Here is a 144,179-nt window from a genome sequence, read left to right on the forward strand (position 1 = left end):
CAGACTTTCAAAACGTGCCATTAAATTGACGAACACCGAACTCCAACCCGAACATACACTGATATGTCCGTGTTCGGGTCCGGGTCTAAAAAACAATGTTCGGTACAAACCCGAACTTTACAGTTCAGGTTCGCTCAACTCTAAAAATGACAAGTCTTCTAATTCTCCTAGCAGAGCAGTAGACCATCTTCAACTTCTTGTAGTTGCAGTGCATTAGCCTTCCCCTGTTATTATTTCACTGTACCAGCACTAATAGACCATTGAAACAGGTAGGAGCACACTTTCTTTAAGCAGACTCAGAGAACATGGCTTCTCCCCTGTCTTCTTCTTCCTGCCATCCTAGCCCTTCCTCCTCACATGACAGGGCAAAGGGCAAAGTTCAATATCTCAAAACTTAAAGCAAAACAGCAAAATATAGCAGTCTGTTACATCTATATATGTCTGTATATGTTAGTAATTTGTATATCGTGAAGAGATCACCATAAGGACATATCTGAATAGCAGTGACTATATTAATATTTATCTCAAGTCAGAGCAGGCATTATTATAGTGAGTTATTAAATAGCTTCAGGAGACATAAGATTAGATGCACAACAATTCTACCACCTAGTGGCCAAGCAAATCAGGAGTTTATCAGGGGTCCCAGTCCATACCAAGGGGTAGATAATCACTAACTTGCCTATAAATTAAGTACATACATATACAAACTGAAAGAATACAGCCAAAATAACAAACTGGAGAGAGTCATTCAATAAAATCTGCCCCATAAAAAATAATCATTGGAAAAACACCTTTTTTTAATCTAGAAGTGTAACATGATAGAGTATCGCAAATAATAGACAATTGGCCAAGTCTGATATGAATAATCCATTAGTGTATAATATGGAAATCAGAGAGCAATGTGGAGCCAGCTATGAGATCATTGGAGAAAGATCGAGTCCTGAGGAAGAAACTCATTTTGTAATACAAGGAAACTATATAATTCTAAACTCAGCCAAAATGTCCATCAGATAATATTATACATGTATCCACATAATGATATCACATGGAAATCCTATCCCTTCCCCATTCTAGAGAAGTAATTATCCTACACTGTCTGACCACATCAGATAATATTATACATGTATCCACATAATGATATCACATTGAAATCCTACCCCATCCCCATTCTAGAGCAGTAATTATCCTACACTGTCTGACCCATCACATGATATTATACATGTATCCACATACTGATATCATATGGAAATCCTACCCCTTCCCCATTCTAGAGCAGAAATTATCATACACTGTCTGACCCCATCAGATAATATTATACATGTATCCACATACTGAAATCACATGGAAATCCTACCCCTTCCCCATTCTAGAGCAGTAATTATCATACACAGTCTGACCCCATCAGATAATATTATACATGTATCCACATACTGATATCACATGGGCATCCTACCCCTTCCCCATTATAGAGCAGTAATTATCATACACTGCCTGACCCCATCAGATAATATTATACATGTATCCACATACTGATATCACATGGACATCCTACCCCTTCCCCATTCTAGAGCAGTAATTATCCTACACTGTCTGACCCCATCAGATAATATTATACATGTATCCACATACTGATATCACATGGACATCCTACCCCTTTCCCATTATAGAGCAGTAATTATCATACACTTTCTGACCCATCAGTTAATATTATACATGTATCCACATACTGATATCACATGGACATCCTACCCCTTCCCCATTCTAGAGCAGTAATTCTCATACACTTTCTGACCCCATCAGATAATATTATACATGTATCCACATACTGATATCATATGGACATCCTACCCCTTCCCCATTCTAGAGCAGTAATTATCATACACTGTCTGACCCCATCCCATAATATTATACATGTATCCACATACTAATGTCACATGGAAATCCTACCCCTTCCCCATTCTAGAGCAGTAATTATCATACACTGTCTGACCCCATCAGATAAAATATACATGTATCCACATACTGAAATCACATGGAAATCCTACCCCTTCCCCATTCTAGAGCAGTAATTATCATACACTGTCTTACCCCATCAGATAATATTATACATGTATCCACATACTGATATCACATGGAAATCCGACCCCTTCCCCATTCTAGAGCAGTAATTATCATACACAGTCTGACCCCAGCAGATAATATTATACATGTATCCACATACTGATATCACATGGAAATCCTACCCCTTCCCCATTCTAGAGCAGTAATTATCATACACTGTCTGACCCATCAGATAATATTATACATGTATCCACATACTGATATCACATGGAAATCCGACCCCTTCCCCATTCTAGAGCAGTAATTATCATACACTGTCTGACCCATCAAATAATATTATACATGTATCCACATACTGATATCACATGAAGATCTTACCCCTTCCCCATTCTAGAGCAGTAATTATCATACACTGTCTGACCCCATCAGATAATATTATACATGTATCCACATACTGATATCACATGGACATCCTACCCCTTCCCCATTCTAGAACAGTAATTATCATACACTGTCTGACCCATCAGATAATATTATACATGTATCCACATACTGATATCATATGGACATCCTACCCCTTCCCCATTCTAGAGCAGTAATTAGCATACACTGTCTGACCCCATCAGATAATATTACACATGTATCCACATACTGATATCACATGGACATCATACCCCTTCCCCATTCTAGAGCAGTAATTATCATACACTTTCTGACCCTATCAGATAATATTATACATGTATCCACATACTGATATCACATGAAGATCTTACCCCTTCCCCATTCTAGAGCAGTAATTATCATACACTGTCTGACCCATCAGATAATATTATACATGTATCCACATACTGATATTACATGGACATCCTACCCCTTCCCCATTCTAGAGCAGTAATTATCGTACACAGTCTGACCCCAGCAGATAATATTACACATGTATCCACATACTGATATTACATGCAAATCCTACCCCTTCCCCATTCTAGAGCAGTAATTATCATACACTGTCTGACCCCATCAGATAATATTATACATGTATCCACATACTGATATCACATGAAGATCTTACCCCTTCCCCATTCTAGAGCAGTAATTATCATACACTGTCTGACCCATCAGATAATATTATACATGTATCCATATACTGATATTACATGGACATCCTACCCCTTCCCCATTCTAGAGCAGTAATTATCGTACACAGTCTGACCCCATCAGATAATATTATACATGTATCCACATACTGATATCACATGGAAATCCTACCCCTTCCCCATTCTAGAGCAGTAATTATCATTCACTGTCTGACCCATCAGATAATATTATACATGTATCCACATACTGATATCACATGGCAATCCGACCCCTTCCCCATTCTAGAGCAGTAATTATCATACACTGTCTGACTCCATCAGATAATATTATACATGTATCGACATACTGATTTCACATGGAAATCCTACCCCTTCCCCATTCTAGAGCAGCAATTATCATACACTGTCTGACCCCATCAGATAATATTATACATGTATCCACATACTGATATCACATGGACATCCTACCCCTTCCCCATTCTAGAGCAGTAATTATCATACACAGTCTGACCCCAGCAGATAATATTATACATGTATCCACATACTGATATTACATGGAAATCCTACCCCTTCCCCATTCTAGAGCAGTAATTATCATACACTGTCTGACCCATCAGATAATATTATACATGTATCCACATACTGATATCACATGGACATCCTACCCCTTCCCCATTCCACAAGTACAGGCTCCGCCTTTCCAATTGTAGTCGGGGACAATAAGAAGAGTTATAGTAATGGTGGTATAAGTCGGATGTGGTGTGCCGAAACCGAAGTTCGGGTAGGCCTGTAAAAGAGGGCAAAAGGTTAACAGTTTAATCCTTAATATGTGTTGAAATTACATAACCAATACTTTAACCCATTAACGCCGTTACGGCATTCTATGCCGTTGCGGCTTTAAAGGGCTTTAAAGCCTTTGTGGCGGCATAGAACGCCGTAACGGCTTAAGCCCCCAGAAGATCGCAACTACTCACCTCCGCCGCGATCCTCTTCTGGAGGGCTGCCTGACAGCCCAGGCAGCCCCCCCATGGCAAATGAGGCCTCTCAAAGAGTGATCACATGGCCCCTTATAGCTGGCTATGGATCTGCCAGCAAGGGGACTGTCTGAAATATCAGACAGTCCCCCTGCTGGTAGGAAGAATTTAAAAAAATTATTAAACATGTGTAAAATTAAATTAAAAGTATATATATATATATATATATATATATATATATACATATTATATAAATGTAACGTCATACAAAGTGTATTTTATTATTAATATTAGTATATATATATATATTAATATTAAAATACACTTAGAATGAAGTTACATATATATGTATATATATTATATATATAATAGATATATACATATATTATATATATATATGTATAATTACAATAATAAATAAATAAAATAATAAAATAAATAAATAAAATATTGAAACAAAATTTTAAATAAATTATATATTCATATGTAATTTCATTTAAACTGTATTTTTTTATCAATATATATATATTGGTAACAAAATACACTTAGAATGACATTCTATATATATCTATCTATATATAAAATACAAATAACCGCAAATATATATATAGAGATAAATACATATAATTACATAAAAGATTACATTAGTATACACGTAGAATTGAAATATCTATAAATGCATATATATTAAAATTCTATGTATATATTTAAGTAATTAGTCCATTGTCTTTGTTAATTATATCACAGGCAGAGGGGAGGGATTGTGTACAGTATGTGGAAGTGTTATTCATTATCACACAGTTTTGTATTGGCTTCTTCATTTTATGTCCTGTGCCCCACAAGGTCCACTTGGGCAGTAACCTTGTGGGGAAACTTGTATAAAAGACCAGATTAAACACTCAGTTCTTACTTTACCCTCAATTTAGAGTCGTGTCTCTTATTGGGGGAAACTGCTACAAGGTATTGCTATGCTCATCATACTCCCTTGAATAATCACTAGCTCTTGTAAGAGCTGTTCCTGCTTCGCTTTCTGGAGGAAGATAGGTTCACCCACTGGAACCCGGAGCCTTGTCATAGGTCCAGGGTGGGTAGGAGACGGCAAAACCCAACCAAGCTGCAGCGGTTCGTGAGGTCTGCAGTACTTATGGTGTTGGGAGAAGTGCTTGAGCCCTCGGTAAGCACTAGGAGCATCCGTCGGCGGAGGTACCCAACCGGGGTACAGGAAGCTCCATTACAGAAGGTGAGGCCTTGCTAAATGCCAAGTGGCTCAGAGAGGCTCTAGCTGTGATTTTGGTCGAGGGACTGAAGCCATTGTAAGAAGTGGTGTGAATGTTGGCCTCTCGGTGACAAGTAAGCGATTCAAATGAGTGGCCGTGACAGGTGAGGCCCTATCTAAAAACCTGTAGAGGTTGAGCGAGGCTCTAGATATGAGTTGGACTGATGGGTGACTGAAGTATGAGTATACTAAAAAATGGCCCACACCAAACCCTTTGCAGCCAGTTGATCTATCCCTAAGAAGTGTAAGGGAATAGAAATGTAATGGATTGATAGAAAGTATATTGGAACGTACGTACCTTGCCAACTAGTGAGGTTGAGCTTGAGAAAGGATGTTGTAGAGAGGAACATGTCTAGGATGGTGTAAATGCCAATTGAAATAATGTAGCTATGTTGTCAGGGCCGCCATCAGGGGGTGACAATCATGACGGTTGTCATGAGCCCGGCTGCCCTGGGGGCCCGGTGCCCCCACGCTGATGGGGCCCATCAGGTGGCCCACACACTTGGGGTCACCCAAAGGGCCCTATATCTTCAGGGGCCCGGTCAGCGCTGTTGCCGTGTAATAGCGCCACCGGGCCCCTTTAAAAAAAAAAGTAGCCGCAGCGCAAGTGCTGCTGGGAGGAAGTGGTCACTTCCTCCCAGCTCATTCCGCGTGGGAGGAGAGACAGCCCTGCAGTGAAGAGGGAGAGCCGCGCCTAGTCCCATCATCCCCAGCCACCCTCCTGCAAAGAAAAGGTAAGTAACAGGAGGGTGGCTGAAAAATTAGCTGTGTGTATGTGTGAATGTATGTATGTCTGTTTGTATGCATGTATGTCTGTCTGTATGCATGTCTGTCTGTATGCATGTCTGTATGCTTGTCTGTCTGTATGCATGTCTGTCTGTATGTCTATGTATGTATGCATGTCTGTATGCATGTATGTATGTATGTCTGTCTGTATGCATGTCTGTCTGTATGCATGTATGTCTGTATGCATGTCTGTCTGTATGTCTATGTATGTATGCATGTCTGTATGCATGTATGTATGTATGTCTGTCTGTATGCATGTATTTATGTCTGTCTGTATGAATGTATGTCTGTGTATGTATGTGTGTATAGATGTCAGTGTCTGTATGCCAGTATGAATGTATGTATGTCTGTCTGTCATTATGAATGTGTCTGTGTCTGTATGTCCTTATGCATGTGTATCTGTATTAAACCAGACTTAGTCTCCAGTCGCGGTGTCGAAGTAGGTAGGGGTCAGCGGTGTTCGTGCAATTGGGTAGCCAGTTCCATAGATTTGGCTGCACACACCGCTGACCGCGTTCGAATATGTTAAAATGGCCGCCGTCACGTGTTCGTTTGTCGAATGGCGGCCACTTCGACGACTTCGGCACTTCGACTGCATTCGAAGTGCCAGTTTAAACGTTGTAACACTGCTCCAAAGTATTTAAAGGGCCTGGAACAGCATACAAATATCCATTATGCCCAAATGTAGTTCGTAAAGGGCAATACATCCCAGGGCCATAGTCGCAGGGCAGGAGGCTGGCAAACAGGCCCCTCCAAGAACCAGTGGCGAGGTTACTTTCGCCACAATGTGGAGTAAGGATAAAACTTTTGGTTGAGGGATTAAGGTTTCCCGGATTCCTTTGGCACCGAGAGGTCCACTTTGGTTGGGTTGGAGTAGGTCTAGCAAGAACGAGCGTATGATTGAATGAAGTAATATAAGCAGTATATAACCCTCTAGAAGCAGTCCCCTCATTTCAAGCCCAAATGAGGAGCTAAAATAGTGTTGTATTGGGCCCCATAGAGGGCCCTGTGAGGCAAATGTAGTGAAGGTCAAGAAAGGACCATGTTTAAAGGTATTCCATGAATCAAGATCTGGACAGTATTGATGACACTCAATCGTTTGCAACATATGAGTATGTTTAGCCTGTGTCCTATGTAGGTGATGATGATCCCACCTAATAGATACTGCTGAACCATAGTGTTTGACATGGGGTTGGGAGAACGTATGTGAAAGCCGTATAGTAAGGTATGATTCATTTATGGATATCGTGTAGTGTGGAGGGGTAGTATTCAACCCCTGTAAGTGGATGTTATGCAAATGAAAAGCCCAATGAAGGGCTGAAATAGGAACATAGTATGTTGCTGTCAGGATCGGGACAGGGATCCAACACGCAGAGTACAAACAGTAGCCAGATACGTATACCGGACCTTAGAATGGCCGGACTAACGTAAGTAGTACAGTATAGAATGGTCAAAGACAAGCCGAGGTCGAGGGTAACAGAAGACAGGTAAGCGAGAGACAAGCCGAATCAAGGGTAACAGAGATAAGCAGAGTAAGGTAAACAAGCCGGGTCAAAACCAAAAGGGATAATAGAATACACAAGCACTGAGTGACTAGAACAAGCTAGAACCACGACAGGGCAATGAGCTAATGAAAGAAGCTCTGTTAAATACCCTGTTCAGAGCAGTAACCACGCCTCCGAGGCGTCCTGATTGGTCCTGCAGCAATTGAGTGACATGTCGTTCCGGAGGAGTGTCCTGATGACAACTTCCTGCCTAGATGCTGTAAAAGGCAGTCACTCCCTCGCGGCCGGCCTTGCATGACCGGATAGACCGTGGAGAAGGGAGCCATCAGGCCGTCTGGATGGAGGAACAGCTAAGTCTCTACCTCTTTCAGAGGTAGAGACCACAGGTACCCTGACAGTACCCCCCCTCTCAGATACGCCCACCGGGCGGAATACACCAGGGCGAGAAGGGAATCGAGAGTGAAACGCCCTGCGGAGACGGGGAGCATGCACCTCCTCCTGAGGTACCCAACTTCTCTCCTCAGGACCATAACCCTTCCAATCGACCAGATACTGCAGTCTCCCTCGGGAGACTCGAGAATCAACGATGGAATTGACCTCATACTCCTCCTGACCCTCCACCTGAACTGAGCGGGAGGGGCGATCGTGGAGGAGAACCTGTTACATATTAATGGTTTTAGCAAGGAAACATGAAATGAATTAGGAATGCGTAAGGCATTAGGCAACGCTAAATGATACGCAACTGGGTTAATTTGAGACAGTACCCTGTACGGTCCAATATATCGAGGAGCAAATTTCATGGACGGCACTTTTAACCGAATGTTTCTAGTACTTAACCATACTCTATCGCCTGGAACAAACACCGGTGCTGCCCTTCTACGTTTGTCAGCGTGTTTTTTAACCAGCGTAGAATTGTGCAGAAGGATTTGTCGAGTTCGATCCCACAACTTTCTTAAATTGGCAACATGAACATCCACCGACGGTATCCCTTGAGAAGAAGGCTCCGAAGGAAGGATGGAAGGATGAAAGCCATAATTCAAGAAAAAAGGGCTAGAATGCGTAGAATCACAAATGAGATTGTTATGTGCAAACTCCGCCCAAGGAATCAAACCGACCCAATCGTCCTGGTGTTCTGAAACGAAACAACGTAAATATTGTTCAACTTTTTGGTTAGTGCGTTCAGGAGCTCCATTGGACTGAGGATGATAGGCAGAGGAGAAATTCAATTTGATGCCTAGTTGGAAGCAGAATGATCTCCAAAAACGGGAAACAAATTGGGAGTCTCTGTCAGAGACAATTTGGGAAGGTATCCCATGCAAACGGAAAATCTCCCTGGCGAATATCTCCGCTAACTCCGCGAAGATGGGAGTTTAGGTAAGGGAATGAAGTGAGCCATTTTAGTAAATCTGTCTACCACAGTGAGGATGACAGTCTGCTTTTTAGAGATAGGCAAATCAACAATGAAGTCCATTGCCAGGCAGGACCAAGGCTTTTCAGGAACCTCTAAAGGGTGCAGAAATCCGCATGGAAGCGAATGGGGTAGCTTGGTCTTGGTACAAACTTCACATGCCCCGATGAATTCTTTAATATCCTTGCGTAAGTCAGGCCACCAAAAATCTTTAGAGACCAGCGCATAAGTCTTGCGGATGCCAGGATGCCCAGCCACCTTGCTGTTATGGAGACAGCGTAGCACCTCCAGTTGGAGAGCGTCAGGAACGAAGTGTCGATCCCCAGGGGTCTGTTTGGGTGCCAAATGCTGAAACTTCATGATCTCAGAAAGCAATGGAGAGTGAATCCTGAGATTCGTGTTCGCGATGATATTCCCCTTAGGAACTATGGAGGACAGAAGTGGTTCAGGTATAGTGGATGGTTCATATTGACGAGACAAAGCATCGGCTTTAGAGTTCTTAGAACCAGGTCTATACGTAAGTACATAATTAAAGTGAGTGAGGAACAAGGCCCAGCGAGCCTGCCTGGCGGACAAGCGCTTAGCCTCCCCAATATAAGACAAGTTCTTATGATCCGTTAGAATAGTAACAGGGTGTAGTGTCCCTTCCAGTAAATGTCTCCACTCCTTTAAAGCCTTAATGACCGCTAACAGTTCCCTCTCCCCGATGTCATATCTGCTCTCAGGCCCAGAAAATTTTTTAGAGAAGAAACCACAAGGGTGTAACGGTTTATCCACCCCTAACCTTTGAGACAGAACAGCCCCAACTCAGAAGCATCGACCTCGAGCAAGAAAGGCAGAGTCGTATCAGGATGAACTAGAATGGGAGCTGATGCAAAAAGTTCCTTGAGAGTCTTAAAAGCACCAAGAGCTTCCTCAGACCAGAACTTAGTATCAGCCCCTTGTTTGGTCATATTGGTAATAGGCGCAATGATAGAGGAGTAACCCTTAATGAAGCGCCTATAGTAGTTGGAAAAAACAATAAACCTTTGGATAGCCTAGAGTCCTTTGGGCAAAGGCCAGTCTAAAATAGATTGGAGTTTACCAGGATCCATTTTAAAACCTTCCCCAGAAATCACGTACCCAAGAAAGTCTACCTGAGACTGATCAAAACTGCACTTCTCCAATTTGCAGTATAGACCATGTTGCAGAAGTTTGTGTAACACCTTTCTGACCTGTCTATGGTGAGTCTCAATCTCCTTAGAGTGTATTAGTATGTCGTCCAGGTAAACAATAACACAATCATGCTGAAACTCCCTAAGTACCTCATTAATCAAATCCTGAAATACTGCAGGAGCATTGCATAGTCCAAATGGCATAACAGTGTATTCGTAATGGCCATACCGGGTATTGAATGCCGTCATCCACTCGTGACCTTGCTGGATTCTCACCAAATTGTAAGCCCCTCTGAGATCTAACTTGGTGAAGATTTTGGAGCCCTTAAGACGATCAAATAACTCGGTAATCAGTGGGATAGGATAGGCATTTCTGACAGTTATTTTATTCAAGCCTCGGTAATCGATACAAGGTCTCAGCGTGCCATCCTTCTTCTTAATGAAAAAGAACCCCGCCCCGGCCGGAGAAGAAGACCTCCTGATGAATCCCTTTTCTAAATTCTCCTGAATATACTCTTCTAGAACCGAGTTTTCCTGAACAGACAAAGGATATACATGGCCCCTCGGAGGCATAGTGCCGGGTAGAAGCTTAATTTTACAGTCAAATGACCTGTGTGGCGGCAAAGAATCGGCATTCTTCTTGTCAAACACTCCCCTTAAGTCTAGGTAAAGGTCTGGTATTTGTCTTTCTGTGGACTGAGTAGGATTCTCCTGTATGTTAATATTAGCTAATGGAGAAACCTTGCACAAACACCGATCCTGGCAGCCCTGGCCCCACGAGAGTATCTCCCCTAACTCCCAATCGATAATAGGGTTATGTTCTTTCAACCATGGATACCCCAGAACTATGGGAACGGAAGGAGACGAAATGAGCAGAAGAGATAACTTCTCCACGTGTAGGATACCAACATTTAAATCAATGGGTATGGTCTCACGAAAGATAACAGGGTCTAGTAGTGGTCTACCATCTATGGCCTCAACGGCCAAGGGTGTCTCCCTTAGCTGGGATGGGAAATTGTTTTTACTAGCAAAGGCTTGGTCGATAAAATTCTCAGCAGCACCGGAATCTATCAAAGCCATAGCCCTTACTACTTCCCTCCCGCAAGTTAAGGAAACTGGTAGCAGAAGCCTGTGATCTTTATAATTAGGAGTAGAGGACAATATAGAAACACCCAAGGCCTGTCCTCTAGAGAGACTTAGGTGCGAGCGTTTCCCGGGCGGTTAGAACAGTTCGAGAGTAAATGACCCTTAGCTCCACAATACATACACAAACCCTCTCTTCTCCTGTACTGTCTTTCCTCCTCAGAGAGGCGGGTATACCCTATCTGCATAGGTTCAGGAAGCAAAGATACCGTGGAGTCAAGACTTGGAAAAGCGGGGGCTAACCTAAAAGAAGGTCTCCGGTTCCTCTCTCGAGTGTTCTGTCTCTCTCTTAAACGTTCATCTATACGAGAGATGAACGAAATTAAATCCTCTAAATTCTCGGGGAGTTCTCTGGTAGCAACCTCATCAAGGATTACTTCAGATAAGCCATTCAAAAATACATCCTTATACGCCTGCTCATTCCACTTGACCTCTGACGCCAGAGACCTGAACTCTAGTGCATAATCCACCAGTGTTCGGTTCTCCTGTTTCAGACGCAACAGTAATCTGGCTGCATTAACCTTTCTACCTGGAGGGTCAAATGTTCTTCTAAAAGCAGCTACAAAGGCGTTATAGTTATAAACTAATGGGTTATCGTTCTCCCATAATGGGTTGGCCCATCTCAGAGCTTTCTCAATAAGTAGGGTGATAATAAATCCTACCTTTGCCCTATCTGTAGGATAAGAGCGAGGTTGCAATTCAAAGTGGATACTAATTTGGTTTAAGAAACCACGACACCTCTCAGGAGCCCCACCATAGCGTACTGGGGGGGTAATGCGAGAAGAAGCACCCACTGTGGCTACCTCTAGACCTGAACCGACAGGAGAAACAGGGGTATTACGTATCTCCTCTGGTGGGTTATTGGCACGAGATAGCCTGTAGCGCAAGCGCCATCTGATCCATTCTGTGATCCATGACCTCAAACCTAGGATCAGGAGAAGCCAGCTGACTGTTTGTACTTGCAGGATCCATTGGCCCTGTCGTAATGTCAGGATCGGGACAGAGATCCAACACGCAGAGTACAAACAGTAGCCAGATACGTATACCGGACCTTAGAATGGCCGGACTAACGTAAGTAGTACAGTATAGAATGGTCAAAGACAAGCCGAGGTCGAGGGTAACAGAAGACAGGTAAGCGAGAGACAAGCCGAATCAAGGGTAACAGAGATAAGCAGAGTAAGGTAAACAAGCCGGGTCAAAACCAAAAGGGATAATAGAATACACAAGCACTGAGTGACTAGAACAAGCTAGAACCACGACAGGGCAATGAGCTAATGAAAGAAGCTCTGTTAAATACCCTGTTCAGAGCAGTAACCACGCCTCCGAGGCGTCCTGATTGGTCCTGCAGCAATTGAGTGACAGGTCGTTCCGGAGGAGTGTCCTGATGACAACTTCCTGCCTAGATGCTGTAAAAGGCAGTCACTCCCTCGCGGCCGGCCTTGCATGACCGGATAGACCGTGGAGAAGGGAGCCATCAGGCCGTCTGGATGGAGGAACAGCTAAGTCTCTACCTCTTTCAGAGGTAGAGACCACAGGTACCCTGACAGTTGCCCACTGAGGGCCACATGAAATGGATGTTGCATTGAGGGCCTTTTGCAAGGACTATGTATATGAGACCGAGAAGGGACCCAATGTAAGTCCTGAGGTGCAGGGTGGCCACGTGAAGCTGTGATAAAAGTAATGGAGGGGTGATTGGTAGATCAGAGATAGGTTGTAGAGTTTGTTGGGAAGTAGCGATTAATGGAGCTATGATAGTAATAAGACAGTAGAGAAATAATAACAATAAATAAGTGTCTAGCTCAGGGTTAGGCAACCTTCAGCACTCCAGATGTTGTGAACTACATCCCCCATGATGCTCTTACACCCATAATGCTGGCAAAGCATCATGGGAGGTGTAGTCCAAAACATCTGGAATGTCGAAGGTTCCCTATGCCTGGTCTAGCTTATGAAATGGTTAACATAAAGACCTATAAATGATGGCCCTACGGTAAACGTAGGAGGAAACAGAATTTATAAGACATACATTTATAAAACGCCTAGCTTGTGAAAAGGAACGTAATAATTTTATATAATACATACTTGTGGAATGCTTAGGAGGATGATTAACGCTTATGCATGCATATAAAATACAGTCAAAAAAACACAATATTAAATCTTTAAAAAATGTTCAAACACAAATATTCTACAAAGTGTCAACGCTTGAAGGAGTTTTCCCCTTAATAATAAGGAAAAAGAAATATTTATCACAATATGATATAGTAAATCTAATCTTGATTCACCTCCACAGTGGTGAATATACACTGACCAAATCAGAAGTGAAATGGTGTCGAAAAAGCCCAGTTCAGAATTGTAGTAATGTCTTTGTGGAAACTACTTCAAACTAATCAAAGTTCAAACACAATGTATCCATCAAGTAGATTAAAACAAAAAATTCCTTGTAAAAAATGTATCGAAATGTTAAAAATAACACAAGTGGTATAAGGGATGTTAGTACCCACTATTAAGTCCAGTACATGCGGTATGAGCAGTGTTACCCTTCCGTTAGAGCAGCTGGAACCGTGTAACCAAACCAGAGAGAGGCCGTTACTTCAAACCGCTGGAAATGTGCTGCTGGTACCGGGGAGAAGGTAGGTAAATGGAAGCGTTGTCCTCAGCATCAACGCGTTTCGACCGTGCTTGGCGGGCTTTTTCAAGATACTGAGGAGCCCTTCTGTCATGATATATATATACCCTGCGGATTTGTGCTGCCTGTCAGGATTTCTTAAAGACACATGTGTCCTTTTGTGGCAGGACTTTTCATGTGTAGACCAACACTTGGTTTCATTTTGACCGTGCATTTGTGAATTAAGGAATACATATATCGATATAGTTATATATTATAAAGATTCAGAAATGTATACAGCATCTTCAAATCAGTGTAAAATGCATTGAGGAAAAACACGATATAATGAATAATAATCTAGAACAGGGGTAGGCAGCCTTTTAGCAGCACTGTGCCGATATAGGTTTGTGATGTCCCGTAGCGTGCAGATCCTATTTTTTTAAAATTGAGGCATGTATGCTGCAGTATTCTGCTTGTGTTATTTTTACTGTAATTGCTTTGTATCGTTGTATTTGTGCGTTAATGAGCTATTATATTGTATATGTTCATTAGTAGTTTATGGTATCATGTGTGATACACATGAATGTGGGCTGTGTATGAGGGCTGCTTGTGGAATTGTGTGTGTGGATGGATATGTCACATTGTGTGTTTGGTAGTGTGTGTTAGCTGTTTGGGGTTTTGCATGTGAGAGGCTGCATGTGGGATTGTGTGCATGTATGTGGATTGTTAGTGGTGTTGCGTTTGTGGGGATTATGTGTATGTTTGTGTGTGGGCTGTTCGTATTATTTGTATGAAGGGAGGCTTATTCTGCAGGTCTGTGTATATCTAGCAGTGTGGGTGGCATCCCTGGGTTCCAGTGGGGACCAGGCTGGCCAAGTACAGGTCAAGGACAGGAGCTGCAACAGCAGCTGCAGGCTGCTCTACTACAGTGTGGATTCCCATTCATAAGTGCTGGGAGGAACTGATCTGAGATCACTTCCTCTACGTTCTGCAATGCATAAATTGAGGATTTTCCTTCACCACCTTTTCGTATTAGCAGATATCTGAAGTTTCACTGACTCCTGATAGGCCAGAGTGTGTTTGGCTCTAGCAGCCTTGAGTGCCGTGGAAAGACACCTCGAGTGCCGTGCATGGCACTAGTGCCGTAGGTTGCCTACCCCTGATCTAGAACATAGAGAGATCAATGGAAGTGGAACTGTGGCTTCACTAGTTCTTTTTCTGAAATTTACCTAAAACAATCTGGGGACATGGTAAAATAAAAATATAATAACTGGTAATTGATAAAATGATCTATATATGAATTCATATAGAATGCATTAGATTAGTGCTATTAATTAATAGCTAATGAAAGTTAAGTATACACAGGATGTTTAATCCAAATTAAATCGCTCGTCTGCATGAGGGGAACAAGCTCCAGGCAGTGACGTATTTTACATGAGGCATTCAAGGCTTATGATCATACACATTCTACCTATCCCCAGATAGCTTAGATCTGAGCGCACATTATTACCGGATGGCGCTCAGATCACATACATACAGTTCAATCGCCATGGAGCCAAAGTCTTTCATACAGTCTTTCAGTATACGGCTGGGCTCCATGGCATAGCTATCTGGGGTAGCATGGCTTTAACAGTAAAGTTCCGAATGGACCGGTGTTCGGATAATTAACTACAGGTAGGAGAAGGTCGGCGGCTCAGCGGTGTTCGTGACTTTAACAGTCCGCAGAAAGGCACGAACCAGCCTTTCTGCAGGGAAAAAGAACAGTGTTAAACATGGGGCCATAATCCAGTGGCAGGAGGCGGGCGACCAGGCTCCTCCAATGGCTAGTGGCGAAGTTGGTTCCGCCACAGTGGTATCCTGGTACTTGACCAGGGTACAATGAACTAGCTGGGGTGGAGGGTCTGGCGGGGTACTTGGGAATGAAATAACCTCTTCTAGTAGTGAGAGACATAATATGATGAATAAACAATGAGTAAATGTAATGGGCATATCGATGAGAGTGTAGCCCTGTATCAACTAGCAGCTCGCTAAGTGCCGGATGGCGAAGAAATTAGCTATACAAGGGGAAGGTGTGGCGAAAGTGACCTCGCCACTGGTTTTTGGAGGGGCCTGTTTGCTAGCCTCTTGCCCTGTGACTATGGCCCTGTGTTGAACTTGGGACTACAAACACTGTTCGTGCCTTTTTACCTGCTATGGTGCAGTATATGGGGCTACCAATTAGATTATGCTTATGGTGTTCATTTACCGAACAAACTGACGAACAGTCAGACCACCCGCAAGTTGAGTGTGCTGCTTGTTAACCTTCAGAAGCTGTGGTTAACCACAGCTTAATTGACGATCGGCTGGGTGGTCAGCGTTCGTATGCATGAACACGTGGCGGCGGACATCTTAAACTGTCGAACGGCCAGCTGTATTTTGTTATTGAGCGCATGGAACTGTTTTCGGACACTGGCTCGCACGAACACCGCTGGGACTTCCAGAAATTAATTTCTATTTCATACGAACGCAGCTATGTTCGGTACATTGAAGCCACCGAACAAGGGGCACACATTGATAGCCAATGACGGGAAAGAAGGTGGAGAGTCCCCAGCGCCGAGGGAGCTGAAAAAAAGGTAAGGGATTAACCCCTTCCTCACCCTAGAGCCTGGCGGGAGGGGCACCCAGAGGGACCTAAGGACACTTCCCTCTTTCTACTGCTAATGCCTCTCCCTAAACAACCAAGCATTCTGCTAGCATTTCCTGCTGCTCTATTACATTGTATGCCTACCTTTAAGTCATCAGAAATATTCACCCCTAAATCCCTTTACTCAGATGTTGCGGTTAGGACTCTATCAAATATTCTGTACTCTGCCCTTGGGTTTTTACGTCCAAGATGCATTATCTTGCACTTATCCACATTAAATGTCAGTTGCCACAACTCTGACCATTTTTCTAGTTTACCTAAATCATTTGCCATTTGGCTTATCCCTCCTGGAACATCAACCCTGTTACATATCTTAGTATCATCAGCAAAAAGATATACCTTACCATCAAGACCTTCTGCAATATCACTAATAAAAATATTAAAGAGAATGGGTCCAAGTACAGATCCCTGAGGTACCCCACTGGTGACAAGCCCAAGTTTCGAATATACTCCATTGACTACAACCCTCTGCTGCCTGTCACTCAGCCACTGCCTTACCCATTCAACAATATTGGAATCCAAACTTAAAGATTGCAGTTTATTGATAAGCCTTCTATGTGCAACAGTGTCAAAAGCCTTACTGAAATCGAGTTAAGCAAAAACAATGTTGTTTCTGATCTTTATATAAATGTGATTTTAGATGTTCAACAATCCTATCCTTTAACATGGTTTCCATTATTTTCTCCACTACTGAAGTAAGGCTTACTGGGCTATAGTTGCCCGACTCCTCCCTACTACCTTTCTTGTGATTGGGCACAAAATTTGCTAAGTTCCAATCTTTTGGGACTACTCCTGTTAACAATGATTGGTTAAATAAATCTGTTAATGGTTTTGCTAGTACACCACTAAGCTCTTTTAATAACATTGGGTGTATTCCATCAGGTCCCATTGACTTATTTGTCTTTACTTTTGACAGTTGAAATAGAACCTCTTCCTCTGTAAACTCATGTGTAATAAATGACTCATTTGTCTTTTGTCCTAACTGAGGTCCCTTTCCTTCATTTTCATCTGTAAATACTGAACAAAAATATTCATTGAGGCTGTCAGCTAGTCCTTTATCCTCTTCTACATACCTTCCTTCTTTTGGTTTTAATCTAACTAATCCTTGTTTTACTTTTCTTTTCTCATTTATGTATCTAAAAAAAAGTTGTGTCCCCCTTTTTTACTGACTGTGCTATTTTCTCTTCTGTGTGTGATTTGGAAGCTCTTATAACTTGCTTAGCCTCTTTCTGTCTATAGATCATTCTGTCTTCCTCACTCTGTTTTTTTTTTTTATAATTACTAAATGCTAACGTTTTGTTTTTTATTATTTTGGCCACATCTGCAGAGTACCACAGTGGTTTCTTGAGTTTTTTGCTTTTACTGACAAGCCTAATGTAATATCTGTTGCCTTTAGCAGAGCAACTTTTTAATAATCCCATTTCTCTTGGACTCCATTTAAATTGCTCCAGTCTGATAATGACTCCTTTACACATATATTCTAAATTTAGAAAAGTCTGTTTTTTTAAAGTCTTGTGTGGTGTGACTTGTGTGGTGTGGTGTCACTGTTCTTATATTAATGCACACTGACTGATGATCACTGGATCCTAAACGTTCACCTACAGTAATATTGGATACCAAATCTCCATTTGTTAACACTAAATCTAGTATGGTCTCTTTACGAGTTGGCTCCTCAACGACTTGTTTTAGAGACAATCCCAGTAGGGAGTTTAGAATATGTGTGCTCCTGGCACAAGCAGCTATTTTGGTTTTCCAATTCACATCAGGAGGATTAAAGTCACCCATGATGATAACTTCCATTGTTATTTTAGCCATTTCCTCAACTAATAGATTATCTAACTCTTCTATTTGTCCTGGGGGCCTATAAATCACACCTACACATGCTAGCGGTGATTACAAAATTCGAATGTAACCCAAACGGACTCTATGTTCACCTCACTAACTTTTATTAGAATACATTTTATGCGGGGGGGAATGTATTGCCCAGTGTCAGTCCCTTCGGGATCTATCCCTCATTCATCTTAATAAAGGTGAGGTAATCTAGACTTTTTTTGACCTAGGCAACTTCTCTTCTCTCTCGGGTGCCTATTCAGGCTTTCGATAATTTTCAGTTGAAGACCCAGACTCCACGAATTCAAGAGTAAATAAGGGTTTATTAATTGATAAAATATTATATTAAAATATTAATAATATAGGACAAAAACAGGCAGATATATGTATAAAATACAGCGTGGTATGGTACTGCAATAATGGCCAAAATTAAAAGCAGCAAAGCACCACAGCATATACACAAAATAACAATACCGCCAAATGAAAGTCCCAGTAAAAAGTCCAGTAAAGTGCAAACGCGTTTCAGCCCTAGATAGGGCCTTCCTCAGTGCTAAATTCCTGGAGAACCTTCAGGGCTTAAGTAGCCCCCTTGATAAGTCCAACTGCATCCAGCTGTGCTTCAGAAATCCCGCCAGCCATATCACTTCCGGTTTTGGAAAAAAAAAAAAAAAAAAAAATTTTTTTTTTTTTTCTTTTTTTTTTTTTTTTTTTTTTTTATTTAAAAAACATGTGACTTCCGGTTGGATGCGGTCATGTGATGTATTTGTGTTCCACCATGCGTTCCACACTTGGGCATGGTGGAATTGACTACAGAAAATGTTCATATTGAAAGAGGGCATTTGCCCAAACAAATAATACAATAATATAGTAGAATAAATAAACAAATTGAGTAAGCTGTGAATAAATAAATCGGAATAGAAATATAAAATACAAAATATTTGTTAATATAGGTACATATAAAACATCATATATAAAATAGAAGAAATGTAACTCAGGGGGATGTGGAAGGGAGAGGAAACATCCTAGAAGAAAAGATATATAATATAAAAATGTAAATATAATATTTAAAAAATATTTAAAAAATATATATAAAATATTATATTATAAAAAATGTACTAACTCAAAATCTATGTTGAGACCTTTAGGGCACATAGTGTCCAAAGTGAAAATCCATTTACCCTCTAACTTACTAAGTTCTCGGACATTATCCTCTCCTCTCCAATTCATCCGCTTCTTCCCAATAACCATAAAACTTAAGAGAGAAGTGTCACCATTATGAAATTCAATAAAATGTGCTGACACACTATGTTTAGTGTATCCCCTCCGTATGTTCCCCATGTGCTCCATAATGCGAGTTTTTAGGCTTCTAGTGGTCATGCCGACATACTGGAGCCCACAGGGACACCAGAGGAGATACACCACATTAGTGGAGTGGCATGTGACAACATCACGTATTTTAAAACTAGTTCCTGTAACATTGGATTTAAACGTGCTCTGTGTATCTTTCTTAAAAGTAGTATTCTTGCACGGTAAGCACATTTTACATGGATAAAAACCTGGTCTTTGGTTAAAAACATTCTTGTCTCCCTGTTTGCAATTAATAAAGCTTTTAACCAAGTGATCTTTAATATTTTTAGCCCCTTTAAAAATAAACTTCGGTTTCTCACCTATGATATCTTTAAGATCCCCATCCGTTTTTAAAATATGCCAGTGTTTATTCACTATGTGTTTAATTTGTTTAGAGTTGATATTATAATCCAAAATTAAAGGTACATACTCTTTATCCCTACTTATTGTATCTTTCTTTGGTTTAGGTTTTAATACCTCAACTCTATCCATGTTCTTCACTTGTTGAATCTGTTCTTTCAGGACTGTAGGATCATAATGTTTCTCTTTAAAAAATGACGTCAATGTGTTTGCTTGGTTATCAAATTGATGGGGATCTGTACAGTTCCTCAGCATTCTTATATATTGTCCTTTTGGCATGTTGTTGATCCAAGGGGCATAATGGCAACTGGTTGTGTCAATGTAACTATTGACGTCAACCAGTTTAAAAAACGTTTTGGTTTTAATACAAGAATCCTCTATATAGATAACCAGGTCTAAAAAATTTACATGGGAGGTACTATATTCACTGGTGAGAGTGATATTTCTAGAATTGTTATTTAAAAATTGAAAAAATGAAGTAAGGTGCTGTTCTCCCCCCCTCCAAATGAAAAAAATATCATCTATGTACCTGCGATAGAGGACCAAGTTCGCACTCCAAGGTACATCCCCTGAGAGGAAAGATTCCTCCCAGAAGGACATAAACAAATTTGCATAACCCGGTGCGAACTTGGTCCCCATCGCAGTCCCAATCAGTTGTAAAAAATAAGAACCCTCAAACCAAAAGAAATTATTCTGTAAAATGAGTAAAATGCCCTCTATAATAAAATCTCTTTGGGTTTCTGGAACTAAACTATCTGATAAAAAGTGTCTAACTGAGTCACATCCTAGGTCGTGTTTAATAATAGTATACAAACTATTAACATCGCAAGTTACTAATATGTGACCCTCCTCCCATGTTATATGTTGTAACTCTCTGATGAGATGGGAGGAGTCCTTAAGATAGGTAGGACGTGAAGTGACTATAGGTTGTAACAATCTGTCTATGTATTCAGACAGTCGACTCAATAGGGAATTAACCCCAGCCACTATCGGTCTGCCTGGTGGGTTAACCTTATCTTTATGGATTTTGGGGAGGGTATAAAAAACAGGGATTTTAGAAGTTTTAACATTCAAGTAATCATATTCATCTTTATTTAGAATTTTTTGTGTACGTCCTTTCTCTATTAGTTTAAAATATTTATCCTTGATAGACTCCATAGGGTTACCCGGCAACTTTAAATAAGTGTTCGAGTCCCCCAGTTGTCTATAGATCTCTTTAACGTAGTCTTCCCTATTTTGAATAACCACAGCCCCCCCCTTATCGGCAGGTTTTATAATAATTTGGTCATCTTTGCTTAGTTCCCTAAGGGCTCTTTTCTCTATCGGTCGAAGGTTGTTCTCACGTCTTCCATATTTATTTTTGGGGATTTTTTTAATGTCCTCTATGACTAATCTCTCGAAGACCTCCATAGCACCACTGGAATGGTACTTAGGAAAAAATTTAGATTTATTCTTTAGTTTAGTATGTACCATATCATCATTCACATCTTGGTTATCTTTAAAATCTTTTTGAGGGTGTTTTAAAAAAAATTTCTTTAAACACAGCTTACGATTAAACTTCTGTAAATCTATAAATGAGTTAAAAGCATCATTAGAACACGTAGGGGCAAATTTCAATCCCTTACTTAATACTCTGAGTTGATCCTCAGTAAAAGTTTTGTTGGATAAGTTAATTACACCTAAGTGTTTGTCTTTCCTCTCTTCCTCTCCTTTAAAGGGTCTTCCACTTCTAATTCCCCTTCTTCTTGAACCCAATTTCTCTTTCTCATTAATCGTTCGGTTCTTTGAGGGGGATGTGACCCTAAAAAAGGAGCGGAAGATGAAGGGAAAGGTAGAGGATTTCCTTGGGATGTATCTCCTGTTGAGTCCTCTGATAAAATTCGATATCTATTAGTCTGAGGGAACCGGGGTAATGGTTGAGTGGGGTTAGTTCTTGAACCATTCCTATTTTTGCTTCTTTGCCAACCTGGAGAAGAAGCAGGAGCATATGGTTTCTTGGTCTGATATTGATGGGGAGGAATGGGTTCCCTAAATTTTCTAGGTATAGATGGTGTATCATTGTAGGTTTTTCTTCCAGATACACCTAAGGACCGATGATCCGGGTGTTTAGGAAATTGATTGGTCTTATTATGGTGAGGATAATTTTGATGGTGGGAGTGATTTTTCCGGGAAAAGGATCTTACTTGGTTTAGAGCATAATCATTCTGATCTCTTTGAAACTTCCTCTTTTTAATGATTAGTGTATTTTCCTCCACTTTTTCCACATTATTCTTTACCATTTTAAGTGTATTATCAATTTCTGTACAATTGACTACTGGTTTAAGTTGTTCTTTAATTTGGTTAATCTGGATATCCAGCTGCATCAAATTACGTTTTTTTTGCTGTACAATAATGGATATCATCCTAGCTGAAAAAGACTCCAAAGCGGAGTTCCAGATCTCCATAAAATCATCATCCTCCCTATCAAACGTGGGGGTTTTAAAAAATCGTAGACCTCTTGGGCTAATTTTTTGCTCCAAATATCGTTCTAGGGTAAAGATATCCCATTTAGTTTTAGTCTCCTTAATTAGCAATTTTTCTAGTTTTTTACAAGCAAAATCTAGATTTTCTTCTGATTGAATAATGGGGCCTTGTATATTGTCAAATCTACTAGCAACCATATTCTGCCAGTTCTCTCTGGCTTCAAATAATTCCATTATTAATAGATCTCGAATAAATGGATCAGAGGTAAATTTACAAATATGAGCAGCCCACAACTTTAAGGGATAATGAAATAGCAAACAAAATATACACAAGGTGTATAGTTGTGTAGGCGCTTCCAACTTAAAATAGACAATAAAAGTAAGTGTGACAGAAAGGTGTAATCCCTTAACACCTAAAGGTAAAGTGAAACAATTAAAATAATTCACACCCACTTAGAAAAATATACAGAGTAAAAAGGATATACCACCTATTGCAGATATAGATATGGTGGTTACATCTGTAAAACAAATGAGACATACATAGTGTTTTCCATATAGGTAAAAACAAACAATTGTATCATATGAGGATTGAACTCACAAGGATGGAGCCTCTTAGGCTCTATGTACTTCGCTCTCGGGTGCCTATTCAGGCTTTCGATAATTTTCAGTTGAAGACCCAGACTCCACGAATTCAAGAGTAAATAAGGGTTTATTAATTGATAAAATATTATATTAAAATATTAATAATATAGGACAAAAATAGGCAGATATATGTATAAAATACAGCGTGGTATGGTACTGCAATAATGGCCAAAATTAAAAGCAGCAAAGCACCACAGCATATACACAAAATAACAATACCGCCAAATGAAAGTCCCAGTAAAAAGTCCAGTAAAGTGCAAACGCGTTTCAGCCCTAGATAGGGCCTTCCTCAGTGCTAAATTCCTGGAGAACCTTCAGGGCTTAAGTAGCCCCCTTGATAAGTCCAACTGCATCCAGCTGTGCTTCAGAAATCCCGCCAGCCATATCACTTCCGGTTTTGGAAAAAAAAAAAAAAAAATAAATTTTTTTTTTTCTTTTTTTTTTTTTTTTTTTTTTTTTTTATTTAAAAAACATGTGACTTCCGGTTGGATGCGGTCATGTGATGTATTTGTGTTCCACCATGCGTTCCACACTTGGGCATGGTGGAATTGACTACAGAAAATGTTCATATTGAAAGAGGGCATTTGCCCAAACAAATAATACAATAATATAGTAGAATAAATAAACAAATTGAGTAAGCTGTGAATAAATAAATCGGAATAGAAATATAAAATACAAAATATTTGTTAATATAGGTACATATAAAACATCATATATAAAATAGAAGAAATGTAACTCAGGGGGATGTGGAAGGGAGAGGAAACATCCTAGAAGAAAAGATATATAATATAAAAATGTAAATATAATATTTAAAAAATATTTAAAAAATATATATAAAATATTATATTATAAAAAATGTACTAACTCAAAATCTATGTTGAGACCTTTAGGGCACATAGTGTCCAAAGTGAAAATCCAAATCATCCAAAGATGACCAAATTATTATAAAACCTGCCGATAAGGGGGGGGCTGTGGTTATTCAAAATAGGGAAGACTACGTTAAAGAGATCTATAGACAACTGGGGGACTCGAACACTTATTTAAAGTTGCCGGGTAACCCTATGGAGTCTATCAAGGATAAATATTTTAAACTAATAGAGAAAGGACGTACACAAAAAATTCTAAATAAAGATGAATATGATTACTTGAATGTTAAAACTTCTAAAATCCCTGTTTTTTATACCCTCCCCAAAATCCATAAAGATAAGGTTAACCCACCAGGCAGACCGATAGTGGCTGGGGTTAATTCCCTATTGAGTCGACTGTCTGAATACATAGACAGATTGTTACAACCTATAGTCACTTCACGTCCTACCTATCTTAAGGACTCCTCCCATCTCATCAGAGAGTTACAACATATAACATGGGAGGAGGGTCACATATTAGTAACTTGCGATGTTAATAGTTTGTATACTATTATTAAACACGACCTAGGATGTGACTCAGTTAGACACTTTTTATCAGATAGTTTAGTTCCAGAAACCCAAAGAGATTTTATTATAGAGGGCATTTTACTCATTTTACAGAATAATTTCTTTTGGTTTGAGGGTTCTTATTTTTTACAACTGATTGGGACTGCGATGGGGACCAAGTTCGCACCGGGTTATGCAAATTTGTTTATGTCCTTCTGGGAGGAATCTTTCCTCTCAGGGGATGTACCTTGGAGTGCGAACTTGGTCCTCTATCGCAGGTACATAGATGATATTTTTTTCATTTGGAGGGGGGGAGAACAGCACCTTACTTCATTTTTTCAATTTTTAAATAACAATTCTAGAAATATCACTCTCACCAGTGAATATAGTACCTCCCATGTAAATTTTTTAGACCTGGTTATCTATATAGAGGATTCTTGTATTAAAACCAAAACGTTTTTTAAACTGGTTGACGTCAATAGTTACATTGACACAACCAGTTGCCATTATGCCCCTTGGATCAACAACATGCCAAAAGGACAATATATAAGAATGCTGAGGAACTGTACAGATCCCCATCAATTTGATAACCAAGCAAACACATTGACGTCATTTTTTAAAGAGAAACATTATGATCCTACAGTCCTGAAAGAACAGATTCAACAAGTGAAGAACATGGATAGAGTTGAGGTATTAAAACCTAAACCAAAGAAAGATACAATAAGTAGGGATAAAGAGTATGTACCTTTAATTTTGGATTATAATATCAACTCTAAACAAATTAAACACATAGTGAATAAACACTGGCATATTTTAAAAACGGATGGGGATCTTAAAGATATCATAGGTGAGAAACCGAAGTTTATTTTTAAAGGGGCTAAAAATATTAAAGATCACTTGGTTAAAAGCTTTATTAATTGCAAACAGGGAGACAAGAATGTTTTTAACCAAAGACCAGGTTTTTATCCATGTAAAATGTGCTTACCGTGCAAGAATACTACTTTTAAGAAAGATACACAGAGCACGTTTAAATCCAATGTTACAGGAACTAGTTTTAAAATACGTGATGTTGTCACATGCCACTCCACTAATGTGGTGTATCTCCTCTGGTGTCCCTGTGGGCTCCAGTATGTCGGCATGACCACTAGAAGCCTAAAAACTCGCATTATGGAGCACATGGGGAACATACGGAGGGGATACACTAAACATAGTGTGTCAGCACATTTTATTGAATTTCATAATGGTGACACTTCTCTCTTAAGTTTTATGGTTATTGGGAAGAAGCGGATGAATTGGAGAGGAGAGGATAATGTCCGAGAACTTAGTAAGTTAGAGGGTAAATGGATTTTCACTTTGGACACTATGTGCCCTAAAGGTCTCAACATAGATTTTGAGTTAGTACATTTTTTATAATATAATATTTTATATATATTTTTTAAATATTTTTTAAATATTATATTTACATTTTTATATTATATATCTTTTCTTCTAGGATGTTTCCTCTCCCTTCCACATCCCCCTGAGTTACATTTCTTCTATTTTATATATGATGTTTTATATGTACCTATATTAACAAATATTTTGTATTTTATATTTCTATTCCGATTTATTTATTCACAGCTTACTCAATTTGTTTATTTATTCTACTATATTATTGTATTATTTGTTTGGGCAAATGCCCTCTTTCAATATGAACATTTTCTGTAGTCAATTCCACCATGCCCAAGTGTGGAACGCATGGTGGAACACAAATACATCACATGACCGCATCCAACCGGAAGTCACATGTTTTTTAAATAAAAAAAAAAAAAAAAAAAAAATTTTTTTTTTTTTTTTTTTTTTCCAAAACCGGAAGTGATATGGCTGGCGGGATTTCTGAAGCACAGCTGGATGCAGTTGGACTTATCAAGGGGGCTACTTAAGCCCTGAAGGTTCTCCAGGAATTTAGCACTGAGGAAGGCCCTATCTAGGGCTGAAACGCGTTTGCACTTTACTGGACTTTTTACTGGGACTTTCATTTGGCGGTATTGTTATTTTGTGTATATGCTGTGGTGCTTTGCTGCTTTTAATTTTGGCCATTATTGCAGTACCATACCACGCTGTATTTTATACATATATCTGCCTATTTTTGTCCTATATTATTAATATTTTAATATAATATTTTATCAATTAATAAACCCTTATTTACTCTTGAATTCGTGGAGTCTGGGTCTTCAACTGAAAATTATCGAAAGCCTGAATAGGCACCCGAGAGCGAAGTACATAGAGCCTAAGAGGCTCCATCCTTGTGAGTTCAATCCTCATATGATACAATTGTTTGTTTTTACCTATATGGAAAACACTATGTATGTCTCATTTGTTTTACAGATGTAACCACCATATCTATATCTGCAATAGGTGGTATATCCTTTTTACTCTGTATATTTTTCTAAGTGGGTGTGAATTATTTTAATTGTATCACTTTACCTTTAGGTGTTAAGGGATTACACCTTTCTGTCACACTTACTTTTATTGTCTATTTTAAGTTGGAAGCGCCTACACAACTATACACCTTGTGTATATTTTGTTTGCTATTTCATTATCCCTTAAAGTTGTTGGCTGCTCATATTTGTAAATTTACCTCTGATCCATTTATTCGAGATCTATTAATAATGGAATTATTTGAAGCCAGAGAGAACTGGCAGAATATGGTTGCTAGTAGATTTGACAATATACAAGGCCCCATTATTCAATCAGAAGAAAATCTAGATTTTGCTTGTAAAAAACTAGAAAAATTGCTAATTAAGGAGACTAAAACTAAATGGGATATCTTTACCCTAGAACGATATTTGGAGCAAAAAATTAGCCCAAGAGGTCTACGATTTTTTAAAACCCCCACGTTTGATAGGGAGGATGATGATTTTATGGAGATCTGGAACTCCGCTTTGGAGTCTTTTTCAGCTAGGATGATATCCATTATTGTACAGCAAAAAAAACGTAATTTGATGCAGCTGGATATCCAGATTAACCAAATTAAAGAACAACTTAAACCAGTAGTCAATTGTACAGAAATTGATAATACACTTAAAATGGTAAAGAATAATGTGGAAAAAGTGGAGGAAAATACACTAATCATTAAAAAGAGGAAGTTTCAAAGAGATCAGAATGATTATGCTCTAAACCAAGTAAGATCCTTTTCCCGGAAAAATCACTCCCACCATCAAAATTATCCTCACCATAATAAGACCAATCAATTTCCTAAACACCCGGATCATCGGTCCTTAGGTGTATCTGGAAGAAAAACCTACAATGATACACCATCTATACCTAGAAAATTTAGGGAACCCATTCCTCCCCATCAATATCAGACCAAGAAACCATATGCTCCTGCTTCTTCTCCAGGTTGGCAAAGAAGCAAAAATAGGAATGGTTCAAGAACTAACCCCACTCAACCATTACCCCGGTTCCCTCAGACTAATAGATATCGAATTTTATCAGAGGACTCAACAGGAGATACATCCCAAGGAAATCCTCTACCTTTCCCTTCATCTTCCGCTCCTTTTTTAGGGTCACATCCCCCTCAAAGAACCGAACGATTAATGAGAAAGAGAAATTGGGTTCAAGAAGAAGGGGAATTAGAAGTGGAAGACCCTTTAAAGGAGAGGAAGAGAGGAAAGACAAACACTTAGGTGTAATTAACTTATCCAACAAAACTTTTACTGAGGATCAACTCAGAGTATTAAGTAAGGGATTGAAATTTGCCCCTACGTGTTCTAATGATGCTTTTAACTCATTTATAGATTTACAGAAGTTTAATCGTAAGCTGTGTTTAAAGAAATTTTTTTTAAAACACCCTCAAAAAGATTTTAAAGATAACCAAGATGTGAATGATGATATGGTACATACTAAACTAAAGAATAAATCTAAATTTTTTCCTAAGTACCATTCCAGTGGTGCTATGGAGGTCTTCGAGAGATTAGTCATAGAGGACATTAAAAAAATCCCCAAAAATAAATATGGAAGACGTGAGAACAACCTTCGACCGATAGAGAAAAGAGCCCTTAGGGAACTAAGCAAAGATGACCAAATTATTATAAAACCTGCCGATAAGGGGGGGGCTGTGGTTATTCAAAATAGGGAAGACTACGTTAAAGAGATCTATAGACAACTGGGGGACTCGAACACTTATTTAAAGTTGCCGGGTAACCCTATGGAGTCTATCAAGGATAAATATTTTAAACTAATAGAGAAAGGACGTACACAAAAAATTCTAAATAAAGATGAATATGATTACTTGAATGTTAAAACTTCTAAAATCCCTGTTTTTTATACCCTCCCCAAAATCCATAAAGATAAGGTTAACCCACCAGGCAGACCGATAGTGGCTGGGGTTAATTCCCTATTGAGTCGACTGTCTGAATACATAGACAGATTGTTACAACCTATAGTCACTTCACGTCCTACCTATCTTAAGGACTCCTCCCATCTCATCAGAGAGTTACAACATATAACATGGGAGGAGGGTCACATATTAGTAACTTGCGATGTTAATAGTTTGTATACTATTATTAAACACGACCTAGGATGTGACTCAGTTAGACACTTTTTATCAGATAGTTTAGTTCCAGAAACCCAAAGAGATTTTATTATAGAGGGCATTTTACTCATTTTACAGAATAATTTCTTTTGGTTTGAGGGTTCTTATTTTTTACAACTGATTGGGACTGCGATGGGGACCAAGTTCGCACCGGGTTATGCAAATTTGTTTATGTCCTTCTGGGAGGAATCTTTCCTCTCAGGGGATGTACCTTGGAGTGCGAACTTGGTCCTCTATCGCAGGTACATAGATGATATTTTTTTCATTTGGAGGGGGGGAGAACAGCACCTTACTTCATTTTTTCAATTTTTAAATAACAATTCTAGAAATATCACTCTCACCAGTGAATATAGTACCTCCCATGTAAATTTTTTAGACCTGGTTATCTATATAGAGGATTCTTGTATTAAAACCAAAACGTTTTTTAAACTGGTTGACGTCAATAGTTACATTGACACAACCAGTTGCCATTATGCCCCTTGGATCAACAACATGCCAAAAGGACAATATATAAGAATGCTGAGGAACTGTACAGATCCCCATCAATTTGATAACCAAGCAAACACATTGACGTCATTTTTTAAAGAGAAACATTATGATCCTACAGTCCTGAAAGAACAGATTCAACAAGTGAAGAACATGGATAGAGTTGAGGTATTAAAACCTAAACCAAAGAAAGATACAATAAGTAGGGATAAAGAGTATGTACCTTTAATTTTGGATTATAATATCAACTCTAAACAAATTAAACACATAGTGAATAAACACTGGCATATTTTAAAAACGGATGGGGATCTTAAAGATATCATAGGTGAGAAACCGAAGTTTATTTTTAAAGGGGCTAAAAATATTAAAGATCACTTGGTTAAAAGCTTTATTAATTGCAAACAGGGAGACAAGAATGTTTTTAACCAAAGACCAGGTTTTTATCCATGTAAAATGTGCTTACCGTGCAAGAATACTACTTTTAAGAAAGATACACAGAGCACGTTTAAATCCAATGTTACAGGAACTAGTTTTAAAATACGTGATGTTGTCACATGCCACTCCACTAATGTGGTGTATCTCCTCTGGTGTCCCTGTGGGCTCCAGTATGTCGGCATGACCACTAGAAGCCTAAAAACTCGCATTATGGAGCACATGGGGAACATACGGAGGGGATACACTAAACATAGTGTGTCAGCACATTTTATTGAATTTCATAATGGTGACACTTCTCTCTTAAGTTTTATGGTTATTGGGAAGAAGCGGATGAATTGGAGAGGAGAGGATAATGTCCGAGAACTTAGTAAGTTAGAGGGTAAATGGATTTTCACTTTGGACACTATGTGCCCTAAAGGTCTCAACATAGATTTTGAGTTAGTACATTTTTTATAATATAATATTTTATATATATTTTTTAAATATTTTTTAAATATTATATTTACATTTTTATATTATATATCTTTTCTTCTAGGATGTTTCCTCTCCCTTCCACATCCCCCTGAGTTACATTTCTTCTATTTTATATATGATGTTTTATATGTACCTATATTAACAAATATTTTGTATTTTATATTTCTATTCCGATTTATTTATTCACAGCTTACTCAATTTGTTTATTTATTCTACTATATTATTGTATTATTTGTTTGGGCAAATGCCCTCTTTCAATATGAACATTTTCTGTAGTCAATTCCACCATGCCCAAGTGTGGAACGCATGGTGGAACACAAATACATCACATGACCGCATCCAACCGGAAGTCACATGTTTTTTAAATAAAAAAAAAAAAAAAAAAAAAAAAAAAGAAAAAAAAAAAATTTTTTTTTTTTTTTTTTTTTTCCAAAACCGGAAGTGATATGGCTGGCGGGATTTCTGAAGCACAGCTGGATGCAGTTGGACTTATCAAGGGGGCTACTTAAGCCCTGAAGGTTCTCCAGGAATTTAGCACTGAGGAAGGCCCTATCTAGGGCTGAAACGCGTTTGCACTTTACTGGACTTTTTACTGGGACTTTCATTTGGCGGTATTGTTATTTTGTGTATATGCTGTGGTGCTTTGCTGCTTTTAATTTTGGCCATTATTGCAGTACCATACCACGCTGTATTTTATACATATATCTGCCTATTTTTGTCCTATATTATTAATATTTTAATATAATATTTTATCAATTAATAAACCCTTATTTACTCTTGAATTCGTGGAGTCTGGGTCTTCAACTGAAAATTATCGAAAGCCTGAATAGGCACCCGAGAGCGAAGTACATAGAGCCTAAGAGGCTCCATCCTTGTGAGTTCAATCCTCATATGATACAATTGTTTGTTTTTACCTATATGGAAAACACTATGTATGTCTCATTTGTTTTACAGATGTAACCACCATATCTATATCTGCAATAGGTGGTATATCCTTTTTACTCTGTATATTTTTCTAAGTGGGTGTGAATTATTTTAATTGTTTCACTTTACCTTTAGGTGTTAAGGGATTACACCTTTCTGTCACACTTACTTTTATTGTCTATTTTAAGTTGGAAGCGCCTACACAACTATACACCTTGTGTATATTTTGTTTGCAACTTCTCTTCTCAGTGACAATACCTCCTGCTGCACTGAAGGTCCTTTCTGACAGGACACTTGAAGCGGGGCAGGCCAGAAGTTCTATCGCAAATTGGGATAGCTCAGGCCACAGGTCAAGCCTGCACACCCAGTAGTCAAGGGGTTCATCGCTCCTCAGAATGTCGATATCTGCAGTTAAGGCGAGGTAGTCTGCTACCTGTCGGTCGAGTCGTTCTCTGAGGGTGGATCCCGAAGGGCTGTGGCGATGCGAAGGACTTAAAAAGCTCTGCATGTCCTCCATCAACAACACGTCTTTAAAGTGTCCTGTCCTTGCCGGCGTGGTCGTGGGAGGAGGAGGATGACTCCCACCTCTTCCCCTGTTAGATTCCCGTTGTGCTGTGACATCACCCTTATACGCTGTGTAAAGCATAGTTTTTAATTTATTTTGCAAATGCTGCATCCTTTCCGACTTGTAATTCGGTAACATTTCCGCCACTTTCTGCTTATACCGGGGGTCTAGTAGCGTGGACACCCAGTACATGTCGTTCTCCTTCAGCCTTTTTATACGAGGGTCCCTCAACAGGCACGACAGCATGAAAGACCCCATTTGCACAAGGTTGGATGCCGAGCTACGCATTTCCTGTTCCTCCTCCGCAGTGATGTCAATGAAGGTATGTTCTTCCCCCCAGCCACGTACAACACCGCAGGTACCAGATAGGTGACAACGAGCACCCTGGGATGCCTGTTGTGGTTGGTCTTCCTCCTCCTCCTCAAAGCCACATTCCTCCTCTGACTCCTCTTCCTCACATTCCTCTTCCAGCGTTGCCATAGGTCCAGCAAGCGATGCTGATAAGGCTGTTTCTGGTGGTGATGGTGACCACAACTCTTCCTCTTCACGCTCATCTACGGCCTGTCTTCGCAGGGCATGCTCCAAGAAGAAAACAAATGGTATGATGTCGCTGATGGTGCCTTCGGTGCAACTGACTAGGTTTGTCACCTCCTCAAAAGGACGCATGAGCCTAAAGGCATTGCGCATGAGCGTCCAGTAACGTGGCAAAAAAAATCCCAGCTCTGCAGAGGCTGTCCTAGCACCCCGGTCATACAAATATTCATTAACGGCTTTTTCTTGTTGGAGCAGGCGGTCGAACATTAGGAGTGTTGAATTCCATCGTGTCGGGCTGTCGCAAATCAAGCGTCTCACTGGCATGTTGTTTCGCCGCTGGATAACGTCAAAGTGCGCCATGGCCGTGTAGGAACGCCTGAAATGGCCACACACCTTCCTGGCCTGCTTCAGGACGTCCTGTAAGCCTGTGTACTTATGCAATTTTTTCCGTTGTCACAAACCACTTTGCCGATATCCAGTTGCTGCGGAGTCAGCCACTTTTCCACCTGTGCGTTCAGGGCGGACAGGAGTGCTTGTCCGGTGTGACTCTCTGCTTTCAAGCAAGTCAAACCCAAGACGGCGTGACACTGCCGTATCCGGGATGTGGAATAGTACCTGAGGAGCTGGGGGGGTGCCGTTGATGTGGAGCCAGACGCAGCAGCAGAAGAGGACTCAGCCGAGGAGGTTATGGAAGAGGATCGAGTAGGAGGAGTAGAGGAGGTGGCAGCAAGCCTGCCTGCAAGTCGTGGCAGTGTCACCAACTCCTCTGCAGAGTCACGCATTCCATGCTTGGCAGCCGTCAGCAGGTTTACCCAATGCACAGTGTAGGTGATATACCAGCCCTGACCATGCTTTGCAGACCAGGTATCAGTGGTCAGATGGACCCTTGCCCCAACACTGTGTGCCAGACATGCCATTACTTCCTTTTGCACAATCGAGTACAGGTTGGAAATTTTTTGAACGCCTCAGACTCCACCAGCTTGTATGGTAAAAGCTGGCAGGCTAATAGTTCGGACAAGCCAGCTGTCAGACGCTGGGCAAGGGGGTGACTTTCTGACATTGTCTTCTTACGCTCAAACATGTCCTTGACAGACACCTGACTGTGGGCAGATGAGCGGGAACTGCTCAGGGCGGGAGACAGAGTGGTGGATGGTTGAGAGGGGGCAAGGAGGACAGCAGTGGTTGACGTTGCTGAAGATGCTGGACCAGGAGGAGGATGGCGGCTTTGAGTTTCCGTGCTGCTTGTACTCATGTGTTGATCCCATAGGCGTTTGTGATGTGAGATCATGTGCCTACGCAAAGCAGTTGTACCTAGGTGGGTGTTGGACTTCCCACGACTCAGTTTCCTTTGGCACAGGTTGCAAATGGCATCGCTGTTGTCGGAGGCAGACACACAAAAAAAAATGCCACACTGCTGAGCTCTGCTATGACTGCATTCTGGTGGTGGACACAGCATGCATTGATTGGCGTGCTGTCGGGCTGACCCCGGGTGCCGATGCATGCTGTCTGACTGTGCCACTAGCTCCTTGCGACGACCTCCCACTGCTTCCAACTCGTCTCCTCCTCCTCCTCTCTGTCTCCCCATCTGAACTTTCGTCCTGTTCTTCTTCTTGCCGAGTGGGCACCCACGTGACATCCGTGGACGCATCGTCATCATCAACCGCTTCACTTGTATCTGACAACTCAGTAAAGGAAGTAGCAGCGGGCAGTGGTGTATCCTGGTTTTGTGCTGCCCTAGGCAGCACAAAACTCAGGCGCCCCGCCGCGCGCCACCCCCACCCAACCTTTACCCCGCCCCGCATTCTAAATACGCATACACTCGCTAACAGAAACACACACACACTCGCTAACAGAAACACACACACACTCGCTAACAGAAACACACACACACTCGCTAACAAAAACACACACACACTCGCTAACACACACTCAGACACACACACAGTCAGACACACACACACAGTCAGACACACACACACAGTCAGACACACACACACACACAGTCAGACACACACACACACAGTCAGACACACACACACACACACAGTCAGACACACACACAGTCAGACACACACACAGTCAGACACACACACAGTCAGACACACACACAGTCAGACACACACTAACAGCCACACACACACACACTCACTAACAGCCACACACACACACACACACTCACTAACAGCCACACACACACACACTCACTAACAGCCACACACACACACTCACTAACAGCCACACACACACACACACTCACTAACAGCCACACACACGCTAACAGACACACACACTCGCTAACAGACACACACACACTCACTAACAGACACACACACTCACTAACAGACACACACACACTCGCTAACAGACACACACTCGCTAACAGACACACACTCGCTAACAGACACACACACTCGCTAACAGACACACACACTCGCTAACAGACACACACACACTCGCTAACAGCCACACACACACTCGCTAACAGACACACACACACTCACTAACAGCCACACACACACACTCACTAACAGCCACACACACACTAACAGCCACACACACACTAACAGCCACACACACACTAACAGCCACACACACACACACTAACAGCCACACACACACTCGCTAACAGCCACACACACACTCGCTAACAGACACACACACACACTCGCTAACAGAAACACACACACACTCGCTAACAGAAACACACACACACTCGCTAACAGAAACACACACACACTCGCTAACACACACTCAGACACACACACAGTCAGACACACACACAGTCAGACACACACACAGTCAGACACACACACAGTCAGACACACACACACAGTCTCACACACACACACACAGTCAGAGACACACACAGTCAGAGACACACACAGTCAGAGACACACACAGTCAGAGACACACACAGTCAGACACACACACAGTCAGACACACACACACACACTCACTAACAGCCACACACACACACACTCACTAACAGCCACACACACACACACTCACTAACAGCCACACACACACACACTCACTAACAGCCACACACACACTCGCTAACAGACACACACACTCACTAACAGCCACACACACACTAACAGCCACACACACACTAACAGCCACACACACACTAACAGCCACACACACACTAACAGCCACACACACACACACACACTAACAGCCACACACACACACGCTAACAGCCACACACACACTCGCTAACAGACACACACACACTCGCTAACAGACACACACACACTCGCTAACAGACACACACACTCGCTAACAGACACACACACTCGCTAACAGACACACACACACTCGCTAACAGACACACACACACTCGCTAACAGACACACACACACTCGCTAACAGACACACACACTCACTAACAGACACACACACACTCGCTAACAGACACACACACACTCACTAACAGCCACACACACACTCACTAACAGCCACACACACACACACTCGCTAACAGCCACACACACACTCACTAACAGCCACACACACAGTCACTAACAGCCACACACACACTCACTAACAGCCACACACACACACGCTAACAGCCACACACACACTCGCTAACAGACACACACACACTCGCTAACAGACACACACACACTCGCTAACAGACACACACACACTCGCTAACAGACACACACACACTCGCTAACAGACACACACACACTCGCTAACAGACACACACACACACTCGCTAACAGACACACACACTCGCTAACACACTCGCTAACACACTAACAGACACACACAGTCAGACACACACACACACAGTCAGACACACACACACACAGTCAGACACACACACTCACTCACTAACAGACACACACACTCACTCACTAACAGACACACACACTCACTCACTAACAGACACACACACTCACTCACTAACAGACACACTCACACTCACTAACAGACACTCACTCACAGACACACACACTCACACTCACTAACAGACACACACACTCACTAACAGACACTCACACTCACTCACATTAACACTTATTTTTTTTTTTTTTTTACTTTAACCCCCCCCCCCCGCCTCCTTACCTTTGGGAATGCTGGGGGGGGGGGGTCATCTTTCTCCCTGGTGGTCCAGTGGCTGCTGGGCAGTCGGGCGGCGCTGGTGGGCGGCCGGCGAGGGAGCACTCCCCCTGAGCTGTCTGCTCAGCTCCCTCGCGCGCCGCACAGTGAGGCTGGGAGGCGGAGCCGGAATATGACGTCATATTCCGGCTCCCAGCCTCACTGTGGCGCGCGAGGGAGCTGAGCAGACAGCTCAGGGGGAGTGCTCCCTCGCCGGCCGCCCAGCAGCGCCGCCCGACTGCCCAGAAGCAGCCCAGCATGTCTGTTAGCCGCAAGGCTAACAAGACATTTGCCTTGGGCATTTGGGGGGCGGCTTTTTTTGCCGCCCCCTGGAAAATGCCGCCCATGGCAAATGCCTTGTTTGCCTCGCGGCTAATACGCCCCTGGCAGCGGGTACAACATCATCATCATCACACCGTACGTCCATGTGTGTAATGCTGCCTGACTGAGACATATCCCTGTTATCTACATCCTCTGACAATAATGGTTGCGCATCACTCATTTCTTCAAACGGATGTGTCTGACATACCAAGTGAAGCGGCTGTGATGCTAGTTTTGGTGGTGGCGGCAGGCGGGTGAATGGTATCTTGAGAGGTGCCCGAAGCTAAACTGGAGGAGAATGGTGCGTCAAGGTTCCGAGTGGAAGCTGTAGAAGATTGGGTGTCCTGTGTTAGCCAGTCAACTATGTCCTCAGAACTTTTCAAGTTCAGGGTACGTGGCCTCTGAAAACTGGGCATTATTCTAGGGCCAAAGGGAATCACAGCACCACGACCACGATGGCCCCTGCGGGGTGTCCGGCCTCTGCCTGTCATTTTTTTTGGGATTAGTGGTACTATGCGTGCAAGATACTGTGAGACCAGATACCAGTGGCACTGTGCAGTGGCAGAGGTTGGCAGAGAACATGCTGTAGGCCTGACACACCCGCTTGAAGACAATTAACTGCTATTCAATCTATAACAGTGAAAAAAGTTTTTTGTTTTTAAATGCACGCTATTGTGACACCAGATATGAGTGGCAATGTGCACTGGTAGAGGTTGGCAGAGTACACGCTGTTGGCCTGACACCCTCTTGAAGACACCTAACTCCTATTCAATCTATAACAGTGAAAAAAGTTTTTTCTTTTTAAAGGCACGCTATAGTCACACCAGATATGAGTGGCAAAGTGGACCGGCAGAGGTTGGCAGAGTACACACTGAAGGTCTGACACCCGCTTTAAGGACACTGACTGCTATTAGCTTACAGTGAAGAAAAAAATGTAGTTTTTAAAGGTACGCTATAGTCACACCAGATATGAGTGGCAAAGTGCACTTCCAGAGGTTGGCAGAGTACACGCTGAAGGCCTGACACCCAGACGCTTGCAGTCAACTAACTGCTATTAGCTTACAGTGAAAAACTTTTTTTGTTTTTAAAGGCACGCTATAGTCACACCAGATATGAGTGGAAACGTGCACTTGCTGAGGTTGGCAGAGTACATGCTGAAGGCCTGACATCCACTTGAAGACAACTAACTGCTATTCAATCTATAACAGTGAAAAAAGTTTTTTCTTTTTAAATGTCAAGCTTAAGCTATTGTGACACCAGATATGAGTGGTGGTACTGGGCAAGTGGGCACAGTATCCACTGTGAGCCTGACACAGAAGCTGGCAGACAACAAACTGCTATTCAATCTATTACAGTGGAAAAACTTTTTTCTTTTTAAAAGCACGCTATTGTCACACCTGATATGAGTGGCAAAGTGGACTGGCAGAGGTTGGCAGAGTACACGCTGAAGGCCTGACACCCAGACGCTTGCAGACAACTAACTGCTATTAGCTTACAGTGAAAAACTTTTTTTTGTTTTTAATAGCACGCTATAGTCACACCAGATATGAGTGGCAAAATGCACTTGCAGAGGTTGGCAGAGTACACGCTGAAGGCCTGACACCCAGACGCTTGCAGACAACTAACTGCTATTAGCTTACAGTGAAAAACTTTTTTGGTTTTTAAAGGCACGCTATAGTCGCAACAGATATGAGTAGCAAAGTGCACTTGCAGAGGTTGGCAGAGTACACGCTGAAGGCCTGACACCCAAACGCTTGCAGACAACTAACTGCTATTAGCTTACAGTGAAAAACTTTTTTTCTTTTTAAAAGCACGCTATTGTCACACCTGATATGAGTGGCAAAGTGGACTGGCAGAGGTTGGCAGAGTACACGCTGAAGGCGTGACACCCAGACGCTTGCAGACAACTAACTGCTATTAGCTTACAGTGAAAAACTTTTTTGTTTTTAAAGGCACGCTATAGTCACACCAGATATGAGTGGCAAATGCACTTGCTCAGGTTGGCAGAGTACACGCTGAAGGCCTGACACCCAGACGCTTGCAGACAACTAACTGCTATTAGCTTACAGTGAAAAACTTTTTTTGTTTTTAAAGGCACGCTATAGTCACACCAGATATGAGTGGCAAAGTGCACTTGCAGAGGTTGGCAGAGTACATGCTGAAGGCCTGACACCCAGACGCTTGCAGACAACTAACTGCTATTAGCTTACAGTGAAAAACTTTTTTGTTTTTAAAGGCACGCTATAGTCACACCAGATATGAGTGGAAACGTGCACTTGCTGAGGTTGGCAGAGTACACGCTGAAGGCCTGACACCCGCTTGAAGACAACTAACTGCTATTCAATCTATAACAGTGAAAAAAGTTTTTTATTTTTAAATGTCAAGCTTAAGCTATTGTGACACCAGATATGAGTGGTGGCACTGGGCAAGTGGGCACAGTATCCACTGTGAGCCTGACACAGAAGCTGGCAGACAACTAACTGCTATTCAATCTATTACAGTGGAAAAACTTTTTTTCTTTTTAAAAGCACGCTATTGTCACACCTGATATGAGTGGCAAAGTGGACTGGCAGAGGTTGGCAGAGTACACGCTGAAGGCCTGACACCCAGACGCTTGCAGACAACTAACTGCTATTAGCTTACAGTGAAAAACTTTTTTTTGTTTTTAATAGCACGCTATAGTCACACCAGATATGAGTGGCAAAATGCACTTGCAGAGGTTGGCAGAGTACACGCTGAAGGCCTGACACCCAGACGCTTGCAGACAACTAACTGCTATTAGCTTACAGTGAAAAACTTTTTTGGTTTTTAAAGGCACGCTATAGTCGCAACAGATATGAGTAGCAAAGTGCACTTGCAGAGGTTGGCAGAGTACACGCTGAAGGCCTGACACCCAAACGCTTGCAGACAACTAACTGCTATTAGCTTACAGTGAAAAGCTTTTTTTGTTTTTAAAGGCACGCTATAGTCACAACAGATATGAGTGGCAAAGTGCACTTGCAGAGGTTGGCAGAGTACACGCTGAAGGCCTGACACCCAGACGCTTGCAGACAACTAACTGCTATTAGCTTACAGTGAAAAACTTTTTTGTTTTTAAAGGCACGCTATAGTCACACCAGATATGAGTGGAAACGTGCACTTGCTGAGGTTGGCAGAGTACACGCTGAAGGCCTGACACCCGCTTGAAGACAACTAACTGCTATTCAATCTATAACAGTGAAAAAAGTTTTTTATTTTTAAATGTCAAGCTTAAGCTATTGTGACACCAGATATGAGTGGTGGCACTGGGCAAGTGGGCACAGTATCCACTGTGAGCCTGACACAGAAGCTGGCAGACAACTAACTGCTATTAAATCTATTACAGTGGAAAAACTTTTTTTCTTTTTAAAAGCACGCTATTGTCACACCTGATATGAGTGGCAAAGTGGACTGGCAGAGGTTGGCAGAGTACACGCTGAAGGCGTGACACCCAGACGCTTGCAGACAACTAACTGCTATTAGCTTACAGTGAAAAACTTTTTTGTTTTTAAAGGCACGCTATAGTCACACCAGATATGAGTGGCAAATGCACTTGCTCAGGTTGGCAGAGTACACGCTGAAGGCCTGACACCCAGACGCTTGCAGACAACTAACTGCTATTAGCTTACAGTGAAAAACTTTTTTTGTTTTTAAAGGCACGCTATAGTCACACCAGATATGAGTGGCAAAGTGCACTTGCAGAGGTTGGCAGAGTACACGCTGAAGGCCTGACACCCAGACGCTTGCAGACAACTAACTGCTATTAGCTTACAGTGAAAAACTTTTTTGTTTTTAAAGGCACGCTATAGTCACACCAGATATGAGTGGAAACGTGCACTTGCTGAGGTTGGCAGAGTACACGCTGAAGGCCTGACACCCGCTTGAAGACAACTAACTGCTATTCAATCTATAACAGTGAAAAAAGTTTTTTATTTTTAAATGTCAAGCTTAAGCTATTGTGACACCAGATATGAGTGGTGGCACTGGGCAAGTGGGCACAGTATCCACTGTGAGCCTGACACAGAAGCTGGCAGACAACTAACTGCTATTCAATCTATTACAGTGGAAAAACTTTTTTTCTTTTTAAAAGCACGCTATTGTCACACCTGATATGAGTGGCAAAGTGGACTGGCAGAGGTTGGCAGAGTACACGCTGAAGGCGTGACACCCAGACGCTTGCAGACAACTAACTGCTATTAGCTTACAGTGAAAAACTTTTTTGTTTTTAAAGGCACGCTATAGTCACACCAGATATGAGTGGCAAATGCACTTGCTCAGGTTGGCAGAGTACACGCTGAAGGCCTGACACCCAGACTCTTGCAGACAACTAACTGCTATTAGCTTACAGTGAAAAACTTTTTTTGTTTTTAAAGGCACGCTATAGTCACACCAGATATGAGTGGCAAAGTGCACTTGCAGAGGTTGGCAGAGTACACGCTGAAGGCCTGACACCCAGACGCTTGCAGACAACTAACTGCTATTAGCTTACAGTGAAAAACTTTTTTGTTTTTAAAGGCACGCTATAGTCACACCAGATATGAGTGGAAACGTGCACTTGCTGAGGTTGGCAGAGTACACGCTGAAGGCCTGACACCCGCTTGAAGACAACTAACTGCTATTCAATCTATAACAGTGAAAAAAGTTTTTTATTTTTAAATGTCAAGCTTAAGCTATTGTGACACCAGATATGAGTGGTGGCACTGGGCAAGTGGGCACAGTATCCACTGTGAGCCTGACACAGAAGCTGGCAGACAACTAACTGCTATTCAATCTATTACAGTGGAAAAACTTTTTTTCTTTTTAAAAGCACGCTATTGTCACACCTGATATGAGTGGCAAAGTGGACTGGCAGAGGTTGGCAGAGTACACGCTGAAGGCGTGACACCCAGACGCTTGCAGACAACTAACTGCTATTAGCTTACAGTGAAAAACTTTTTTTTGTTTTTAAAGGCACGCTATAGTCACACCAGATATGAATGGAAACGTGCACTTGCTGAGGTTGGCAGAGTACACGCTGAAGGCCTGACATCCGCTTGAAGACAACTAACTGCTATTCAATCTATAACAGTGAAAAAAGTTTTTTCTTTTTAAATGTCAAGCTTAAGCTATTGTGACACCAGATATGAGTGGTGGCACTGGGCAAGTGGGCACAGTATCCACTGTGAGCCTGACACAGAAGCTGGCAGACAACTAACTGCTATTCAATCTATTACAGTGGAAAAACATTTTTCTTTTTAAAAGCACGCTATTGTCACACCTGATATGAGTGGCAAAGTGGACTGGCAGAGGTTGGCAGAGTACACGCTGAAAACCTGACACCCAGACGCTTGCAGGCAACTAACTGCTATTAGCTTACAGTGAAAAACTTTTTTTGTTTTTAAAGGCACGCTATAGTCACACCAGATATGAGTGGCAAATGCACTTGCTCAGGTTGGCAGAGTACACGCTGAAGGCCTGACACCCAGACGCTTGCAGACAACTAACTGCTATTAGCTTACAGTGAAAAACTTTTTTTGTTTTTAAAGGCACGCTATAGTCACACCAGATATGAGTGGCAAAGTGCACTTGCAGAGGTTGTCAGAGTACACGCTGAAGGCCTGACACCCAGACGCTTGCAGACAACTAACTGCTATTAGCTTACAGTGAAAAACGTTTTTGTTTTTAAAGGCACGCTATAGTCACACCAGATATGAGTGGAAACGTGCACTTGCTGAGGTTGGCAGAGTACACGCTGAAGGCCTGACACCCGCTTGAAGACAACTAACTGCTATTCAATCTATAACAGTGAAAAAAGTTTTTTATTTTTAAATGTCAAGCTTAAGCTATTGTGACACCAGATATGAGTGGTGGCACTGGGCAAGTGGGCACAGTATCCACTGTGAGCCTGACACAGAAGCTGGCAGACAACTAACTGCTATTCAATCTATTACAGTGGAAAAACTTTTTTTCTTTTTAAATGCACGCTATTGTCACACCTGATATGAGTGGCAAAGTGGACTGGCAGAGGTTGGCAGAGTACACGCTGAAGGCCTGACACCCAGACGCTTGCAGACAACTAACTGCTATTAGCTTACAGTGAAAAACTTTTTTTGTTTTTAAAGGCACGCTATAGTCACACCAGATATGAGTGGCAAATGCACTTGCTGAGGTTGGCAGAGTACACGCTGAAGGCGTGACACCCAGACGCTTGCAGACAACTAACTGCTATTAGCTTACAGTGAAAAACTTTTTTTGTTTTTAAAGGCACGCTATAGTCACACCAGATATGAGTAGCAAAGTGGACTGGCAGAGGTTGGAATAGTACACGCTGAAGGCCTGACACCCAGACGCTTGCAGACAACTAACTGCTATTATCTTACAGTGAAAAACTTTTTTTGTTTTTAAAGGCACGCTATAGTTACACCAGATATGAGTGGCAAAGTGCACTTGCTGATGTTGGCAGAGTACACGCTGAAGGCCTGACACCCGCTTGAAGACAACTAACTGCTATTCAATCTATAACAGTGAAAAACTTTTTTTTGTTTTTAAAGGCACGATATAGTCACACCAGATATGAGTGGCAAAGTGCACTTGCTGAGGTTGGCAGACTACACGCTGAAGGCCTGACACCCAGACGCTTGCAGACAACTAACTGCTATTAGCTTACAGTGAAAAACGTTTTTTGTTTTTAAAGGCACGCTATAGTCACACCAGATATGAGTGGCAAAGTGGACTGGCAGAGGTTGGCAGAGTACACGCTGAAGGTCTGACACCCGCTTTAAGGACACTGACTGCTATTAGCTTACAGTGAAAAACTTTTTTTGTTTTTAAAGGCACGCTATAGTCACACCAGATATGAGTGGCAAAGTGCACTTGCTGATGTTGGCAGAGTACACGCTGAAGGCCTGACACCCGCTTGAAGACAACTAACTGCTATTCAATCTATAACAGTGAAAAACTTTTTTTGTTTTTAAAGGCACGCTATAGTCACACCAGATATGAGTGGCAAAGTGCATTTGCAGAGGTTGGCAGAGTATACGCTGTAGGCCTGACACCCAGACACTTGGAGACAACTAACTGCTATTAGCTTACAGTGAAACACTTTTTTTTGTTTTTAAAGGCACGATATAGTCACACCAGATATGAGTGGCAAAGTGCACTTGCTGAGGTTGGCAGAGTACACGCTGAAGGCCTGACACCCAGACGCTTGCAGACAACTAACTGCTATTAGCTTACAGTGAAAAACTTTTTTTGTTTTTAAAGGCACGCTATAGTCACACCAGATATGAGTGGCAAAGTGGACTGGCAGAGGTTGGCAGAGTACACGCTGAAGGCCTGACACCCAGACGCTTGCAGACAACTAACTGCTATTAGCTTACAGTGAAAAACTTTTTTTGTTTTTAAAGGCACGCTATAGTCACACCAGATATGAGTGGCAAAGTGCACTTGCTGAGGTTGGCAGACTACACGCTGAAGGCCTGACACCCAGACGCTTGCAGACAACTAACTGCTATTAGCTTACAGTGAAAAACTTTTTTTGTTTTTAAAGGCACGCTATAGTCACACCAGATATGAGTGGCAAAGTGGACTGGCAGAGGTTGGCAGAGTACACGCTGAAGGTCTGACACCCGCTTTAAGGACACTGACTGCTATTAGCTTACAGTGAAAAACTTTTTTGTTTTTAAAGGCACGCTATAGTCACACCAGATATGAGTGGCAAAGTGCACTTGCAGAGGTTGGCAGAGTACACGCTGAAGGCCTGACACCCAGACGCTTGCAGACAACTAACTGCTATTAGCTTACAGTGAAAAACTTTTTTAGTTTTTAAAGGCACGCTATAGTCACACCAGATATGAGTGGCAAAGTGCACTTGCTGAGGTTGGCAGAGTACATGCTGAAGGCCTGACACCCAGACGCTTGCAGACAACTAACTGCTATTAGCTTACAGTGAAAAACTTTTTTGTTTTTAAAGGCACCCTATAGTCACACCAGATATGAGTGGCAAAGTGCACTTGCTGAGGTTGGCAGAGCACACGCTGAAGGCCTGACACCCGCTTGAAGACAACTAACTGCTATTCAATCTATAACAGTGAAAAACTTTTTTTGTTTTTAAAGGCACGCTATAGTCACACCAGATATGAGTGGCAAAGTGCACTTGCTGAGGTTGGCAGAGTACACGCTGAAGTCCTGACACCCGCTTGAAGACAACTAACTGCTATTCAATCTATAACAGTGAAAAAAGTTGTTTCTTTTTAAATGTCAAGTTTAAGCTATTGTGACACCAGATATGAGTGGTGGCACTGGGCAAGTGGGCACAGTATCCACTTTGAGCCTGACACAGAAGCTGGCAGACAACTAACTGCTGTTCAATCTATTAGAGTGAAACAAAAATATTTTTAAATGTCAAGCTTAAGCTATTGTGACACCAGATATGAGTGGGCAAGTGGGCACAGTATCCACTTTGAGCCTGACACAGAAGCTGACAGGCAGGCAACTGCAATTACATTACACAGAAAAAAAAAGAAAAAGCAGACTGATGTTCTAGCCCTAAAAAGGGCTTTTTGGGGTGCTGTTCTTACAGCAGAGATCAGATGAGTCATTCAGGACTGTAGTGGACACTGAATACCCTAGCCTAGCTATCAATTTCCCTATCTAATGAGCAGCAGCTACACTTTCCCTCCTCTCACTAAGCATGCAGCTTCAGAATAAATCTAAAATGGATGCTGTACAGGAGGTGGGAGGGTCTGGAAGGGAGGGTCTGCTGCTAATTTGCTGGAATGTGTCTGCTGACCGTGAGGCACAGGGTCAAAGTTTGCTCAATGATGACGAATAGGGGGCGGATTGAACCGCGCATGTGTTCGCCCGCCGTGGTGAACGCGATCACGCTATGTTCGCCAGGAACTATTCGCCATCGAACAGTTCGGTACATCACTAGTTATTGCCCTTGTTACATTAAAACTGTTTGTTATTGCCCTTGTTACATTAAAACTGTTTGTTATTGCCATTGTTACATTAAAACTGTTTGTTATTACCCTTGTTATAGTAAAACTGTTTGTTATTGCCCTTGTTACAGTATAAACTGTTTGCTATTACCATTGTTACAGTGCAAACTGTTTGTTTTTGCCCCTGTTACAGTACAAACTGTTTGTTATGGCCCTTGTTACAGTATAAACTGTTTGGTATTGCCCTTGTTACAGTATAAACTGTTTGGTATTGCCCTTGTTACAGTGCAAACTGTTTGTTATTGCCCTTGTTACAGTGCAAACTGTTTGTTATTGCCCTTGTTACAGTATAAACTATTTGTTATTACCATTGTCACAGTACAAACTGTTTGTTATGGCCCTTGTTACAGTGGAAATTGTTTGTTATTACCCTTGTTACATTAAAACTGTTTGTTATTGCCCTTGTTACATTAAAACTGTTTGTTATTGCCATTGTTACAGTGCAAACTGTTTGTTATTGCCCTTGTTACAGTGCAGACTGCTTGTTATTGCCCTTGTCACAGTACAAACTGTTTGTTATTGCCCTTGTTACAGTACAAACTGTTTGTTATTGCCCTTGTTACAGTGCAAACTGTTTGTTATTGCCCTTGTTACAGTGCAGACTGCTTGTTATTGCCCTTGTCACAGTACAAACTGTTTGTTATTGCCCTTGTTACAGTGCAGACTGCTTGTTATTGCCCTTGTTACAGTACAAACTGTTTGTTATTGCCCTTGTTACAGTGCAAACTGTTTGTTATTGCCCTTGTTACAGTGCAAACTGTTTGTTATTGCCCTTGTTACAGTGCAAACTGTTTGTTATTGCCCTTGTTACAGTGCAGACTGCTTGTTATTGCCCTTGTCACAGTACAAACTGTTTGTTATTGCCCTTGTTACAGTGCAAACTGTTTGTTATTGCCCTTGTTACAGTGCAAACTGTTTGTTATTGCCCTTGTTACAGTGCAAACTGTTTGTTATTGCCCTTGTTACAGTATAAACGGTTTGTTATTGCCATTGTTACAGTATAAACTGTTTGTTATTGCCCTTGTTACAGTGCAAACTGTTTGTTATTGCCCTTGTTACAGTGCAAACTGTTTGTTATTGCCCTTGTTACAGTGCAAACTGTTTGTTATTGCCCTTGTTACAGTGCAAACTGTTTGTTATTGCCCTTGTTACAGTATAAACGGTTTGTTATTGCCATTGTTACAGTATAAACTCTTTGTTATTGCCCTTGTCACAGTACAAACTGTTTGTTATTGCCTTTGTTACAGTATAAACGGTTTGTTATTGCCTTTGTTACAGTATAAACGGTTTGTTATTGCCCTTGTTACAGTATAAACGGTTTGTTATTGCCATTGTTACAGAGCAGACTGTTTGTTATTGCCCTTGTTACAGTGCAAACTGTTTGTTATTGCCCTTGTTACAGTGCAAACTGTTTGTTATTGCCCTTGTTACAGTATAAACGGTTTGTTATTGCCATTGTTACAGTATAAACTGTTTGTTATTGCCCTTGTTACAGTGCAAACTGTTTGTTATTGCCCTTGTTACAGTGCAAACTGTTTGTTATTGCCCTTGTTACAGTGCAAACTGTTTGTTATTGCCCTTGTTACAGTGCAAACTGTTTGTTATTGCCCTTGTTACAGTATAAACGGTTTGTTATTGCCATTGTTACAGTATAAACTCTTTGTTATTGCCCTTGTCACAGTACAAACTGTTTGTTATTGCCTTTGTTACAGTATAAACGGTTTGTTATTGCCCTTGTCACAGTACAAACTGTTTGTTATTGCCCTTGTTACAGTATAAACGGTTTGTTATTGCCATTGTTACAGAGCAGACTGTTTGTTATTGCCCTTGTTTGTACATGGTACAGTGACAATGCTGAATCTGAAATGATGGCTCGATATAATGTAATACAACCAGGATTGAGGTTTCCTTTCCCCAGTTACATTACCACGCATGGGTCACAGCTCCTCTCATAGGACACAAATAAGGACAGAGGGAAAACAAACCAATAAACACACGTTCCGTTTTCCTTTAAAAATTGATTTATTTTACAGGTAACGTGGAGCATATTGATAATAAATAACAATGACAGTGAAATATTCTTCATAATGAGAATATAGCATGATATAGCAGACTCATTCATATATAACGGACCCAGCATTTTATTCAGGACTTGGACTTAAATAACGGAACTTGTGGCCAGGGGAGGGCTGGCAACTTTAGGGCAAGGGCAAATTCACAGATCACAGGGTAAAGCTGTAGATATTATTGCCCCAGGTGGGTTATATCACAGTAAGGGTAAAGATGTAGATATTATTGCCCCGGGGTGGGTTATATCACGGTAAGGGTAAAGCTGTAGATATTATTGCCCCGGGTGGGTTATATCACGGTAAGGGTAAAGCTGTAGATATTATTGCCCCGGGGTGGGTTATATCACGGTAAGGGTAAAGCTGTAGATATTATTGCCCCGGGGTGGGTTATATCACGGTAAGGGTAAAGCTGTAGATATTATTGCCCCGGGTGGGTTATATCACGGTAAGGGTAAAGCTGTAGATATTATTGCCCCAGGTGGGTTATATCACAGTAAGGGTAAAGATGTAGATATTATTGCCCCGGGGTGGGTTATATCACGGTAAGGGTAAAGCTGTAGATATTATTGCCCCGGGTGGGTTATATCACGGTAAGGGTAAAGCTGTAGATATTATTGCCCCGGGGTGGGTTATATCACGGTAAGGGTAAAGCTGTAGATATTATTGCCCCGGGTGGGTTATATCACGGTAAGGGTAAAGCTGTAGATATTATTGCCCCGGGGTGGGTTATATCACGGTAAGGGTAAAGCTGTAGATATTATTGCCCCGGGGTGGGTTATATCACGGTAAGGGTAAAGCTGTAGATATTATTGCCCCGGGGTGGGTTATATCACGGTAAGGGTAAAGCTGTAGATATTATTGCCCCGGGTGGGTTATATCACGGTAAGGGTAAAGCTGTAGATATTATTGCCCCCGGGTGGGTTATATCACAGTAAGGGTAAAGATGTAGATATTATTGCCCCGGGGTGGGTTATATCACGGTAAGGGTAAAGCTGTAGATATCATTGCCCCGGGGTGGGTTATATCACGGTAAGGGTAAAGCTGTAGATATTATTGCCCCAGGTGGGTTATATCACGGTAAGGGTAAAGCTGTAGATATTATTGCCCCCGGGTGGGTTATATCACGGTAAGGGTAAAGCTGTAGATATTATTGCCCCAGCGTGAGTTATATCACGGTATGGGTAAAGCAGTAGATATTATTGCCCCAGGTGGGTTATATCACGGTAAGGGTAAAGCTGTAGATATTATTGCCCCCGGGTGGGTTATCTCACGGTAAGGGTAAAGCTGTAGATATTATTGCCCCCAGGTGGGTTATATCACAGTAAGGGTAAAGATGTAGATATTATTGCCCCGGGGTGGGTTATATCACGGTAAGGGTAAAGCTGTAGATATTATTGCCCCAGGTGGGTTATATCACAGTAAGGGTAAAGCTGTAGATATTATTGCCCCCGGGTGGGTTATCTCACGGTAAGGGTAAAGCTGTAGATATTATTGCCCCAGGTGGGTTATATCACGGTAAGGGTAAAGCTGTAGATATTATTGCCCCGGGTGGGTTATATCACGGTAAGGGTAAAGCTGTAGATATTATTGCCCCAGGTGGGTTATATCACGGTAAGGGTAAAGCTGTAGATATTATTGCCCCGGGGTGGGTTATATCACGGTAAGGGTAAAGCTGTAGATATTATTGCCCCTGGGTGGGTTATATCACGGTAAGGGTAAAGCTGTAGATATTATTGCCCCGGGTGGGTTATATCACTGTAAGGGTAAAGCTGTAGATATTATTGCCCCGGGTGGGTTATATCACAGTAAGGGTAAAGCTGTAGATAGGATTGCCCCGGGAGGGTTATAACATGGTAAGGGTAAAGCTGCAGATAGGATTGCCCCTGGGTGGGTAACATTATTATATCACAGTAAGTTTAAAGCTGTAGATAGGATTGCCCGGGAGGGTTATATCATGGTAAAGGTAAAGCTGTAGATAGGATTGCCCCTGGGTGGGTAACATTATTATATCACAGGAAGTTTAAAGCTGTAGATAGGATTGCCCCGGGAGGGTTATATCATGGTAAGGATAAAGCTGTAGATAGGATTGCCCCGGGAGGGTTATATCATGGTAAGGGTAAAGCTGTAGATAGGATTGCCCCGGGAGGGTTATATCATGGTAAGGGTAAAGCTGTAGATAGGATTGCCCCGGGAGGGTTATATCATGGTAAGGGTAAAGCTGTAGATAGGATTGCCCCTGGGTGGGTAACATTATTATATCACAGGAAGTTTAAAGCTGTAGATAGGATTGCCCCGGGAGGGTTATATCATGGTAAGGGTAAAGCTGTAGATAGGATTGCCCCGGGAGGGTTATATCATGGTATGGGTAAAGCTGTAGATAGGATTGCCCCGGGAGGGTTATATCATGGTAAGGGTAAAGCTGCAGATAGGATTGCCCCGGGGGGATTATATCATGGTAAGGTTAAAGCTGCAGATAGGATTGCCCCTGGGTGGGTAACATTATTATATCACAGGAAGTTTAAAGCTGTAGATAGGATTGCCCCGGGAGGGTTATATCATGGTAAGGGTAAAGCTGTAGATAGGATTGCCCCGGGAGGGTTATATCATGGTATGGGTAAAGCTGTAGATAGGATTGCCCCGGGAGGGTTATATCATGGTAAGGGTAAAGCTGTAGATAGGATTGCCCCGGGAGGGTTATATCATGGTAAGGGTAAAGCTGTAGATAGGATTGCCCCTGGGTGGGTAACATTATTATATCACATTAAGTTTAAAGCTGTAGATAGGATTGCCCTTGACATGTAGGTCATATTATGGTTTTTGTAGAGTTGAAAGTAGATATCTCTGCTGGATCTGTCAAATCATCTAAATTCACAGATAAACTCCCACGAAGCGTCAGACAGGAGAGTCTCAGTAGCGCCCCCCAATGAGCCGGTAACAAATTGTGACAGTCGATGTGCAATACGAAGACCCGAGAAAAGAACCAGAATAAAAGCTGTAGACGGAAATTCATCCAAACGGACCTTAATGTTTGTCTCAGCAAATGTCTGTTTTTCCATCCATGTGGAAAGGTCTGTGGGTCCATACTGTGAACTTGCACTGCTCTGAAATACACAGAAAAACAAACTGTTATCATAGACCACAGCCAGTCAGCGACCCATTTAATCCATCCAAACAGCGAAAAATAGATTGTACATGGTATTCAATGCTTGCCAAATTCATGGCATTCTCCAACAGACTGGTTTATACTTGAGTCCCCTCTGGTACCACAAGAATTCAAATAAACAGATCAGCATTTTATTGGTTTAATTTATATATTTTTCACATTGTTTTTATCAATCTAAAAAAGGTGGAGGTGATGACCCCTGTTCACCCTTGATCGAGGACTGTTGGTATAATTCTGAAACTTGATAAGGCATAACTGGTCAAATCGTCATTGTCTTTTATGCATTTAATCTCTTATTTTGTTTGTGTATAAGGTTTTATACATGTATGAGGAGAAGAATCCGTGTGGATTCTTGGCTTTTAGTTACCTGACCACATTATGTCCATCAGACAAGCTGAGATATAAGCTGAAAGCAGAGGACACAAAGTAGACATAAAGGAGGTAATGGAATATCTGCCGAGTTGATAATGTCCAGGCGAGTCTGTGTTTTGACACCAGAAGCTGTAGAGAAAAAGATTAAAACAAAATAATAAAACAGGATCACAATCCACCCGGAACAATCTACCTACCCACAGTAAGACCCAGAAACCTTCACTCACATGACTCCACAAACCTTCAGCTTCCTGGATCAAAAAACATTAACTGCTTGGATCTATACACAGTACAATCACCTACAATGACTTATCAAACCACATTCTCTCTGACCCACGTCCACTTCGATCTGTAAAGCATCACCTACCAGAACCTATAAACCCTAATCTGTCCTGACTTAACAACCCTCATCTGCTACGGCTTATCAATCTTCGTTTACTTGGACCCATCAACCCACAGGTTCCAACAGCCATCAACGCACACCAAGCAAAGCATGTAAACCCTTCCCTAACCTGGTAACCTTCATCTATGTGACTTAATGCTCCTGCCTACTCTTACACATCAAACCTTGCACAATACGCTTTAAAATACATTGATTTCAATCTTTAATGTCCTTACATCTGTTTTATATCACCTAAATGAGAGGATTGGATATAAAGTACCCCTGTCTCTGACCAGCAAACTGTTGAATCTGAGACTAGGGTAACGGGCCAGGATGGTGGTACCAGTTCCACCTAAGTTGGGCTTGAACCCAGATATGGATATGCAATTTACAAAATATTGAACAGATTAGACAGCTCCCCCCACTCTCACTTGCAGAGCCAAGCAAAGGGAGAGAAGAGCTATCAATCAACCTGGTATGTTGGAGAAAAAATAGAGCAGTGAATAATATAGAGATGCCTATAGTTAAGTCCAAGAAACTAGGTATCTAAAAGTTAAGCACAAAAATATTAGAAACACTAAAAAGATATGTATCCTAGCATAAACAGAAAAAACTGTAACTTTATTGAGCAGACTATAGAAAGGATACAATTGGACAGTGTCTAATAAATGCTTGTGAAAACGACTACGAAATTCCCAGTAGGTATGCTGGAACGCCAAAGGGTAGGAATTAAAGCATAAAAAATGCTATACTATGTAAATATCCCTATTGGGTGTCCACATAGGAAACCAAAAGAAAACGTAGTAGATTAGATACCTTTGAATCTTACAGAGGTTGGACAGTTAGGTAGAGGGAGACAGAGTTGCACAGTGATAAAAAGGACATAAAGTGTCCATTGTACATCGGCTTACAGAATAGCTATGGGGTGTAAAAGGTTAATAGGATATATGATGATTTGTATGGTAGAGTTAGGTTTCAGTACCCAGTAAGCCTCTAAATCTCATCTCCTATAAACTCCCCCCAACACCTTCGTGGGTGTTCTGTCGCTAATAAGCCCTGTAGACTGTCCCCTTAAGCTGCCGTTACACTAGTCCAGCTTGTAAGTTCAAATGAACAGACATCAAATTAACGAAAAAAGGAAAAATAATAAAAGTGGTCAAAAGGGGATTCCCTCGTGCATAGTGCTCGGTGAGTGCTCAGTGAGTGAGGAATCCGCCTGCAAACGAAACCCGACGCGCGTTTCGGAGTGTAATACTCCTTCGTCAGGGGCTAGTCAGGGGCTAGTGAATATATTATTCACTGCTCTATTTTTTCTCCAACATACCAGGTTGATTGATAGCTCTTCTCTCCCTTTGCTTGGCTCTGCAAGTGAGAGTGGGGGGAGCTGTCTAATCTGTTTTATATCACCTACCTCTTCCAGGAGACCCAACAATTTTCATTCTGAATTAAATGAGATTGTTACAAAACATGCAAACGGTATGCCTTGTCCCAGTCTCTGTCATACTTTCCATGTGTCTGTCTCGCTGTGTCTGTCTCAGTCTGTCTCTGACTATTCATACATGTCTCTAGTTTTTTCTCTAACTATACCTGTTACTTAGTACATCACTAATTTGATCAGTGTCTTAGCACCTCTCTCTCACCCTTTGTCTCAGTACCTCTCTCTCTTTCTCCCACTCTCTCACCCTCTGTCTCAGAATCTCTCCTGTAACTCTCAGCATGGTGGATGGGTGTCACATTATATGTTGCTCCTGCTCTATCGAGATGCTGGCTTGCACATGTTGTGACACTGTGCATCATGCTGGTGTCATGTTTGACAAGGATCTCTTTTATGCTCGGAATGACGTTTGCGTGGTGTGGTTTCTCCAGCTAGCCAATAGCTGTGTGAACTTGACTAGGTGGGTAAGGGTATGTGAATGGGTGGCTTGGTAGGTGTAGGTAACTAGGAGGGTAAGGGTATGTGAACAGGTGGCTTGGTATGTGTAGGTGACTAGGTGGGTAAGGGTATGTGAACAGGTGGCTTGGTAGGTGTAGGTGACTAGGTGGGTAAGGGTATGTGAACGGGTGGCTTGGTAGGTGTAGGTGACTAGGTGGGTAAGGGTATTTGAATGGGTGGCTTGGTAGGTGTAGGTGACTAGGTGGGTAAGGGTATTTGAACGGGTGGCTTGGTAGGTGTAGGTGACTAGGTGGGTAAGGGTATGGGAACAGGTGGCTTGGTAGGTGTAGGTGACTAGGTGGGTAAGGGTATGGGAACGGATGGCTTGGTAGGTGTAGGTGACTAGGTGGGTAAGGGTATGGGAACAGGTGGCTTGGTAGGTGTAGGTGACTAGGTGGGTAAGGGTATTTGAACGGGTGGCTTGGTAGGTGTAGGTGACTAGGTGGGTAAGGGTATGGGAACAGGTGGCTTGGTAGGTGTAGGTGACTAGGTGGGTAAGGGTATGGGAACGGATGGCTTGGTAGGTGTAGGTGACTAGGTGGGTAAGGGTATTTGAACGGGTGGCTTGGTAGGTGTAGGTGACTAGGTGGGTAAGGGTATGTGAACGGGTGGCTTGGTAGGTGTAGGTGACTAGATGGGTAAGGGTATGGGAACGGGTGGCTTGGTAGGTGTAGGTGACTAGGTGGGTAAGGGTATGGGAACAGGTGGCTTGGTAGGTGTAGGTGACTAGGTGGGTAAGGGTATGGGAACAGGTGGCTTGGTAGGTGTAGGTGACTAGGTGGGTAAGGGTATGTGAACGGGTGGCTTGGTAGGTGTAGGTGACTAGGTGGGTAAGGGTATGTGAACAGGTGGCTTGGTAGGTGTAGGTGACAAGGTGGGTAAGGGTATGTGAACGGGTGGCTTGGTAGGTGTAGGTGACTAGGTGGGTAAGGGTATTTGAATGGGTGGCTTGGTAGGTGTAGATTACTAGGTGGGTAAGGGTATGGGAACAGGTAGCTTGGTAGGTGTAGGTGACTAAGTGGGTAAGGGTATTTGAACGAGTGGCTTGGTAGGTGTAGGTGACTAGGTGGGTAAGGGTATTTGAACGGGTGGCTTGGTAGGTGTAGGTGACTAGGTGGGTAAGGGTATGGGAACAGGTGGCTTGGTAGGTGTAGGTGACTAGGTGGGTAAGGGTATGGGAACAGGTGGCTTGGTAGGTGTAGGTGACTAGGTGGGTAAGGGTATTTGAACGGGTGGCTTGGTAGGTGTAGGTGACTAGGTGGGTAAGGGTATGTGAACGGGTGGCATGGTAGGTGTAGGTGACTAGGTGGGTAAGGGTATGGGAACCGGTGGCTTGGTAGGTGTAGGTGACTAGATGGGTAAGGGTATGGGAACGGGTGGCTTGGTAGGTGTAGGTGACTAGGTGGGTAAGGGTATGGGAACAGGTGGCTTGGTAGGTGTAGGTGACTAGGTGGGTAAGGGTATGGGAACAGGTGGCTTTGTAGGTGTAGGTGACTAGGTGGGTAAGGGTATGTGAACGGGTGGCTTGGTAGGTGTAGGTGACTAGGTGGGTAAGGGTATGGGAACAGGTGGCTTGGTAGGTGTAGGTGACTAGGTGGGTAAGGGTATGGGAACGGGTGGCTTGGTAGGTGTAGGTGACTAGGTGGGTAAGGGTATGGGAACGGGTGGCTTGGTAGGTGTAGGTGACTAGGTGGGTAAGGGTATGTGAACGGGTGGATTGGTAGGTGTAAGTGACAAGGTGGGTAAGGGTATGTGAACAGGAAGGTGCATAGTGGTTGGGTGACAGGGTGAGTAAGTGTGACTAAGTGAATGTGGCTGGGTTGGTAAATGTATGTAATTTAATTTGGGGGTGGATGTGAGAAGAAGGGTGACTGTATGTTGGTATGTGTTCAGGGTGACAGGGTGTGTTCACGCTAGAGACATGCTTGCTGTGGGAGTGTTAAGAGAATCACATGAATTGCAACAAGAGTAAATCTGCCTTTACAGACGGAGAGCCTGGAGGCATTGTACAGCGCTACGGAATCTGATGGCGCTATATAAATAATTAGAGTTGAGCGAACCCGTACTGTAAAGTTTGGGTTCGTACCGAACATTATGTTTTTTGGTCCCCGGACCCGAACACTGGCATATCCGTGTATGTTCGGGTTGGAGTTCGGTGTTCGGCGATTTAGTGACGCGTTTTGAAAGGCTGCAGGGCAGCCAATCAACAAGCGTTTGACTCGTGTACCCTTAGAAGCCATCACAGCCATGCCTACTAATGGCATGGCTGTTATTGGCCAGTGCAGCATGTGACTCAGCCTCTATATAAGCTGGTTACTTAGTATTATTAAATTATGCCCCTACTCGCTATACCGCGAGTAGGGGCATGTCTATTAAACAGTGAGCATCCTGAGGCTGCTCACTGTTTAAAAAAAAAAAAAAAAACATTCCCCCCTCCTGAGCGTGAGTGGGGGCTTTTAAACTAAAGGGGGACCTATTGCCGGCCCTCACCCCTGAGCAGCGGGTGGGGGCCCTAAATACCAATAAGGGGGGGACCTACTGTCCTTCCTCCCGGCCCCCACCCATGAGCAGTGGGTGGGGGCCATAAATAAGAATTTGGGGGGGACACCTACTGTCCTCCCCCCGGCCCCCACCCCAGCGCGGCAGGTGGGGGCCATAAATAAGAATTGGGGGGGCACCTACTGTCCTCCCCCCCGGCCCCCACCCCTGAGCGGTGGGTGGGGACCATAAATAAAAATTGGGGGGGGCCCTACTGTCCTTCCCCCCCGGGCCCCACCCCTGCGAGGCGGGTGGGGGCCCTAAATACCAACAAGGGGGGGGACCTACTGTCCCCCCCGGCCCCCATCCCTGAGCGGCAGGTGGGGGCCCTAAATAAAAATGTAACTCCCAAGGTGACTAGGGGTCCCCAAACCCCCCTCCCCCAAAAAAATTCTTATTTATGGCCCCCACCCACCGCTCAGGGGTGGGGGATGAGGGGGAGGACAGTAGGTCCCCCTCCCTTATTGTTATTTAGGGCCTCCACCCGCCGTGCAGGGGTGGGGGCAATAGGTTTTGTTTTTTGTTTTTTTATTAGACATGCCCCTACTCGCGGTATAGCGAGTAGGGGCTGAATTTACTAATACTAAGTAATCTTTACTTAGTATTAGTAAATGTGGCTGAAAGACACCGTGGGAATTAGGGAGTTATCTACTAAGCGGGTGCTTATTTTATGTTATTTTTAAGTGATTTCCCTATCCACATTTGTTTGCAGGGCACTTGTCCTACTCTTACACCCATTTGACTTCCTTTTGCAGCCCTCTAGCCCTTTCCTGGACTTTGTTAGAGACATTTTTGTGCCCACACGTTCGGATCCCCATTGACTTGAATGGGGTTCGGGGTCAAGTTCGGGGTCAAGTTCGATCCGAACATCCAGGTGTCCGCTCAACTCTATAAATAATAAAATAATAATGATAATAATTCCACACTGTGCACTTCACCTTAGCTCATCCTCTACTGCAGTCTCTTCTGTGTCTGCACCTCTCTTCCGATCTGTGTCTTGCCCTGTCTCTACTTGATTCTCCCACCGGGGCTCTCTCTCAGATTATGCTTTCCTGTGGTCACCCCCCAAGGTGAACCTATATGGTGGGATGGGTTCCTCAGCCCAATAGGAATCTGGTCTGGATTCCAAATATACAGAACATGCATTTCTAAACAGCGATGCTGGCGTAAAGACCAAAATTTATACAAAGAACAGATTAAGGAAAAGCACACACAAGCAAAATACAGTTAAAAACGTTATAAGGCTACTTAAATTCACCTATCTCAGCAAACAAATATGAGATTCAGTTCCACCATACGGCCACATGTTCTGGGTGTGCCTCCCAATTCCCTTTTTTCTATGCTTTGTTGTGTGAAGTCTGTGAATGGTACATGTCCCATTTAACCTTTGTCTCAGATGACATTCCCAAATTTAAAAAGTTCCCCAATCATATTACATACCTGTCCATATAACATCTCCCTCAGCTTTGGCCAGCTGATTCTGTATTACACACGTGTACTGAATATTCCGCTGGACTTCCTTAAGGCTGGAGTTCACCTGGAACATGTTGTATAATGAAGGTGTGAAGGTGGTGTTGGTAAGATTGACCAGGCTGATGGTATTTCCAGTCTTATTGCTCCATGTAACTGAAGGTTGTGGGTACCAACTGGGAGACTCACAAAGCAGAGTGTTTGGAGGGACGCCAGTTATTGTCAGATCGCTGAAACCTGGGAGACAATAATTTCATGAATATATGTATTTAATAGCGATAAAGAATCGTGTATTCACTGAATATGTGGTGGATGAAAACACTGAGAGCTAATGTCGTATGAGGTGTGTGTTATACCCACTATTCCCACAGTTTACTCCTGTGTTTCACTAAATCTGGTTAGTCCAACAGGAGTATTATGCCAAGTATCTCTCCTCCTGAGACCGGCCAGATACCAGCTGAGTCTGCAAGTGGGCACAGCTGCCCTTTAAAGAGAGAGTGCAAACCTTGTGAATGTAGATCTGTGATGGTAGTCACCATCACTGGGTCATACCAGGCTAGTTGCTGCACCTCGAACAGCAACACAATGCCTTGTGAATGTAGATCTGTGATGGTAGTCACCATCACTGGGTCATACCAGGCTAGTTGCTGCACTTAGAACAGCAACACAATGCCTTGTGGATGTAGATCTGTGACGGTAGTCACCATCACTGGGAGCATATGACTGACACCTCCTGTGGTTCCCTAAATGTCTAAGTCACCCTGTGCCCATTACAGGTGCAGGGTGTGCATTTTTGTTATTTGTTAAAGGTCTCATGTGCTCTCTTGTCCTGCTGATGGTTCTGTACCAAATATGTAGACTGGGCTGTGCGGCCTCTACAGTGCCACCTGTTGGTTGTTAATGATCTTGAAACAGTTATGTACTTGAATAGCAAGGCTCCTTAATTTGCATATTCAGGTACATTTGCATATTATGGTTTATGCAGGCAGGGGATGCATTTCTAGTCAGTGTTTGTCAGTACAGTTCCTGACTCCATTATCTCTCAGGCACAGGGGAGGGATTACACCTATTTTGTATGCAAGTGTCCTAGACCTGAGAGCCAATGTAATCGTGTGTATGTTTTTACTATAGTCTACTCTCAGGTCCAGGGGCGGAGAAGGGAGTACCCCTTGCATGGGAACTTGCATATAAGGCCAGTTGTGGCTACCAATAAATGAGTCCCTGCTTACCCTCAACATAGAGTCTCATCTCATGTTTGGAGGGAACAGCTATAACAGCTATATCCCTAGCTCTTGTAAGAGCTATCCTGTTATACTCTCTGGAGTAGGAGAGGTTCCACCACTAGAAGCTGGATCCTGGTCATGGGTCCAGTTTGGGTGGAGGACAGCAAGATCCCAGCCAAGCTGTAATGCTGGATACAGGGACTGCAGTGCTGATGGTGTCTGGTGGAGTGCTGGAAGTACTTGGTGTTGCTAGGAAGCAGCAATTGACAGAGGTACCCAGTTGTGGTGCCAGGTAGTCCGTCACATGGTGGTACCCAGCCTCAGTACAGGAGCTCCATTACATTCTGTTTTCCCAGATAAGTTGAGTTTTCTGAGTATCCAGAACAATGGACTGAAAGCTGCACCAGAACTTTTATACCCGGGTACATGGGGGATATTGGGCCTTGGTGTGATTTGTACTATCATTGGTCTACACTCTGTTTAAGGAATGCTTGAATATCATGCTCTGTATCTATTTCCCAATAGTCAGTGTCTGTCACAGACACTGCCTCCTTGTACCAGCCCATGCCTGTGTTTCACCTCATACACTATTATGAGATTGTACCCAGTCACTCACACTCACCTCCAACCTGCAGAGTGAGCTTGCCCACTCCATTGCCATTGGAATTGGTCACTGTGCACTTGTATTCACCAGCATCTGAAAGTTCGAGATTGCTGAGAAACAGAGAAGCATTTCCGGATGTCAGTTGGTTGAGGAAGAGTGATGTACGTCCTTTAAAACCGGCATTCTGACCAGAAAGCACAGCGGCGGCATTCTCGTATTTGTACACATAACTGTTCACTCCCACCTTCTCCCACAGGATGTTCGGACTGTCTTTCGCAGCCGGAAAAGAGCAACCCAAAATCACGTCTTCTCCAATTTTTCCTACAGCGTCATTCGTTACCACCGAGGAAGAATCCTGACCTACAAACAGGACAGACATTGGATGAAGCCATGTTACCGGTGCATAATGTTATTTATTAACCAATAAAACCACTGATACAAAACATTCCGCAATCGATTCTATATCCGCTGCCCACATAAACACAGCAGGTTAGTTTGTACGAGATTCCCTAATTTCTACATTTAGGAGTAAATAGATACCGGATTAAATCGTATAATACAGGGAGTGCAGAATTATTAGGCAAATGAGTATTTTGACCACATCATCCTCTTTATGCATGTTGTCTTACTCCAAGCTGTATAGGCTCGAAAGCCTACTACCAATTAAGCATATTAGGTGATGTGCATCTCTGTAATGAGAAGGGGTGTGGTCTAATGACATCAACACCCTATATCAGGTGTGCATAATTATTAGGCAACTTCCTTTCCTTTGGCAAAATGGGTCAAAAGAAGGACTTGACAGGCTCAGAAAAGTCAAAAATAGTGAGATATCTTGCAGAGGGATGCAGCACTCTTAAAATTGCAAAGCTTCTGAAGCGTGATCATCGAACAATCAAGCGTTCCATTCAAAATAGTCAACAGGGTTGCAAGAAGCGTGTGGAAAAACCAAGGCGCAAAATAACTGCCCATGAACTGAGAAAAGTCAAGCGTGCAGCTGCCAAGATGCCACTTGCCACCAGTTTGGCCATATTTCAGAGCTGCAACATCACTGGAGTGCCCAAAAGCACAAGGTGTGCAATACTCAGAGACATGGCCAAGGTAAGAAAGGCTGAAAGACGACCACCACTGAACAAGACACACAAGCTGAAACGTCAAGACTGGGCCGAGAAATATCTCAAGACTGATTTTTCTAAGGTTTTATGGACTGATGAAATGAGAGTGAGTCTTGATGGGCCAGATGGATGGGCCCGTGGCTGGATTGGTAAAGGGCAGAGAGCTCCAGTCCGACTCAGATGCCAGCAAGGTGGAGGTGGAGTACTGGTTTGGGCTGGTATCATCAAAGATGAGCTTGTGGGGCCTTTTCGGGTTGAGGATGGAGTCAAGCTCAACTCCCAGTCCTACTGCCAGTTTCTGGAAGACACCTTCTTCAAGCAGTGGTACAGGAAGAAGTCTGCATCCTTCAAGAAAAACATGATTTTCATGCAGGACAATGCTCCATCACACGCGTCCAAGTACTCCACAGCGTGGCTGGCAAGAAAGGGTATAAAAGAAGAAAATCTAATGACATGGCCTCCTTGTTCACCTGTGAGATTTATGTGATATTTAATGTGAGATTTACAAGGAGGGAAAACAGTACACCTCTCTGAACAGTGTCTGGGAGGCTGTGGTTGCTTCTGCACGCAATGTTGATGGTGAACAGATCAAAACACTGACAGAATCCATGGATGGACACATCAGACACAGCACTCTCACACACAGCACTCTAACATACACATCACACACAGCACTCTCACACCCATCATCCACAGCACTCTCACACACAGCACTCTAACATACACATCACATACAGCACTCTCACACACACAGCACTCTCACATACAGCACTCTCACACACAGCACTCTCACGCACACAACACTCTCACACACAGCACTCACACACACAGCACTCTCACACACACAGCACTCTCACACACACACAGCACTCACACACACAGCACTCTCACACACAGCACTCTCACACACAACACTCTCACACACACAGCACTCACACACAGCACTCACACACACAGCACTCACACACAGAACTCTCTCACACACAGCACTCACACACACAGCACTCACACACACAGCACTCACACACACAGCAGCACTCTCACACACACAGCACTCTCACACACACATCACACACAGCACTCTCACACACACAGCACACACAGCACTCACACACAGCACTCTAACATGCACATCACACACAGCACTCTCACACACAGCACTCTAACATACACATCACACACAGCACTCTCACACCCATCATCCACAGCACTCACACACACAGCACTCACACACACAGCACTCACACACACAGCAGCACTCTCACACACACAGCACTCACACACACATCACACACAGCACTCTCACACACACAGCACACACAGCACTCACACACAGCACTCTAACATGCACATCACACACAGCACTCTCACACACAGCACTCTAACATACACATCACACACAGCACTCTCACACCCATTATCCACAGCACTCTCACACACAGCACTCTAACATACACATCACACACAGCACTCTCACACACAGCACTCTCACACACAGCAGCACTCTCACACACACAGCACTCTCACACACACATCACACACAGCACTCTCACACACACATCACACACAGCACTCACACACAGCACTCTAACATGCACATCACACACAGCACTCTCACACACAGCACTCTAACATACACATCACCCACAGCACTCTCACACCCATCATCCACAGCACTCTCACACACAGCACTCTAACATACACATCACACACAGCACTCTCACACACAGCACTCTAACATACACATCACATACAGCACTCTCACACACACAGCACTCTCACACACAGCACTCTCACACACAGCACTCTCACGCACACAACACTCTCACACACAGCACTCACACACACAGCACTCTCACACACACAGAACTCTCACGCACACAACACTCTCACACACAGCACTCTCACACACACAGCACTCTCACACACACAGCACTCTCACACACAGCGCTCTCACACACAACACTCTCACACACAGCAGCACTCTCACACACACAGCACTCTCACACAGAACTCACACACACAGCACTCACACACACAGCACTCACACACAGCGCTCTCACACACAACACTCTCACACACAGCAGCACTCTCACACACACAGCACTCACACACAGAACTCACACACACAGCACTCACACACACAGCACTCACACACAGCACTCTCACACAGCACTCTCACACACAGCACTCTCACACACAGCACTCTCACACACAGCAGCACTCTCACACACACAGCACTCTCACACACACATCACACACAGCACTCTCACACACACATCACACACAGCACTCACACACAGCACTCTAACATGCACATCACACACAGCACTCTCACACACAGCACTCTAACATACACATCACACACAGCACTCTCACACCCATCATCCACAGCACTCTCACACAGCACTCTAACATACACATCACACACAGCACTCTCACACACAGCACTCTAACATACACATCACATACAGCACTCTCACACACAGCACTCTCACACACAGCACTCTCACGCACACAGCACTCACACACAGCGCTCTCACACACAACACTCTCACACACAGCAGCACTCTCACACACACAGCACTCACACACAGAACTCACACACACAGCACTCACACACACAGCACTCACACACAGCGCTCTCACACACAACACTCTCACACACAGCAGCACTCTCACACACACAGCACTCACACACAGAACTCACACACACAGCACTCACACACACAGCACTCACACACAGCACTCTCACACAGCACTCTCACACACAGCACTCTCACACACAGCACTCTCACACACAGCAGCACTCTCACACACACAGCACTCTCACACACACATCACACACAGCACTCTCACACACACATCACACACAGCACTCACACACAGCACTCTAACATGCACATCACACACAGCACTCTCACACACAGCACTCTAACATACACATCACACACAGCACTCTCACACCCATCATCCACAGCACTCTCACACACAGCACTCTAACATACACATCACACACAGCACTCTCACACACAGCACTCTAACATACACATCACATACAGCACTCTCACACACAGCACTCTCACACACAGCACTCTCACGCACACAACACTCTCACACACAGCACTCACACACACAGCACTCTCACACACACAGCACTCTCACACACAGCGCTCTCACACACAACACTCTCACACACAGCACTCTCACGCACACAGCACTCACACACAGCGCTCTCACACACAACACTCTCACACACAGCAGCACTCTCACACACACAGCACTCACACACAGAACTCACACACACAGCACTCACACACACAGCACTCACACACAGCGCTCTCACACACAACACTCTCACACACAGCAGCACTCTCACACACACAGCACTCACACACAGAACTCACACACACAGCACTCACACACACAGCACTCACACACAGCACTCTCACACAGCACTCTCACACACAGCACTCTCACACACAGCACTCTCACACACAGCAGCACTCTCACACACACAGCACTCTCACACACACATCACACACAGCACTCTCACACACACATCACACACAGCACTCACACACAGCACTCTAACATGCACATCACACACAGCACTCTCACACACAGCACTCTAACATACACATCACACACAGCACTCTCACACCCATCATCCACAGCACTCTCACACACAGCACTCTAACATACACATCACACACAGCACTCTCACACACAGCACTCTAACATACACATCACATACAGCACTCTCACACACAGCACTCTCACACACAGCACTCTCACGCACACAACACTCTCACACACAGCACTCACACACACAGCACTCTCACACACACAGCACTCTCACACACACACAGCACTCACACACACAGCACTCTCACACACAGCACTCTCACACACAACACTCTCACACACACAGCACTCACACACAGAACTCTCTCACACACAGCACTCACACACACAGCACTCACACACAGAACTCTCTCACACACAGCACTCACACACACAGCACTCACACACACAGCACTCACACACAGCACTCTCACACACATCAGCACTCTCACACACACAGCACTCTCACACACACAGCACTCTCACACACACATCACACACAGCACTCTCACACACATCACACACAGCACCCACACACACAAATCACCCACAGCACCCTCACACACATCACACAGCACCCTCACACAAATCAATCACACACAGCACCCTCACACACATCACACCTCACATACACATACTGCACCCCTCACATACACACAGAACCCCCCCGACACACTGCACCACACACATACACAATACTTCCAAACATATTTATATTATATATATATATATATATATAATATTCACACACACACACACTATAGCCTGTATGCACACTCTTGCTACATCCCCTATACACACATTCTCTACAGCCCCTAGCCACATATGCATTACATTACACCACAAACACAACACGACTAAAACCGACCTTATAACACAATACCACACCACAATCAGCTCACTCTGCACACACACAATGGCAGGCTCCAAACACATGCACAATACTCTTTCCTGGCATTTTTGTCTCCTGGTATCCATTTATAGAGACACCAGAGACAAGTTGCAAGGAAACACAGTGCAAGCATGTTATTAAATTTGCTTGCGCTGTGCAGAACAAATACAGGGCTTTTTTTCTCATGCTAGAGCTCTTCAGCAGAGCTCTGCGCATGGTCTGCCCTGGAAGAGCATTGAACCAACATGCTCACTTTGAGAGGGGGCGTGTTTGTCATTAATGATGACAAAACACACTCTCTCTGCCCCGCCCCCTTCTTAGTGGGCCACTGTGATAAAAAAATGCCCGGGCCGAATTTTTTTCCCAGTCCGGCCCTGGTTTCACTGGTAAAAATAAATAATTGAAATGGGTATATATTTGTTTTTTGTTAAGTTGCCTAATAATTATGCACAGTAATAGTCACCTGCACACACAGATATCCCCCTAAAATAGCTAAAACTAAAAACAAACTAAAAACTACTTCCAAAAATATTCAGCTTTGATATTAATGAGTTTTTTGGGTTCATTGAGAACATGGTTGTTGTTCAATAATAAAATCAATCCTCAAAAATACAACTTGCCTAATAATCACCATCTTTTCAGGAACCCTATGGTGTCAGGAATAAAATGCGTATTCCTAACACTCTATATCTAAATAGCAGTTCAGGCCCCCATGGTCGCACAGGTCCGGTAGTGGCAGGCCCCGCCCACTCTCCACCTCATTGGCTGAGATCATCAAACTGTACCTGTGCTCTATAAACTGTAAGTGCAATTCTATTTGTTATATTGTTTCTTTACGCAAGTTATACTACACTATAGTCTGCTGTATGTTTTTACATATCCCACTACCTCTGACACTACACCTAACTTGAGAAAAACATCAAGGCCCTTTCCCCTCTACTAATTTTAAGCCAAAAAGCACGGCCACTAAGAAATCTTTTTTTAAATGTTTAAATTCTCTACATATTGATGTAAAACAGCTAAACGTGGATCTGAGAGGTTTATCTTTGTGTTATTAATATGCAGGACATACCTGACACCCCAATGCCAATGATCAAGGCGATAGCAGCGACCAGGATAATGATGATAGCTATCATACTAAAAAGGAGAGAGGAAAATATTGTTAGTTGTAGTGAATGCAGAGACTTGATTACCAGCAGAGGTAATGAATTGTCTGGATCCCAAGTAATTTCAAAGTTAAATCTTATGTGCTGTGGGCCTGCAGCCAATTCGGCAGTCAGTCTGTCCGCCCCGCGTTCCTTAATTCTAAATTAGAAATGGCTTTTATAAAAATTATCTTTCGTTCTCCTGTCACTTTGGGGACTTGAAACATTTGGCAACGCATGCTTTGGGAATGAGATCAGATAGCAGTTTGATGTTTATTCTATCCAGAGAAAATAACTCAATATATATTATTTATTTAAAAAAATCATTATGTTAAATGTGATAAACTTTTGATATACGGGAAGTATAAATTTGATGACAATTGCTATTTAAGGTAAGAAATTGTCCAGGTAGGAAGATTTGGTGCTGGAGCTTTTTCCCGTCTGACTGCTCAATCTCTTTGGACCTCTCTCCGTACACAGCGACAGAGCTCCTTCATTGCAGGGACGGCATCCAAGCCGCCATCAGTGAGTGGATTGCATTGTGTGATCAGCTCCGAGTCTGACATGGAGAAAGCTTGCTTTAATATAATCTCTCCCTGTCCGTCTCATCGTCAGCTCACAAATAAACACACAGACAACGTTATTTGCTAAAGGGACTATTCAAAGTAAACTTCAAATCTAAGGCCAGAATAGCCAAGTTCAAAACATTTTCTAACTCGACTGCGATTCCTGTTCGGCTACTTGGCCTTAAATTTTCAACTCTGAACAACCCTGAAATAAATGAACATTTTAAATTAAATGTTATAATGGAGTTAAAGACTTGCCTCTCTGTAAACCCCATTTTCTGTTGGTGTTGCCGCCGGCTCGGAGCCGTGAGCAATTGCTGCCTCTCGAGTTTATCTCCACTGAGCTAACCAAACCAGGAAGTAACAGAACCGATTGTTTGATTGGCAGCCAGGGGGGTGTAACAAGGTAATTAATAAAAGAGACAATTTCTATTAAAATCAGCACTATTTATTAAATAAGAAAAGAAGACACACTCTATGCACATAAAGCTCTTTAGTAAGATGAATGTCTTTAGGAGTCTGGAGTGTCCCTTTAACTCTATATATTTATTGAACAGGCCTTAATTGTGTTATTAATTAATGTTTGTTGTGTAATACTCAGCACCACTAATTAACGGTAATTATTAAAATGTGTTTTAGTGACCAGCGAGGTGGGGAATGTGACTTCAAACAATCTAGGTGTGCTACAGGTGTAATCTGACAATGAGATCACTATATTTCAGATATCCCGAAGCAAAGGCCAGGCTAAGGGGACATTGTCGAGTGATGATGACATGGCCAGGCTAAGGGGACATTGTCGAGTGATGATGACATGGCCAGGCTAAGGGGACATTGTCGAGTGATGATGACATGGCCAGGCTAAGGGGACATTGTCGAGTGATGATGACATGGCCAGGTTAAGGGGACATTGTCGAGTGATGATGACATGGCCAGGTTAAGGGGACATTGTCGGGTGATGATGACATGGCCAGGCTAAGGGGACATTGTCGGGTGATGATGACATGGCCAGGCTAAAGGGACATTGTCGAGTGATGATGACATGGCCAGGCTAAGGGGACATTGTCGAGTGATGATGACATGGCCAGGATAAGGGGACAATGTCGAGTGATGATGACATGGCCAGGCTAAGGGGACATTGTCGAGTGATCATGACATGGCCAGGCAAAGGGGACAATGTCGAGTGATGATGACATGGCCAGGCTAAGGGGACATTGTCGAGTGATAATGACATGGCCAGGTTAAGGGGACAATGTCGAGTGATGATGACATGGCCAGGCTAAGGGGACATTGTCGAGTGATGATGACATGGCCAGGCTAAGGGGACATTGTCGAGTGATCATGACATGGCCAGGCAAAGGGGACATTGTCGAGTGATGATGACATGGCCAGGCTAAGGGGACATTGTCGAGTGATGATGACATGGCCAGGTTAAGGGGACAATGTCGAGTGATGATGACATGGCCAGGCTAAGGGGACATTGTCGGGTGATGATGACATGGCCAGGCTAAGGGGACATTGTCGAGTGATGATGACATGGCCAGGCTAAGGGGACATTGTCGAGTGATGATGACATGGCCAGGCTAAGGGGACATTGTCGAGTGATGATGACATGGCCAGGCGAAGGGGACATTGTCGAGTGATGATGACATGGCCAGGCTAAGGGGACATTGTCGAGTGATGATGACATGGCCAGGCTAAGGGGACATTGTCGAGTGATGATGACATGGCCAGGCTAAGGGGACATTGTCGGGTGATGATGACATGGCCAGGCTAAGGGGACATTGTCGGGTGATGATGACATGGCCAGGCTTTGGTGACATTGTCGGGTGATGATGACATGGCCAGGCTTTGGTGACATTGTTGGGTGATGATGACATGGCCAGGCTAAGGGGACATTGTCGGGTGATGATGACATGGCCAGGCTAAGGGGACATTGTCGGGTGATGATGACATGGCCAGGCTTTGGTGACATTGTCGGGTGATGATGACATGGCCAGGCTAAGGGGACATTGTCGGGTGATGATGACATGGCCAGGCTTTGGTGACATTGTCGGGTGATGATGACATGGCCAGGCTAAGGGGACATTGTCGGGTGATGATGACATGGCCAGGCTTTGGTGACATTGTCGGGTGATGATGACATGGCCAGGCTAAGGGGACATTGTCGGGTGATGATGACATGGCCAGGCTTTGGTGACATTGTCGGGTGATGATGACATGGCCAGGCTAAGGGGACATTGTCGGGTGATGATGACATGGCCAGGCTTTGGTGACATTGTCGGGTGATGATGACATGGCATGGTCAAAGACACAGTTATACAAAGTAAACAGAGAAGTATCAGCACACACAGAATATAGAGTATCAGCTGCTACATTTACCTGTCTCAAGTAAGCATAGCACGTCATACAGTATGTCCATTACTCTGTCACAGTGCATCACCCCAGACAGGATTCAGAAATGTTACAGGGATTCTGTATTATCCACCGATTCTAGAGCTGTATCCACCGATTCTAGAGCTGTATCCACCGATTCCAGAGCTGTATCCACCGATTCCAGAGCCGTATCCACTGATTCTACTGCTGTATCCACTGATTATACAGCTATATCCACCGATTCTAGAGCTGTATCCACCGATTCCAGAGCCGTATCCACTGATTCTACTGCTGTATCCACTGATTATACAGCTATATCCACCGATTCTAGAGCTGTATCCACCGATTCTAGAGCCGTATCCACCGATTCCAGAGCCGTATCCACTGATTCTACTGCTGTATCCACTGATTATACAGCTATATCCACCGATTCTAGAGCTGTATCCACCGATTCCAGAGCCGTATCCACTGATTCTACTGCTGTATCCACTGATTATACAGCTATATCCACCGATTCTAGAGCTGTATCCACCGATTCCAGAGCCGTATCCACTGATTCTACTGCTGTATCCACTGATTATACAGCTATATCCACCGATTCTAGAGCTGTATCCACCGATTCTAGAGCCGTATCCACCGATTCCAGAGCCGTATCCACTGATTCTACTGCTGTATCCACTGATTATACAGCTATATCCACCGATTCTAGAGCAGTTTCCATTGATTCTACTGATATATCCACCAATGATTCTAGAGCTGTATCATTGATTCTAGAGCAGTATCCCTCAGTTTAATGCTGTGTCCAGTGTTTACAGTGCTGTGTCCAGGGAGTCCGGTGCTGTGTCCTTCAATGAGTTGGGGTGTAGGGGATTATGTGGGCATATTTCAAGGTTTGGTAATGTATCCAAAAACTACACATTCTATCTCAGGTTAGTAATACTGTCTATCATTCATTCGTCAATATACTGGATGTCAAGGTCTGGACAAAACATGCAGCAAAATAAACAAGGTTATAGGTACTGATTCTAGATACTTTGTAGTGAAACAATTACAGCAATAGAAAGATTCCAACAGCCTGGTGTGATCAGTAACAGCCACTAGAGGGCAGTGTTACAGTGTTATCGATACTTTATATTAAATGTATTACAGTTTATAACCAGGTGTGATCAGTAACAACCACTAGAGGGCAGTGTTACAGTGTTATAGATACTTTATATTGAATGTATTGCAGTTTATAACCAGGTGTGATCAGTAACAACCACTAGAGGGCAGTGTTACAGTGTTATAGATACTTTATATTGAATGTATTACACTTTATAACCAGGTGTGATCAGTAACAGCCACTAGAGGGCAGTGTTACAGTGTTATAGATACTTTATATTAAATGTATTACAGTTTATAACCAGGTGTGATCAGTAACAGCCACTAGAGGGCAGTGTTACAGTGTTATAGATACTTTATATTGAATGTATTAGTTTATAACCAGGTGTGATCAGTAACAGCCACTAGAGGGCAGTGTTACAGTGTCATAGATACTTTATATTGAATGTATTACAGTTTATAACCAGGTGTGATCAGCAACAGCCACTAGAGGGCAGTGTTACAGTATTATAGATACTTTCTATTGAATGTATTACAGTTTATAACCAGGTGTGATCAGTAACAACCACTAGAGGGCAGTGTTACAGTGTTATAGATACTTTATATTGAATGTATTACAGTTTATAACCAGGTGTGATCAGTAACAACCACTAGAAGGCAGTGTTACAGTGTCATAGATACTTTATATTGAATGTATTACAGTTTATAACCAGGTGTGATCAGCAACAGCCACTAGAGGGCAGTGTTACAGTATTATAGATACTTTATATTGAATGTATTACAGTTTATAACCAGGTGTGATCAGTAACAACCACTAGAGGGCAGTGTTACAGTGTTATAGATACTTTATATTAAATGTATTACAGTTTAGGTGTGATCAGTAACAGCCACTAGAGGGCAGTGTTACAGTGTCATAGATACTTTATATTGAATGTATTACAGTTTATAACCAGGTGTGATCAGCAACAGCCACTAGAGGGCAGTGTTACAGTGTTATAGATACTTTATATTGAATGTATTACAGTTTATAACCAGGTGTGATCAGTAACAACCAGTAGAGGGCAGTGTTACAGTATTATAGATACTTTATATTGAATGTATTACAGTTTATAACCAGGTGTGATCAGTAACAACCACTAGAGGGCAGTGTTACAGTGTTATAGATACTTTATATTGAATGTATTACACTTTATAACCAGGTGTGATCAGTAACAGCCACTAGAGGGCAGTGTTACAGTGTTATAGATACTTTATATTAAATGTATTACAGTTTATAACCAGGTGTGATCAGTAACAGCCACTAGAAGGCAGTGTTACAGTGTCATAGATACTTTATATTGAATGTATTACAGTTTATAACCAGGTGTGATCAGTAACAACCACTAGAGGGCAGTGTTACAGTGTCATAGATACTTTATATTGAATGTATTACAGTTTATAACCAGGTGTGATCAGCAACAGCCACTAGAGGGCAGTGTTACAGTATTATAGATACTTTATATTGAATGTATTGCAGTTTATAACCAGGTGTGATCAGTAACAACCACTAGAGGGCAGTGTTACAGTGTTATAGATACTTTATATTGAATGTATTACACTTTATAACCAGGTGTGATCAGTAACAGCCACTAGAGGGCAGTGTTACAGTGTTATAGATACTTTATATTAAATGTATTACAGTTTATAACCAGGTGTGATCAGTAACAGCCACTAGAAGGCAGTGTTACAGTGTCATAGATACTTTATATTGAATGTATTACAGTTTATAACCAGGTGTTATCAGTAACAACCACTAGAGGGCAGTGTTACAGTGTTATAGATACTTTATATTGAATGTATTACAGTTTATAACCAGGTGTGATCAGCAACAGCCACTAGAGGGCAGTGTTACAGTGTTATAGATACTTTATATTAAATGTATTACAGTTTATAACCAGGTGTGATCAGTAACAGCCACTAGAAGGCAGTGTTACAGTGTCATAGATACTTTATATTGAATGTATTACAGTTTATAACCAGGTGTGATCAGTAACAACCACTAGAGGGCAGTGTTACGGTGTTATAGATACTTTATATTGAATGTATTACAGTTTATAACCAGGTGTGATCAGTAACAACCACTAGAGGGCAGTGTTACAGTGTCATAGATACTTTATATTGAATGTATTACAGTTTATAACCAGGTGTGATCAGCAACAGCCACTAGAGGGCAGTGTTACAGTATTATAGATACTTTATATTGAATGTATTGCAGTTTATAACCAGGTGTGATCAGTAACAACCACTAGAGGGCAGTGTTACAGTGTTATAGATACTTTATATTGAATGTATTACACTTTATAACCAGGTGTGATCAGTAACAGCCACTAGAGGGCAGTGTTACAGTGTTATAGATACTTTATATTAAATGTATTACAGTTTATAACCAGGTGTGATCAGTAACAGCCACTAGAAGGCAGTGTTACAGTGTCATAGATACTTTATATTGAATGTATTACAGTTTATAACCAGGTGTGATCAGTAACAACCACTAGAGGGCAGTGTTACAGTGTCATAGATACTTTATATTGAATGTATTACAGTTTATAACCAGGTGTGATCAGCAACAGCCACTAGAGGGCAGTGTTACAGTATTATAGATACTTTATATTGAATGTATTGCAGTTTATAACCAGGTGTGATCAGTAACAACCACTAGAGGGCAGTGTTACAGTGTTATAGATACTTTATATTGAATGTATTACACTTTATAACCAGGTGTGATCAGTAACAGCCACTAGAGGGCAGTGTTACAGTGTTATAGATACTTTATATTAAATGTATTACAGTTTATAACCAGGTGTGATCAGTAACAGCCACTAGAAGGCAGTGTTACAGTGTCATAGATACTTTATATTGAATGTATTACAGTTTATAACCAGGTGTTATCAGTAACAACCACTAGAGGGCAGTGTTACAGTGTTATAGATACTTTATATTGAATGTATTACAGTTTATAACCAGGTGTGATCAGCAACAGCCACTAGAGGGCAGTGTTACAGTGTTATAGATACTTTATATTAAATGTATTACAGTTTATAACCAGGTGTGATCAGTAACAGCCACTAGAAGGCAGTGTTACAGTGTCATAGATACTTTATATTGAATGTATTACAGTTTATAACCAGGTGTGATCAGTAACAACCACTAGAGGGCAGTGTTACGGTGTTATAGATACTTTATATTGAATGTATTACAGTTTATAACCAGGTGTGATCAGTAACAACCACTAGAGGGCAGTGTTACAGTGTTATTGATGCTTTATATTAAATGTATTACAGTTTATAACCAGGTGTGATCAGCAACAGCCACTAGAGGGCAGTGTTACAGTGTTATTGATGCTTTATGTTGAATGTATTAGTTTATCACCAGGTGTGATCAGTAACAGCCACTAGAGGGCAGTGTTACTGTGTTATTGATGCTTTATATTAAAGGTATTACAGTTTATAACCAGGTGTGATCAGTAACAGCCACTAGAAGGCAGTGTTACAGTGTCATAGATACTTTATATTGAATGTATTACAGTTTATAACCAGTTGTGATCAGTAACAGCCACTAGAGGGCAGTGTTACAGTGTTATAGATACTTTATATTGAATGTATTACAGTTTATAACCAGTTGTGATCAGTAACAGCCACTAGAGGGCAGTGTTACAGTGTTATTGATACTTTATATTGAATGTATTACAGTTTATAACCAGGTGTGATCAGCAACAGCCACTAGAGGGCAGTGTTACAGTGTTATAGATACTTTATATTGAATGTATTACAGTTTATAACCAGGTGTGATCAGTAACAACCAGTAGAGGGCAGTGTTACAGTGTTATTGATACTTTATATTAAATGTATTACAGTTTATAACCAGGTGTGATCAGCAACAACCACTAGAGGGCAGTGTTACAGTGTTATAGATACTTTATATTGAATGTATTACAGTTTATAACCAGGTGTGATCAGCAACAACCACTAGAGGGCAGTGTTACAGTGTTATTGATGCTTTATATTGAATGTATTACAGTTTATAACCAGGTGTGATCAGTAACAGCCACTAGAAGGCAGTGTTACAGTGTTATCGATACTTTATATTAAATGTATTACAGTTTATAACCAGGTGTGATCAGTAACAGCCACTAGAAGGCAGTGTTACAGTGTTATCGATACTTTATATTGAATGTATTACAGTTTATAACCAGGTGTGATCAGTAACAACCACCAGAGGGCAGTGTTACAGTGTTATAGATACTTTATATTATTATTATTATTATCATTACCATTTATATAGCGCCAACAGATTACGTAGCGCTTTACAATATTTTGAGAGGGGGGGGGGGTGTAACAATAAATAAGACAAATACAAGAAAACTTACAGGAACAATAGGTTGAAGGGGACCCTGCTCAAACGAGCTTACAGACTATAGGAGGTGGGGTATTAGAAATATTGAATGTATTACAGTTTATAACCAGGTGTGATCAGTAACAACCACTAGAGGGCAGTGTTATAGTGTTATCGATACTTTATATTGAATGTATTAGTTTATAACCAGGTGTGATCAGTAACAGCCACTAGAGGGCAGTGTTACAGTGTTATAGATAATTTATATTGAATGTATTAGTTTATAACCAGGTGTGATCAGTAACAGCCACTAGAGGGCAGTGTTACAGTGTCATAGATACTTTATATTGAATGTATTACAGTTTATAACCAGGTGTGATCAGCAACAGCCACTAGAGGGCAGTGTTACAGTATTATAGATACTTTATATTGAATGTATTACAGTTTATAACCAGGTGTGATCAGTAACAACCACTAGAGGGCAGTGTTACAGTGTTATAGATACTTTATATTGAATGTATTACAGTTTATAACCAGGTGTGATCAGTAACAACCACTAGAAGGCAGTGTTACAGTGTCATAGATACTTTATATTGAATGTATTACAGTTTATAACCAGGTGTGATCAGCAACAGCCACTAGAGGGCAGTGTTACAGTATTATAGATACTTTATATTGAATGTATTACAGTTTATAACCAGGTGTGATCAGTAACAACCACTAGAGGGCAGTGTTACAGTGTTATAGATACTTTATATTAAATGTATTACAGTTTATAACCAGGTGTGATCAGTAACAGCCACTAGAAGGCAGTGTTACAGTGTCATAGATACTTTATATTGAATGTATTACAGTTTATAACCAGGTGTGATCAGCAACAGCCACTAGAGGGCAGTGTTACAGTATTATAGATACTTTATATTGAATGTATTACAGTTTATAACCAGGTGTGATCAGTAACAACCACTAGAGGGCAGTGTTACAGTGTTATAGATACTTTATATTGAATGTATTACACTTTATAACCAGGTGTGATCAGTAACAGCCACTAGAGGGCAGTGTTACAGTGTTATAGATACTTTATATTAAATGTATTACAGTTTATAACCAGGTGTGATCAGTAACAGCCACTAGAAGGCAGTGTTACAGTGTCATAGATACTTTATATTGAATGTATTACAGTTTATAACCAGGTGTGATCAGTAACAACCACTAGAGGGCAGTGTTACAGTGTCATAGATACTTTATATTGAATGTATTACAGTTTATAACCAGGTGTGATCAGCAACAGCCACTAGAGGGCAGTGTTACAGTATTATAGATACTTTATATTGAATGTATTGCAGTTTATAACCAGGTGTGATCAGTAACAACCACTAGAGGGCAGTGTTACAGTGTTATAGATACTTTATATTGAATGTATTACACTTTATAACCAGGTGTGATCAGTAACAGCCACTAGAGGGCAGTGTTACAGTGTTATAGATACTTTATATTAAATGTATTACAGTTTATAACCAGGTGTGATCAGTAACAGCCACTAGAAGGCAGTGTTACAGTGTCATAGATACTTTATATTGAATGTATTACAGTTTATAACCAGGTGTGATCAGTAACAACCACTAGAGGGCAGTGTTACAGTGTTATAGATACTTTATATTGAATGTATTACAGTTTATAACCAGGTGTGATCAGCAACAGCCACTAGAGGGCAGTGTTACAGTGTTATAGATACTTTATATTAAATGTATTACAGTTTATAACCAGGTGTGATCAGTAACAGCCACTAGAAGGCAGTGTTACAGTGTCATAGATACTTTATATTGAATGTATTACAGTTTATAACCAGGTGTGATCAGTAACAACCACTAGAGGGCAGTGTTACGGTGTTATAGATACTTTATATTGAATGTATTACAGTTTATAACCAGGTGTGATCAGTAACAACCACTAGAGGGCAGTGTTACAGTGTTATTGATGCTTTATATTAAATGTATTACAGTTTATAACCAGGTGTGATCAGCAACAGCCACTAGAGGGCAGTGTTACAGTGTTATTGATGCTTTATGTTGAATGTATTAGTTTATCACCAGGTGTGATCAGTAACAGCCACTAGAGGGCAGTGTTACTGTGTTATTGATGCTTTATATTAAAGGTATTACAGTTTATAACCAGGTGTGATCAGTAACAGCCACTAGAAGGCAGTGTTACAGTGTCATAGATACTTTATATTGAATGTATTACAGTTTATAACCAGTTGTGATCAGTAACAGCCACTAGAGGGCAGTGTTACAGTGTTATAGATACTTTATATTGAATGTATTACAGTTTATAACCAGTTGTGATCAGTAACAGCCACTAGAGGGCAGTGTTACAGTGTTATTGATACTTTATATTGAATGTATTACAGTTTATAACCAGGTGTGATCAGCAACAGCCACTAGAGGGCAGTGTTACAGTGTTATAGATACTTTATATTGAATGTATTACAGTTTATAACCAGGTGTGATCAGTAACAACCAGTAGAGGGCAGTGTTACAGTGTTATTGATACTTTATATTAAATGTATTACAGTTTATAACCAGGTGTGATCAGCAGCAACCACTAGAGGGCAGTGTTACAGTGTTATAGATACTTTATATTGAATGTATTACAGTTTATAACCAGGTGTGATCAGCAACAACCACTAGAGGGCAGTGTTACAGTGTTATTGATGCTTTATATTGAATGTATTACAGTTTATAACCAGGTGTGATCAGTAACAGCCACTAGAAGGCAGTGTTACAGTGTTATCGATACTTTATATTAAATGTATTACAGTTTATAACCAGGTGTGATCAGTAACAGCCACTAGAAGGCAGTGTTACAGTGTTATCGATACTTTATATTGAATGTATTACAGTTTATAACCAGGTGTGATCAGTAACAACCACCAGAGGGCAGTGTTACAGTGTTATAGATACTTTATATTATTATTATTATTATCATTACCATTTATATAGCGCCAACAGATTACGTAGCGCTTTACAATATTTTGAGAGGGGGGGGGGGTGTAACAATAAATAAGACAAATACAAGAAAACTTACAGGAACAATAGGTTGAAGGGGACCCTGCTCAAACGAGCTTACAGACTATAGGAGGTGGGGTATTAGAAATATTGAATGTATTACAGTTTATAACCAGGTGTGATCAGTAACAACCACTAGAGGGCAGTGTTATAGTGTTATCGATACTTTATATTGAATGTATTAGTTTATAACCAGGTGTGATCAGTAACAGCCACTAGAGGGCAGTGTTACAGTGTTATAGATAATTTATATTGAATGTATTAGTTTATAACCAGGTGTGATCAGTAACAGCCACTAGAGGGCAGTGTTACAGTGTTATCGATACTTTATATTAAATGTATTACAGTTTATAACCAGGTTTTATCAGTAACAGCCACTAGAGGGCAGTGTTACAGTGTTATTGATGCTTTATATTGAATGTATTACAGTTTATAACCAGGTGTGATCAGTAACAGCCACTAGAGGGCAGTGTTACAGTGTTATAGATACTTTATATTAAATGTATTACAGTTTATAACCAGGTTTGATCAGTAACAGCCAATAGAGGGCAGTGTTACAGTGTTATAGATACTTTATATTGAATGTATTACAGTTTATAACCAGGTTTGATCAGTAACAGCCAATAGAGGGCAGTGTTACGGTGTTATAGATACTTTATAATGAATGTATTACAGTTTATAACCAGGTTTGATCAGTAACAGCCACTAGAGGGCAGTGTTACAGTGTTATTGATACTTTATATTGAATGTATTACAGTTTATAACCAGGTTTGATCAGGAACAACCACTAGAGGGCAGTGTTACAGTGTTATAGATACTTTATATTGAATGTATTAGTTTATAACCAGGTGTGATCAGTAACAGCCACTAGAGGGCAGTGTTACAGTGTTATATATACTTTATATTGAATGTATTACAGTTTATAACCAGGTGTGATCAGTAACAACTACTAGAGGGCAGTGTTACAGTGTTATATATACTTTATATTGAATGTATTACAGTTTATAACCAGGTGTGATCAGTAACAACCACTAGAGGGCAGTGTTACAGTGTTATAGATACTTTATATTGAATGTATTACAGTTTATAACCAGGTGTGATCAGCAACAGCCACTAGAGGGCAGTGTTACAGTGTTATAGATACTTTATATTGAATGTATTACAGTTTATAACCAGGTGTGATCAGTAACAGCCACTAGAGGGCAGTGTTACAGTGTCATAGATACTTTATATTGAATGTATTACAGTTTATAACCAGGTGTGATCAGTAACAACCAGTAGAGGGCAGTGTTACAGTGTTATAGATACTTTATATTGAATGTATTACAGTTTATAACCAGGTGTGATCAGTAACAGCCACTAGAGGGCAGTGTTACAGTGTTATCGATACTTTATATTGAATGTATTACAGTTTATAACCAGGTGTGATCAGTAACAACCACTAGAGGGCAGTGTTAAAGTGTTATAGATACTTTATATTGAATGTATTAGTTTATAACCAGGTGTGATCAGTAACAACCACCAGAGGGCAGTGTTACAGTGTTATAGATACTTTATATTATTATTATTATCATTACCATTTATATAGCGCCAACAGATTACGTAGCGCTTTACAATATTTTGAGAGGGGGGGGGGTGTAACAATAAATAAGACAAATACAAGAAAACTTACAGGAACAATAGGTTGAAGGGGACCCTGCTCAAACGAGCTTACAGACTATAGGAGGTGGGGTATTAGAAATATTGAATGTATTACAGTTTATAACCAGGTGTGATCAGTAACAACCACTAGAGGGCAGTGTTATAGTGTTATCGATACTTTATATTGAATGTATTAGTTTATAACCAGTTGAGATCAGTAACAGCCACTAGAGGGCAGTGTTACAGTGTTATCGATACTTTATATTAAATGTATTACAGTTTATAACCAGGTTTTATCAGTAACAGCCACTAGAGGGCAGTGTTACAGTGTTATTGATGCTTTATATTGAATGTATTACAGTTTATAACCAGGTGTGATCAGTAACAGCCACTAGAGGGCAGTGTTACAGTGTTATAGATACTTTATATTAAATGTATTACAGTTTATAACCAGGTTTGATCAGTAACAGCCACTAGAGGGCAGTGTTACAGTGTTATTAATACTTTATATTGAATGTATTAGTTTATAACCAGGTGTGATCAGTAACAGCCACTAGAGGGCAGTGTTACAGTGTTATATATACTTTATATTGAATGTATTACAGTTTATAACCAGGTGTGATCAGTAACAACTACTAGAGGGCAGTGTTACAGTGTTATAGATACTTTATATTGAATGTATTACAGTTTATAACCAGGTGTGATCAGTAACAGCCACAAGAGGGCAGTGTTACAGTGTTATCGATACTTTATATTGAATGTATTACAGTTTATAACCAGTTGTGATCAGTAACAGCCACTAGAGGGCAGTGTTATAGTGTTATAGATACTTTATATTGAATGTATTACAGTTTATAACCAGGTGTGATCAGTAACAGCCACTAGAGGGCAGTGTTACAGTGTTATAGATACTTTATATTGAAAGTATTACAGTTTATAACCAGGTGTGATCAGTAACAACCAGTAGAGGGCAGTGTTACAGTGTTATAGATACTTTATATTGAATGTATTACAGTTTATAACCAGGTGTGATCAGTAACAGCCAATAGAGGGCAGTGTTACAGTGTTATCGATACTTTATATTGAATGTATTACAGTTTATAACCAGGTGTGATCAGTAACAACCACCAGAGGGCAGTGTTACAGTGTTATAGATACTTTATATTATTATTATTATCATTACCATTTATATAACGCCAACAGATTACGTAGCGCTTTACAATATTTTGAGAGGGGGGGGGGGGTGTAACAATAAATAAGACAAATACAAGAAAACTTACAGGAACAATAGGTTGAAGGGGACCCTGCTCAAACGAGCTTACAGACTATAGGAGGTGGGGTATTAGAAATATTGAATGTATTACAGTTTATAACCAGGTGTGATCAGTAACAACCACTAGAGGGCAGTGTTATAGTGTTATCGATACTTTATATTGAATGTATTAGTTTATAACCAGGTGTGATCAGTAACAGCCACTAGAGGGCAGTGTTACAGTGTTATAGATAATTTATATTGAATGTATTAGTTTATAACCAGTTGAGATCAGTAACAGCCACTAGAGGGCAGTGTTACAGTGTTATCGATACTTTATATTAAATGTATTACAGTTTATAACCAGGTTTGATCAGTAACAGCCACTAGAGGGCAGTGTTACAGTGTTATTGGTGCTTTATATTGAATGTATTACAGTTTATAACCAGGTGTGATCAGTAACAGCCACTAGAGGGCAGTGTTACAGTGTTATAGATACTTTATATTAAATGTATTACAGTTTATAACCAGGTTTGATCAGTAACAGCCACTAGAGGGCAGTGTTACAGTGTTATTGATACTTTATATTGAATGTATTACAGTTTATAACCAGGTTTGATCAGGAACAACCACTAGAGGGCAGTGTTACAGTGTTATAGATACTTTATATTGAATGTATTAGTTTATAACTAGAGTTGTCCCGAATAGTTCGGTTGCGAATAGTTCCTGGCGAACATAGCTTGTTCGCGTTCGCCACGGATGACGAACATATGCAATGTTCGGTCCGCCCCCTATTCGTCATCATTGAGTAAACTTTGACCCTGTACCTCACAGTCAGCAGACACATTCCAGCCAATCAGCAGCAGAACCTCCCTCCCAGACCCTCCCACCTCCTGGACAGCATTCATTTTAGATTCATTCGGAAGCTGCATTCTTTTTTTTTTATTCTTTTTATTTATTCTTTTTTATATTCTTTATTTTTGTTGTGCATGTAATAACAGTAGGCTTGCTCAGCCACAATAGTAATCACAAGCATATTGAACAGTGTGGCAAACCTAGCCACTTCAGACTATAGAACTGTGTCTTTAAAGGTTGTCCTAAGCACTGCTGCCATATTGTGTTTAAATGTAATTTGCTTTCTGTATTGAACTGTATGATTGCCTGTATCCTATAGTATTCGTATGCTAGCAGCTGAAAGCCGCTAGCATTTACATGGTTGTTTCACGAACAGCAACTTTCCCGGCTGTTTGTGAAACAAAATAAGTACCGAACCCAAGCCCACACACTGAGGGTCGGGTGGCACCAATTAACAGATTGCAACATTGTTGCAATCGGTAGTTAAGTGCATTCCTAGGTGGCCGTCGTTCGACTACCGACCACGCGGCGGTCGGCCATCTTGGATCCTTTGTCTCCCCAGCGGTGTTTTGTCGTCGAGTGCCTGGAACTGAAAACGGCTACTCGACGGCACGAACACTGCTGTACTTCCAGGCCGTTCGGGAGCTCCGGTCTTTCCCTTTTGTGGTACCCCATCGGTGTTCGGTACTTTCAGACGATTTTAGTAATAAAGTTTATTTCGTGCGGCGTTCGGTCGTTTTAGCTGGGATCTGAGCGATACTCTCACGAAATGTGTACTCAGACCCCAGCTATCTACTGAACATCGTTCGTGCAAATAGAGTGAATATTATTGAAGTTATGGATTTTCATGTGAATTGCCGGTTCTGCTGCACGGAGGGATAATCCACTTAACGGTGTATTTCAGTGGGAGTGTCCTTCTCGTGCAGCAGTGCCTGATGGGAGAAATGCTCCAAATGTTAAGTCCCCCATGTAGTCCCCTACTGTATTACCCCTTGCATGGGGACTTGCATAAATACTGGAAGCTGTGAATAAAGACCTCAGTTGACTCCCAGCACTGTATTTCGTCCGGTTCCTGGCGGATTTGGGATATTGCCTTACTTTTCAGCGCTGACTGTGGATTTACCCTTAATAGCAGCGGAGATCGTGGGATTTAATATTGCCGCTCCGCTACAAACAGGTATTGTAAATATAAAATGGCATACGAATAGACAGCACAATTTTTGTGCAGATGATGATGTTAGGAATAGACAGTGTAGAGACACAATATAGTGTAGGTTTCCAGCTTTTCCTGTCTATGGTGATTATGTAAGTTAAGGTTCAACGTTTATAGTACAAGCTACGCAAATTAGAAGTTTAACGCTGACACAGGGGCGGACTGACCGGTCGGGCACTTCGGACATGGCTACAGGTAAAAGGCAGGGAGGGGGAAATACATTTAAAAAATATATATATATATATAAAAATTCAACCCCAGCAGAATTTGTCACACATCCACCACACACATGCATCAAACATACAAACTGCACCCACTACACAACCACACACATCATCCACTACACAACCATACACATCATCCACTACACAACCATACACATCATCCACTACACAACCATACACATCATCCACTACACAACCACACACATCATCCACTACACAACCACACACATCATCCACTACACAACCATACACATCATCCACTACACAACCATACACATCATCCACTACACAAATACACACACACATCATCCACTACACAACCATACACATCATCCACTACACAACCATACACATCATCCACTACACAAATACACACACACATCATCCACTACACAACCATACACATCATCCACTACACAACCACACACATCATCCACTACACAACCATACACATCATCCACTACACAAATACACACATCATCCACTACACAACCATACACATCATCCACTACACAACCATACACATCATCCACTACACAACCATACACATCATCCACTACACAACCACACACATCATCCACTACACAACCATACACATCATCCACTACACAACCACACACATCATCCACTACACAACCATACACATCATCCACTATACAACCATACACATCATCCACTACACAACCACACACATCATCCACTACACAACCATACACATAATCCACTACACAACCACACACACCATCCACTACACAACCACACACATCATCCACTACACAACCACACACATCATCCACTACACAACCATACACATCATCCACTACACAACCATACACATCATCCACTACACAACCACACAAACTGCATCCACTACACAACCACACACTACAGTGTCCACCATCCCTGGCTACAGGTAAGAGGCAGGGAGGGAGAAATACATTTTTTTTTTTAAATTATAAAAATTCAACAGCTAAAAAATACACACGCAGCATCCACTACACAAACACACACGCAGCATTCACTACACACACACACATCATCCACTAGACAAACACACAGCATTCACTACACAAACACACACATCATCCACTACACAAACACACTCACAATATCCACTACAAAAACACACACACACAGTATCCACTACACAAACACACACAGTATCCACTACACAAACACACACAGCACTCAGTACACAAACACACACACATAATTCACTACACACTACATCCACTACACAAACACACACTCTGCATTCACTATACACACACAATTCATTCACTCTACACACACTCTCTATCCACTACACAAACATTCAATCTGAATCCACTATAAACACTGTATCCACTTTACTCATGCATTTTGCATCCACTACACACATTCTACAGTCACTATACAACCAACACACACAACCAAATTCAGTACACACACACACACACACTTCATCCTTGTGGGTGGACTCAAGATGGGTTATGTGGGCTGACTTGGGGGCTATTGGGGCACGGCGGCCGGCGCTACTTACCTCAGCAAAGGAGGAGGGGCCCGGTCCTGGGTTTCCATGGAGTCCTGTACGTCATGCCGCCTGCACAATCCAGATTTCATTGTATTCCGCACACTGCCTTACAAAGCCCAAAAAACTGGGCTTGGCCACACCTTTGTCAGCCATCTTTAGAGGCCAGCCAGCCCACAGGCCAGCCAGCCAGCCCACAGCCCACCAGCCAGCCAGCAGCCAGCCAGCTAGCCAACAGGCTAGCAAGCCAACCAGCCAGCCCACAGGCCACCAGTTAGTCAGCCCACAGGCCAGCAGCCAGCCAGCCCACAGGCCTACAGCAAGCCACAGGTTTACAGCCAGCAAGCCCACAGCCTGCCAGCCGTAGCCAGCAAGCCACAGCCTGCCAGCCAGCCGTAGCCAGCAAGCCACAGCCTGCCAGCCAGCAGTAGCCAGCAAGCCCACAGCCTGCCGGCAGTAGCCAGCAAGCCCACAGCCTGCCAGCAGTAGCCAGCAAGCCCACAGCCTGCCAGCCATAACCAGAAAGCCCACAGACTGCCAGCCAGCAACAGTAATTAAGGTGAGAGGAGCCAATTTGGCCTAGGTATCAGTATGCTATGCTGTGTTGCTATATTGTGAATAAGAACCAGAGTGTTGGAAAGACATCCCTCCAGGCCCTAATGGGATATTTTTTCGAACACTCTCTCTAAAGGACACTAAGACAGCCTCTGCTAGAAAGACCCCCCCCCCCTTCATGGACCATAACCCCTTAATTGTAGTCTCTACTGGGGCCTGGAGGCGACTGTTTCTAACACACTCTCTAAAGGACACTAAGACAGCCTCTGCTAGAAAGACCCCCCCCCCCCCTTCATGGACCATAACCCCTTAATTGTAGTCTCTACTGGGGCCTGGAGGCGACTGTTTCTAACACACTCTCTAAAGGACACTGAGATAGCCTCTGCTAGAAAGACCCCCCTCCATGGCCCATTAGCCCTCAATTGTAGTCTCTACTGGGGCCTTGAGGGGATTATTGTTATTTATTTTGCACAGTTTGTTTTTTACATTTGTTAATTATATTGCACTTGTTTAGAATTTATTGCACCTTTGTTCCTTGTGTCTAAAGATTGTGTAGGGTGTGGCTGGAGGAGGGACAAGGGTGGGGCTTGGGTGAGGCCTGTAAGGGGGGCCTTGATTTATTTTGCCCGGGGGCCCTGAGCGTTCTCAGTCCGCTCAGGCTCTGTACAAACCAACTCTCACATTTGCCATATGTCTTGCCTCTCAGATAGGAAGTCCTTTGATATGGTAAGGATCATTAGCTTTCAAGAACAAAAATAAACCCTTGTGTTTCAATATCATATCCAAAAGAGACATTTGCTTAACCCAATTATCCCTCAGGCACTAGAGTTACAGATCATAAAACATAAATTATTAAACATACATCCCACACATATAGGAACCCTAAAAATGAACCAGGGAAACGTCTTGTGAATAGAAGGCAAAGTATTCATTTCGGCCCATAGTCGGTGGGCAGGAGGTTCATTTCCACACTCCTAAGGAAAATACATTGGAACATTTTTTATCAGGTTTTTTTTCTCTCCATCTCAAATAATAGAGTTCACTGAAAATATGGCGAGTCGCATTACTCCATCTCTGAGGAACTCTCTCCCCAGCGCGGGGAAATGATTGTCTGGACATGTGGAAACAAGGACTTATCACCCAGTGATTCACTTATTCAATGTAACCACAAACCAGCCATGTGCACAGCAGGACTTCGGGTTCCCTTACGTGAGATTAGCACGGATAAGGGTAACAAACTACAGAGCTCCCTAATCTGATAGCTTTATGGGGGATTCTAATTTAAGGATACCAGATTAGGGAGCCAATTATCAAAATGAGAAAGAGAGATAATTCCCTAAATAAATCTGGCGACCTTATGGGTGATTGCCAAATTAGAGAGCTGTTTAGTAGATATCGCACTTAACCCCTTAAGGACCGCTGACGGTTCAGGACCGTCAGCGGTAAAACGTGCGTTTGGACCGCTGACGGTCCTGAACCGTCATAACGGTTTTGGGCTACTTACCTGATCGCCGTCGGTCCCACGGCGGCGATCAGCTCTCCTCCCGGTCCAGGGGGGTTGCCTGTCTGCCCGGGCAGCCCCCCCTCGGCAGATCAGGACCCAACGGCCATGTGATCACTCGATCACATGACCGCAATAGGGGTCTTTGTATCTGCCTGCAGGGGGACTGTCTGTGCTGACAGGCAGTCTCCCTGCAAGGGAAAAATCACAAATAAAGTTTTAAAATAAAGTAATAAGTGTGAAAAAAATAATAATATGTGTATATATATATGCTATATATACATGTATTATATCTATATATACCTATATATAATATATGTATATATATCATATATATATAATGTCACACTAAGTGTATTTTTATATTTATATATACGTATATAATTATAAAAATACACTTATATTTAAATTACACACGAATATATACAATATATATATAATAACTATATATATGGTATATATATATTATTATAAAATACAAATAATATGTTAATAAAAATAAATAACAAAAAATAAAAATAATTTTTAATAATTAAAAAAATTATATATATATATTCAGTTTTATTCTAACAGTATTTTGATATTGATATATATATATTTATATCAAAATACAATTAGAATGTAATGATATATATATCTATGAATAAATAAATAAATAAAAATAATACGAAATATACATATGTCCACATACATAATTACATAAATAATTTCATAAATATACACGTAGACGTCAAATATATAAATATGTATATATATTAAAATTCTACGTGCATATTTATGTAATATTTTTACCTAATTAAGTCATTTTAATGATTGCAATTTGAGGGACCTGCCTGCCAACCCAGGCCAAAAGTCCAGATAATTTAATTTGCTAGCACTGTGTTTAACCCTGTAACTTTCTATGACACCCTAAATCCTGTACATGGGGGTACTGTTTTACTCGGGAGACTTTGCTGAACACAAATATTAGTGTTTCAAAACAGTAAAACATATCACAGCGATGATATTGTCAGTGAAAGTGAAGTTTTTTGCATTTTTCACACACAAACAGCTCTTTCACTGAGGATATTATTGCTGTGATATATTTTACTGTTCTGATACACTAATATTTGTGTTCAGCGAAGTCTCCTGAGTATAACAGTACCCCACATGTAGAGGTTTTATAGTGTTTGTGAAAGTTACAGGGTCAAATATAAGGCTTGATTTTACTTTTTTTTTTTTTATTGAAATTTGTCAGATTTGTTAGGTTGCCTTTGAGAGCGTATGGTAGCCAAGGAATGAGAATTAGCCCCATGATGACATACCATTTGCAAAAGAAGACAACCCAAGGTATTGCAAATGGGGTATGTTCAGCTTTTTTTAGTAGCCACTTAGTCACAAACACCGGCCAAAGTTAGCGTTTTTTGCATTTTTAACACACAAACAAATATAAATGCTAACTTTGGCCAGTGTTTGTGACTAGGTGGCTACTAAAAAAGACTGGACATACCCCATTTTGAATACCCTGGGTTGTCTACTTTAAAAAATATGTACATGTTAGGTGTGTTTCAGGGATTTATGACAGATAACGGTGTAACAATGTCACTATTGATACATTTAAAATATATATATATTGAAACAGCAATTTCCTACTTGTATTTATAGGCCTATAACTTGCAAAAAAAGCAATAAAGCATGTAAACACTGGGTGTTTTTAAACTCGGGACAAAATTTTGAATCTATTTAGCAGTTTTTTTCATTAGCTTTTGTAGATAAGTAAAAGATTTTTCAAGTAAAAGTCCAAAAACATGTTTTTTTTTATTTTTCACCATATTTTATTATTTTTTTTAAATACAATATATGACATAATATAAATACTGGTATGTAAAGAAAGCCCTTCTTGTCGTGAAAAAAACAATATATAACTTGTATGGGAACCGTAAATGAGAGAGCGGAAAATTACAGCTAAACACAAACACCACAAAAGTGTTAAAACTGCTCTGGTCCTTAACGTACAAACATCGCAAAAACAGGCCGGTCGTGAAGGGGTTAAATATGGTAATCTTACATAAACGTACCAGATTAGAGAGTTATCTACAAAGCAGATTAAATATAAAATTTAGGAAAAGCCCTTTTCTTCATTTTAATCTTTCAGTTATTTAGTAGATAGCTCCCTAATTTAATATTGTTATGTGGGACTATGCCGCTCATTGGGTGAGAGCAGTCCTATAGCACACACTCAGGGATCTGTTTATACCTCGGTCACATTACGAGACCCTGCTCAGACTCCTTAGTAACTCTGTGTATCCCAATCACTGATCACAGGGTGGGTCCTATAACACACACTCAGGGATCTGTTTATACCTCAGTCACAATACGAGACCCTGCTCAGACTCCTTACTAACTCTGTGTATCCCAATCACTGATCACAGGGTGGGTCCTATAGCACACACTCAGGGATCTGTTTATACCTCGGTCACATTACGAGACCCTGCTCAGACTCCTTAGTAACTCTGTGTATCCCAATCACTGATCACAGGGTGGGTCCTATAACACACACTCAGGGATCTGTTTATACCTCAGTCACAATACGAGACCCTGCTCAGACTCCTTACTAACTCTGTGTATCCCAATCACTGATCACAGGGTGGGTCCTATAGCACACACTCAGGGATCTGTTTATACCTCGGTCACAATACGAGACCCTGCTCAGACTCCTTACTAACTCTGTGTATCCCAATCACTGATCACAGGGTGGGTCCTATTACACACACTCAGGGATCTGTTTATACCTCGGTGCCTTTCTGAGCTCATCGATTGGGGATAATAAAGTCTTTCACTGGTATAAACTATAAAACTCCTGTTTGATGAATGGCTAACCTGTAACTTACTCTGTTTATAAAGACTGCAGTCTGTAAATTCACAAACTATCTATTTTTACTTATTATACGTCACAAACACTAACTATCCAACCAAGACCGATCCCTTGGGGACACTTTCCATTCTTTAAAAGGGCGTCTTCAGAAATACGTCTATAAATGTTTTTATTGTTTCATTGCTGTGTACTGACTCATAGAACATGATAATAAACAGATAGAATCCCGGCTATAAAATGTCAGAGAGAATGTCAGTCACCCACCAAGGTGTTACTGTACACAGAAACTGTGTGTGACTATCACTATGGGATATGCCCTCTATATAATGGGATATGCCCTCCGTATAATGGGATATGCCCTCCGTATAATGGGATATGCCCTCCGTATAATGGGATATGCCCTCTGTATAATGGGATATTCTCTCCGTATAATGGGATATGCCCTCCGTATAATGGGATATGCCCTCTGTATAATGGGATATTCTCTCCGTATAATGGGATATGCCCTCAATATAATGGGATATGCCCTCTGTATAATGGGATATGCCCTCTGTATAATGGGATATTCTCTCCGTATAATGGGATATGCCCTCTGTATAATGGGATATGCCCTCTGTATAATGGGATATTCTCTCCGTATAATGGGATATGCCCTCTATATAATGGGATATGCCCTCAATATAATGGGATATTCTCTCCGTATAATGGGATATGCCCTCAATATAATGGGATATGCCCTCTGTATAATGGGATATGCCCTCTGTATAATGGGATATTCTCTCCGTATTATGGGATATGCCCTCTGTATAATGGGATATTCTCTCCGTATAATGGGATATGCCCTCTATATAATGGGATATGCCCTCAATATAATGGGATATTCTCTCCGTATAATGGGATATGCCCTCAATATAATGGGATATGCCCTCTGTATAATGGGATATGCCCTCTGTATAATGGGATATTCTCTCCGTATAATGGGATATGCCCTCTGTATAATGGGATATTCTCTCCATATAATGGGATATGCCCTCAATATAATGGGATATTCTCTCCGTATAATGGGATATGCCCTCTGTATAATGGGATATTCTCTCCGTATAATGGGATAGTATCTCCGTATAATGGGATATGCCTTCTGTATAATGGGATACTATCTCCGTATAATGGGATATTCTCTTCGTATAATGGAATATGCCCTCTGTATAATGGGATATTCTCTCCGTATAATGGGATATTCTCTCTGTATAATGGGATATGCCCTCTGTATAATGGGATATTCTCTTCGTATAATGGGATATGCCCTCCGTATAATCGGATATTATCTCCGTATAATAGGATAGTATCTCCATATAATGGAATATGCCCTCTGTTTAATGGGATATTCTCTCCGTATAATGGGATATGCCCTCTATATAATGGGATATGCCCTCCGTATAATGGGATAGTATCTCCGTATAATGGGATATTATCTCCGTATAATGGGATATGCCCTCTGTATAATGGGATATTCTCTCCGTATAATGGGATATTCTCTCCGTATAATGGGATATGCCCTCTGTATAATGGGATATTCTCTTCGTATAATGGGATATGCCCTCCGTATAATCGGATATTATCTCCGTATAATAGGATAGTATCTCCATATAATGGGATGTGCCCTCTGTATAATGGGATATGCCCTCCGTATAATGGGATATTCTCTCCGTATAATGGGATATGCCCTCTGTATAATGGGATATGCCCTCCGTATAATGGGATATTCTCTCCGTATAATGGGATATGCCCTCTGTATAATGGGATATGCCCTCCGTATAATGGGATATTCTCTCCGTATAATGGGATATGCCCTCTGTATAATGGGATATTCTCTTCGTATAATGGGATATGCCCTCCGTATAATCGGATATTATCTCCGTATAATAGGATAGTATCTCCATATAATGGGATATGCCCTCTGTATAATGGGATATGCCCTCCGTATAATCGGATATTATCTCCGTATAATAGGATAGTATCTCCATATAATGGGATATGCCCTCTGTATAATGGGATATGCCCTCCGTATAATGGGATATTATCTCCGTATAATGGGATAGTCTCTCCGTATAATGGGATAGTATCTCTGTATAATGGGATATTATCTCCGTATAATGGGATAGTCTCTCCGTATAATGGGATAGTATCTCTGTATAATGGGATATTATCTCCGTATAATGGGATATTCTCTCCGTATAATGGGATAGTATCTCTGTATAATGGGATATTATCTCCGTATAATGGGATATTATCTCCGTATAATGGGATATGCCCTCCGTATAATGGGATAGTATCTCTGTATAATGGGATAGTATCTCTGTATAATGGGATATTATCTCCGTATAATGGGATATTATCTCCGTATAATGGGATAGTCTCTCCGTATAATGGGATAGTATCTCTGTATAATGGGATATTATCTCCGTATAATGGGATATTCTCTCCGTATAATGGGATAGTATCTCTGTATAATGGGATATTATCTCCGTATAATGGGATATTATCTCCGTATAATGGGATATGCCCTCCGTATAATGGGATAGTATCTCTGTATAATGGGATATTATCTCCGTATAATGGGATATTATCTCCGTATAATGGGATAGTCTCTCCGTATAATGGGATAGTATCTCTGTATAATGGGATAGTATCTCCGTATAATGGGACATTCTGTCCGTATAATGGGATATGCCCTCCGTATAATCGGATATTATCTCCGTATAATAGGATAGTATCTCCGTATAATGGGATATGCCCTCCGTATAATGGGATATGCCCTCTGTATAATGGGATATGCCCTCGTATAATGGGATATTCTGTCCGTATAATGGGATAGTATCTCCGTATAATGGGATATTATCTCCGTATAATGGGATATGCCCTCTGTATAATGGGATATTATCTCCGTATAATGGGATATTATCTCCGTATAATGGGATATGCCCTCTTTATAATGGGATATTATCTCCGTATAATGGGATATTATCTCCGTATAATGGGATATGCCCTCTGTATAATGGGATATTCTCTCTGTATAATGGGATATGCCCTCCGTATAATGGGATATGCCCTCCGTATAATGGGATATTATCTCCGTATAATGGGATATTATCTCCGTATAATGGGATATGCCCTCTGTTTAATGGGATATTATCTCCGTATAATGGGATATGCCCTCTGTTTAATGGGATATTCTCTCTGTATAATGGGATATTATCTCCGTATAATGGGATAGTCTCTCCGTATAATGGGATAGTATCTCTGTATAATGGGATATTATCTCCGTATAATGGGATATTCTCTCCGTATAATGGGATAGTATCTCTGTATAATGGGATATTATCTCCGTATAATGGGATATTATCTCCGTATAATGGGATATGCCCTCCGTATAATGGGATAGCATCTCTGTATAATGGGATAGTATCTCTGTATAATGGGATATTATCTCCGTATAATGGGATATTATCTCCGTATAATGGGATAGTCTCTCCGTATAATGGGATAGTATCTCTGTATAATGGGATATTATCTCCGTATAATGGGATATTCTCTCCGTATAATGGGATAGTATCTCTGTATAATGGGATATTATCTCCGTATAATGGGATATTATCTCCGTATAATGGGATATGCCCTCCGTATAATGGGATAGTATCTCTGTATAATGGGATATTATCTCCGTATAATGGGATATTATCTCCGTATAATGGGATAGTCTCTCCGTATAATGGGATAGTATCTCTGTATAATGGGATAGTATCTCCGTATAATGGGACATTCTGTCCGTATAATGGGATATGCCCTCCGTATAATCGGATATTATCTCCGTATAATAGGATGGTATCTCCGTATAATGGGATATGCCCTCCGTATAATGGGATATGCCCTCTGTATAATGGGATATGCCCTCCGTATAATGGGATATTCTGTCCGTATAATGGGATAGTATCTCCGTATAATGGGATATTATCTCCGTATAATGGGATATGCCCTCTGTATAATGGGATAATATCTCCGTATAATGGGATATTATCTCCGTATAATGGGATATGCCCTCTTTATAATGGGATATTATCTCCGTATAATGGGATATTATCTCCGTATAATGGGATATGCCCTCTGTATAATGGGATATTCTCTCTGTATAATGGGATATGCCCTCCGTATAATGGGATATGCCCTCCGTATAATGGGATATTATCTCCGTATAATGGGATATTATCTCCGTATAATGGGATATGCCCTCTGTTTAATGGGATATTCTCTCTGTATAATGGGATATTATCTCGTATAATGGGATAGTATCTCCGTATAATTGGATATTATCTCCGTATAATGGGATATGCCCTCTGTATAATGGGATATTATCTCCGTATAATGGGATATGCCCTCTGTATAATGGGATATTATCTATGTATAATGGGTGTAACGGACCGTTTCAGCAGACAAGGGGTTAAAATCCGTTTAGGCGATATTCCCCTTTCAGATATAAAGGCAGCTACTGTAGAACACCAAACTCCCAAATTGAATACAAGTGAATGCACCAAACTCCCGAACTGATAACAAGGGAATAAGGTAGCACTCCAAACTCCCGAACCGAAACCTCACGAATAGCTGCTAGCAGACGAACAGGAAAAGCTCCCAAGCGGCTTACACTCCTGGCAGTCAGTCCCTATCAGCATACAGTGAATCCCCCCAAGAACGAGACAAAGCTCCGTGTTGAGGGTCAAGCAGTGGTCTGTTTAATGAGGGCTACCTGCCCAGTATTTATGCAGGTCTCCCACCTGGTGGACACTCCCCTAGGGGACCAAATGGGAGCCTGTAACAAAAGAAAGACATCTATCATTTTAGGACATACAGTCACAATACTTTCCCACAATGCATCCTGGCTTCCTCCCCTCTGCCCTGGAGATAATTGAGAAGTAATTCAATTATCTCCCAGGACAGAGACAAGACTCCATTATGCACGTGGTGAACACAAGATACAATATTACTTTAAAATACACAAAGTTACTTTTTGCACATAAAACACAGACATGTAACATATCCCCAGATAGCTCAGGTCTGAGTGCATATTATTAGGTGAATGGCACTCAGACCCCACGAATACAGTTTAATCGCCATGGAGCCAAAGTCTTTAATTACACGAATAGGCTCCATGGCATAGCTATCTGGGTTAAAACATTCCCCCAACATAAAATACCGAATTTACATACATTCGTTAAATCGGTACGAATTAGAACCAGGGGCTGGAGGCTCAGCGGTGCTTAGCTGACACAGTGTCCGGGTTTGGCGTAGGAAAGCCGGGCAGAAAAGCGCTGGCTGCCCGGGGAGCTCCAGAACACTGCCATCGTGTGGCGGCTAGGTGTAACCGCGACCACCCAGTAACAGTCAATTAAGCTGCGGTTAACCGCAGCTACTGGGTGGTCAATTGCCGGCACACGCTCGTTAAGCCGCGGTTAACCGCGGCTTCAGGGAGGTAAATGGAGGGCACACGCCAGCTTCTGGGTGGCCAATTAACGGCGCCGGCCGGCTTCCCACGGCTCTGGGGAGGCGGATAAAAGGCTGTTTGTTCGGTAGATAGAATCTACCGAACGGCTGTGCAGAAAGGAAGGAATAAATCTTTCTGCACAGTAAAATTAACTGTTTAACTGCCGGTCCATAATCCAAAGGTAGCAGGCGGGCAACCAGGCTTTTCCAGTTCACAGTGGCGAGGTTGGTTTCGCCACACCTGCTTAGGGAGATTCTTCTTTGTCAGGTCAGTCATGGGTTTAGCAATAGTGCTGTAGTCGGGGACAAAGCGTCGATAGTACCCTGCCGTCCCCAGGAAGGCTAACACCTGGGTCTTAGTGATAGGTGTGGGCCAGTTAGCCATTGCCTCTATCTTGGCTGGCTCTGGTCTCTGGCTCCCACACCCCACTCTTTGACCCAGGTATTGTACTTCAGCCATGCCTAGATGGCACTTCTCTGGCTTCAATGTCAGGCCAGCGGCCCTAATTTTGTCCAGTACCACCCCTACATGTACCAGGTGTTCCTCCCAGGACCCACTGTAGATCGCAATGTCATCCCGGTATGCGCAAGCAAATTCCTGGAAGCCATTGAGGAGTCTATCTACCATACGCTGGAAGGTAGCCGGGGCATTCTTCATCCCAAATGGCATGACCTTAAATTGGTACAAGCCAAATGGGGTGACGAAGGCAGACTTGGGGATAGAATCCTCGGCCAGGGGAATCTGCCAGTAGCCCTTACACAGGTCTATGGTGGTCAGATAGCGTCCCCTGGCAATACGATCTAATAATTCGTCTACCCGGGGCATCGGGTAGGCGTCAGTGGTGGTCCGCTCGTTGAGACGCCTGTAGTCCACACAGAACCGGGTGGTCCCATCTTTCTTAGGCACCAGCAGTGACGTAGCAAGGCAAGTAATTTGCGCCCCCTAACCCGTGGATTTTAGCACTCGAGTCTCTTCCACTAGATTAGTTAAAGAAACCCTTACCCCCCAAGCACATGACTGTTCGAATGTGATCGCCGAGCAGGCTAATAAACTCATTCTGGCTCTGTGGAGAGAGATAGGACACAATGTAACCATCTGTGCGTTGTACTCTGTGAAGATGTTGTTTGGCCACTGGGTCATATTTGGCGAGTAACTTGAAAGTTTCTAAGAAATTTCCACAGTTACCATCTGTATTTAAATCTTCAGAGCGACCACGTAAGGGTAAGGTTTGCCTGGCTAGATACAGAATACAATCAAGTATTCTGACTAAGAGTGCCTTCCATTTTTCAAATGACCTCTGTTGTACAAGCTGGGCAGCAGCATCAATAGTCTCCTGTTTGTGCAGCCGCATTTCTAATTCTTTCCATATTGTAAATGCACTCAAGTGATATGAACTGCGCTCATGCTCTAGTAATCTAGGGCTTAACTTTCTCCATGCATTAAATCCACTTGACTTTCCAAATGGACTTTTCCCTTTAGCCTTCTGAAAAAGCATGCAAGGAAAGCAATATGCAGCATTGTTTACAGGAGAAAACACCAACCATGTCCTTAACATAGTCTCACCATTGTCCAAATGTATGTAGAACCAATCCTTGGAAAATGACCTGCCATTAATGTCTCTTGGAAACCATGCATCCTTATTCTGCAGTTCCTCTGCCCCTCGCCTGACAAGTTCAGTTTTCAAGGTTTCATCCATGGTTTCAGGCCAATAACCAATATCAGTATAAACTTTTTGGTCAATATTTTCTGGCAGATTTGGCTGAGTATAAACATCCTTAGATGAAACTGTCTCTGCTTCTAATGCAGGAACCGGAATGGCTACCGACACAGGATCAGGATTATGAGTCTCCTGTGGTGCTGCTGATGGTCCTGCTGTAATTTCAGCAGTACTCACCAAAAACCGGTGAAGGCTTCCAGCTAACTTAGCTTGTTGCTCTGTCTCTATCTTTCTCCTTTTCCTGCCTTGTGCACCAGATTATTTTTTGTATGGCATGATATAGGTGTAGTATTCTGCTAAAATTGTAAAAAAAAAAAAAAAAGAAATTCACTTTCTTGCCTTGCTGCACTTTTAGCCCCCCTTCATTGTATAACCATTTCTTTACTCTTAACATAATGTTTATTCACCTTCATGCCTATTGCCTTACTCTTTCAGCAAAAAAATAAAAAATAAATTAAAGGTTGCTAGGCCTAGACCCACTGGCTTACATCAACTTATGTTGAGCTGGAGCAGCTACATATGGATCGAAATCTGTCTCGTCACTGTTGAACCAACCAAACTTCAATCCATCTGGTCAGCTCAACATGCCAGTCTTGACCTGCAGACCGGGAACATCCCAAAGAAACTTCAGTTTGGGAGATGCTCTGCTAGCACTACACAGCCAGCCCACTGAGCCCAGTACTACTCCAGTCAGTCCTGACTCCTACCTTTTTTTCCACCGGCTGTCCCGGACCCGATCACAGCAGTCAGCAGGCTAGGTTTTCTCCTCCAGGTCCTCCTAGGTTTTCCTCCTGCAGCGTCTGTCACCACTGGCTCCCTCTCTCCTCTCTGGCCTGTGTCACCTGCCGCCGCTGCCAGCTTCTTCTTGCTGCTGCCTGGACTGGTCTGGTGTGGTTCTCTCCCGCGCTCAGCGCTGCGCTGGGCGGCCGCTGCAATGTCCCTCCCCCAGATAGTCCCTCGCTCTCTCTTCGCACCCACCGCACCGCACGCCTGGCACCCCCCCCCTCCACAGTGGGCGGCGACCCGGCGGCTCGGATCAGATTCGCACAGCCAGCACTGCAGAGAGAGTGAGTGAGCCAGGCAGGGGCAGAGAGCTGCGAGTGCGAGCGCGCCCCCCCAGATGTTGCGCCCGGTGCGGCCGGCCCCCCCTGCACCACCCACGCTACGCCTCTGGGCACCAGGACTACAGGCGAAGCCCAAGGGCTATCGGAGTGTTCGATGACCGCAAGCTGGGTCATCTCCTGTATCTCCTTCCGCATTCCTTCTCGGACTGCTTCAGGGATACGGTAAGGGGGCTATCGCAGAGGGTTCTGTCCAGGGGTCCCTACCTTATGTACAGCTAGGGTAGTGTAGCCGGGCTCTTGGGAGAACGTCGCCTGCTTCTCCCACAGAAGCTGTCTTGCCTGTCCCTTCTCTGTGGGGCTCAACCTGTCCCCTAGCTGTACAAGGCTAGTAAGGTCAGTCTGGGAGTCCCTCTCTAGCAAATCGGGATGGGTAAGTTCTCTGGGTCGTCTGCAGCCGGGGCACATACTGCAGCGACATCCTCCAGTCTGATACTCCTTCAGCATGTTCACATGAAAGGATCGCTGGATCCTTTCATCTGCACAGCTGGCTATGAGATAGGTAGTATCACACACCTTAGCTACCACTTTATACGGGCCCTGCCAAGATGCTTGCATCTTGTTCGGCTTCACAGGTTTGAGCACTAACACTTTCTGCCCAACCTGGAAGACCCGCTGCCGGGCACCCCGATCGTACCATCTCTTCTGTCTCCCCTGGGCCACCTGGAGGTTCTCTCTCACCATCAGAGACAGTTTCTCCATGCGGTCCTGGAGTTCCAGGACATACGGTACCAAGGGGGTCCCTTCCTGCTCTGTCTCCCCCTCCCAGTGGCCTCTAATGAGATCTAGGGGTCCGCGGACGCTTTTCCCATAAAGCAACTCAAAGGGGGAGAATCCAGTAGATTCCTGGGGCACCTCTCTGTAGGAAAACAACAGATGAGGCAGGAATCGCTCCCAGTCTCTGCAGGTGTCAGTAAAGGTCCTCAACATCTGCTTGAGGGTACCATTAAATTGCTTGCAGAGACCTTTAGTCTGTGGATGATAAGGTGAGCTAAGCAGCGGTTTAATGCCGCACACCTTCCACAGCTGCTGGGTGAGCACAGCGGTAAATTGGGTTCCCTGGTCAGAGAGGATCTCCTTAGGGAACCCGACTCTATTAAAATTCCTAACCAGGGCATCAGCAACCATCTCTGCCTCTATATTAGACAGCGCTACTGCCTCTGGATAGCGAGTGGCATAGTCCACCACGGTGAGAATATACTTCTTACCTGATGGACTAGCCCTGGCCAGTGGACCCACAATGTCAACGGCTATGTGGGCAAAGGGCTCCCCAATAATAGGCATAGACATAAGCCTAGCTTTTGGGTGGTCCCCCCGCTTTCCTACCCGTTGACAAGTGTCACACGTACTACAATATATCCGCACAGCCTGATTAAAATTTGGCCAAAAGAAATTCTGCGTGATCCTATAGGCTGTGCGGTGGGACCCTAGATGTCCAGCTAATGGAACATCATGCCCTATCCGCAGAATCTCCTGCCGGTATTTCGCGGGCACCACCAGCTGTCGATTCGGCGGAGGGGCAACGCTTTTCTGTAAAGGCTTAGGGATCCTATATAACCTGTCCCCCACCCACTCATACCGTTCCCCATCTACTCCTTCTTCTCCGCTATCTGCCCTATCCCTGTACTTCTGGAGAGTCGGGTCTGCCCGGGTTTCCCTCCCAAACAACTCTGGGGAATCCCAGCTTACAAGGGTCTGATCTAGGTTACCAGTCGGGGAATCGGGTCTTACCTGGGTCTCAGCAGCATGCAAGCTGGTTCCAGTAGCACGGGTCTGAGCACAGGTAGTCACTGGGTTAACATCAGCAGGTCCCATTGGAGCATAGGCAGAAACCAAAGGGGCCAGATCATTCCCAAGCAAGACATCGGCAGGCAAGTCTTTCATGACCCCCACATCCACATGTCTAGCGCCCACTCCCCAATCCAAATGAACCCGGGCAACAGGTAGACGGAACACGGCGCCTCCTGCTACCCTCACTGCCAAAGTTGCCATAGTGTCCCCAGTGTGTTGGTGTTCCGAAACTAGGTTCTTTTGGAGCAGGGTCATAGTGGCTCCGGTGTCTCTCAAACCATTGACCACTCTGCCATTCAGCTTAACGGTCTGCCTGTGCTGCTGACGGTTGTCCTGATGTGCTGCTTGTACTGGATCAGCCTCATGTAGTATACCCCAAAATTCCTCCTGCTCAAGACAGTGAGCAGCAGGCTGGGGTGGATGCTGATTTCCGCCGGCTGGTCTTCTCCACGACTGGGCTTGGTTAGCATTGTTCAACGGGCACTCTGGTCTCTTGTGCCCCAACAGTTTGCACCCAAAGCACCGAATAGGCTGTGAGTAATCCCGGGCGTTGAATAGGGCTGGCTGAACATAGTTATTCGCTGGTGGCATTGTGGGGGTGCGTTGCGCTGGGGGGTGATACACAGTATTGGTTGGAGGTGCTGCCGGTTTGTACTCCACTCGGGTAGAGACCTCGGTTGCTGTCTGGTCCAACTTCCGTGCGTCGGTGTACTCATCAGCCAGACGAGCAGCTTCGGGTAAGGTAGAGGGTTTGCGGTCCCTAACCCACTCTCCAACTCCTGCAGGTAACCGATCAAAACAGTGCTCCAACAAAAACACTTGCAGCACCTCTTCCCCAGTTACCGCTTGGCACCCTGCCATCCAGTGGGCTGCTGTGCGGTGCACTCTGCATGCCCACTCCACATAGGAATCGCCAGCTTGTTTGTTGGTGTCCCGGAATCGCCGCTGGTACGCCTCGGGGGTCATGGCGTACCTGGCCAAAAGGGCATCTTTTACTGCCCGGTAGCTTGTGATTTCCTCCTCTGGGATGGCCCGAAACGCCTCACTGGCCCGGCCGGATAACTTCCCAGAGAGGATAGTGACCCATTCCTCTGCGGGTACCTGGTGTAGGGCACACTGCCTTTCAAAGTCAGCCAGGAACCCGTCAATCTCTCCCTCTGATTCAACAAAATTTTTAAATGCAGCAAAGGGTACCTTTCTCCTTCCAACATTGTTATTGGGTACCTCTGCTGCTGCAGCTCCTCTTCCCTGGAGCGCCTGTTGTGATGCTACTGCTGCTTGCACTCGCTCCACAATATCTGCTGAAGGGTTGGGCCAAAGTGTGCCAGCCTTATCTGAACTGCCCGGTTAAATTGTATCTCCTCGGGTGTTAAATCCAGTATGCCAGGCACAGTAGCTCTCTCCATTCCTTGTGCTGCATCCATTTCCAATAATATAGCAATGATCTCTCTTTTCTTGAAATTACTCGCTGACCGTCCTCTGCGTTCCAATATATCTTTGAGGGTAGCATGCCTTAATTCTTCATACTGCATTTCCAAACTGGGATGTGTAGCTGGCCTTCTGGGCGGTGGGATTCATCCCCTCGCTTGCCACCAATTGTTAAGACACTCGCCAGATAGATGAAGCCGCCGTTTAGTCAATAATCCCCTTTTCCAGAAATGCAGGTTCTGTACAGCCGACCGTCAAACTCCCGAACAGAGGATACGTGAACGCGGCAACTCCCGACCATAAAATCAGCCGAACTCCTTTCACAGCTAGAAATAACAAAAAGCGCTTTCCCAGTAATAATTCCCCCCACAAACGAGACCAAGCTCCGTCTTGAGGGTCAAATAGGAATCTGCTTTAATGGGGGCTACCTGCCCGGTATTTATGCAGGTCTCCCACAAGGTGGACACTCCCCTAGGGGACCTTGTGGAAGACTGTGACACATATAGGACAGTAGCCAATCGCAGTGGCTTAGGTATAATCACTCCCCATTTTACCCATAAATCCTTCCTCTCTATCCTGGAGATAATTGGGAAGAAACCTAATTATCTCCAAGGATAGAAGCAAATCGCCATTTTAAATACAATATGAAAAATACATTAAAATACATAAATGAGGAAATACCGAATAAATATGGTTCGTGTAACATATCCCTAGATAGCCTGGATCTGAGTGCATATTTCTACCGAATAGCGCTCAGATCCGATGTACATAGTTCAATTGCCATGGAGCCAAAGTCTCTCACAAGTCTTTCGGTATACGATTGACTCCATGGGACGGCTATCTGGGTGAAGTCCATACGTACGTTACAAAACTCCTAAACAGACCGGTGTTCGTATGCCTCGACGAAATAGAAGCTTCCAGCGGTGTTCGGTAGATAAAGTGTCCGCTTTTAGTTCCATAGAATCGACACCGAACACCGCTGATCTTCCTCGTGTCCCAAAATGGCCGCCGCCTCATGGTCGGCATACGAACGACGACCCCCCATACGAACGGAATGGAGAGGTGTCTGCGGTTAACCACAACGTTCTAATTGGGGCCAAGAGGTTAACCAGCAGCACACTCCTCTCCTGGGTGGCCGTCCGTTCGGTAGTTTCAATCGGTATTCCGGAACCACACGAACAGGGGCATACGGACAGGAAATCCAACGAAATAAAGGCAAACAGACGAACCAGCAATACTAGTCTGTACAGATGGATCTGTCACAAATTTAATTACAATTTTCTAATACCATGATATATGCCTGGATAAATCACGATCAGATTTCGATATTTAGAAATCTTAGTTACTAAAGAATATATACGGTAGTTAAGCATTCCATTCTGCAGGTGGGCAAGAATAATTATATATATTAATGTGACATATCACATGTTAGCATATCGTGGTATTTATCCAGGTGTATTGATTTTCTCTAAAATAAGATAAAATATCTGTTTAGGCAAGTTAAAATTCTGCTTATAGAACATGGTAGATTACTCTTATTGGATGGTTCCAGGAAATGACTAATGAGCTGGTTTAAATGTTATTTTATTTAATTACATGAGAATAGATCTTAATTACCTAGGAGGTCTAGCCAGCATTGAAAGGGTTATTCTAACTGTTAGCTAAAGTTTTTATGGCCTTCCGCTGCAAGCTCTGTGAAACACCGTCATAAATCTTGTTTGACAATTGCTGTGTTAGCCATTGGAATGTATTGCCATTTGTATTGCAAACTATGTTATACTGAATATTCATTGATTATTATCACGCATGTTACATATTATTATTTAAATTGTCACAATAAATTGTATCTATTTTTATAACAAATTGTGATTTTATTTATATGGAATACATTTCACTTACACGATAACGATCTTTGGGATCTGAGAATTGAAATAGTGGGCAATTCTCAACTGTTTACTATTATTATCCCATAAATATCCCCACACACCAGATATGAGTGGCACTGTGCACTGGCAGAGGTTGGCAGAGTACACGCTGTCGGCCTGACACACAGACGCTTGCAGACAACGAACTGCTATTCAATCTATTACAGTGAAAAAAAAGTTTTGGGGTTTTTAAATGCACGCTATTGTGACACCAGATATGAGTGGCACTGTGCACTGGCAGAGGTTGGCAGAGTACACGCTGTTGGCCTGACACACAGATGCTTGCAGACAACTAACGGCTATTCAATCTATTACAGTGAAAAAAAAGTTTTGGGGTTTTTAAATGCACGCTATTGTGACACCAGATATGAGTGGCACTGTGCACTGGCAGAGGTTGGCAGAGTACACGCTGTTGGCCTGACACACAGATGCTTGCAGACAACTAATTGCTATTCAATCTATTACAGTGAAAAAATGTTTTTTGTTTTTAAATGCACGCTATTGTGACACCAGATATGAGTGGCAATGTGCACTGGCAGAGGTTGGCAGAGTACACGCTGTAGGCCTGACACCCGCTTGAAGACAACTAACTGCTATTCAATCTATTACAGTGAAATTTTTTTTTTGAGTTTTTAAAAGGAACGCTATTGTGACACCAGATATGAGTGGCACTGTGCACAGGCAGAGGTTGGCAGAGTACACGCTGTAGGCCTGACACACCCGCTTGCAGACAATTAACTGCTATTCAATCTATAACAGTGAAAAAGCATTTTTTGTTTTTAAATGCACACTAGTGTGACACCAGATATGAGTGGCACTGTGCACTGGCAGAGGTTGGCAGAGTACACGCTGTAGGCCTGACACCCGCTTGAAGACAACTAACTGCTATTCAATCTATAACAGTGAAAAAAGTTTTTTGGTTTTTAAATGCAATCTATTGCGACACCAGATAAGAGTGGCACTGTGCACTGGCAGAGGTTGGCAGAGTACATGCTGTAGGCCTGACACACCCGCTTGAAGACAACTAACTGCTATTCAATCTATAACAGTGAAAAAGCATTTTTTGTTTTTAAATGCACACTAGTGTGACACCAGATATGACTGGCACTGTGCACTAGCAGAGGTTGGCAGAGTACATGCTGTAGGCCTGACACACAGACGCTTGCAGACAACTAACTGCTGTTCAATCTATTACAGTGAAAAAAGTTTTGGGGTTTTTAATTGCACGCTATTGTGACACCAGATATGAGTGGCACTGTGCACTGGCAGAGGTTGGCAGAGTACACGCTGTTGGCCTGACACATACGCTTGAAGGCAACTAACTGCTATTCAATCTATTACAGTGAAAAAATGTTTTTTGTTTTTAAATGAAAGCTATTGTGACACCAGATATGAGTGGTGGCACTGGGCAAGTGGGCACAGTATCCACTGTGAGTCTGACACAGAAGCTGGCAGGCAGGCAACTGCAATTAGATTACACAGGAAAAAAAAGCAGACTGATGTTCTAGCCCTAAAAAGGGCTTTTTGGGGTGCTGTCCTTACAGCAGAGATTTAAATGCACGCTATTGTGACACCAGATATGAGTGGCACTGTGCACTGGCAGAGGTTGGCAGAGTACACGCTGTAGGCCTGACACCCGCTTGAAGACAACTAACTGCTATTCAATCTATAACAGTGAAAAAAGTTTTTTTGTTTTTAAATGCAATCTATTGCGACACCAGATAAGAGTGGCACTGTGCACTGGCAGAGGTTGGCAGAGTACACGCAGTAGGCCTGAAACACCCGCTTGAAGACAACTAACTGCTATTCAATCTATAACAGTGAAAAAAAAAATTGTTTTTAAATGCACACTATTGTGACACCAGATATGAGTGGCACTGTGCACTGGCAGAGGTTGGCAGAGTACACGCTGTAGGCCTGACACACAGATGCTTGCAGACAACTAACTGCTATTCAATCTATTACAGTGAAAAAAAAGTTTTTGGGTTTTTAAATGCACGCTATTGTGACACCAGATATGAGTGGCACTGTGCACTAGCAGAGGTTGGCAGAGTACACGCTGTTGGCCTGACACACAGACACTTGCAGACAACTAACTGCTATTCAATCTATTACAGTGAAAAAAATGTTTTGTTTTTAAATGCATGCTATTGTGACACCAGATATGAGTGGCACTGATCACTGGCAGAGGTTGGCAGAGTAGTCGCTGTAGGCCTGACACACACGCTTGAAGACAACTAACTGCTATTCAATCTATTACAGTGAAATAATGTTTTTTTGTTTTTAAATGCAAGCTATTGTGACACCAGATATGAGTGGTGGCACTGGGCAAGTAGGCACAGTATCCACTGTGAGCCTGACACAGAAGCTGACAGGCAGGCAACTGCAATTAGATTACACAGGAAAAAAAGCAGACTGATGTTTTAGCCCTAAAAAGGGCTTTTTGGGGTGCTGTCCTTACAGCAGAGATCAGATGAGTCCTTCAGCACTGTAGTGGACACTGAATACACTAGCCTAGCTATCGATTTCCCTATTAAATCAGCAGCAGCTACACTTTCCCTACTCTCACTAAGAATGCAGCTTCAGGATGAATCTAAAATGGATGCTGTCCAGTAGGTTGGAGGGTCTGAAAGGGAGGGTCTGCTGCTGATTGGCTGGAATGTGTCTGCTGACTGTGAGGCACAGGGTCAAAGATTACTCAATGATGACGAATAGGGGGTGGATCGAACCGCGCATATGTTCGCCCGCCGTGGCGAACGTGAACACGCTATGTTTGCCAGGAACTATTCGCCAGCGAACCGTTCGGTACATCACTAGTAACAATGGACGCCATACCCAGCGCGCACAAATAGCTCATTTCATTGTAGAGAATTAAAAACCGAATGCAAAATTTGGAGAGAGAAAAAAATAGCTGATTTAGAGAAATTCTACAACTCAGCTATAGTTTTACACGTCTTTTCATTAAAGTGGGAATGTTTTATGGAATTCAAAATGAATCTAAACTAAATAGAAAACTTTAGCATAAAATAGCTCAACAGAGATTTTTTCCAAGGGATATTGACCAATGCACCGCCCACCAGTCAGTCAGAAATCTTCAATCCCAGAATAAGGGCATCAACCCAAAGAAGGGTTACTGAAAAAGCAAAAGTTCTAATAAGTAGGGATTGAAGACGGGAAAATAAAATAAATAAAAAGAAAGAAAGAAAGAAAGAAAGAAAATTTTAAAGAAATAAAAACCTTTTTTGATAGTTTAATGTCTAACTTGTAGTTGTTTGCAATACTCAGCTAAAAGTGATACAACACCCCTGAGACTGCCTCGGCACACCCTACGGCCTGACTTTCACGTTTAGCAGGGTCGTCACATTTCATTCATTAAGTATATGCCCGTGAGATAACGATCAGTAAAGGTGTCTGTGTTTTTCAATCATTCTATTTTCCCGTCTGGTCCTACTTGTCGGGATATTTGGGGTTAATTTCTGAGATTTTGTTCAGTTTGTTTATTGTGAATTTTATTTAAAGGGCACAGTCAAATCCCTGGCAATTCACAGTTTACTGAATAACTGACAGTTTGGCTAATTAAGCTTAAGAATTTCACTTTAATTCGCAGTTGTGAGAATAACGGCCCGAGATCTGAACGTTCAGATCAAATTATTGGATTTAAAACAATAAAATAATAGAAATTAGAAGAGAATTGGAGGTAAATATCCCGATTCTATTAACCATATAAACCTGCAGACACACAATATGTGGAGTATTAAGTCACACAGCATGGGACGGTCCCAGTGTCCCCGTCACCCCAGTAATAACAGGTCAGCATAAGGCATTATGTCCCCCCAGACCTCACACTTACCTCCTGAAGATCACCTGGCCAATGGTGGCCATTTTCTGAGCCTCTCTGGGGACACCAGCCCTGGCAGGTGCTGTGTGATAGCCGCACTCGATGGAATGTATTTAGAGCCATCAGTAGCCAGGTATGAGGAAGAGGCACATTCCTAGCCCAGAGCTCATTCATTGTGGGGCTGAGGAGGCACAACCGCCCAGGTAACTCACAACAGTGAGTAAAGGTGACAAACAAAGTGTCAGCCTCATATGGCATCTACTGTGACTGTACATTATCAGGACAGGCTCAGACAGCGCTGGGTTTATATCTAATGTGACTGTACATTATCAGGACAGGCTCAGACAGCGCTGGGTTTATATCTAATGTAATGACTGCACGTTATCAGGACAGGCTCAGACAGCGCTGGGTTTATATCTACTGTGACTGTACATTATCAGGACAGGCTCAGACAGCGCTGGGTTTAAATCTAATGTGACTGTACATTATCAGGACAGGCTCAGACAGCGCTGGGTTTATATCTACTGTGACTGTACATTATCAGGACAGGCTCAGACAGCGCTGGGTTTATATCTAATGTAATGACTGCACGTTATCAGGACAGGCTCAGACAGCGCTGGGTTTATATCTACTGTGACTGTACATTATCAGGACAGGCTCAGACAGCGCTGGGTTTATATCTAATGTGACTGTACATTATCAGGACAGGCTCAGACAGCGCTGGGTTTATATCTAATGTAATGACTGTACGTTATCAGGACAGGCTCAGACAGCGCTGGGTTTATATCTACTGTGACTGTACATTATCAGGACAGGCTCAGACAGCGCTGGGTTTAAATCTAATGTAATGACTGCACGTTATCAGGACAGGCTCAGACAGCGCTGGGTTTATATCTACTGTGACTGTACATTATCAGGACAGGCTCAGACAGCGCTGGGTTTATATCTACTGTGACTGTACATTATCAGGACAGGCTCAGACAGCGCTGGGTTTATATCTAATGTAATGACTGCACGTTATCAGGACAGGCTCAGACAGCGCTGGGTTTAAATCTAATGTAATGACTGCACGTTATCAGGACAGGCTCAGACAGCGCTGGGTTTATATCTACTGTGACTGTACATTATCAGGACAGGCTCAGACAGCGCTGGGTTTAAATCTAATGTAATGACTGCACGTTATCAGGACAGGCTCAGACAGCGCTGGGTTTATATCTACTGTGACTGTACATTATCAGGACAGGCTCAGGCAGCGCTGGGTTTATATCTAATGTGACTGTACATTATCAGGACAGGCTCAGACAGCGCTGGGTTTATATCTAATGTAATGACTGCACGTTATCAGGACAGTCTCAGACAGAGCTGGGTTTATCTCTAATGTAATGAATGCATGTTATCAGGACAGGCTCAGACAGCGCTGGGTTTATATCTAATGTAATGACTGCACGTTATCAGGACAGGCTCAGACAGCGCTGGGCTAATCTCTAATGTAATGACTGCACGTTATCAGGACAGGCTCAAACAGTGCTGGGCTAATCTCTAATGTAATGACTGCACGTTATCAGGACAGGCTCAGACAGCGCTGGGTTTATATCTAAAGTAATGACCGCACGTTATCAGGACAGGCTCAGACAGCGCTGGGTTTATATCTAATGTAATGACTGCACGTTATCAGGACAGTCTCAGACAGGGCTGGGTTTATCTCTAATGTAATGACTGCACGTTATCAGGACAGGCTCAGACAGCGCTGGGTTTATATCTACTGTGACTGTACATTATCAGGACAGGCTCAGACAGCGCTGGGTTTATATCTACTGTGACTGTACATTATCAGGACAGGCTCAGACAGCGCTGGGTTTATATCTAATGTAATGACTGCACGTTATCAGGACAGGCTCAGACAGCGCTGGGTTTAAATCTAATGTAATGACTGCACGTTATCAGGACAGGCTCAGACAGCGCTGGGTTTATATCTACTGTGACTGTACATTATCAGGACAGGCTCAGACAGCGCTGGGTTTAAATCTAATGTAATGACTGCACGTTATCAGGACAGGCTCAGACAGCGCTGGGTTTATATCTACTGTGACTGTACATTATCAGGACAGGCTCAGGCAGCGCTGGGTTTATATCTAATGTGACTGTACATTATCAGGACAGGCTCAGACAGCGCTGGGTTTATATCTAATGTAATGACTGCACGTTATCAGGACAGTCTCAGACAGAGCTGGGTTTATCTCTAATGTAATGAATGCATGTTATCAGGACAGGCTCAGACAGCGCTGGGTTTATATCTAATGTAATGACTGCACGTTATCAGGACAGGCTCAGACAGCGCTGGGCTAATCTCTAATGTAATGACTGCACGTTATCAGGACAGGCTCAGACAGTGCTGGGCTAATCTCTAATGTAATGACTGCACGTTATCAGGACAGGCTCAGACAGCGCTGGGTTTATATCTAAAGTAATGACCGCACGTTATCAGGACAGGCTCAGACAGCGCTGGGTTTATATCTAATGTAATGACTGCACGTTATCAGGACAGTCTCAGACAGGGCTGGGTTTATCTCTAATGTAATGACTGTACATTTTCAGGACAGGCTCAGACAGCGCTGGGTTTATATCTAAAGTAATGACTGCACGTTATCAGGACAGGCTCAGACAGCGCTGGGTTTATATCTAATGTAATAACTGCACGTTTTCAGGACAGGCTCAGACAGCGCTGGGTTTATATCTACTGTGACTGTACATTATCAGGACAGGCTCAGACAGCGCTGGGTTTATATCTACTGTGACTGTACATTATCAGGACAGGCTCAGACAGCGCTGGGTTTATATCTAATGTGACTGTACATTATCAGGACAGGCTCAGACAGTGCTGGGTTTATATCTAATGTAATGACTCCACGTTATCACGACAGGCTCAGACAGCGCTGGGTTTATATCTAATGTAATGACCGCACGTTATCAGGACAGTCTCAGACAGAGCTGGGTTTATCTCTAATGTAATGACTGCATGTTATCAGGACAGGCTCAGACAGCGCTGGGTTTATATCTAATGTAATGACTGCACGTTATCAGGACACGCTCAGACAGCGCTGGGCTAATCTCTAATGTAATGACTGCACGTTATCAGGACAGGCTCAGACAGCGCTGGGTTTATATCTAAAGTAATGACCGCACGTTATCAGGACAAGCTCAGACAGCGCTGGGTTTATATCTAATATAATGACTGCACGTTATCAGGACAGGCTCAGACAGCGCTGGGCTAATCTCTAATGTAATGACTGCACGTTATCAGGACAGGCTCAGACAGTGCTGGGCTAATCTCTAATGTAATGACTGCACGTTATCAGGACAGGCTCAGACAGCGCTGGGTTTATATCTAAAGTAATGACCGCACGTTATCAGGACAGGCTCAGACAGCGCTGGGTTTATCTCTAATGTAATGACTGCATGTTATCAGGACAGGCTCAGACAGCGCTGGGTTTATATCTAATGTAATGACTGCACGTTATCAGGACAGGCTCAGACAGCGCTGGGCTAATCTCTAAAGTAATGACCGCACGTTATCAGGACAGTCTCAGACAGCGCTGGGTTTATATCTAATGTAATAACTGCAAGTTATCAGGACAGGCTCAGACAGCGCTGGGTTTATATCTAATGTAATGACCGCACGTTATTAGGACAGGCTCAGACAGCTCTGGGTTTATATCTAATGTGACTGCACGTTATCAGGACAGGCTCAGACAGTGCTGGGTTTACATCTAATGTGACTGCACGTTATCAGGACAGGCTCAGACAGCGATGGGTTTATATCTAATGTAATGACCGCACGTTATCAGGACAGGCTCAGACAGTGCTGGGTTTATATCTAATGTGACTGCACGTTATCAGGACAGGCTCAGACAGTGCTGGGTTTATATCTAATGTGACTGCACGTTATCAGGACAGGCTCAGACAGAGCTGGGTTTATATCTAAAGTAATGACCGCACATTATCAGGACAGGCTCAGACAGTGCTGGGTTTATATCTAATGTAATGACTCCACGTTATCAGGACAGGCTCAGACAGCGCTGGGTTTATATCTAAAGTAATGACCGCACGTTATCAGGACAGGCTCAGACAGCGCTGGGTTTATCTCTAATGTAATGACTGCATGTTATCAGGACAGGCTCAGACAGCGCTGGGTCTATATCTAATGTAATGACTGCACGTTATCAGGACAGACTCAGACAGCGCTGGGTTTTTATCTAATGTAATGACTGCACGTTATCAGGACAGGCTCAGACAGCGCTGGGCTAATCTCTGATGTAATGACTGCACGTTATCAGGACAGGCTCAGACAGCGCTGGGTTTATATCTAATGTAATGACTGTACATTATCAGGACAGGCTCAGACAGCGCTGGGTTTATCTCTAATGTAATGACTGTACATTATCAGGACAGGCTCAGACAGCGCTGGGTTTATATCTAATGTGACTGCACGTTATCAGGACAGTCTCAGACAGCGCTGGGTTTATCTCTAATGTAATAACTGCACGTTATCAGGACAGGCTCAGTCAGCGCTGGGTTTATATCTAATGTAATGACTGCACGTTATCAGGACAGGCTCAGACAGCGCTGGGTTTATATCTAATGTAATGACTGTACATTATCAGGACAGGCTCAGACAGCGCTGGGTTTATATCTAATATAATGACCGCACGTTATTAGGACAGGCTCAGACAGCTCTGGGTTTATATCTAATGTGACTGCACGTTATCAGGACAGGCTCAGACAGTGCTGGGTTTACATCTAATGTGACTGCACGTTATCAGGACAGGCTCAGACAGCGCTGGGTTTATATCTAATGTAATGACCGCACGTTATCAGGACAGGTTCAGACAGTGCTGGGTTTATATCTAATGTGACTGCACGTTATCAGGACAGGCTCAGACAGTGCTGGGTTTATATCTAATGTGACTGCACATTATTAGGACAGGCTCAGACAGAGCTGGGTTTATATCTAAAGTAATGACCGCACATTATCAGGACCGGCTCAGACAGTGCTGGGTTTATATCTAATGTGACTGCACGTTTTCAGGACAGGCTCAGACAGAGCTGGGTTTATATCTAATGTGACTGCACGTTATCAGGACAGGCTCAGACAGCGCTGGGTTTAAATCTAATGTAATGACTGCACGTTATCAGGACAGGCTCAGACAGCGCTGGGTTTAAATCTAATGTAATGACTGCACGTTATCAGGACAGGCTCAGACAGCGCTGGGTTTATATCTACTGTGACTGTACATTATCAGGACAGGCTCAGACAGCGCTGGGTTTAAATCTAATGTAATGACTGCACGTTATCAGGACAGGCTCAGACAGCGCTGGGTTTATATCTACTGTGACTGTACATTATCAGGACAGGCTCAGGCAGCGCTGGGTTTATATCTAATGTGACTGTACATTATCAGGACAGGCTCAGACAGCGCTGGGTTTATATCTAATGTAATGACTGCACGTTATCAGGACAGTCTCAGACAGAGCTGGGTTTATCTCTAATGTAATGAATGCATGTTATCAGGACAGGCTCAGACAGCGCTGGGTTTATATCTAATGTAATGACTGCACGTTATCAGGACAGGCTCAGACAGCGCTGGGCTAATCTCTAATGTAATGACTGCACGTTATCAGGACAGGCTCAGACAGTGCTGGGCTAATCTCTAATGTAATGACTGCACGTTATCAGGACAGGCTCAGACAGCGCTGGGTTTATATCTAAAGTAATGACCGCACGTTATCAGGACAGGCTCAGACAGCGCTGGGTTTATATCTAATGTAATGACTGCACGTTATCAGGACAGTCTCAGACAGGGCTGGGTTTATCTCTAATGTAATGACTGTACATTTTCAGGACAGGCTCAGACAGCGCTGGGTTTATATCTAAAGTAATGACTGCACGTTATCAGGACAGGCTCAGACAGCGCTGGGTTTATATCTAATGTAATAACTGCACGTTTTCAGGACAGGCTCAGACAGCGCTGGGTTTATATCTACTGTGACTGTACATTATCAGGACAGGCTCAGACAGCGCTGGGTTTATATCTACTGTGACTGTACATTATCAGGACAGGCTCAGACAGCGCTGGGTTTATATCTAATGTGACTGTACATTATCAGGACAGGCTCAGACAGTGCTGGGTTTATATCTAATGTAATGACTCCACGTTATCACGACAGGCTCAGACAGCGCTGGGTTTATATCTAATGTAATGACCGCACGTTATCAGGACAGTCTCAGACAGAGCTGGGTTTATCTCTAATGTAATGACTGCATGTTATCAGGACAGGCTCAGACAGCGCTGGGTTTATATCTAATGTAATGACCGCACGTTATCAGGACAGGCTCAGACAGCGCTGGGTTTATCTCTAATGTAATGACTGCATGTTATCAGGACAGGCTCAGACAGCGCTGGGTTTATATCTAATGTGACTGCACGTTATCAGGACAGGCTCAGACAGTGCTGGGTTTACATCTAATGTGACTGCACGTTATCAGGACAGGCTCAGACAGCGATGGGTTTATATCTAATGTAATGACCGCACGTTATCAGGACAGGCTCAGACAGTGCTGGGTTTATATCTAATGTGACTGCACGTTATCAGGACAGGCTCAGACAGTGCTGGGTTTATATCTAATGTGACTGCACGTTATCAGGACAGGCTCAGACAGAGCTGGGTTTATATCTAAAGTAATGACCGCACATTATCAGGACAGGCTCAGACAGTGCTGGGTTTATATCTAATGTAATGACTCCACGTTATCAGGACAGGCTCAGACAGCGCTGGGTTTATATCTAAAGTAATGACCGCACGTTATCAGGACAGGCTCAGACAGCGCTGGGTTTATCTCTAATGTAATGACTGTACATTATCAGGACAGGCTCAGACAGCGCTGGGTTTATATCTAATGTGACTGCACGTTATCAGGACAGTCTCAGACAGCGCTGGGTTTATCTCTAATGTAATAACTGCACGTTATCAGGACAGGCTCAGTCAGCGCTGGGTTTATATCTAATGTAATGACTGCACGTTATCAGGACAGGCTCAGACAGCGCTGGGTTTATATCTAATGTAATGACTGTACATTATCAGGACAGGCTCAGACAGCGCTGGGTTTATATCTAATATAATGACCGCACGTTATTAGGACAGGCTCAGACAGCTCTGGGTTTATATCTAATGTGACTGCACGTTATCAGGACAGGCTCAGACAGTGCTGGGTTTACATCTAATGTGACTGCACGTTATCAGGACAGGCTCAGACAGCGCTGGGTTTATATCTAATGTAATGACCGCACGTTATCAGGACAGGTTCAGACAGTGCTGGGTTTATATCTAATGTGACTGCACGTTATCAGGACAGGCTCAGACAGTGCTGGGTTTATATCTAATGTGACTGCACATTATTAGGACAGGCTCAGACAGAGCTGGGTTTATATCTAAAGTAATGACCGCACATTATCAGGACCGGCTCAGACAGTGCTGGGTTTATATCTAATGTGACTGCACGTTTTCAGGACAGGCTCAGACAGAGCTGGGTTTATATCTAATGTGACTGCACGTTATCAGGACAGGCTCAGACAGCGCTGGGTTTAAATCTAATGTAATGACTGCACGTTATCAGGACAGGCTCAGACAGCGCTGGGTTTAAATCTAATGTAATGACTGCACGTTATCAGGACAGGCTCAGACAGCGCTGGGTTTATATCTACTGTGACTGTACATTATCAGGACAGGCTCAGACAGCGCTGGGTTTAAATCTAATGTAATGACTGCACGTTATCAGGACAGGCTCAGACAGCGCTGGGTTTATATCTACTGTGACTGTACATTATCAGGACAGGCTCAGGCAGCGCTGGGTTTATATCTAATGTGACTGTACATTATCAGGACAGGCTCAGACAGCGCTGGGTTTATATCTAATGTAATGACTGCACGTTATCAGGACAGTCTCAGACAGAGCTGGGTTTATCTCTAATGTAATGAATGCATGTTATCAGGACAGGCTCAGACAGCGCTGGGTTTATATCTAATGTAATGACTGCACGTTATCAGGACAGGCTCAGACAGCGCTGGGCTAATCTCTAATGTAATGACTGCACGTTATCAGGACAGGCTCAGACAGTGCTGGGCTAATCTCTAATGTAATGACTGCACGTTATCAGGACAGGCTCAGACAGCGCTGGGTTTATATCTAAAGTAATGACCGCACGTTATCAGGACAGGCTCAGACAGCGCTGGGTTTATATCTAATGTAATGACTGCACGTTATCAGGACAGTCTCAGACAGGGCTGGGTTTATCTCTAATGTAATGACTGTACATTTTCAGGACAGGCTCAGACAGCGCTGGGTTTATATCTAAAGTAATGACTGCACGTTATCAGGACAGGCTCAGACAGCGCTGGGTTTATATCTAATGTAATAACTGCACGTTTTCAGGACAGGCTCAGACAGCGCTGGGTTTATATCTACTGTGACTGTACATTATCAGGACAGGCTCAGACAGCGCTGGGTTTATATCTACTGTGACTGTACATTATCAGGACAGGCTCAGACAGCGCTGGGTTTATATCTAATGTGACTGTACATTATCAGGACAGGCTCAGACAGTGCTGGGTTTATATCTAATGTAATGACTCCACGTTATCACGACAGGCTCAGACAGCGCTGGGTTTATATCTAATGTAATGACCGCACGTTATCAGGACAGTCTCAGACAGAGCTGGGTTTATCTCTAATGTAATGACTGCATGTTATCAGGACAGGCTCAGACAGCGCTGGGTTTATATCTAATGTAATGACCGCACGTTATCAGGACAGGCTCAGACAGCGCTGGGTTTATCTCTAATGTAATGACTGCATGTTATCAGGACAGGCTCAGACAGCGCTGGGTTTATATCTAATGTGACTGCACGTTATCAGGACAGGCTCAGACAGTGCTGGGTTTACATCTAATGTGACTGCACGTTATCAGGACAGGCTCAGACAGCGATGGGTTTATATCTAATGTAATGACCGCACGTTATCAGGACAGGCTCAGACAGTGCTGGGTTTATATCTAATGTGACTGCACGTTATCAGGACAGGCTCAGACAGTGCTGGGTTTATATCTAATGTGACTGCACGTTATCAGGACAGGCTCAGACAGAGCTGGGTTTATATCTAAAGTAATGACCGCACATTATCAGGACAGGCTCAGACAGTGCTGGGTTTATATCTAATGTAATGACTCCACGTTATCAGGACAGGCTCAGACAGCGCTGGGTTTATATCTAAAGTAATGACCGCACGTTATCAGGACAGGCTCAGACAGCGCTGGGTTTATCTCTAATGTAATGACTGCATGTTATCAGGACAGGCTCAGACAGCGCTGGGTCTATATCTAATGTAATGACTGCACGTTATCAGGACAGACTCAGACAGCGCTGGGTTTTTATCTAATGTAATGACTGCACGTTATCAGGACAGGCTCAGACAGCGCTGGGCTAATCTCTGATGTAATGACTGCACGTTATCAGGACAGGCTCAGACAGCGCTGGGTTTATATCTAATGTAATGACTGTACATTATCAGGACAGGCTCAGACAGCGCTGGGTTTATCTCTAATGTAATGACTGTACATTATCAGGACAGGCTCAGACAGCGCTGGGTTTATATCTAATGTGACTGCACGTTATCAGGACAGTCTCAGACAGCGCTGGGTTTATCTCTAATGTAATAACTGCACGTTATCAGGACAGGCTCAGTCAGCGCTGGGTTGATATCTAATGTAATGACTGCACGTTATCAGGACAGGCTCAGACAGCGCTGGGTTTATATCTAATGTAATGACTGTACATTATCAGGACAGGCTCAGACAGCGCTGGGTTTATATCTAATATAATGACCGCACGTTATTAGGACAGGCTCAGACAGCTCTGGGTTTATATCTAATGTGACTGCACGTTATCAGGACAGGCTCAGACAGTGCTGGGTTTACATCTAATGTGACTGCACGTTATCAGGACAGGCTCAGACAGCGCTGGGTTTATATCTAATGTAATGACCGCACGTTATCAGGACAGGTTCAGACAGTGCTGGGTTTATATCTAATGTGACTGCACGTTATCAGGACAGGCTCAGACAGTGCTGGGTTTATATCTAATGTGACTGCACATTATTAGGACAGGCTCAGACAGAGCTGGGTTTATATCTAAAGAAATGACCGCACATTATCAGGACCGGCTCAGACAGTGCTGGGTTTATATCTAATGTGACTGCACGTTTTCAGGACAGGCTCAGACAGAGCTGGGTTTATATCTAATGTGACTGCACGTTATCAGGACAGGCTCAGACAGCGCTGGGTTTAAATCTAATGTAATGACTGCACGTTATCAGGACAGGCTCAGACAGCGCTGGGTTTAAATCTAATGTAATGACTGCACGTTATCAGGACAGGCTCAGACAGCGCTGGGTTTATATCTACTGTGACTGTACATTATCAGGACAGGCTCAGACAGCGCTGGGTTTAAATCTAATGTAATGACTGCACGTTATCAGGACAGGCTCAGACAGCGCTGGGTTTATATCTACTGTGACTGTACATTATCAGGACAGGCTCAGACAGCGCTGGGTTTATATCTAATGTGACTGTACATTATCAGGACAGGCTCAGACAGCGCTGGGTTTATATCTAATGTAATGACTGCACGTTATCAGGACAGTCTCAGACAGAGCTGGGTTTATCTCTAATGTAATGAATGCATGTTATCAGGACAGGCTCAGACAGCGCTGGGTTTATATCTAATGTAATGACTGCACGTTATCAGGACAGGCTCAGACAGCGCTGGGCTAATCTCTAATGTAATGACTGCACGTTATCAGGACAGGCTCAGACAGTGCTGGGCTAATCTCTAATGTAATGACTGCACGTTATCAGGACAGGCTCAGACAGCGCTGGGTTTATATCTAAAGTAATGACCGCACGTTATCAGGACAGGCTCAGACAGCGCTGGGTTTATATCTAATGTAATGACTGCACGTTATCAGGACAGTCTCAGACAGGGCTGGGTTTATCTCTAATGTAATGACTGTACATTTTCAGGACAGGCTCAGACAGCGCTGGGTTTATATCTAAAGTAATGACTGCACGTTATCAGGACAGGCTCAGACAGCGCTGGGTTTATATCTAATGTAATAACTGCACGTTTTCAGGACAGGCTCAGACAGCGCTGGGTTTATATCTACTGTGACTGTACATTATCAGGACAGGCTCAGACAGCGCTGGGTTTATATCTACTGTGACTGTACATTATCAGGACAGGCTCAGACAGCGCTGGGTTTATATCTAATGTGACTGTACATTATCAGGACAGGCTCAGACAGTGCTGGGTTTATATCTAATGTAATGACTCCACGTTATCACGACAGGCTCAGACAGCGCTGGGTTTATATCTAATGTAATGACCGCACGTTATCAGGACAGTCTCAGACAGAGCTGGGTTTATCTCTAATGTAATGACTGCATGTTATCAGGACAGGCTCAGACAGCGCTGGGTTTATATCTAATGTAATGACTGCACGTTATCAGGACAGGCTCAGACAGCGCTGGGCTAATCTCTAATGTAATGACTGCACGTTATCAGGACAGGCTCAGACAGCGCTGGGTTTATATCTAAAGTAATGACCGCACGTTATCAGGACAAGCTCAGACAGCGCTGGGTTTATATCTAATATAATGACTGCACGTTATCAGGACAGGCTCAGACAGCGCTGGGCTAATCTCTAATGTAATGACTGCACGTTATCAGGACAGGCTCAGACAGTGCTGGGCTAATCTCTAATGTAATGACTGCACGTTATCAGGACAGGCTCAGACAGCGCTGGGTTTATATCTAAAGTAATGACCGCACGTTATCAGGACAGGCTCAGACAGCGCTGGGTTTATCTCTAATGTAATGACTGCATGTTATCAGGACAGGCTCAGACAGCGCTGGGTTTATATCTAATGTAATGACTGCACGTTATCAGGACAGGCTCAGACAGCGCTGGGCTAATCTCTAAAGTAATGACCGCACGTTATCAGGACAGTCTCAGACAGCGCTGGGTTTATATCTAATGTAATAACTGCACGTTATCAGGACAGGCTCAGACAGCGCTGGGTTTATATCTAATGTAATGACTGTACATTTTCAGGACAGGTTCAGACAGCGCTGGGTTTATATCTAATGTAATGACCGCACGTTATTAGGACAGGCTCAGACAGCTCTGGGTTTATATCTAATGTGACTGCACGTTATCAGGACAGGCTCAGACAGTGCTGGGTTTACATCTAATGTGACTGCACGTTATCAGGACAGGCTCAGACAGCGATGGGTTTATATCTAATGTAATGACCGCACGTTATCAGGACAGGCTCAGACAGTGCTGGGTTTATATCTAATGTGACTGCACGTTATCAGGACAGGCTCAGACAGTGCTGGGTTTATATCTAATGTGACTGCACGTTATCAGGACAGGCTCAGACAGAGCTGGGTTTATATCTAAAGTAATGACCGCACATTATCAGGACAGGCTCAGACAGTGCTGGGTTTATATCTAATGTAATGACTCCACGTTATCAGGACAGGCTCAGACAGCGCTGGGTTTATATCTAAAGTAATGACCGCACGTTATCAGGACAGGCTCAGACAGCGCTGGGTTTATCTCTAATGTAATGACTGCATGTTATCAGGACAGGCTCAGACAGCGCTGGGTCTATATCTAATGTAATGACTGCACGTTATCAGGACAGACTCAGACAGCGCTGGGTTTTTATCTAATGTAATGACTGCACGTTATCAGGACAGGCTCAGACAGCGCTGGGCTAATCTCTGATGTAATGACTGCACGTTATCAGGACAGGCTCAGACAGCGCTGGGTTTATATCTAATGTAATGACTGTACATTATCAGGACAGGCTCAGACAGCGCTGGGTTTATCTCTAATGTAATGACTGTACATTATCAGGACAGGCTCAGACAGCGCTGGGTTTATATCTAATGTGACTGCACGTTATCAGGACAGTCTCAGACAGCGCTGGGTTTATCTCTAATGTAATAACTGCACGTTATCAGGACAGGCTCAGTCAGCGCTGGGTTTATATCTAATGTAATGACTGCACGTTATCAGGACAGGCTCAGACAGCGCTGGGTTTATATCTAATGTAATGACTGTACATTATCAGGACAGGCTCAGACAGCGCTGGGTTTATATCTAATATAATGACCGCACGTTATTAGGACAGAATCAGACAGCTCTGGGTTTATATCTAATGTGACTGCACGTTATCAGGACAGGCTCAGACAGTGCTGGGTTTACATCTAATGTGACTGCACGTTATCAGGACAGGCTCAGACAGCGCTGGGTTTATATCTAATGTAATGACCGCACGTTATCAGGACAGGTTCAGACAGTGCTGGGTTTATATCTAATGTGACTGCACGTTATCAGGACAGGCTCAGACAGTGCTGGGTTTATATCTAATGTGACTGCACATTATTAGGACAGGCTCAGACAGAGCTGGGTTTATATCTAAAGTAATGACCGCACATTATCAGGACCGGCTCAGACAGTGCTGGGTTTATATCTAATGTGACTGCACGTTTTCAGGACAGGCTCAGACAGAGCTGGGTTTATATCTAATGTGACTGCACGTTATCAGGACAGGCTCAGACAGCGCTGGGTTTATATCTAATGTGACTGCACGTTATCAGGACAGGCTCAGACAGCGCTGTGTTTATATCTAATGTGACCGCACGTTACTCTGCTGTTCGACGTGTTCCTCAGATTTATATCCTGCTCAGAGTATTCCTGATGGAGCCCGGGCCGGGGAGCAGAGCTTCACCCGAGGAGTCTTGTGTAAGCTCCATATATATTGAAAATACAGAACTTGGAAACAAAACCCAAACAGGAATTATCTAATAGCCCAATATTCTTTATTTAAAGAGAAACTGTCACGGCTTACTTGGCCTCCCCCTCCCCCTCCGAAATCTAATTATACTCGTGCCCGCCTGCCCTCCCCCTCTGTTCTGTGCTAATTTGCCCTGTGTGGGGACAACTCCTCGAATAGGACAAATTATTATTTTATTATTATTTATATAGCGCCATCACATTCCGTAGCGCTGTACAATGGGTGGACTAACAGACATGTAATTTTAACCAGACAATTGGATGTACAGGAACAGAGAGGTGAAGGTCCCTGCTCAATGAGTTTACATTATAGATGGAGTGGGGTATAGTGACACAGTAACAGAGGGATTGAGGCCCTGCTCAGTGAGTTTACATGTTAGAGGGAGTGGGGTATAGTGACAGTAACAGAGGGATTGAGGCCCTGCTCAGTGAGTTTACATGTTAGAGGGAGTGGGGTATAGTGACACAGTAACAGAGGGATTGAGGCCCTGCTCAGTGAGTTTACATGTTAGAGGGAGTGGGGTATAGTGACACAGTAACAGAGGGATTGAGAGCCCTGCTCAGTGAGTTTACATGTTAGAGGGAGTGGGGTATAGTGACACAGTAATAGAGGGATTGAGGCCCTGCTCAGTGAGTTTACATGTTAGAGGGAGTGGGGTATAGTGACACAGTAACAGAGGGATTGAGGCCCTGCTCAGTGAGTTTACATGTTAGAGGGAGTGGGGTATAGTGACACAGTAACAGAGGGATTGAGAGCCCTGCTCAGTGAGTTTACATGTTAGAAGGAGTGGGGTATAGTGACACAGTAACAGAGGGATTGAGGCCCTGCTCAGTGAGGTTACATGTTAGAGGGAGTGGGGTATAGTGACACAGTAACAGAGGGATTGAGGGCCCTGCTCAGTGAGCTTACATGTTAGAGGGAGTGGGGTATAGTGACACAGTAACAGAGGGATTGAGGCCCTGCTCAGTGAGGTTACATGTTAGAGGGAGTGGGGTATAGTGACACAGTAACAGAGGGATTGAGGCCCTGCTCAGTGAGGTTACATGTTAGAGGGAGTGGGGTATAGTGACACAGTAACAGAGGGATTGAGGCCCTGCTCAGTGAGTTTACATGTTAGAGGGAGTGGGGTATAGTGACACAGTAACAGAGGGATTGAGGCCCTGCTCAGTGAGTTTACATGTTAGAAGGAGTGGGGTATAGTGACACAGTAACAGAGGGATTGAGGCCCTGCTCAGTGAGGTTACATGTTAGAGGGAGTGGGGTATAGTGACACAGTAACAGAGGGATTGAGGCCCTGCTCAGTGAGTTTACATGTTAGAGGGAGTGGGGTATAGTGACACAGTAACAGAGGGATTGAGGCCCTGCTCAGTGAGTTTACATGTTAGAGGGAGTGGGGTATAGTGACACAGTAACAGAGGGATTGAGAGCCATGCTCAGTGAGGTTACATGTTAGAGGGAGTGGGGTATAGTGACACAGTAACAGGGATTTTTCATTTATTATGTTTTCATGTTTTCATTTATGATATATGTTTTCATTTATTATATTTTGTGTCCTAATAAGGATATATGTTTTCATTTATTATATTTTGTGTTTTTCTATCCACTTGCAGCATATTTTATTTTAGATCTGTAATGATCTCAGTTTATCAATTAACAATTATGACCATTTACTTTAGATCTGTAATGATCTCAGTTTATCAATTAACAATCATGACCATTCTATGAATCAATTAACAATCATGACCATTCTATGAATCAATTAAGAGTGGGTATATAAACCCGGCTCTTAGACAGCAGACATTGTCTTGAAAAAGTCCTCCAGCTAGGACGAAACGCGTAGACGTGCTGTCTGCTACCTCACCACACCGCCGACGGATTTGAACTTCCCAGCCGATTCGTCCTTTACGACCCGCCATTGATTTTCGGCAAGCGACCTGGCGAGAACGGCCTTTTTCCTGCAGCCCTCACGGTTTGGAGTTTATGTGCTCCCAGTTTCTCACCCGATGGTCGGACGGATAGGGTAAGTTGCTGAAGTGATATCCCCATAGTTTTCCATATCTGGATGTGATTTTTCACCTTTGGGGCCATCCCTATCGCTTCCCTCTTAGTCTTGACCAGGGTGTTTGGCTGGTGTTTGAGCTCCCTCTCCGTAAGACGGCTTGGTCGTCTGGGCACTATCCGTTTATCCACTTATATATTTTTTCACGGACTGGACTGGAGCCTACTGCTTGAACTTTTTTGAGTTCACATATAGTTTTTATGCTAATGTGCACATCTCTGATTTTTTACATCAGTCCTTTGTCGACAAGAATATGAATAAGGGGCCCCTTACTATTCATCACGATTACATCTGATACTGGACGTTTTGAGATGTTGTTTCATTTTTTATGATTGGTTTATTATACAATAAATGATATTTTGTTATACTCTTATATATATGTGTAGAGTATTCTGATTCAGATAAGACTCACCCAGTACATTCAATTGTGGTTTATGGTGGTCATTGTGGTGAGCTCGGCGAGATTGGTCATTTTTAAGTTTATTGATATTTTCATCTTGATTTTTATGTAGATCTGCATAATTAATTGGAGCGCTCACATACCAGTTATATCTTTTCGGTTTCATTTAATAAGTCGCTCCCTTGTATGTGACGCAGCCCTACTGTTATTTCATCCCATTGGGTATATTTATTTCTCACTGTCAGTCCATATTACATTTACATATAGTGACACAGTAACAGAGGGATTGAGAGCCATGCTCAGTGAGTTTACATGTTAGAGGGAGTGGGGTATAGTGACAGTAACAGAGGGATTGAGGGCCCTGCTTAGTGAGTTTACATGTTAGAGGGAGTGGGGTATAGTGACACAGTAACAGAGGGATTGAGGCCCTGCTCAGTGAGTTTACATGCTAGAGGGAGTGGGGTATAGTGACACAGTAACAGAGGGATTGAGGCCCTGCTCAGTGAGTTTACATGTTAGAGGGAGTGGGGTATAGTGACACAGTAACAGAGGGATTGAGGCCCTGCTCAGTGAGTTTACATGCTAGAGGGAGTGGGGTATAGTGACACAGTAACAGAGGGATTGAGGCCCTGCTCAGTGAGTTTACATGCTAGAGGGAGTGGGGTATAGTGACACAGTAACAGAGGGATTGAGGGCCTGCTCAGTGAGTTTACATGTTAGAGGGAGTGGGGTATAGTGACAGTAACAGAGGGATTGAGGGCCCTGCTCAGTGAGTTTACATGTTAGAGGGAGTGGGGTATAGTGGCAGTAACAGAGGGATTGAGGGTCCTGCTCAGTGAGTTTACATGTTAGAGGGAGTGGGGTATAGTGACACAGTAACAGAGGGATTGAGGCCCTGCTCAGTGAGTTTACATGTTAGAGGGAGTGGGGTATAGTGACACACAGGGGCGTACCTAGAGCATTTGGCACCCGGGGCGGACCCTGAGTGTGGCACCCCCCCCCCCCCTCCTCATAATAAAAATGTAAGAAAACACCCACATTTTTTCAATGTTTTCAATAATATTTATTGCACACATTTGTAAACTGCTTGTAAAATTTGTAAAATGCGCCAGTTTTGTAGAAGGGGGAAGACCAGTGCTTTTGTAGAAAGGGTCTGGTGAGAACCTTCTAGAAAACTCCTGCCCTGCCCCTTTCTACAAAGCCCCTTGTCTCGCCCTTCATATAAAAACCCTGCACCCCGATCACATAAATGTCATACACTCCCTACACATAAAAACCCTGCACCCCAATCACATAAATTTCATTCACTCCCTACACATAATAACCCTCTTAATAACAAAAAACCTGCACACCCCCCTTATAAAAACCCTGCACACCCCCTTAACAAAAAAACAAAAATCTGCAGTGCACATCCTCCCTTAATAAATAGAATACTGCAACCCCCTTAATCAAAAAAAACCTGCACCCCCATTATTTAAACCTCCCCCTTTAATTATTTAATCCACAGCCCCCTTTAATTAATCCACACCCCCCTTAATTAATCCACACCCCCCTTAATTAATCCACACACCCCTTAATACACCCCCCTTAATTAATACACACCCCTTAATTAATCCACACCCCTCAATTAATACACACACCCCTTGATTAATCCTCACTGCCCCTTAATTAATACACCCCCCTTAATTAATCCACACCCCCCTTAATTAATCCACACCCCCCTTAATTAATCCACACCCCCCTTAATTAATCCACACCCCCCTTAATTAATCCACACACCCCTTAATACACCCCCCTTAATTAATACACCCCCCTTAATTAATACACACCCCTTAATTAATCCACACCCCTCAATTAATACACACACCCCTTGATTAATCCTCACTGCCCCTTAATTAATACACCCCCCTTAATTAATACACACACCCCTTGATTAATCCTCACTGCCCCTTAATTAATCCACACCCCGCTTAATTAATACACCCCCCTCAATTAATACACACACCCCTTGATTAATCCTCACTGCCCCTTAATTAATACACCCCCCCTTAATTAATACACCCCCCCTTAATTAATACACCCCCCTTAATTAATACACCCCTTTAATTATTCCTCACTCCCCTTAATTAATACACCCCCTTAATTAATTCTCACTTTCCCTTAATTAATACACTCCCCTTAATTAATACACACCCCCCTTAATTAATACACCCCCCTTAATTAATACACCCCCCTTAATTAATCCACACCCCCTTAATTAATCCACACACCCCTTAATACACCCCCCTTAATTAATCCACACCCCTTAATTAATCCACACCCCCCTTAATTAATACACCCCCCTCAATTAATAAACACACCCCTTGATTAATCCTCACTGCCCCTTAATTAATACACCCCCCTTAATTAATACACCCCTTTAATTAAGCCTCACTTTCCCTTAATTAATACACTCCCCTTAATTAATACACATCCCCCTTAATTAATACACCCCCTTAATTAATCCTCACTGCCCCTTAATTAATCCACCCCCCTTAATTAATCCTCACTCCCCCTTAATTAATACACCCCCCTTAATTAATCCACACCCCCCTTAATTAATACACCCCCTTAATTAATCCACACCCCCCTTAATTAATACACCCCCTTAATTAATCCTCACACCCCCCTTAATTAATCCACACCCCCTTAATTAATACTCACCCCCATTAATTAATACACCCCCCTTAATTAATCCTCACTCCCCCTTAATTAATACACCCCCTTAATTAATCCTCACTCCCCTTAATTAATACACCCCCCTAAATTAATACACATCCCTTAATTAATACACCCCCTTAATTAATACAGCCCCCTTAATTAATACACCCCCTTAATTAATCCACACACCCCTTAATTAATCCACACCCCCTTAATTAATCCTCACACCCCCCTTAATTAATCCACACCCCCTTAATACACCCCCTTAATTAATACTCACCCCCATTAATTAATACACCCCCATTAATTAATCCTCACTCCCCCCTTAATTAATACACCCCCTTAATTAATCCACACACCCCTTAATTAATACACCCCCTTAATTAATCCTCACACCCCCCTTAATTAATCCACACCCCCTTAATTAACACTCACCCCCATTAATTAATACACCCCCCTTAATTAATCCTCACTCCCCCCTTAATTAATACAGCCCCCTTAATTAATCCACACCCCCCTTAATTAATACACCCCCTTAATTAATCCTCACACCCCCCTTAATTAATCCACACCCCCTTAATACACCCCTTAATTAATACTCACCCCCATTAATTAATACACCCCCCTTAATTAATTAATACACCCCCCTTAATTAATACACCCCCTTAATACAGCCCCCTTAATTAATCCACACCCCCCTTAATTAATACAGCCCCCTTAATTAATCCACACCCCCCTTAATTAATACACCCCCTTAATTAATCATCACACCCCCCTTAATTAATCCACACCCCCTTAATTAATACTCACCCCCATTAATTAATACACCCCCCTTAATTAATACACCCCCCTTAATTAATCCTCACCCCTTTAATTAAACCTCCCTCCCCTTCTTTAATTAATCCATTATCCACCCCCCCCTTTAATTAATTTAGCCCCATCACATAAAATGACTACTCACATTTTGATGATGCCTTGACCGCCTGAATATCCGTGAAGGCGGGCTGACGGCGCTGCGCACGACGTCATCATGTTGCGCGACGTCGCGGCCCGCAACACTCCTCCCCCTTCTCCTTGAATTAAGTCCTGCCGGGCGCAAAGGTGCTGCGGCTGTGCGCAGCCGCCGCAGCGTAATGATGGGGGGGTGACACATGACACTGGACATCATGGCACCCCCCTAGTCAGTGGCACCCGGGGCGGACCGCCCCCCCCGCCCCCCTCTTAGTACGCCACTGGTGACACAGTAACAGAGGGATTGAGGCCCTGCTCAGTGAGTTTACATGTTAGAGGTAGTGGGGTGTAGGGACACAGTAACAGAGGGATTGAGGGCACTGCTCAGTGAGTTTACATGTAAGAGGGAGTGGGGTATAGTGACACAGTAACAGAGGGATTTAGGGCCTGCTCAGTGAGTTTACATGCTAGAGGGAGTGGGGTATAGTGACACAGTAACAGAGGGATTGAGGGCCCTGCTCAGTGAGTTTACATGTTAGAGGGAATGGGGTATAGTGACACAAAGGGTAAAAGTAGGGGTACGAAGTAAGATGTTCGAAAAGTATTCACTGAGGGTTCAGTAGGTAATTTTTGACAGTTGCAGGAGAGGGGTCATGGAGGGTGGGGGATAAAAACCTGCTAACATTTAATTGATATGCTTTCTTGAAGAAGCGAGTTTTCAATGATTTTTTGAATGAGTGGAGACTGGGTGAAATTCTTACGGAAAAGGGAAGGGAGTTCCACAGAAGAGGTGCAGGCCTGGAAAAGTCTTGGAGGCGAGCGTTAGAGGTGGGAGTACGGACAGAGGAAATACGTAGGTCTTTGGCAGAGCGTAGGGGCCTCGATGGGACATACTTGTGTATTAGGGAGGATAGGTAGGTTGGAGCAGCATTATGTAGGGACTTATAAGCAAGCACCAGAATTTGAAATTGAGCCCTAGGACAAATGTCCTCCATGACACGGACACGCTGGCTTCGTTGCATGTGTGGTGGTTGCTCTGGGTGGAGAGAAGATAGATGTCCTGTGTGAGGTCTCCTCTGCTCTCCCTGGTTCTCAATTCCTGGACATTGAGTGTCTGCCGAGAAAAAGCAGAGTCAGATGGGAGAGAAAAATAATTATTTTTAGATAGGTTTTTCTCCAAATCTATCCAGCGTCTTAGCAGTTTTGCTAGCAAATGTTTTAAAAGAGTTTAAGTTCATTATGTGATGACAGATGGTATAGTGGCTTTAAAATATCTGGATCCTGTGATGTGATATTTTTTTTTTTTTATCTGGAGATTAAATAAAGAATTTAAAATTTAAATCTGACATAATGATCCCACGATGACATGCGAGCAGTATGATCCCAGTTTGTATTTTACAATTGTGCGGTGATTATTAAATCATACATGTTCAGGGCACCGATTTCTGGAATCTTCTTTAATCTTCTGGACAATGGACACGGAGGAATAATTATTTAATTAAACGAGAAATGAAGATTTATTGGTCCTCTAATTATGGGGGTTAATACCAGTTATTTGTGGGACGTGTATTTGTTTCGTTATTTCAGCTAATTACAGAAACTGAGAGAGATTGGAAGCTCCATGTCTGATAATTAAACAGAGTCCAGCAGAGTTTGGGGAGATTTCCTGGGATTTTCTGTTTAATTACAGAATTACCCTTACAGACAGCTAGCGCCTGTAACTCTGTATAGTTTAGGACATTGTATGTGAAGACGTTACCGAAGAGATTATAAAATTCCTGGAACTTGATAAATCTGTAATCTCTTACAACAAGACGTCCCATTCCAGCCTCGAACCACATTCATGGCAAGCATACATAACATATAATAAATGGCAGCGTGTTTTACCTATAGCATCCAGCTGTCCCACCTAGATCCTACCTTTATTTGGGTTTACAGCTAATGTGACTGTAACGGACTAATTCCTACTCTGGAACCATTAAAATAAGCAAACATCCATTCCCCCAGTAACCAGACGAAACATAGTCCTGGGAGTCAACTGATTTTATTCAGGCCACACACGGATTTTATGCCCAGTCCCCTACATGGGGTTTCCGACACACAAATACAGGGTTTTCAATCCCAGGATCCTCTTTGCCTGAGAGATAGTTGCGTGAGAAAAATATCTAATCTAATTATCTCTCAGGTACAGAAAATAAATACAAAATATACAGTACCCCAAATGTGTCTCGACCATAACTAGGAGCCCTACAAAAGTTATATCCCCGGATAGCCCTGATCTGAGTGTATAATGTAACGGATCGACTGGCACCCCGACTGGGTACCTCCGTTAAAGGATGCTCCTAGCGTTTCCTGAGGGCTCCAAGCACTGCAGCAGACACCACAATCACCGAACTGGAGAAGCATATGAATACTATAGACAGCTGAATAGGCAAAACCATACGAATAGGTTTAGACTCCTAGCAGTCAAACTGTAACAGCATACAATAAATCCTCCCCCAAGAATGAGACGACACTTCACTTTGAGGGTTAAGCAGGAACTCTCTCATTTATTCACACAACCTCCTTTTAAGACATTCTCCCATGCAAGGGAAGGATTTACCACAATTAGTACAGCCACCAATACAGTTTAAGGTACAACCCACACATCTCCTCTCTCTAACTCATCTGTTAACACAATTAAACAGTACACAATTTCCCCTAAGTTTCAGATGTACCCCAAATATATATGATACACCTCTAATCATATATATGATACACCTCTAAATGGTATCCCCTGATAGCCCTGATCTGGGTGAGCAACATACTCCAGAAATTACCCAGATCAGACCAGGGGTTCGGGAGTTATGGATGTTTAAAGTTTTGACCGACCGCATGGGTAAAGTATCCGAAAACAGTTCCATGTATTTTGGCCCTGCGGTCGGTCACAGAAAAGGGAATGAAAACCCACGAATTGCCTGGGTTATGGAGCCTGGGGAGGATTCGAATGAATCCCCTTGTTCGTGGGATCCTTTCTACCGAACGGCGAGCCGTTCGGTAGTTTCTGCACAAATTGCTGGAAGTCTGGAGGTCTCAGCGGTGTTTGCCTAGTCGAGTGTCCGATTTTAGTTCCAGACACTCGACGGCAAAACACCGCTGTTCGGGAGTTTAAGATGGCCGCCGCCAAGTGTTTGTTTCCCAAACGGCGGCCATCCAGAGGACAAAGAACACATTACATAGATTGCCAATTACGCGTTTGCAACATTGTTGCAAACGGTAATTGGAGGCACACTTAAATCCTGGGTGGTCTGGTTGTTCGGTAGTTTCACTCAATATAATTAATGGAGTGATTCTACCGAACAATCAGACGAATGCTGCATACACATAACACAGTTTACCGAACACATAATATTAAAGACAGTCTGAATGCAATCTGCTACACAGTCTTAAAGGGGCATTGTTCCTAAAAGTCATAATATGTCCACGGATGGCCTTTAAAGGGCCAGTAGCAGCAATATAAAATACCACATGCCCGAATATTGCATTCAAAAGTACAACTTTACCAGGAGCCATAGTCAGCAGGTAGGAGGCGGGCAGCCAGGCCTCTCCAATGCCCAGTGGCGAGGCGGGTTCCGCCACATATAACATATCCAAAGATCACTCAGATCGGTTCAGTGAAACGAGAATGCCACGGGGTAAAGTTTTGACCGGCCAGACATGAGGCGCTTGCCCATAACAGTTCCAGGGAAATAGGTGTCCTGGCCTGTCTCTGCTCGGGGTTCCTGTGTGAACACCATGCAAATGAATCTCTTTATTTCAGGATACGAATGCTCCCCCTGTTCTCCCTAACGTCGTTTGTATAGGTGGTCGGGAAATAGAACGGACAGCGGTCTAATCTTTACCGGGGTTGGTTCAAGTGCTTAGGCAAAAAGAGTTCCAGACGCTTGACGACCAAGTACCGGTGCCCACATTCGGGAGACACCCAGGGTTAGCATTCATTAATTAGGCTGCATGGAATCTAAGTTGGAAATCCATCTAATTTCTGCTACCCCTAATTGCTTAAGGCTAGCATAGTATATGGGTATATGGGTATATGGGTTTCCTAGATTTTAAGGCAATATGTAAAGTTAAAAAGAATTGGAGAGGAGGGGACAATATTAATCAATTAAGGGTTGGCAGAAATTAGATGGATTTACAACTTAGATTCCATGCAACCTAAAAGACTAAATGCAGAATCCGAATTCTGTCATTTTTTGGGTCAATAGACAGAACATGGAAAGTCTCTTATATCCATGTCAAAAATATGAGACAAGAAATATGGTTTTCCTCAATAAGATTTTTTAAGCAATATATTTTTAAAATATTTTTTTTTAACTATTTTCCTTTTTTTTCTCTGCAATTTGAGGTATATATATGTTTATATGCACTTATAAGAAATGAAAGTTTTATTGTATCCCATTAATGTGAAATCATCCTTTTTATGACAATACCCCTTTAATAACTGACCAGCAGGGTTTTATATAATGAATGATATTACAGCTAGAAGTATCTTTTATTACTAAAACCATCCCTTATCTATTTGAAGTTGGCCTCCTTTTGTCTCTTTTTGTGGAGTTGATAACGTAATATTTGTACTGTGTTTATTTAAATGTTTAAACTTGGCACAAGCTGGATTAACTATGATAACATTTCAAATCCTGTAAAATAATCCATTTACTATTTTAGAGCGATCGGTATTATAAGTAATAGTATTTGTGTTAGTTGCATTTACTAAAACAGTCATTAAAGTCATTAATTGACTTGAAAAGCCTTTAACCCCTTAAGGACACATGGCATGTGTGACATGATTCCCTTTTATTCCAGAAGTTTGGTCCTTAAGGGGTTAAATGTGAACCGACATCCATTGAAAAACCCGCCGTAGCGTTTGGTACTACCTTCATCCAGCACCACAGAAGGTTTCTAACATATCCTGCAGCAGATATAGCCTGGATTTACTCGGGACGCCGAGCTATCAGTGTAAGTATCTGCATTTTTGGATTTTCTCTATACTCGAGTTTAGCTAAGCAGCGATACACTGTCTACGGTTAGTTACAAATGATTTTGCCAAATTGTATCCAAAGTATTTGAAGGTTTTTTGCATCTTATTAAAGTTCTATCTTTTTAACTATATCGTATCATTATAACTATATCGTATCATTATAACTATATCGTATTATTATAACTATATCGTATCATTATAACTATATCGTATCATTATAACTATATCGTATTATTATAACTATATCGTATTATTATAACTATATCGTATCATTATAACTATATCGTATCATTATAACTATATCGTATTATCATTATAACTATATCGTATTATTATAACTATATCGTATCATTATAACTATATCGTATCATTATAACTATATCGTATTATCATTATAACTATATCGTATCATTATAACTATATCGTATCATTATAACTATATCGTATTATTATAACTATATCGTATCATTATAACTATATCGTATCATTATAACTATATCGTATTATCATTATAACTATATCGTATTATTATAACTATATCGTATCATTATAACTATATCGTATCATTATAACTATATCGTATCATTATAACTATATCGTATTATCATTATAACTATATCGTATTATTATAACTATATCGTATCATTATAACTATATCGTATCATTATAACTATATCGTATTATTATAACTATATCGTATCATTATAACTATATCGTATTATCATTATAACTATATCGTATTATTATAACTATATAGTATTATTATAACTATATCGTATCATTATAACTATATCGTATTATTATAACTATATCGTATTATTATAACTATATCGTATCATTATAACTATATCGTATTATCATTATAACTATATCGTATTATTATAACTATATCGTATTATTATAACTATATAGTATTATTATAACTATATCGTATCATTATAACTATATCGTATTATTATAACTATATCGTATTATTATAACTATATCGTATCATTATAACTATATCGTATCATTATAACTATATCGTATTATTATAACTATATCGTATTATCATTATAACTATATCGTATCATTATAACTATATCGTATTATCATTATAACTATATCGTATTATCATTATAACTATATCGTATCATTATAACTATATCGTATCATTATAACTATATCGTATCATTATAACTATATCGTATTATCATTATAACTATATCGTATTATCATTATAACTATATCGTATTATCATTATAACTATATCGTATCATTATAACTATATCGTATCATTATAACTATATCGTATTATCATTATAACTATATCGTATTATTATAACTATATCGTATCATTATAACTATATCGTATCATTATAACTATATCGTATTATCATTATAACTATATCGTATTATTATAACTATATCGTATCATTATAACTATATCGTATCATTATAACTATATCGTATCATTATAACTATATCGTATTATTATAACTATATCGTATCATTATAACTATATCGTATTATCATTATAACTATATCGTATTATTATAACTATATCGTATCATTATAACTATATCGTATCATTATAACTATATCGTATCATTATAACTATATCGTATTATTATAACTATATCGTATCATTATAACTATATCGTATTATCATTATAACTATATCGTATTATTATAACTATATCGTATCATTATAACTATATCGTATCATTATAACTATATCGTATTATTATAACTATATCGTATCATTATAACTATATCGTATTATCATTATAACTATATCGTATTATTATAACTATATAGTATTATTATAACTATATCGTATCATTATAACTATATCGTATTATTATAACTATATCGTATCATTATAACTATATCGTATTATCATTATAACTATATCGTATTATTATAACTATATCGTATTATTATAACTATATAGTATTATTATAACTATATCGTATCATTATAACTATATCGTATTATTATAACTATATCGTATTATTATAACTATATCGTATCATTATAACTATATCGTATCATTATAACTATATCGTATTATTATAACTATATCGTATTATCATTATAACTATATCGTATCATTATAACTATATCGTATTATCATTATAACTATATCGTATCATTATAACTATATCGTATTATTATAACTATATCGTATCATTATAACTATATCGTATTATTATAACTATATCGTATTATTATAACTATATCGTATTATTATAACTATATCGTATTATTATTATAACTATATAGTATTATTATAACTATATTGTATTATTATAACTATATAGTATTGATATAGTATTCTTTTCAGCAAACCAATAAGTTTGAATGACTATCTGTTCCTGACCAAATTAGAAATAATTAAATTGCGTATGCGCAGAAGTAAATTCACACTGACACGAGGTTCAGGTTAAATGAAAGAACTTCAGAAAATTTAATGGTATCTGTTAAAAAGTGGGTGCGCAGACCCTTATAAAGGCATTATTACATCATTGAAGAAAATCAAGATATCAATAAGTAAACATTATTAATTGGTTTAGGTGTTAAGTGGTTAGTTAAATGCCCTCCCCACTGGGTGTTATATCTAGTGTCACAACTGTCGTCATGAACTTCTCCTCCAGGTTTTAGCGCCATCTTGCTAGCACGAGGAGTTCACTCGATGGGAGGGGGGCTTTAGCAGCCATTTTGAGTAGTTGGCACGTTAGTCTCTCAAGGTTAGTTCTCAAGGCCTTTTTAGTAACTACACATTTTATGAATACTATCTGCTACAATATTTCACTCAACAGGATCCTAGCATTTCCTGCTGACACAAAGCATTCTTGTAAGACTTTAAGCTTATGAGGCCTGAGAAGGGAATATAGGAGTATAGATTTAAAGGGGCCTAATAATTCTACAACAGTATTATTATTATAACTATTGATACCGGAGAAACTGACGGAAGCCAAGCACAGAGAGATGGACACAGGTTTCTTCAGGAAGGAAGAGATTCTTTATTGGATCACCGATCGGGACTCAGAGGGACTAATGTCACCAAAATACAGCAAGTTCTGAGCCCCGGACAATAGTGCAGGCTCCTTATATAGGCATATAACTCCTCCCATATTAAGCTCCACCCGCACATTCTCTTGACCAATCAATACAAATAAGAATTAACTTCCTGCTTGACCGCATGGCCTGTCCAGCACAATGGAGGAGGGGAATACTACATCCTGTATTCTCGCACATGCTCCGTACACTACTGATCGTATCTTGCCACGTGCAACTAACTGATCGATACGTCAGCATATGCACGTACACATGCCACGTGGTAATCTCGGCCTACTAAATTTATTTTTACCGAGATTCCACCACATTCCCCCCTTTGATGCCTCTTGATATTTCACAATTACTTGAGGCATCACTTAACCTTGGTTTGCATACACCTCAGGTTACCATGAACCAGATCAGACTTTTCCTATGATGTGAATCCCTTAACACTCCTCTTCCTGCATTGGTTCTCCCTGATCTAGAGCCTTATATTTATATATGGCCTTTATCTGTGCTGCAGCCTTCCTTTCTGCTATATTTTCTATCAGGCTTTGCACAGACCTAACTACTAAGGGGATAAGACATGGCAGGAGCAGACACAACATTAAAATCAGTAGGACTCCGCCTACCAATGCCTTAAGCCCTCCAAACTGCTCATACCAGCTACCAAACCAACTGCTTGGATTATACCCTTTCCATACCTAGTAGGCACATGCGCTAGTTTAACCATATGGCTAGTAAGCTCAGCTATTGCTTGCCCTTCGTCATCTATTTGAAGACAGCAATTGCTCAGGTTAAACTTCCCACATACACCTCCCTCTACTGCCAATAGGTAATCCAAGGCTAATCTATTTTGGTATACTGCTGTCCTCATCCTGGTATTATGCTTCGCTAGAAGATTGAGCGCTTGTGAGGTCTCATTAGTAATAATCTCAACCACTGCCTGTAATCTTATAATACGGTTGAGCATATAAATTGGGGTTCTATATCCAAAGGTACCATCCTCTGCCCATGTGGCTGGCCCATAATACTCTATAATACGCTGGGGAGGCCATTCATTATCTTCCCAGGCGCCTATCTCTATGGGTCCCCTTTTCTTCCTATGATTCACATCATATACTTTAACACCCAAAGTCTCACCTGTTTCAATAGGTAACAAGAAGAAGGATGGTTGGAGCATATCCAACACACATGCCCCTTCCCAGTCCTGTGGCAACTCCGAATAGGCTTTCTTACCACAGATCCAGTACAAATTTGCTGGGGCTCTCCAACTAGATGTGATGGATAAATCAAACCATACGTCCTTTAAATTGGCATATCTTGCAAACGGGTTAGATGGTTCTGAGACATTTGAAGCCGACCACCAAGTTGTATTCTTTGTATCATCATAAGCTTTTTGCCCTAGACAAGTTAAGTCTCCTACAGAAGTATTATACATCATTCCTTTCCTTGCTATGCAAACATAACCTATGATGGAGGTCTTTAATCTCCACTCAGATTTACCTCTAACACTCATCTGATAATCGGCTTGTGAAGATATTAATTGTTCAACTGCCTCAGAACCGGACATTACCTCCTTTGCTTCCCAAGGCCATTGGTCTCCCATGTTAGTACCTCCACACACATAGCAGTTGGTAACATTAAGACTACCGGCAATACTTTCGGCTAAATCAATGAACAGGTTTTTAGCATTATGGGGGATCTTATTATCTATACTCATCTCTTCATAAAAGGAATGGTATACCTGATGAGTTTGGGAGGTTACCGTATCGGTCTCTATCCCTATAAACAATACTGTCCCAGGGTCTAAACCCGTCCCGTATATTTGAAACCCAAATAAATTACCATATCTATCTAAGAATTGGTCAGGATTATTTATAAGAATATGGACTGGATTGCATTCCATAGACTTACAGTATGGATTGGTAGGCAACTTAGTCACAATCATATCCTTGTCTGCTGTCTGTCCCCAAGTTGCCCACCCCACACAAGACCAATATGGGCAAAAGTTGTATTCTCTATTTGGGCATCTAGGACTCACATACTTATTTTTACTACTGGGACAAATATATTTATCATTAGACCCATACGTACTCTCCCATCTAAGATCCCCACATACATTCCACGGCTTTCTACCACTTGATATCGCCTTACATGCATCAAATAGCAGAACACCCGAAGAATGTACGGATTCTAACATCGTTTTGTTTATTAGGGTCCCCTGAGGATCTCCATTCCTGAGAGTCAACCAAATTATACGGGGTTGATACTCTGGATTGAAGCACCTAGGTTCTCCTACCCCTAGATGGCATACACTATACTCTACATTTAGATATCTACACCTAGATACATCTCCTTTACATTCATATTGCGAATGCCAAATTAGGGTATGGGAAATATGGTTACCTGTTCTTGTAGTCTTAATGCATACCTCACAGCTAGGAGTGTCGGTACCTCTACCTTCCTGAATATAAAAATACATATAAATAAACATTATCATAAGCACATCTTTCGTCGGCATCCTCAGTCTTCGTCCGTGCGATGGCACCTCAGCTTCCAGGTTGTAAGGGCTGCAGGGAATGGAGTTCTGCTCGTCTTCACAGGGGTCCCTTCGAGACTTATCCTGACTTTTAAACTACACATCGGTGAGCGGACAGGCTTTATTATGGCCGTCTCACTCACTTACCAATCTCTGAAACAATAAAATTTGTAATCCACAAGGTTCCTCGTCACTCCAACTGAGTCGTGCGCTTTAACCGGATCTTGCAGGGATTCTCTGGATCTGCTGTAACTTGCCAAGAATCGACTGCTGCTGGTTTAACCCTGGAGTGATGTATCCACGGAGTCACTTCGGCCACTTTTATCGCTGTAGGGGTAGACAAAAGAACAACATAAGGACCTCTCCACTTGGGCCCTAACGGTACATTATTCCACTCTTTAATCCACACTTGGTCTCCTGGGTGATAACTATGAACAGGGGGATAAATATTCGCAGGTAATCTATCTTGTACCCATTTCTGTACCTCCTCCATAGTCTTACCCAACTCTACAACCTGCTGCCGAGTAATTCCTTCTCCCAACTGACTCAAATCCCCCCTTAAGTTACCAAGTACGGGAGGTGGTCGCCCATACATGATTTCAAAAGGAGAGAGGCCCATCCTTCTGGTAGGTGTACTGCGGATTCGTAACAGAGCTATAGGCAAAAGAACATTCCACTTAAGTTGGGTTTCCTGACACATTTTTGCCAACTGGTTCTTAATAGTTCTATTCATTCTCTCTACCTTACCAGAACTCTGAGGTCTATATGAAGTCTCCACTTTATACCAAGCATTTGAGTCAGTTGTTGTAGGCATTGATGAACAAAAGCTGGACCATTGTCCGATCCTATAGAGCAGGGTAGTCCATATCGGGGTATTATTTCTCGTAGCAGGAATCTCACAACTTCTCCTGCTTTCTCTGTACGAGTAGGACATGCTTCTACCCAGCCTGAATAGGTGCACACAACTACTAGTAGGTAGCGATGTCCACCAGATTTAGGCATTACTGTATAGTCAATTTGTAGATCGGACATAGGGAGTCCCCCCATAAACTGGACTCCTGGTGGCTTTACTGGTCCTTGCCTTGCATTATTTTTAGCACACGTCACACATCTTCGTACAATGGCTTGAGTTAAGTTGGACAATCTTGGTATGTAGAAATGTTTTCTGAGAGATTCTTCTGTACTGTCTCTCCCAGAATGTGTCCCGTTGTGATAGTTTTGGACAATTTCTACCGCTAGTGATGCTGGAATAACTATTCTCCCATCTTCTAACTGATACCATTTGTTCTCCAAATACTTTCCAGGTTCAGTCTTTAACCACTCCTCTTCTTGAGCTGTATAAACTGGAGTCCATTGAGACAGTGGGGTTGGTATAAGAGCAGCTATATGTTCCACATATGCTGATGTTCCTTTTGCCAGTGGCCGAGCTTCTATCACCTTGTCTATCGTTGTTACTGCATATCCTGGATAGCGGATCCCTTCTTTCACATAACTACTACCGTCTGTGTAATATTGAACGTCGGGGTTCTGGATGGGAAAATCACGAAGATCTGGTCTACTTGAGAATACTTCATCCATCACTTCCAAACAATCATGTCGACTTTCAGTAGGTTGTGGCAAAAGGGTAGCTGGATTTAAGGTATTTACAGTCTCTAAATGCACTCTTGGGTTTTCACACAACATTGCTTGATACTTAGTCATACGTGTATTACTAAACCAATGATTTCCTTTGTAATCCAACAACGTCTGTACTGCGTGCGGGACTCGCACATAGAGTTCTTGACCTAGAGTGAGTTTATCGGCTTCAGCTACCAGCAGGGCTGCGGCAGCTACGGCTCTTAGACAAGGTGGAAGTCCGCTGGCCACTGCATCCAATTGCTTAGACACGTAGGCAACGGGTCTTTGCCATGATCCCAAGTACTGTGTCAATACTCCCACAGCCATTCTTCTTTGCTCGTGTACATACAGGTAGAATGGTCGTGTGTGATCAGGCAGACCTAATGCTGGGGCACTCATCAAAGCCTTCTTCACATCTTCAAATGCCTTTTGCTGTTCTGGGGTCCATAGGAAGGGATCGTGTTCTGTACCCTTGATAGCTGCATACAGAGGTTTTGCCAATATCGTGTAACTGGGAATCCATATCCTACAGAAGCCTGCTGCCCCCAAGAACTCTCGCACTTGTCTTCTATTCTTGGGTGTTGGTATTTGGCACACAGCTTCTTTTCTCTCTGGCCCCATTATCCTTTGACCTTCAGAGATATGGAATCCCAGATATTTGACAGTTGGCAGACACAACTGAGCCTTCTTCCTAGACACCTTGTATCCTGCCTTCCAGAGAATGTGTAGTAGATCGTGCGTGGCTTGCTGACATATTTCCCTTGTGACTGCGGCTATCAACAAGTCATCTACATATTGTAACAATACACACTCTCCTGGGATTGACTCGAAATCCAGTAGATCTTGACTTAGAGCTGAACCGAACAGGGTAGGTGAATTTTTAAACCCTTGGGGCAGTCTTGTCCAAGTCATCTGGCGTTTTGAGCCCGTTACAGCATTTTCCCATTGGAAAGCGAAGATACATTGGCTTTCTGCGGCAATTCGGAGGCAAAAGAAGGCATCTTTGAGGTCTAAGACTGTAAAATAGGTAGCCCCGCCCGGAATTAAAGCAAGCAGGTTATACGGATTGGGCACAAGTGGATGTATACTAACAACCGCATCATTGACTGCTCTCAGGCAGCAATGGGGTGTTCCAGGGGGAAGTACAGAATTTTAGGATACCATACCGTATGAACTTATCCAGATAAGATTGAATGTTCTTCTTAGCCTTCTGCGGGATGTGATATTGTCGTAGGCTCACTGGATAAACCCCAAGTTTTAGTTCGATTTTAATAGGTGGAATATTGCGGGCCAGTCCTGGTGGGTTGTTCTCTGCCCAAACTCCTGGTATGTTGAATAAGGATTCATCACTCCTAGGGTTTTGGCTAGTCAACGCTGTATAAAGTCGCCACTCTTCTTCCTTTGGTATGGATAATGTCATAATACCTGAAGGTCCATTAAACTTTAAGGATGTTGTTCCGTTTGGTAGGAACGTAATCTGCGCTTGTAATTTGGATAGCAAATCACGTCCCAGCAATTGGACTGGACATTCAGGCATGTAAAGGAATTGATGTTTTACTACGTGGCCTCCCAATGTACAGAGTCGACTTTTAAGAACCGGTTTTGCAGCACTCCTTCCAGTTGCTCCTATTACAGTAATAGTTCTTCCAGATGGAGGAGCAACTAGGTTAGTCACCACCGAATGTTCAGCACCAGTGTCGATCATGAATGCACTCCTTTTTCCCCCTATTGATACATCGACCATAGGCTCCGCTCGACCAAGGGGGATGGAGCCCGGTCGGTATCAATAGTCCTCCATGACCGTGTCAGCCAATCCTACAAAGTCCCTACCTTCTCTATCGCGGGACCTTTGCGCTGCGGGATAGTACCTATCCTCTCTTACACTTCCTCTATTACCATTACTCCCTCCGGGACCTCCTCTACCTCTCGCTCTGCCTCTAAAGTTTCCATAACCTGCCCTGGGTGGGTCTCTCTCGTACTGCTCTCTTTTCGGACACTCGCTTCTCCAATGCCCTTCTTCTCTGCAATACGCGCACTGATTCCTACTCAAGGGCTCCCTATTCCACCTACTATCGCCTCTATCTGGGCCCCGTCTATCTACGCCTGCGATCGCTACCGCTAGCATATCCGCCTTTTTACGCATCTTGCGCTCTTCCTCTTTCTTACTTTCTGATTCCCTATTCATGTACACCTTATTTGCTACCTCCATTAGTTGGGTGATGGACATTCCTGCAAACCCTTCTAACTTCTGTAGCTTGCGCTTAATATCTCCGTAAGCTTGGCTGACAAAGGCAGAGTTTACCATTCGGGAATTATCAGCGTCTTCCGGATTAAAGGGGGTATACAAGCGGTATTCCTCCAATAATCGGTCATAAAAGACACTGGGCGCTTCATCACTTTTCTGAATCACCTCAACTGTCTTCGACATATTTATGGCTTTCTTCCCTCCGGCTTTCATGCCAGCAATTATAGCATCTCTATAGGCTTTTAGGTGACGCATATCTGCGCCATTAACGTTCTATTCGGGATCGGTATTTGGATAATGAGTTGCGGCCCATGCTGCTGGATTGGCTTGATTTAAAGTACGGGCTTCTTCCTCTAGTGCTTTAATGGCCGCTTGGTTAATCCTAGTCCTCTCCTCATTATTAAACAATGTCATTAGTAATTGCTGGCAATCAGCCCAGGCTGGATTATGCGTCTGGACTATCGAGGTGAACAGGTCAGTCATGGCTTGTGGTTTCTCAGTATACGAGGAATTGTGGGTCTTCCAATTCAAGAGATCGGTAGTCGTGAACGGGACATATACGAAGACTGGGTCAGCATACACCATTTGACCTGTGGCATCAAGATAGGCTGACCCAGGATTCAAATGAAGAGGCATCTGATAATGTTTGGGTCGTTGGGTACCGGTCAGTTGTCGGGTTAGTATAGGGCTACGTGGAGGGGCGTCGGTTAGAGGTTCCGGTCGGGGGGTAGTAAGACATGAGGATGTAGAAGCTTGATTTTGGGGAAGGTCGGTAAATAGAATATTCCGAGCCGGGCTAGAAGAAGCCTGACCGGAAGCTTGAGTTGGCGCCAAATCAGGATATATGGGTTTAACGGGGGTTGGTACCGGAAGGGGAGGTTTAGTAACGGGTGGGATGGATTCTGAGCTGGAGGAGGAAGTAGATGGGGACAACGGACGAGTGGGTGTGGAACTTCCTGTACTTGTATCACTTCCCTCTACAGGGAAGTAAGGGGACGGCATAGGGATCTCGGACTCAGGGGGCGTGTCCAAAATGGGCTTAACCATGGTCCTAGTGGACAAACAAGTCCTGGCCACCATGAGGCGACATTGCTCCTCGTGGCATATCCGAATCCATCTTGGCGAGTCGTTTACGGCCTGCCTCCAACAATCTATGTATGGAAACTGTCCGTAAAGTTCAGGCCTACCTGATACAGCCACGTGTACACGCTGTACCAGATTTGGATCCAAACTGCCACGTGGCGGCCACGCCGCGACCAAAGTAGGCCACTCCCTAGTGCACAAAGTGACCAAACGTACAGAAGACATTTTAACCCCAAAATCACATTTTGTAAATCCCTTTTTAAAAATTCTTCACCATACAACCTAAGGGATCCAAAATCGTTGACTCCGACGCGACCATACTTAGCAATGGAGTGTCGTTGACAACGAATACAATACAAACGCTCTATTCAACAGTCACACCCGTTTCTTCCGGCAACAGCACCACGTGGTACAGTTACCAAGTGAAACGTATACAATAACACGATAATCACTCAGGGAATTCCCGTACACACACAGCTGTTACACCAGTCACTAAGTAATCGATATTATGCCCTTTGGCGAAACTATACAGTCACCCACGCTATAATTCTCTATATATGAATTACCCGTCTATAACACACCCCAGTAACATCGTCTTTTACAAATAGTAGTTACAGTACGGTTAGCATAGGTCAAAGTACAATTTAAGGTCACAATACAATTATTAGTGGTTATGGTGTTAAACATGCAATGGACGACAATGATTAGTACTTATATACAGTGTCAGTAAATATACAGGGTTATGGTACCGTGCACTATAATACAGCAACACACTATTAACACTCTCGCTAGACGGCTGAGCTCGCGCTATCTAACAAGATATACACTTTACTAACAATCTTTAACACATTTACAATCCCAACTAAACTATTGGCCAGTACCTTGAATGGACTACCTAAAACTATCTACATCCGTTTTGGTTAGCCACACTGCCCAAGCACCACATATAGCGAACTAGAGGGCGGAATTTACAACAGAACCCTTTTAGTCTTTCTACTCTATCAATAGTCTAGTGGGTTCCAAATTTACACGCCTTCCCACTTAGCCAAGATAGGTTGAGATCTAGCAAACGATAATGTACATCAGAGTCTGCTTAGTCTCCCGGTCCCACCGACCTAGCGAACAAATTGTACACCCTAGAACGCTAGTCTAGACAAGACACCGGTGTCCGGCTAGGGCTATTTACACAGAACCCCGCCTGACTCCAAACCAAATCAAACGGTCTTACTAAAGAGCGTTCGATTGAGCGGTGCGCCTTCGCTCCTTCCCTCCGACAGAGGGGGCAGATTCCATACACAGATTTAACCCCTTATGGGCCTACCGCACAATTGGTATACCCCTAGTGGGTCCGCCGTCTAAAACAGCGGTCGTCTTACCTCCTCGTTCCTGAACCTGAGTTCACACTCATCGACGG

At 42.5% G+C, this 144,179-nt stretch overlaps 1 protein-coding gene across 2 annotated transcripts; it reads right to left on the bottom strand.

The window, feature by feature from the left end:
• Positions 1-50,873: 50,873 nt before the first annotated feature.
• On the bottom strand, positions 50,874-107,268 carry VTCN1 (V-set domain containing T cell activation inhibitor 1). Of its 2 annotated transcripts, XM_063441844.1 has the most exons (6): positions 107,143-107,268; positions 66,621-66,685; positions 59,936-60,277; positions 58,061-58,327; positions 51,763-51,896; positions 50,874-51,333 (listed from the first exon to the last, which is right to left on the bottom strand). In XM_063441844.1, the coding sequence occupies exons 1-5, from the start codon at positions 107,172-107,174 to the stop codon at positions 51,781-51,783; spliced, it is 822 nt and encodes a 273-aa protein (XP_063297914.1). In that variant the 5' UTR covers positions 107,175-107,268; the 3' UTR covers positions 50,874-51,333; positions 51,763-51,780. The 2 variants fall into 2 exon arrangements, with proteins under 2 accessions (XP_063297914.1, XP_063297908.1); XM_063441838.1 differs by lacking the exon at positions 50,874-51,333 and having other exon boundaries at positions 51,513-51,896.
• Positions 107,269-144,179: the final 36,911 nt, after the last annotated feature.

This window comes from Pelobates fuscus, chromosome 1, assembly GCF_036172605.1.
Source record: "Pelobates fuscus isolate aPelFus1 chromosome 1, aPelFus1.pri, whole genome shotgun sequence".
NCBI classification, from domain to species: domain Eukaryota; kingdom Metazoa; phylum Chordata; class Amphibia; order Anura; family Pelobatidae; genus Pelobates; species Pelobates fuscus.

Coding starts and splice junctions, on each gene's coding strand:
- VTCN1 (XM_063441844.1), bottom strand. CDS start 107,174: ATGGCCACCATTGGCCAGGTGATCTTCAGGAG. Junction 66,686..107,142: donor GGCCAGGTGATCTTCAGGAG/GTAAGTGTGAGG, acceptor TCTCCTTTTTAG/TATGATAGCTATCATCATTA. Junction 60,278..66,620: donor CATTGGCATTGGGGTGTCAG/GTATGTCCTGCA, acceptor TCCTGTTTGTAG/GTCAGGATTCTTCCTCGGTG.